Genomic DNA, 105,642 nt, shown 5'->3' with positions numbered 1-105,642 from the left:
ACAAAATTGCACGTTAATTAAATTGTCAATGATAACAATTTTCAACTTGAAATTTCAATTGAAGTAAAATTTACTTTCACGTAATATTCAAAATAAAGCATTGTACAAAACCCTGATGATAAGTGGCTCAATTACCATTAAATTACTCATAATCCTCGTCGTTAATCGTTACTTTAACTTAAAAATAACTTCTTTAACGTGCTAAATCAGAGTTGTGATATTTAAGATTGAATTATTTAAATTAAATGGAATATCTTTTAAAAAATTATAAACTTCAATCAAGAAATAAATATGATCAAAAAACATTTGGCATTATTTCATAATTGTTGGATACTTTGATTGATCATTTTTTATTAGGGTTTTTTTTTTGTCATTTACGATATTTGATTCGGTATTTGAATGTTTCGTATATTTGTCCATATAAAATTGTAAGTGTCGACATACAACTAAGAGAATATCTATGCTGTTTTGCAATAAGATAATATAGTAAAAACTAGCCCGTGACAAGAATTTTTTAAATGTGATATCATAATAATCTGCGCTCGTACGATGTATATAGAAAATAAAATTATTCATGTTTAATATTTGTTTGTTATTCGGGAACTTTTCACTTTTCATCATATACTTTTGTCTACTTTTTCTTTTTTTGGTTATTTATATAGTAGAATTTCTGTTTAAATGTTATTTTTCTATTTTAGTTATTTTCATATATGAACACCGTTACATGGAATGTCGTCCTCACTCGCCATGCAAAATAACTAAAAATTTACGAATAATATTTAAAATAAAAATATTTTTAAAAATTATTTATAACAATTCTAATGTCATACAAAAACTTGTGTGAGATGGTCTCACGGGTCTTATTTTGTGAGACGGATCTCTTATTTAGGTCATCTATGAAAAAATATTATTTTTATGCTAAGAGTATTACTTTTTATTGTGAATATCAGTATGGTTGACTCATCTCACAGATAAAAATTCATGAGACCGTCTCACACGAGACTTACTCCTAATATTAGTACTCAGATCCCATTTAACCAATTTTATTATTATTATTAGACAGAAACCAAATCTACTTTATTGATTCTGTTACTATAAAACTTGGCTTTGCTTTCACGAGTCAACAAATCTAATTATTGATTATTTCCCTTGATTCTTCAGTAGCAGAATGACCAATTATCAGCGAATGAAAATTACAAAGAAGAACTCTGTAAACATACATAGAATCCAAAATGGACACAGTCGATAGTGACGCAACATTGACGTATTAATGACACCATAAAAGCAGCTTAAACCCTATTCTCTTTTATTCAAAATTTACTTTGATCTTTCTATAAATTTAAAACGGAACAAAAAGAGTAAAAAGAAACGACAGAATCAGTCGAAAAATACGCACTAAGATCCAAAGACAAAGAGAGAGCATGTGAGGTCCTCTGCTGAATATCCGGTGTTGGACCCTATCTTTTCGAAGGCACACTGCTAACTGTGCGAGTTGTCACTAAATTTATCACCAAAATAAGACAAACAACGCCTCGTATCCTAGGTTACACGATTTTTCTCTTATATATGATTATGATGTCACGTTAACTATGATTTATTGAAACCTTTTCATAATCCCAGGATCGACTCGCTTATTATGAATATCGCTCTTGGAATCGATGGGTCCAAATGTTGAGATTTTCAAGTCTATACATACAACTATCAAATACTTATTACAACCAATGTGAGATACTCAACAAAAAAATTGTCGTCGTTGTGTTTTAACTTAATCTTTTTTTAATGAAGTCATTCCATTAAAAGAGGTAAAAAGAGTTACAAATACAAGTAAACTAGGCATCTTTAGGTGATACGCATTGATACCCCTAGTAGGATCCGGGTCATAGTCAGGGTCGATTTCAGGAGTATCCGGGTATAACTCCTCTTCCCGGATGGTATAACTCCTCTTCCCGGATGGATTGGTGTTGTACGCAATTCTTTATTATTTACCCGGGCTCTCATAGAGTTGGTCGGGTGCTTCTCTCCTGACCGGGTAGTGTTTTCCAGTTGCATATCCACTTTGGCAACCTCGAAAATAGCGTTACCTCGACAAGTGAGCCACACTTGAGTATAATCATTACATGCCATCTAATCTGCCAGAGCAACTTGGGCTTGGAGTGTCCGAGAAGTCATCAGAAGCTAGGAAGGTAAACCGACTTAGTAGATGTCACGGAAATCGAGGAAACTACCCATTCCTCCCCTATAAATAGCAGGTATTAAATTCATTTAAGAGAGAGACTCTTTGAACTAAAAGTATTGTTCACATATATTCGCATATATATTGCTTAATTTCTTCTTTGCCTGCTGATTTAAGCATCGGAGTGGTCACGTCGGACACCCCTCCGGCGCCCATTCACGAGTTCATCTTCTTGTTTGCAGGTCAAGATTGAAGCCATATACCTTGTTCATTTTCCTAAACAACACTACAAATACTTGATTCGATCCGGTGGAGCACCCGACCCTGCTCATCTATTTCGCCTGGATCGCATCACGCATAAAATCGAAACACTGCAATCTACTTATGTCCAACTAGAAAACAAACTAGATGAAAAATGTAAACATCTGTAAGTATGAATCTGAATCTTTCTTAGTATTTCTTCAACCTGTGGTTTTTCAGCTTCAAACATTACTTTGTTTCGCAAATTCCAGACATGGTAAATTGTCGATACAAGAGTCGTGGCTCTCATTCTATTCACTGTAGACTTCCCTACGTACGTCTGTCGAAAAGCTTTCAGAATCTATGTTGGGGTACCTATAATCTTCTTCATGCCTAGCCACTGCCGCACACCATCCCAATCAATTTCAAGATCCCTGCACTTGAAGTATAGGTGTGTTTTCGATTTCTCGAATTCCTGGCAAAGCACGCAATGTTTGTCTTCAACAAACCCAAGTCGATCATGTGTTAGCAACTTGCGATGAGCAAATATATAATATAATGAATATATTTAAATTTTAAATATTATTATAAAAAAGTTGTTATATCAAATATTTATGTATATTTGAGATAAAACTTAAATGATGATAAAAAAATTCTGTCATTAAATTGATTTATTTATCTTGTTTAAGTGAAACTATTATTAAGAAAAATATAAAAATCGTATATTATTTTGTTTATCAAAATTTTAAACAATAAATAAATATTTTTCCAATTTTCAAATTTTTTATCATTTATTAAAAATTTAACTATTTTTTGGACATGTATAAAATATTTGTATTAAATTTCTATTGAGATACATATATTAAAGTTCTATTATGATACATAATAATAATAATAATAATAATAATAATAATAACAACAACAGTTTATGAACATTTAATATACCGAAAATTAACAACATTCTTTTAAGAAGTTGAAAAACCTAATATTATATTAAAAATTTATATTTTATTTAGTGTGATATAGAGTAATAAAAACTAAATATATAAAAGTAACAAACAACTCAAAACCATGATCGAAATTAAATAGAATGATATAAATACATGTACTTAAATGTAATTTAAATTTTCAAGTAACATCAAATTTAAATTTAAATTTAAATTTTAAAAAAAAATGAAAAAGATTTCACATTTAACTAAGTATTTATTTGTTATTTTTGCAAATATTTAATATGGTAGGTGATTATATTAATAGTGAAGATATATGTGTGTGTGTGTGTGTTTCACTTATTCCAAGACGTACGATTTGATTATTCCATATACTTGTGAACACTATAAAATTAAAATAATATAAATAACACCCCTAAATAAATAAAAATAAAATATATGGAAAAAATTAATAATCTCTTGATATTGGACAATACATTTTAACCTGAAATCTCTATTATTTCCATATATGTAGGTAGAAAATATCATTGAAAAAACTTAAAAGTAGTTTATGTTTACAATAGAGTTCAGTTTCAATTTGAATAAAAAATATAATTCATAAATTACATTTATATTGATATAAAAATGAATTAAATCCAAATTTGAACTATTAAGGGAATTGATATAATAAATGCAAGTAATAATTGAAGTTTATGTTTTCAAGTTCACATTTGATTTTATTTTTTGAAAAAAAATAGAGAAATCTTTATAAAAAAAAAATCAATAAAAATTGCATATAATTAAATGCTTTCAATAATTTATTGTAACACATCTATTTTGAGATTCATGATATATCCTTTTTTTTTTTTGTGTGTGAGTTAATTTCTAAGTGAACAAATGGGATTTTTATATTAAAAATTGATAAGGTTGGCACTTAAAAATTGTACTTATTTTACTCGATCGCAATGGTTCTCGACCCATGTGCCCCCTATCATACTGTACTGCATTTTCTTAATAAAAGGGAAAGCTTGGTTTCGTTCACAGTCGTACTTTTCATATGCCCATATTCTTTGTAATTAATGAGGGAATTCCTTTTCTTTTCATTTCCTGATTTAAAAATCTCACCATGTTAGTCTATTTCTACTTGCGGTAATTCTCCCTATATCTCGATATCATTCGATCATGTGACTTTTTTTATATTTTATATATGGAAATTAGCATCACCTATCGATTATTTATTGACTATGATTTCATCAAAGGAAGAAATAATCCAAACCTATGATAGAAAAATTCAATCTCGCATATATTTAATTAACATGTATCAGTATTATGTGTCACCTTGACCTAAATAGAATATTTGTCTCATAAATTTGACTCGTTAGACCGTCGAACAAAAATTTTTGTGATATATGTATATATATACACGGAATAGCAGTGCCTGCAGGGGTGCATCCAAGGGCCCAATTTTTTTTTTTAGTTCCCCCCCCATAAAATGAAATCCTGGCCCTTGATATGGTGTGGGGGCAGTGCCCACACCCAGCATCGAATCAACCTATATACACACACCACCCCAAAGGAGATACTTTTTCAATTCAAATCCAATTAGGAATCTTCATAATAAAAATATAATTAATATGGGCCAGTTGGGAAAAATTTCTTGAAATGGCATCAGTAACAACTATTTTATATTTTTGCTTGTGTGTTTGGTCAAAATTTATGCGCGGTTACAGAAGGACCCGTTCATATGAATAGTAATTTTATGCACATATTTTAGAACTTTAATTAAATATGTTTTTATAATTATTTAAATATGTTATCTAAGTATGATCATTTTTGTTAGTTTTCAAATTTACGGTCTTTATAAAATTTCTTGCATGTGTGTTTGGATTATGATGATATGATCATTTTACGATCGCACCATGACACCGAAAATCGAAATGAGTACTTCGAACATTTTTCTACATTTATTAATTATTGATAAGTTTCAAAAAATATAAAACAAGGATTCATTAGCATGTGTTTTCAAGCACACAAATACTTTTGTGAGATCGTTTCACAAATCAATTTTATGAAACAAATCTCTGATTCAACCTATTTCATGAAAAAAAATATTACTTTTATGTTAAAAGTATTGCTTTTCAATACATGTATAAATCGGATTGATACTAGACTTACTTCTTTAAGTTATGCACATGGGACCTTTCATTTTTCCATTTTAAATATCAAGATAAAATTTAAAAAGTTCCATTTGTACAATATATCGACCAACCATAATGAATAATTGGTCAATGGATTGGCCAATTTTAAAATGCCATGATGCCGCATAATTAATATAATGCATGAAGACTATACTTAGAATAAAAATCTATATCAATACTTTAGGAATATAAATAGATTTTAAGGTTTTCACAATTGCTAATTCATATACCTTATGTTAGTTTTATGACTCCAAAAGAAGCGAGTGAGGAGAAAAGGCAATATGTCACCAAATAAGCTCATCTTTCTCCTAACTATGCTTAGTCTATAAGGCTTGACTAGACCTCCATAAACTTAGGCATTACAAATATATTATTGCTTGCGTAAAACATTAAGTGAATGAATTAATGAAAGGTGATACTTGATATTTATAGAATATGGAAAGGAGAACTCTAAGCAGAGTAAGTTACCTCCAATAAGGAATATGGTATGATCTTATTATAGAAGATTTGTCGAGAGATTTATATGACGAGTGAGCTTTTATTCACCGTCATATTTAATTTGAGTTCGAGTCAAGGCACTTGCAATTCGGCTGCTCGGCCCTAGTGGGTTCGACCATTCTTGTCCTACCGTGCTTTGTCTATTTCCGAGAAAGGAAAAATGAGTCGGATTCCGAGTAGTTCGTTGAGTATCTATTTTGATCTTAATTGTATTCCACATGGACCAATGATTTTGATTAAGAGACTAATGCGCTGATAAGTCCGCCTAAAGATTGCATTTGCAGTCTAAAAGATGGGGCGGAAATGTGAGAAAAAGAAAGGGGACAATAAAACAGAAAAAGAGGGAAAAATCATCTTCTACGTAGAGAAAGTAAAAGGGTTGCTAGTAAAGAATCAAATTCCTGCCGCCTACCTCCTATTTTGTCATTCAATTTCATATCGCAAAATAGTAGCATTGTAGTAATAGGAACACAAATTTTTACTTTTTAAAAAAATCAAACATGCACATGGGAACTTCCAGAGGGTGATTAAATCATATATATATATATATATAAATGTTAATTCAAGATTTGGAAAAATAAATATATGTGAACAAAATGCCAAAGGTAAAGTGAAGTCTTAGTGCTCCACCCTCGAGTCTCTATTTAAATCCCCGTGCTCTTCATATTCCCCACATTCAAAACAATTCACTAACCTCCCTCTGTATACCCTTCTTTTTTTGAAGTCCTAATCTCCGAGGTAATTTTTTTCTTTCTTAATTTTGTTGAAAAACTTTTCCAGCATCCTAGGCAAAATGCTGAAAAGGGTGTCTTCAAATTCGATTTCCTGCAGGTAAAAATGGATTTTGTGGGACTTTTCTTGGTGGGTGTTCTAGCAATGGTGCCTCGTATCAACGGGTACGGTGGAAGTTGGATTAATGCTCATGCAACCTTCTATGGAGGAAGCGACGCCTCCGGAACGATGGGTATTCACAAATAACCAATAAAATTTCAATCTTTACCATTTTCGGCCAAAGTAAATATGTAACAAGTTCTAGGTGTGTTCGGCTGACCCCATTTTTCGCTTTTATGGAATCTTTGAACAGGTGGGGCTTGTGGATATGGAAATCTTTACAGCCAGGGGTATGGCACAAACACAGCAGCGTTAAGCACAGCCCTGTTCAACAACGGACTAAGCTGCGGCTCGTGTTTCGAGATTCGGTGTGTTAATGCGAAACAGTGGTGCTTGCCTGGATCGATTGTGGTCACGGCCACTAATTTTTGCCCGCCAAACAACGCCTTGCCGAATGATGCAGGGGGCTGGTGCAACCCTCCTCGCCACCACTTTGATCTGTCCCAGCCTGTTTTCCAACACATTGCTCAGTATAGATCTGGGATTGTCCCTGTTTCCTACAGAAGGTAATTTGGACACTCCACTCACTTCATTCATCCTAGTTTGTGTTTATATTTTGCCCAATATTCTTGATTTTTTTTCCAATTTTGATATATCATGTATAGTTTAAAGAGTATTTTAAATAAATTCGTGGGCTTGTGGTAAATTCTATTTTTCTTCCCGGACACCATATTTAATGCTCCCATGTGCCTACACAGTTAATGTTTCCCACACATTCTCGATGGTAAAATTAACTTTGTATCCACTATTGTTGTCTTGTAGGGTAGCCTGCAATAGAAAGGGAGGTATAAGGTTCACCATTAATGGCCACGCCTACTTCAACCTAGTACTCGTAACTAACGTCGGTGGTGCCGGTGATGTCCACGCGGTTTCCATCAAAGGGTCTCGGACCAGATGGCAGCCCATGTCGAGAAACTGGGGTCAGAATTGGCAAAACAACAACTATCTCAACGGCCAAAGCTTATCTTTTAAGGTCACCACGAGCGATGGCCGCACTATCGTCTCTAACAACGTCGTCCCCCGTAGCTGGTCGTTCGGCCAGACGTTCGCCGGAGCTCAATTTCGTTGAATGGATATCCCGAGAAACTAACTAATTATAATATGGAGTGTGGTGTTTTACTTTATTAGATTTAGTCGGAGAGATTTTTATATAGTCGCGAGTATTAGTAGCGTGACATGATTTAAAAATTGTCCTAAGCTTGGGAATTTGATTTGAGGGTACTCGATTTATGAAGGGTCCCTTTGGTTCTTTTGGCTGAGGTGGATTTAAATGTACCACCCGCTTCTTTTATAATTATATTATAAAATTAGTAATAGAATTATATATTTGCTCTAAGTGATTTATTTATTTATTTTTCGCTTTCGGCCCTTTTCTTCCTAAGATGTCCAAAATCTTTCGAGGGAAGATCTCGCTTTATTTTGTGAGGTACTGTCTCTATGAGAAAATCAAATGTCTAATTTTAATCATGTATATGTGAAATTCACCAATTTATTTAAAATCAATGATCCAGATCTTGTGGAGACACTGTTCCGTAGCATCGACACTACCTCTTTCGAGTTACATAAATTTACTCTTTCAAAACTATTAGAATATATAATTTATGGTTTTTAAAAATTTTTGACATCTTTTAAATCTATTGACTTGTAGGCATAGACCACATAGTGTTCAGACCATAAACCTCGGTAACAATCTAAATTATTATTATTATTTTTTGAAAAAAAAACAATAATTCCACGGCAATATCGATCTTGTAAAATACAGTTGATACAGTTAAATAATCTCGAGGAAATAAAAGGCAATTGACCCACACAACGTTCCATGCACTCTGAAACCTCACATGCATTTTCTTGGAAGTAACAATTTTCAGTGACAACTGAATCTTACACATGCAACCACGTCAAATTGAGAATTTATTCAATAACTATTTAATATTATGCTTTTATTTTAAAAATATTTAATTTAGGTATAAAATTACTTCGTACTAAAATTTAAAAAATAAATTATACACAAAAAATCTTATGAGACTGTTTTATTGATTAATTTGTGGGTCTGATTAATTTGTGGGTCGAATATATTATTTAGGTCATTCATAAAAAAATATTATTTTTTATGCTAAGAGTATTATTTTTTATTATGAATATCGATAAGATTGACCGGTCTTACAGATAAAGATTTATAAGACCGTATCACAAGAGACATACTCTAAATTGTAATAGACCAATACTTTTAAGTTGTGTGTCGATATATCTTGTATATAAAAAAACTTCAAAATTTATTAGTTTATTTTCTTTGACTCTCACGATTCATTTTAAAAAGATGTAAATTAACTCTTAAATTTTAGCTTTTTATGGGGAGGGTGTCATGCTTTAACAAATAAAAATAAATATATAAAATATAATATTAGTGTATAATAATTGTATTTGTTTGATAAATCAAACAAAGCTTAGCGTTTGGAATGACGTACAATTCAAAAGATTTGAATGGCATAATTACTAATAACTATCAGTTTTAGTAAAGCCACAAGCGTATAGTCTTGCAATTGGAATCAGAGTCAATGTCACATGTTAGATTTTCATTGATTTCAATTAGTGCAATTATTTAAAAGATGATTATTGGCGTGCAATAATTGTCTTTACTTGTTAAAACAATCGAAACATGATGTTTAAAATATTGTACGAGTAAAATAACAAACGTTCGATCTTATAACCATGTTTCCAAATAAAATATTTTTGGGTCATTTTATTCAAAGCCAAGTGGAGTTTGAGATTAGTTTTATAATAAACAAACTTTTGAGATCCAAATTAACTTTACTTGATGGTTTCGAATCATCTTTCATATTTTTCAAAACTAAGAATAAGATAGTTTTATAAATCATATAATTAAATATTTGAATCCAAATTAAACTAATGTTTACGAGTTTATTTCATTTAAAGTATAAAAAATCCATTTTTTTTCTTAAATTATTTTCGATTTTGACAAGTAACTAAAACTAAATATTTTGCAAATATTCTAATCAATTAAGCTACGTTATTAGATGCCATCGAATTCCAGTCAACTTCGCTCAAGTTAAAAAAATTAATATTATATATAAAACTTGCAATATTTCATTTAAACTTTTCACATGAAATTGCGGAAACCGTAGCCTGATATTACGGGGAGCAGTGCGTAGTATAAAATTAAATCAAACCTGATGGTCAAAGCTCTGTTCCTTTTATCGACTGACAAAATTCTCAAAAGTTGGAATATAAAAAATATAGAATTTATTTAGTTGTTGATTGATAATGAATTTTAAGCATTGATAAATTATGATTCTTTTTTTGTGTTTAACCAAAATACGGTAGAAACTCATATATGTCACAAAAATTAACAAGTTTCATCGGAGGCCATCTGGAAGTTCATTCTAGCCGACCTCCTGAATACTCGTTAATAACAATCAAGTTGAAGCCGACCTGACTAAGGAGGTTCCAACCGACCTCCCGATAGTTATATGAGTCAAATAAAACGAGAGTGACTCTTTGTTACGATGAATGTATAATGACTGAAGTCCCTAAATAATTATTTAGTGATAAAGACCCAAAAGTAAATAACCATCTTGGTCTGCTACGAAAAATATCATCAGATTTCAAAGTTGTACTATCTCGTCATTATGTTGATTTAGAAAGTTGTAGCCGACAACTTGAGCGTTGCAGAGGTCAGGGCCGTGCCTATTAAGAGGCAAATGAGTCCAATGACTCAGGCCCATCTCTTTTTTGGGACCCAAAAATTTTAAAAAAAATTATTATATATAATACTATATAGCTCAAAATCAACTATTTATTAAATAGAACTTGCTTAGCCTGTTATCGATTTATTCCTCAATCTTCCCCAATATTCATCTGCAGAAAAGCCTTAATCGACTTCAGTCGTTGCATTGTCTTTAGGTTTGATTGAAAGACCCGTGAGGAGCTCTAAGTCTATTTTCTTGTATTTGCTTTGTTCGGGCTTCTATTTTTTTTATTGTAGTTTTTTACTTTATTCGGGGCTTTATGTGATATCTATAACCTAAGCTTTTTGACTGAAATTTTGGTGGATGTATGCTTATCCGGCTTTCAAATGCTCATATTGCTTATAAAATCTTGTTGACTGTCCCGGTCACAGTAGCAAGTGCAGAACGAAGTTTCTCAAAGATAAAGCTCATCAAAACTTTTCTCCGATCAAACATTTAACGAAAAATATTGAATGGATTGGTTATGTTATGAATTGAGAAAGAAACTACTTAACAACTTGATTATACAGACTTGATTAGTATTTTTAGCTCTAAAGATGTTAGATGGGTTGTTATTTAATGATCATTTTGGACATGTTTGATATTTTTATTATTTTAGTTTTTTATATTGTCTTTGACGTATTGATTTAATTTGAAAAATTGCCATGAAACTAAAAAAAATTTGAACACACATTATGATTCAGAGGCCTCTTTTTAAAAGTTAGACTCAGGCCCAAATATTGTTAGGATCGGCCCTGACAGAGGTTATGCTTGAACAACTTTCTGGCATATTCTAACATTCTTGTTTGAGTTTGTAGATAATAAGTGGATCCAACCCTAGTTCACCAAACAAGGTCCGATCCTTCAACATGTATAACTATTTTTAGTAACATCATATATATTATCGTCTATACTATTGTTATGTTGCATACGATTTATTTAATGTACTCAATAAACATATAGTGTTATGTATTATATTTTTGAACCTATGATATGTATATTTTAATAAAATTATTTCGTTTTGATTTGTTAGAAGAAGCTGAAAATTCAGAAAATTATATTAAGTTTTCTTAAATAGTTTGACATCGTTCTTCACAATGCAATGATATTTGTTTTAAATCTTCAGATAAAAATATATGTTAATTACACCGCGAAACTTTGATGTTAATTCTACTATGACACGACTTTCTTTATTTTATGATTTAGTTTGATCGATTCGGTTCGATTCGATTTTTATACTATCGATTTGGTTTCAATTTTTTAAAAATGAGACGAGAAAAAACCCCGTTTTTTTCCAAGTAAACTATGATTCAAAAGCCTAATTACAAAGTAGCATAATTCATGTTAATCTTTATTCATGATTGCCAAGCCTTAGATTTTGCTGTCTTAATTTTATGGTTTTAGAAAGGTTTCGTGGACCCATTTTGTACTAATTCCCACCTTTTGAAGTTGGATTAAATTAGGCCCATTCCGGCCCAAATCATCATGGTCCAGTTAATCCAGATCGGATTAATTGAAGTCAGAAGAAGCAGATAAGGAGTTCATCAAGAATTTAAATTAATTTGAATTAGAACAAGAAATGTGCAGATAGGAAAAGATCGTGGAAAATAAAGGAAGAGATGTGGGTTATGGGGAGAGCGGAAAAACCACACAATGTTTTGAAGAAAGGGATAGCATCGACCATAGAATAACAATGAACATCTCGCACAAATTCTGGCAACTCTCTACAGAAATCTTAGTCATAGTTCAAGCATTCTTTTTATACTTTTCGTTTCAGACTCTAGGATCATGAATATTTTTCAGTCATATTTCAGCACTATTTGATTATAATTTAATGTTGTTTGTTTTCCCATTGATTCGTAGATAAATCATCATGTTAGAGATTTTATTTCATCAAATTCAATTGTCTTTTCCTTAGTTTTGATATTATATTTGCTTAGAAGATTAGAACGAACGATAATTAAGTTAGAAATCCGTTCTCCTTTGAATTTTAAAAGTTATTTATTTCATTATTTTCACACAAGTTGATATACCTTTACACTTGACACTCCCGTATTCTCAAGAAATATTATGCAAACAATTATACAACACACACAAACGAAAAAAAATTGTTAAGTTCTACTATTTGACAACTGTTAATATCTTCTACGAGGGAATGGTTGACACAACTTGGTACGTACACTCGATCGGGCTCGGGTTCGAGCTCGAGATCGAAACCGATCTATTTTTAATACAATTAAACCATGTCTTCTCGAACACATAATTGGCTCAAGCATAAAAAAAAACACAAAGAAGCACATCCGGAATTTCACTTCCAATATAATTATTTCAAGAAATAAAGATTTAAAACAGCATGTTAGGTATGTCTCCAAAACTTGATTCTCTTGCAATTTTTTCTTCAAATTTGTAATAATAACGTGTTTGTGCTCAGACAAAAACCCACACATGTTATTCTACCGGAAACATGCTTGTACAAATACAGCAGCAATATGGAATTTTACGTCAAGAAATGTTATAGAAAATGGCCCTTCAAGTATTTGGGACCTTACTACTTGCTTTCTCCTTCCTTGATTCTTTCAGTAAGCTCAGAAATTCAAGTAAATATTAATATATCTTCAATGTTTAGTTAATAACTATAATCAATCAAGAGTTTTAGAAATTTGTAAATATTATCTGTAACATTCTTTTTGTATTTTTTTGTTTTGGTAAAAAAATTGCAGGTGCCATATAATGTTGCATGAGAACGAAAGTTTTCCCCTCACCAAATGATGCATGAGTTATAATGGACTTACAATGGACATCTATAACAACTTGGGCTAATCATTTTCGTAAAGCGATTTACGAATACGAAGTAGTTGCTATAGAGACCCATTGTGCAGTCACGCATGCGCGAGCTCGGGCTCGGGCTGTAACACATTTTCACAAGATGGAATTTATATTCCTAGATGAGGAGAGATATCAATATATGATTTTTTTGAAAATAATATATTTGGGAAGAAATTTTTTTTCTCTCTTCCTATGTTAAAAGCATGTGGTTCAGGAGTATGTCTCATGTGAGACCGTCTCACGGATCTTAATCCGTGAGACGGGTCAACCCTACCCATATTCACAATAAAAAGTAATATTCTTAGCATAAAAAGTAATACTTATTCATGGATGACCCAAATAAGAGATCCGTCTCACAAATATGACCCGTGAGACCGTCTCACATAAGTTTTTGCCGTGGTTAAGTGGTTGCCCCATAATTAGTGTTAGATTCTATTTTAATGATATTTACGTAAATAGTAATTTGAAGTTAAATATTTTAATTTAAGTATTGCGTATTCCTATAAAATATAACAGAAATAAAAGAGTACTTTTTAGAATTTGCAAAAAGTTAAATGAATGAAATAATTATGTCGTGCGGTGTGAAACTCCATACCGAAATTATTTGATGGAAACAGATTAAATATAAGATAAATGTTTGGCACGAAAATATATTGTGAAAGCATATTTTTCTATGCACTAATGTGATTTTCTCTTACTCGGTCCAATATATTTCTACCTTGTATGGGGATTGGAAACCATGATTTACGATATAAATATATCTCCATTATTTTAAAAAATCATATATTTGTGATTTTCAATATAACGTAATTCCATTATACGATTTAAATCGATTGATCATACATTCTTCCTTGTATGTACATTTTTGAAATAAATTTATGGCTTTAGGCAATATTATGATTCAAAATCTTAAGTGAATCCCAGAAATTATTATATGATATGACCCAACACTGCATCACCTTTTAGAAAAGTAATATATAAGAAACTGATCAATAAACCATGAAAGAAATTAAATCTGCTATACGATTATGATATGTTTATTATATGTTTTTTCATGACATGTTTTGAAACATGTATACAATTTTATAAATTATTATATGTTTTGTTCAATCGACCTCTTTTTACCGAGTGTTTCTTCCAAACATTCACCTCTTATATTTCCTCTCTAGATAGAAACAAAGAGAAAATTGAGGAAGACGAGCATGACCGATTTTAGGACTGGTGAAAATTTCATATTTTGGTTACAACATTCACATTTTGATTTTGTTAGGTCTTTTATCATTTTTGATAATCATCCGTAATTTTGTTTTGATCAATTCCCATTGTAAAGACAAATTTATTCAGGAATTATTTATGAAATAGTCTGGTTTGGTTCATAATGTATTACAAAACTTATTATAAAATTTATATTTGTTATACAATGATGATGTCAATCTGCTCTGGTCTAAGATCGTGATAGCTTGTGTGTGTTTTCATATATATATTTAAAAAGTTATCGAAAAAATATTTTTTTTTAAAAATGAATAAATTAGTAATTAAAAGACAAATTAAATAGGGTTAGACTTGTAAAAAAAAATAGATAAATAAAATATTGAATATGAAAATTGGATTATATATTTAGGAACGAAAAAAATGCGTTCATTCTAAATGTACGAGACGGAGAGAACAATAAAGTCTACTAAACTAGATTAATAGCACGTAAGTTTCCAAGCCCTAAGTTTCATGTATTTAGGGTTCGCTTGGTATGTAGGATGTGATAATTGAATGATTAATAATTTGATTGATAAATGATTGATATGATATATAATATCATGTGTGGTGTGAAATTAATGAGATGGATAAAATCATGTTAAATGTATTATTGACCGAAATACCCTTCATATTAATATTTTATTTATTAAACAATTAATATTCTTTCCTCCCCAAACCTAGTGCATGGTTTCTGTGATTCACCAATATTCTGTCAATTTCCACCTCCAACGCACCCCCGAATCCTCCTACTCCACCTCCTCAATCCCACCTCCAGCACCACCCAACCCACCTCCTCCGAAACCGTCACCACCACCACCACCTCCACCCCCTAAACCTCCACCAGCTCCGGTTCCAACACCAATTCCTCCTCCCAACCACCACCTACTCCTCACCAGTACCACCTCCACCTCCACCTCCTCCCAATCCGTACCCCCACCAGCAATTACTCCCAAACCACTGCCTGGTTCCTCCACCAATGTCAACTCCAATTCCTCCTCCGATTCCCCCTCCTAATCCACCTCCAACTCCCCCTGGTCCACCTCCAATACCACCTCATATCCCCCCTCCGATCCCCCGCCTATTCCCCCACCGAATCCTCCACCTCCCAAACCACCTCCACCTGCTCCTCCACCAACGCCACCACCTGCTCCTCCGGCTCCAAATCAGAAATCACACGTAGCTTGAAATCTAAATTTTTTTGAGTTTCACCTTCGAAGAAGCAACAAAATCTTCAGATCTATAAGAGGTATGGGGAATTCGTACTACTCTGTCGACTTCAATTTTCTGCACCACCGGTCAATGACAAGAGTGTACTGATGAAGAAATTGGGAGAATGACGGAAAGAATAAATTGCAAATTTGATTTTATAAATCAGGGGTATTTAGGACATTAATCTATACCAGAGTTGTGGGATAGGTTTTATCCTTCGTCTATGAAATGGATCTCTTGTCCAACACACAGTGAAAATTGTCCCACTCAATGTCAAGTTTATAAATTAAAGCAAACAAAACATTAATAATTTATCCACCTTTAATCATGTTTACCAAACTGGGCCTTATTCTATGGTGGCATTTATTATATAAACCCACGTTCTTGAATCACACAATAAATCATTTAACTTTTAATGAAAAGAAATAAAGGGAAAAAGAGAAATCAGGGCATCTAATTACATATACATATACATACTCGTGGAGCCAGATTTTCATTTTTACTCGGGCTAAAATTTTTTAAATCATGGTTGAACTAATATTGATAAATAGAACTCCATGCTATTGAAAAATAAGACAAAATTTTATGTATTAAAAATATCGAAAAAAAACAAGCCACCTGGGCTGGAGCAACACATGTCTCCACCCGTGTGTGTTTATATATATATATATATATATATATATATAGATATATATATATATATAGATATATATATATATATATATATATATATATATATATATATATATATATATATATATGATGAAAACAAAGATTGAAAATGGACTTGAAGTGTCAGCCACTTGAATGCAATAATAATATATGAGATTTTATCCACAATAAAAATTAAAAATTAAAATTCATCTCATGATCATATAATATATAAACAACACTTGCAATAAAATTTTTGAGTTAGGACAGGAATTACCGAATATTGTTTAAGAATTTATTGTTTTCAATATGCATGAAATGAAGTATATATTAGGAAAAATTTTGGTCTACAATCATTCTTAAACGCGATATCTATCATGTCCCGAGCCACGAGCACATATTAACGATACTAATACACCCCCGGAAATCGACTATTTCTTGTCATATATACTCACAAATTCTTATCTAAATCTGATTTATGTGTAACTAACAATTTTCTTTTATTTTCATAAATCTTTTATTTAGAATATTTTAAAGTGATGTTGATGTGACACAGAGACCTTAAAATATGAAAGATACATGATTTACAAAACCCAACTTCGAAAACCTCGATGACAAAATTAGCTAGCAAAATGACAAACATACATAACGAAAATTACAATTTTCAAAAATCTAATATTAATTCTATATGCGATCAAAACTTGACCAATGACTAAAACAAGACAATGATCAATTGTTCAATTGTAAACAATATATTGTTTGAAAACAAGCATCATAACTAGGAATTTCCAATCATTTTAAAGAATTTCACCAGCTAATTTCTTTAATATATGTGTTTTAACATGTACATTGCATTCAAATTAATCACAATCTCAAGAAAGTCATGTTCATACCAAAGAAATGTCCAAATAGGTGCATGGCAAGAGCCCACAGGCGACGCAATGTTTGCGCAAAGATGGCAATTTATTAAAATCACGAATTATTATTATTTTTTGAAAAAAATTCTTTTATAAAAAAAAATAAAAATTATTCTTCGGTGGGATGTTGACAGGTTCCTTTTGTTCAACTTGTCTTGATTCCTGACTCCCATATTCTTCTCATCCTCTTTTATTGCTTTTGGATTTGTGAGATACTGAGATCTTACTCCAACCCATATTATTAGAAACAAAAATTTATGTGAGACGATTTCATATGTCGTATTTTATGAAACAGATCTCTTATTTTGGTCATCCATGAAAAAAGTATTATTTTTTATGCTAATAGTATTACTTTTTATTGTGAATTTCGGTAGTATTGACCCGTCTCACAGATAAAGATTTGTGAGACCCACTCATTATCGGTCCCCTAGCTACCTGAATAATGTGAGGCAAAAATTCGAAATTTTGATAAAATCCAATATCTAATATATATGTAAATGTTTTTATTTCAATATTATATTAAATGGTAAATTTTCGTTTTCGAATGTAACGTGGAAGGGAGATTTGAATTATAAAAGAGAGAAATTGTGAGGTGTTGTTCTGTTCTGCATCATCCTAGAATCTCCTTTACGAATATATTAAAGCAAGAAAGGAGCTTCAAGTACACCAGCTGGTTAAAGGGAAAGCAACTTCATTTACTCCTCTTTTTTATTCATATTTTTTCAAACTTTTGGGCCACATATATCATGCATTTCACTAATAATTCTATTCCTTTTTTGAACTAGAAGCAAACATCGTCTTTCCCCAATCAAGAAAAATATCATGTAAACACAACATTATACATATAATCGTATATTGCATAAAAGCATCGCTCGCGTCGTCCCCTAAATATACGCATAGATTTCGCGGATTTTTTATTTGTAGGAGATTCATCATTTGCTTGCTAGCTAGTGTAGACGATTTAAAGATTTGTTATCAAATTTGTGGTAGTGAAAGTAAATGTATGGCACTGAGATGGCAAATGCTTTGGAGATGATCAATCATTGGATTTTGATTCCAAACGATCGAACTTCTTTGCGTTTGTGGGAGAAAAGGGGAGCTATATATGCAGCCACGCCTCTTTTGGTCATTGCTTTCGGTTTTGGGGATTATAATCGAGAGTTTATTAAAGAACATTTAATAATGTAATAATATGCATGAACTTAATTCTCGTCCACAGGACTCCATGTAAAAGAAAACATGGCAAGACAATATATTTTATTAGATCACAAGACTTGGTCAATGCCTCGAATCTCATTTTATCAATTTGATGCGTAAAATAATATATATTAGTTTTGATATGATGCATACTCATCGTGCATATTTATGTGAACGCTGATGATGTGGAACTCACCTAATAAATTTACAATTTTTCATCACATCCAATAAGTGAGTGTCACCTCGTCGATTCTCAGATAAGTGTGCACACTGGATATAGACATGCATCATGCGCTATATATACATATATATATTCAAGAATCCATGCCATTCTTGGACTTTAAGCAAAGCGAAAAAGATGGGTCTTTTCACATGACTTCCATGATGTGACTAACTGGTTTTTATTCACATATGTTCACCATTTGTGAATAGAATGACTAAAATAAAAACAATAAAGTTTATGGATTAAGACTGAAGTTTGATAAAATAGGACGACGAAAATCGTAAAAAGACAAAGATAAAACATAAAGAACGAGGTTTTTTTTACTAGATTTACCATAGTCACCTGTCGCCGTGAGCTCGGTTTCGACAGTAGCCTCATCACGGTTTCCATTTTGTTTAGATCACAAGGCCGGACACTTCCAGCAAGAAACTTTTGAATCAGAAGAGGTTTGGCAGAATGATGATTTCAATGTATTATAGGGTCAATAATAGTACTACATTATCAGAACTTATCTTTTCTAAAAGGTACTTCTTGATAAACATAAATACTTGCTTGTCCTAAAATCCAATGCTAGATTCTTTGATTCCCTTGTCCCTAAAGAAACAAAAACAATAGGCCAATCCCTTTAATCAGTAAAGAAATTCAAGAAAATAAATAATGGAAAGTTAGAAAATGAAAAATAATTAAATTGGTTATCCCTTTCAATCTTTAAAAAGAAACATCAATTAAAGCATCATCTTCATTTTTCCCATCAAAACTTCTCAAGGTTTATGGAAAAGTTGCACCCAAAATTGGGGATTTGGATCATCTACTGTGTTGAAAACACAGCATTCAGTGCTGTGCAATTTTTACACGAGATGATCACGTGATCATCTTGTGGGCATCACATCATATGAGGTTCGGGTAAATCCAACGACAACAAATCGAAGCTCAAAGATGTGTTCTATGTTTAAATTTTTTCAAAAACACGAATTTTATAAAATTTCTGATATCGCCCACGAAAAAAAAAACATATATTGGTGGGAAAACATATGAATACAAACCAACCTTGCACTTTTCCTCTTTTCTCTCCTTTTGAGACTCAAATTTGATGTGTCTTGCTTATTTATTTTTTGCTCCATCAGAGAATCTCTCCACCCTTCAAGTCAAATGAAGATAAAAAAAAAGGGAGTTGTAAACATAAAAAATAAAGTTTGATATGAAGTGGGAAAATGGGAGAAATGAAGGGCCACAGCTTATATTCTTCCCCAACACAGGCTCACTCGTGTTTCCTTATAAGGTGAGAGGCAAAAAAATCTCTCATAAAACAAGAAAAACAAACATCCTTATACCTATGATCAAACTCAACAAAACCTTATTCTTTTCAAACAAACAGACATGCCTCTTCAAAAGGATCAAACTAAAGAAATGAACTTGGTTCTATCAAGTGACGCAAAACCGAGATTGAAATGGACTCAAGAATTGAATCAAAGGTTCATTGATGCTGTCAACGAGCTTGGTGGTGCAGAGAGTTGAGTATATGGCTTCTTCTACTGCTCAGAATTAAACATATGATATCCCTATTTTCCACTGTGTATAACCATATATATCACATACTTAGATATTAGAGATATAATTATACTTTGAAATGCAGAGGCTACACCAAAATCTTTGATGAGGGTGATGGGGATTCATGGACTCACTTTGTATCACCTCAAGAGCCATTTGCAGGTAATGTTATTGTCCTTCCATGCCGCAGTCTTTCCCGATTTGTCTTGATAAAGGTTCTTGAATGAGTTGTTGCATTGAGCTGCAGAAATATAGGCTCGGAAGAAGTCAGCAGTTACAGAACTGCCGCCAAATCAAACAAGAAAGTATGCAACATTGAAATATATATATATGTGAAGTGTATCATACAATTTTAAAAAAATTAATGGATTGTGATTTGTATCTTGTTTTGAATTCAGATCATCATGAAACTCAGAGAAATGATCATTTGATCACAGGCATGATTTGTGACGGTGCGCATCAGCATATTAATGAGTAATAAGTTTTGAATAAAGTCGAGATTTTTAATGTTTTGAGGAGGAAACATACAAAGAGTGAATGTCTAAATAAGGGTTGTGTACTTGTGTTTAATCAGAAATTTGCAGATAGCTGAGACTTTGCAAATGCAAATGGAGGTGCAGAGGAAACTACATGAACAAATTGAGGTAAAAAGGTTTCCGAAACTATGGGCCTAGTTGAAGTGAAAAGATCTGAATTCCTTATGGTCTCATAGAATTACTTAACTTAGTTAATTAGTACCATATGAACAGGCTTGAGAAAATCCCCGTATGGCTTCTTCGATTTCTCTTTAGAGAAATATGACCACGAATGGTTCGAATGTATATAAAAAAAATTTCTTTTTTTTTTAAATTTCGTACTATTAGATATTGTCCATAAATCTCATAATAAGTTCCTGAAGATTTATAGCGAACTTTGATGCGAATTTCTCTAAGTAACAATTTCTCGGCCTCTGTCACGATGGGCGAAAACGACTCCTGCACACGTTGTTAGAACAGTCTATGTATCATATCTACTAATAAACCGATTCAAGCTGCATCCCACTTAATAAAATTGATCGTATCTAAAATATTTTAGGTGCAAAGACATTTGCAGCTAAGAATCGAAGCGCAAGGAAAGTACCTACAAACGGTCCTAAAAAGGGCTCAAGAAGCGCTTACAGGATACAGTTCTTGTTCCATTGAAGTGGAGAACGCGAAAGCTCAACTTTCGGAACTAGTTTCAATGGTGGAGTATTCCGGTTGTCAAAGTTCCTCGATCTCATTCTTGACACAAAGCGAAGGCTTGAATAATCCAAGAAACGCTTCCAGAAAACCATTCGTACATAACAGATCATCGCTCGAAAGCTCGGTAACATCTTCTGAGAGCTGGGACAGGATGGAAGAAACTCATTGTGAGGTTGAAGGTGAAAAAACTAACGAAGGGAAGAGAAGTTCTGTCGAGCTTTCGCTAATGGAAATGCATCCAACGGACAAGGGCGGATCAACAAATGAATGTCGCAGCAAGAAAAGGAGCAGAACCAACACTAATGAGCATGATCTCTTGATCGATTTAAATTGCAAATCTTTGGATAATTTCGATTCCAGCCAAGAAGCCATAGACTTGAACTGCAAGGGGGGTGAACTCTTTAATGAATAATAATTAGTTTGTGTGTTGCAACAAATAATTGGTTAGATATGATCCGAAGCATATAATTCTCTGTGCTTGTATGTATATCTTATATATAACTGCAATTCTTGAAATCCACCATAGTTCCTACTGAAATTGCATTACTAGATGTGAATTATATTTGAAATGGACATCAAGATTTACGTGGAAAACCTCTAAAACTATAATATTTTACAGTGTACAACCACTCACTGTGTTTCCAAAAAAAACACACATTTTCTTAATACAAATAAACAAACAACTCACAAATATTATAGAACTAAACACTCAAATATTATAAGAATCTAAACGTGACAAAATTTTGAAATTGATTATTTGAAATCAATCGTATCAAATCAATCGATCCGAACATAACTTAAAAGTATGTAATTATTAAAGGGTCATGTATGTTCTATGCATCTTATTTAAATCGATTGGGATACCAAATGACAACTCATGCCATAAAAGCCGGATATAAATATCGGTTCCTAAATATATTTTTTTTGATAGTTTTGATTTATAAAAATTTCAAAGATACACAAAATTTCGATTCTGATTTTAAAAATTCTGAAATAATTTATTCCTGTATTTTCAAAGATGCCGCATAATAATATTTTTCAGAGATTAATATTTGCCGAAGGTTTTTTGTAATCAATTAGATATTTACTCGATTCAATAAAAAAAAAAGTGATACTGAAATTGCATGACATTCTTAAAATTGCACGAAAAAAAATCACAAATGATAATAAAAAATAATCAAAAAGGGCACATCAATTATTTAATGGCACAAGTTATTTTCATACAAATGGGGAAAATTTGTAAAATAACTTCGGTCGAATCATATGAAGAATTCATTTTCTTAATTAAATAGTCGACCGTGAAATACACATGAAGAGACCTACTCAAACTTAACAATGGTAAAACCTCAAATTAGACTTCAGAAAAATGAAGTTGAAAAAAAATTGAGAGAGAGAAATGAAAATAATATAATATTTATACCTTCCAACCCTTTTTTAAAATTACTCTTTTGATTGAATCCTCGTGTACGAATTCGGAAAAATTACTTTATTGTATAAAGTTATCCTTTTTCTTTTTTTTTTTTTCTTTTTTTCCAATCTCAATATTATGTTCAAATGTTTAGATTTAGTAATCCGAAGTAGCCCTTGATTTCATTTTAAAAAAAATGGATCATAAATTGTTGAGATGCAATAAATAATTGTATGTGGCGAGAACGATTGACACGTGATGTTTGAGTTGTTATACGATCTAAAATAATGAAATTATATCATTATCATTAGTTATAATTATTGGTAAAATGACAAATATTCGATCTTAAAAAAATTATAAAAACCATATTTTATGAATGTTTTGTTATAATTTTTTTAAAAAAATTCAATCAAATGTGGCTTCGACTCCCCCACCTTTGAACTATCAACGACGGATTACTTACATGAGAGATGTGGTCTCCTCACTTGATAATTTCCCATTTTCAGTCATGTAGGTTTTCAGATGCAGTTTTAGCCTTAAGAAGTTGATTTTTATTCTCACCTTTTAGTTATTTTTTTATCAGAATGTTCAAGTGACATCAAAAATTGATAAGATGATATCGAAAATTGCTTGTGTAGTATTACGTAACAACTCACGAGACTACAAAGGCAACTTGAAAACTAACATGATTGGTCAATTAAAAAGAGAAAATGGTCATGTCTATGACCAAAATTATATTTTCCGCCATATTAGGTAAATGGGAAATTTAGATAGAAACGTGTGTTAATAAGATCACACCCCCATTGGTGCATGAATATTATGCATTAATGGGTATTATTAATATCAATTAATATTCATGCACCAATGTGAATATATATAGATTACTAATCTTGATTGTCGTGTCACATAACTTTTTTTAAAAACAAAAAATCATCTGAAAACACGCGCCAAACACAAACGCATGGTGTGTCCATTACATGGTCGTTAGTAGAGTGTGATGTATCCCATTACACACTGCCCCATTAATTTTTTTTATAAAAAAATTCAAAAAGGTTTGGCTATTTGAATAAATCATTCCAGTAATTAAATTTTAATATAATCACTATTGTTTATACTCTTAATTAACTATCCAACTCTATATTTTACGTTCTCTTAATTCTTTTTTTCTTTCCCATTATTTCAATTTTAAAAATTGAAAACCTTATTTTTCAAAAAAATAAATGAAAACTTTTATTTTAATTTTTTAAAAAACCTCTTTATTACTCCATTTTTTTCCTATAGACTACACACATATTTCTATGGACTACATACACATACATCCATTATTTTTTTTAAAAAAGTTGTTTATTTCTCCGAAGAAATTCCGAACTACGTGACTATCAAGTATATAACCAAATTTGTACCGACTTAGTTGAGTATATTTGGACAAAGTACAACAATCAGTTAAGTCAGTTTATTACAAATTTCAAAATGTTTGATTTATATGTTGTTTTTAATTTTATTCAACTGTTTTTCCTTATGTTGCATGCTTTCATTCAAATTTATAATAAATTTTTAAATTTAAATAAATGAAACTCGTAAAATAAACAATAAAACTATTAAACATTAATTAATTATAAATCAATAATATTATGTTATTTTAAATAATTATAATTTATAAGTTTAAAGAATGATAGCAAAGAGCCCAACTGTTTTTTTTATATTTTTTTAATAATATTTTAATCAATATTGAAATTAAGTTATTTTTTAAATAATAATACTATTTATTTTCAATAATATTTATTGTAATTTTTTAAACAAATTTAGAAAGATATTTGACTAATATAAATAAAAAAAATGAATAAGTGAACAGTGAGACCCATAAATAATGAAAGTTGATATTAAATGAATGTGGATGTGTATTAATAATGAAAAAGTGTTAATATAATATTATGTGGCTCGTTGACCCCACACTTTTTGAAGATATAGAAGATTAATAATATATTAATGACTATGGATGCGGATGCCCTAAGGGGAAAAATTGAGAAACACACGACTGTGGTTAAGAATCGTGTCGTTTTAGATTGTCATATACTATCCGGGCAAGCTCCACTTTCATAGTTATGTAGATGTAGGCTTCATATTTATTATTTTATTTCGTGGAAATTTGTTCAATCTTTAGCACAAAATAGCAATAGCATTACGGCAATTTGAGTGATACACACACGTTTTTTTAATTATAATCTTTAATGAAAGATCTCGAATTCAAGATATGCAGTATTGCCATACCAAAAAACATAAAAACTTTTGTGACATTTATCCCACATATCAATTTTGTGAGACAGATTCCGATCAAATCCTGCTCATGAAAAATATCATTTTTATGTCAAAAATATTACTTTTCATGATACTTATAAATCAGATTAACTTGTCTAACCGATAAAAAGTCGTGAGATCGTCTCACAAAAGTTCTAATCATAAAAAAAATTGATCATCTTCCCTCGCCGCATAAATTGGAAAAAAAAACTATAAATATCGCAAAGAAGCAATATTATCTCAACTGTAAAGCTGAGTTCAAAATTATTTCGAAAGAATAAATTATATTTTTACTTCATTAAAAATTTTAAAGCCATTTTGACTTGCTCCCCATACGTGATACAACCACTAAAATACGGTAGAATCGACTACTACAACGATTGCTAAAACGCCGGGAACTCGATGCTGGAAACGCATTTTCTTGCATTTGGCAAGATCGGACACTCGATAACGTTTGAAGCAGAAGTGTCCACGCAAATATAAACCTGATACAACTGACTGTTACCATTTTCATCCACATTGCACTCTATCCCCGGTGTGTATCCGATTGCATCGGTAAGAGTATTCCTTATGCTGTTGAAACTGTAGAATCCCCCGTCTGGATTAATCCCTGAAACATATTGCGAATGACCAATATAAAATATGTTGTAGAAATAAATTTTACGCCTAATCGTAAGAAATGATCGAACTGATGTAGATGAATTACCTGCACTTTGAAGAATTTGGAGGAGGTCTAATTTAGATTTAAGGTTTAGAGCAGATTTGAAATAGGCATGTTGGTTTAGGACAGATTCAGAACAAGTCCCATGTTTGTCCCATTCGTGTGACCAGAATGAATGATGTCCCGCTATTGCTGGGGCAACCAAGTGTCGGCCAATCTTGTTGCATTCTGCTAATCAAATCTGAAATCTGCCACAATTTGTTATGCATTTTCTATGTCACTGCAATAGTATTTGAATCGACCGAGTATAGAATAAATTAGGATTTACATTGGATTGATCATAAGAATCGTCTGGATCACAGTTTGAAGGGTAAGATCCGTCCGCGTAATTCGGCCATAATCCATGGATACCAAAATCCGTCGAAGGCTTCCCCGTTGTGGGATAGCAACAACTCTTTTTCGCGTCGCAGTACGATCCCGGCCTCTGCAATATATATACTAGAAATTCATTACCTTAATTTCTTTAATCATCGCTTCTAAATCTATATATATATACAACACACACACACACACACACACCTGTTGAACGAAGTAGAAAAAATCAAAATCTTGAGCAACAGTGCTTAAGACAGATAGAGACTGCAGGAGCAACAATTTCACGAAGATGAAAATGTCATATTTCGACTCCATTTTTGAAGTAAATTGACATTAATTTATTCTTCAGGAAAACAAAATGAATTGGTGTGTGTGTGTGTGTGTGTATAATGGATGGGAAGAAAGGAAGTTGTGAACAAATTAAATGTTAATGATATGAACAAAATCCATAGAAACGTTACGTTTCTTCGAGAGTGAACCTGGACCAGTAATTGATCGGCCAGTCTTCTATGGAACCTATATAAATAAGTAAATCATCAAAAGGAAAATTTTTAGATTCTCTTACGACTTAAATTTTGATGTTCTTGCGAAATCATAAAATTTTATATTATTTTTCGACAAATGAAGACTTAAATTTTGATGTTCTTGCGACTATTGTAAGAGAATCTAAAATTTGAAGATTTGAGATTTTATTATTAGATATCTTGTGAGACGATCTCATGAATCTTTACTAGTGAGACTAGTCAATTTGTTCATATTTACAATAAGAAGTAATACTTTCAGTACAAAAAAATAATATTTTTTATAAGAGACTCCAATTAAATATATGTCTCATAAATTGACCTGAAAAATTGTCTCACATTAGCTTTATGTATTAGTATTTCTTTACTCCACTTTTGGTTATTATGTATACTACAGACGAAAAAATTTATTTTTAACAATTATCTGAACAAATAAAAATAAATATATGAATTACAAATCATTACTCAATTCTCATATGTTTCTTTATGAAAATTACATTTATAATACTCATCTTTCCCTCCATTTAAAATATAATTATTTTTAAACAAATTTCCATGCAATATATTAAAAAATATGTCTTTAACGAATCAAAAATTGCAATTCTAGTTATATATATTTTTCTATTTGTAATTTTAGTTATTTATGTTAACAAATTTCAATCTTTGACAGCTATATTTTTTTTTGTTTTCGTAATTCTAGTCTTTTTTTAATGTAGCATTGATGTGACATCGATATAGCTCTGAACTGACATCAATTGTTCATGTTTGTCATGCGCTAATCATATCAGCACTCTCCGTAAAATAAAACTAAAATTGCTAAAATAAAAAGATATGGACTAAGATCAAATTTTCACAATATAAAAGATCAAAGTCGTAAATGACAAACATATAGAACGGAAATTATAATTTTTGCCAGAATTTAAATTTTTTTTTTTCCTTTTTTCACTCCAAAATAAAAGTTTATGAAAGTGCAGTGATAAAAGATAACAGAGTTAGAGAAATTTGGCTGAAAGCCCGATTCACATAACCCAACTTAATAGCGGGCCACCAAACCACATCCCTATGTTGCAAATGATCAATGATTAGTTCAAGAGTGAGTCTCATGTGAGATCGTCTCACAGATCATAATCTGTGAGACGGGTCAATAATATCCATATTCACAATAAAAAGTAATACTCTTAGCATAAAAAGTAATATTTTTTTATGGGTGACCCAAATAAGAGATTCGTCTCACAAATAATACCCGTGAGACCGTCTCACATAAATTTTTGCCTTAGTTTAAAGTCTTTTATTTATAACATTCATTATATTTTAACTTTTTATTAAATAATATGGCCAAAATAACCCCACCTATTAATTTCAGTTATAAATGCTCTCATATTATAATTTAATAAATGTTTTTACATTTTATGATCATATAATCTACCAACAAAAATATTTAGTTTTTTTGAAATTATATGAAAAATAAATTACAATAATAACATATTATGAGATTATATGGATAACATAGAAAGAATTTATTATATTTCTAAATAAAAAAAAGATTAATTTCTAATTATCATAAATAAGTTCAATAGAGGGTGTTTTAGTCATCTAATTAATTAAAAAGATAAGGTAGAGTGTGATTAATAAAATTTGAAGCGTAAATTCAAGCAATTGCTTTAATTGTTACATCTCCAAAATTCTTCTTTTTTCATATTTTCCTTTGTAAGATATTTAGTTCATCGTCCGCGGTCCACCGTCCCTCTTCTTCCTCAGGACAACTATTTGAAAATGGCATAAAGAGCTGAGTCCTAGAAGACTGGAAGTTGAATGGAGGTACAGCACGCCCTTATAGGAAACACGGGACATTGGACAAAGTCCATGTCGGAAGCATCGACGCAGAGGTAAATCTGGCACAGCTGTGTGTTGCGCGATGGGTTGGATTGCACTCTACCGCTGCATCGTAACCACTTCCAGCCTTTATGGCTTCCTTAATATCTTCTACCTCGTAAAACTTGTCGTCTGGTCGAATACCTGCAATATGTGATAAATAATCCGAATTCGAATTTAAAATGATTAAAAGATATTTTATGGAATTTTGAGTGTAACAACGCCGTAAAATACATTTTGTTCTCACGTGATTTTATTTTTTTAAAAAAAGTTGCGAGAATCTCAAGTAATGTGAGATCTATCCCCTTTCTTTTTTATAGTTGGCCTGATCAAAGTAATCGGGGAAAGTAGTTTTGTAATCTCAAAAATAATATGTAACCGTGTGTGTAACTTTCGTTATGCATATATCATGTAAAAATTTACGTGTTCGTGACGAAGCCTCCAAAGTCTCTTAGTAGTCAAAATTTAAAATTCGTTAAATACGAGGATGCTCGGTAGAACTTATAATCTCTAAAACAATTAATAAGTTGTTTTAGAGCTTATAACCTCTTATAATTTGTTTAGTAAAAAAAATTCCAAACAATTTACTAAACTATCAAAATAGCTTATTTTGACAGCCTAGCTATAACCTGTTTTAAAAAAAGTTGGGACACCTCACTTTTTTTTTAAAAAAAAAATCTTATTTTAATATTTCAATTCTTCAAAATGTCTTTGTGGTATATCTTCTTAAATATGCACTTTATTTTCACTTCTTAAATCATCACTTTTTATCTTGTCTTTAATGTGTTCTTTCTTTTTATTATATAGAAAACAAAAATGTTAAGATTTTATCGAATACATTATTATTTATAATTTTTTAATCAACTTTTTACTTATACACATTAAAAATATTATTAATTTTTTTTCCTAAAATGATAAATTTTTCTAAATATAAATATAAAATAGTTTTTTTTAAATTAAAACTATAAAACTATTTTCATATATATATATATATATATATATATATATATATATATTACTACTTACTTTAACTCATTGTATTATACTCTTTTTGTTTAAAATGAGTTCATTCAAATACTTTAACAGTTTATTTTTAAAATATGATCTCACAATTATAAGCTTATTAAACAATTTATAAGATATAAGAGCTTATAAGTTGTTTTAAATAAGTTTAGTCAATATCTTTTAAATAATTTTCTTTTTTTAGTCTTTTTTCGTCAGAATAATGACATAGTATAGACATGTAAGTAATGCTTGTCATCATGCCGACGATATACATCATCATGTCATGTCACCACTTTAATAAGAAGAAACAAAAGGTGAAAAAAACTAACCACTAATACAAATTTTGAGTGGTTAAACGATAAATCGAAATAAACCAATTTATAGAATATTTTGGTAAATTACTAAATTAATCATACAACATAAATAAAGTCACCTGTGTCTTCGAGTATTCGTAGGAGGTTAACTTTGTCTTTAAGGTTAAGAGCAGCTTCAAAATAAGGTAAAACTGAAGCTATCTAAGCAAAATTAAAAGGGGAATGACAAACTTTTTTCTTCTCATTTTGAAATATTGGATATTTTGCTTTATTTTTCCTTTGCTTTTATTTAGATTTATTTTGATATCTATAATATAGAATAATGGTGTCATACAAATAATATTTGACGACGTGAGTTATTTTTGGTAAAAAAAAATTCATAAAAAATCCCAACAACTAAATTAAAACCAAATATTGACGCTAAAACTCAAAACATATTAAGTTGCAATTTCTCCAAAAATGTATGGATATACATGAATATAATACACACACACACACATATGTGTGTGTAAGGGTTTTGAACGACTTTCATTGTCTGTGAAAGAAGATGATGTAGGCTTGTCAAAATAATTGCAATCTTATTGCATGTGAGTGCAACTCCTTCGAGTCTTGTATTTTATCTAATTTTGTACTTTTATATTGGGTTATATATTGAATTTTGAAGATATTCCTGAATATATATTTGTCATTTTTCAATTATTATTTCGTAAGACTCCTCAAATCCTGTCAGCTTTTAAGAACGTGTTAGATTGAGATATAGTTGGAGGCTTCATAGATTTATTTATTTATTTTAATGAATGAGGCATCATAGATTTTGGGTAAAATAAAAAAATAAGGTTCAACATCTAACATGATTTAATTTAGTTTTTGTATTTTTTCAACTGTTGAACAATGGGAAATCATATTCCAAAAAAAAAAAAAAAACAGAAAATAACGATGGGAGAAACCATGAGACATAAATTTCGAAAAGTAGGTGTATCTTATAAGACGGTCTTATGGATATTTATCCGTGAGATATCCGTGAGACAGAACAATCTTGCTCATTTTTATAATAATAAGTAATAATTTTGGTATAAAAATTAATATATTTAACCGGTGACTAACTTTTGTTATAAAAATTAAATGTTACATTAAAAACGAATTTGTATTAATTAGATAGATCATAAAATTTTAAAAAAACTCAATCGAAGTCATCTTACAAATCCATTTTCGCTATTTTCTCACAAATTTACCGACTAAATAGAGGTCAGATCACGTTATCACGTTGTAAAATAGTTTCACATATCTTTCCTCATGATACAGATCAATTATAATAAAAAAATAATATTTTTAACATAAAAAGTAATATTTTTGATATAAAAAGTAAATTTTTTTCTTAAATTACTCAAATAAAATATACGTCTTACAAAATTAAACGTGAGTTCATAAAATAATCGTGGACCACTACTATTCACAAACACTACATGGATCGATTTTATAGCCTTCATTCATGAGTTATTGCAATTAAATATTAAGGTTGTTAATTAATGAGCTTTAATTAATGTCATAGGATTGGTTTGATTTTTTCAATAAAATCTGATATTATGGATCAAATTTTAATACGATGAATGTTTCTTGGTCATTTAAAATTAATTATTATTATTAATTTTAAAATTAAAAAGAATGGTTCTACCTTTTGAATTATGTAACTAAAACTTAAATTCATATTTAATTTTATTTACAATGCGATATTTACACAAATTCTAATTCTATACATATTGGATTGATCAATAAACCGGGAGAATTTTTTTTTTTTTTTTGCATTTAATAATACTTTTTTTGTTTGATGTATAAATATATATTTATTTATTTTACGTAAAAAAAGCAAACCGGATCAAACTCGCTTGTGAAAAGTCTAAAAAAAACCTTTCCTACTTCAGATCTGACCATCCGTCATCTTCTACCGTTCATCGTGCTGACTTTTTGACACCCCCGATTCGAAATCGGTGGCCTTGATCCACATGAATGTGGGCCCATCATCAATAAATTTTAATTGCTTTTGGACTTTATTGTGGTCGTGGGGCCCGATGAAGATTTGGGCGCCCTAGTGTGTGTGCGTGTTGCGCACGCCGTGCACCATATCATACGCGGAGACGGTGGAGCTTTGTGGGGCCTTCTTTGAAATATTAGAAAACACGAGGGGTTGGATCAGGGATGATATCACCTCATTTAAGTGGTCTCCAGTTCTCCACCATATTAGCCATTTACACCCCTGTTTTCCTAAAAAAATCAGTAAAGTCCTCACTCTACTTTGTCTAGCATATAGGTACCAAACTAATCAAACTGCGCCTATGCTAGTTAACCAGGCCTTATAGTCTAGATTGTGAAGAACATATTCAAGAAATCCATTGAATAAATCAACGGGAAATTGGTCTTTAGTCCCCAATCGTCGATTTTTTTTGTGTTCAGTCACTGGCTACTTTTTTTGTACCACATTTTCACATAAAGTGCACCATATTTTGTATGACACAGTACCACAATTTTGTGGGTAGGGAGTGAATCCAAAGAAATGTTTTGATTGGAGATTTTTCACCAACTTCCACATAAATCAAATGATAACACGGAAAGAAAATATAAGTAACTTGAAAAAATGTTTGAACTCGAAACATAAACATTTTACGTGTTTAGATGTCCGAAAATCTAATTTTTGTTTATAAATTTGCGATTTTGGATATATATGCTTTAAAAAAAATGGGATTTGGATTTAAAATTACATCTGCCCAAATAAGAGAGTCAAAAGTCACAACTTTAAGGTTGAATTATACAATTTGAAAAGTTTTGAGGCAATTCATTGGGCACTAAATGAAGGGCCAAAGGAAAAAATGTTTCATGTTTGGTGATTTCTGCATTAAATAATAATAATAAATAAAAAGCAAAAAGAAAAAGAAAAAGAAAAGGTGGAAAAAAAAAGATATGTTTGTCCTTCCACATTTAAGAGACCCAAATCAGAGGGAATTAGTTAAAATAATATAAATATACCATTTGAAGGAATATTTGTTTAGATGAAGTGAGGATTTGTTTGCTATTGAGTGCTTGTGTTGTGCCAAAACTCTGTTCATCGGTTAATCGGTGAGAAAAAAAAAATCGTAAAGATTCGATCTTTTAGATCGTTTGAATCGGTGTTCGCATCAACTTATGTGATTGGTATGAGTTTTATTGTTTGATGCATTTTGATTTGATTGTCCTGTTCATTATTTTTATTTTAAACGGGTCTTGTTCTCTCTGTTGATGAATGGAGTTTTCGGGAAAAATTTGTGGAATCTGATGTATATTTTTATTTTTAAGGATTTAGTTTCTGGGTTCGATATTACGTTCGAGCTCGTTCTTGAATGCTTGTCGTTTGGAACATATTTTTTTGCGGACACTTAGTACTTAGATAAAATTTATGTGTTTTTCCCTTTAATCTAAGCAAATGAATGCTTGATTTGAGAATTTAATCGCTTTTGTTTTTTAACTGGAAATCTAATTTAATACGATGTCATCGAGATGGGCAGTGGGTAGTACCCCCACTGTAGGGTCGAAGGACCCGATTTTTTAATCCCTTTCTTGCGTGATCTTTAGTATTTGATGATTTTAATAAAGTTATAATGTTGCTTGAGGTTGAAGTAGATGAGCCTTCTTTTATCTCTTTTAAGAAATGGATCCATTTAAAGTTTGTTCATCCGATGATCACAATGGATCTTGGTAAAGTGGCAGCAGATCTAAGTTATGCTGTGTTATGCTGTACATTAGCATTGAATTTGTGCAATCCGCGTGAAATTTATTGGGAGAAGATTACACTTATGGTTTATATATTGTTGGGTTAACCATTGTTTATTTATGTCACTACTAACTGCATGTGTATTTGAGTATGTGAATATTCCAGAAGTGAATTTGACACGAAAAGCATCGAAAATAATAGTTACTAGCTTTTGGAAATGATCGCTTAGCAAAACTTTTTTATCTTCTGATCGAGTTTGATCAAGATAAGGATCATTTTTGTATGTTAATGTGGGAAAATTGTGTCGAATTTGGGAAACAAATTTTCTTTTATCTATGCTTAATTTGAGTTGCAAATGTTTCAGGTTCGTGATGGCGAATAAGTTGAATTCGGGTGATAGTAAAACTAGAAGTTCTATATCAATCTTTATAGTAGCTGGCCTTTGCTGTTTCTTCTACTTACTTGGAGCGTGGCAGAGAAGTGGATTTGGAAAGGGAGATAGCATAGCCCTTGAGATGACCAAGAGTGGAGAAAACTGCAACATCGTTCCGAACCTCAATTTCGAAACCCGCCACGTTGGTGAAGCCGGGATTATTGATGATTCTGATTCTAAAACAATTGAGTATAAGCCATGCCACACTCGATTCACTGATTACACGCCCTGCCAAGATCAAAGTCGTGCCATGACTTTCCCTAGGGAAAATATGATATATCGTGAAAGGCACTGCCCTCCTCAAGCAGAGAAGCTTCATTGCCTTATTCCCGCTCCCGAAGGATATGTAACCCCATTTCCATGGCCAAAAAGTCGTGATTATGTTCCTTATGCCAATGCTCCATACAAGAGCTTGACTGTTGAGAAGGCTATTCAGAACTGGATCCAGTATGAGGGAGATGTGTTCAGGTTCCCTGGTGGAGGAACACAATTTCCTCAGGGGGCCGACAAGTATATTGACCAGCTGGCTTCAGTTATACCAATAGCTGATGGAACTGTAAGGACAGCATTGGATACTGGATGTGGGGTATGTTCAGTGCTATATTTATTGATTTTGCACTAGATTGTGCTCTTTTACTTTGATTATTTAGGTGTTCTATGCCAATATTTGTATTTTATGTGTTGTTGACTCTGATATATTTCATGATTTCAGGTTGCTAGTTGGGGGGCTTATCTATGGAAAAGAAACGTTATTGCAATGTCCTTTGCTCCGAGAGATTCACACGAGGCCCAGGTTCAGTTTGCTCTTGAAAGGGGTGTACCTGCTGTTATTGGTGTTCTTGGAACTATAAAAATTCCATATCCGTCCAGAGCTTTTGACATGGCTCACTGTTCTCGTTGTCTTATACCTTGGGGGATAAATGGTAAGCACCAAAAGTTAAACAATTGAGCTTCTTGTTGTTTGTGTAATTTGGTTCTCTTTGCAGATGGACTGTATATGAAGGAGGTGGATCGTGTTCTTAGGCCCGGTGGTTATTGGGTTCTTTCGGGGCCTCCTATCAATTGGAAGATTAACTACAAGCCGTGGCAGCGTACAAAGGAAGACCTCGAGGAAGAACAAAGAAGGATTGAAGAAGTCGCCAAACTTCTCTGCTGGGAAAAGAAGTCTGAGAAAGGTGAAATTGCTATATGGCAGAAGACAATGGATACTGATTCTTGTCGTGCAGAACAAGAAAATTCTGGAGTAACATTTTGTAAACCTGAAGATGCTGACGATGTCTGGTATGAATAACTATACGTACAAACCATGATGAGGCATAGTTGTCAAAGACGCAAGGCACACCGAGGCGCACAAGCGCCACGGAGCCTGAGGCGCAAGACGAGGCGCCCGCCTTACCTAAGCTATTTTTTTATTTTTTAAAAATTATATTTATGTTAGAATAAATATATCAAAATATGAAATAATTAAGTCGCAATGTCATTCAAAACAAAAAAAATAATTAATAAGTTCATAGTAATTAGTAAAATGATTAAAATTCTTCAATTATGCAAAATATCAAGTTCATATTCTTCCATTGAATCATCAGTCTTTACAATTTTCTTGACCAACATCAATTTCTTCTTCCTTCTCGTCCAAAAGATGTGAAACCGATTTTTTTGGTTGTTTTAGATGTAGATGCTCTCACCTCGTTTTTCTGCTCAGAGCTCTCTTCTTCTGATTCCAGAGTTGGAGCGTTGGATTGCTAGGGTTTGGGTTTGAGCTTTTTGTTTTAAATAAGTAATTAAAAAAAATTCACTAAAGCGCTAATAAGTGAACTTCCAAGGCTAGTCCAGCCGAGATTAAAAAAAATCACTAAGTCGTGCTTTAAGCGCGCCTGAGTGAACTTCCAAGACTAGTCCAGGCGAGCTCCAGGGCTCGTCTTAGTAAATCGCTGCGCCTGGGATGACCCTAGGCACGAGGTCTTCACCTGGTGGTGCCTCTCACCTTTGACAACTATGCGATGAGGGATTTTAGGTTTCGCTACTTTCACGTTTTGAATGTGTACTTAGTCGCAAAAAGTGTACTTTTTTGCACGCATTCAGTGTTTGGTATATCGTTTATTAGGTACAAGAAAATGGAGCCGTGTGTTACTCCATATACCAATGGAAACAGTGATGAAGCATCAAGTTGGGTACTTAAACCATTCCCTGAGAGGCTTTATGCCGTCCCTCCCAGAATTGCTAGTGGGTCGGTTTCTGGAGTCTCCATTGAGACGTACTTGGAGGACAACAAGCAATGGAAAAAGCACGTCAGCGCCTATAAAAGGATCAACAAGATTCTTGACTCTGGAAGGTACCGGAACATTATGGATATGAATGCTGGATTTGGAGGTTTTGCTGCTGCACTTCATTCTCCCAAATTTTGGGTAATGAATGTTGTGCCTACGATTGCCAAGAAAAATACTTTGGGTGTCATTTATGAACGGGGATTGATTGGCATTTATCACGACTGGTATGCTTTTCTTTGTCAAATATTTTGTTTTTCTGCTTATAGGACCAAATATTTCTCTCTTTATCGATTGTTATATGACTATATCTAATTTTATTGGTGCAACTCGATTATTTTGAACCTATAGTTGCCTAAATCACCAAATTTCAATTTGTGCCACATATGTGACCACACAATATAGTAGATTGATCATGACCTGGCTGAGTCCCGTTTTACCCAATCTAGTGAAATTTATTTTGTCCTGCTAGGCTTCCGATATCTTTTTCCCCCAAATACCAACCCCGTCGTGTATCAGATTGTATTTTTTCTTTTTCAGGTGTGAAGGCTTTTCTACTTATCCAAGAACATATGATCTTATTCATGCTAATGGTCTTTTCAGCCTGTACAAGGACACGTAAGTTTTCGGTATCCTTCTATTTTGTCAATCCTGTTCCAAGAAATCTTGAAATATACAACTGATGACAAAAACGAAAACAGACGTGACTTCGAGAACTAACAAACCGATTCATTAAAATGAACACAGATGTGACTATGAAGACATTTTGTTAGAAATGGACAGAATCCTTCGACCAGAAGGTGCAGTCATACTCCGCGATGAAGTAGACGTAATAGTTAAGGTGAAGAAGGTGATTACTGGTATGAAATGGGATTTTAAAATGATGGATCATGAGGACGGTCCCCTCGTCCCCGAAAAAATACTGGTTGCAGTTAAGCAATACTGGGTTGGCAACTCCACTTCGACGCGGTAAAACCCCATGAAACACGGCGATTCTTTGATTTTCTTGTACACATTCCGAGGATGCACGGTTCATTTTATGAAGGTTTTTCCATTGAAGAGGGGCATGCACGGTTCACTCTATGAAGGTTTTTCCATTGAAGGGGGCAAATGCAGTTAAGCTGGGTAGTGCGGATTTAACCGGTAATTTATTGAAACTCATAGTGTTATGGTGTTTATTGATACCTTTGAGTTTTTTTCCCTACGTTATTATAATATTTTAGAACATAAATCAATTACATTTGTTATTCTTCTACTCTAGTTTCCATTTTATTTTGTATGATATGATGTCATGAAAATGTAGCTTTTGCTGGATATGATCCTATCTGACGCAAATTTTACTCGAGACCTAGAAATCCCATGGTTAATGTTACATGGTAAGATATTCTGATCCCGAGTAGTTTGTTGTATTCGTGTTCTTCTGCTCGATCTTATAACATCTGGTTAACATAGATAACATCTGAACTAACTTGACCGGTCTGAAGTATGACATGTAGAAAATTGAATTGGATTTTCAACCATTTTCTCGTTGTCATTTGGATCATTGGTTTATAAGATATGAACAAAAAACAAGAACTGGTGAAATCTAGTCATTCGTTGTATTTGTGACTTCCAGCTAGACATTATGGCATCTGCATAGCATAGGTAAAGTCCGAACTAACCTGATCGGCCTGAAATATGACTTCTAGATAATTGAGCTCTCTTCAGCTGTTTTTCCCGCTGATCATTTCAATTAATGAGCTATGAGATATCATCGAAATATATCATTTCGTCAGATTTCGAACTTGACTAAATTCGGGTTCTAGCATCTTAAAACTTCCAAATTGACATCTAACAACTACACATTTGAGTAAATATGTTAGAGACACAAAACAAATTTTGTCAAGATCAAAAAATCAAGATAGCTAGCGTTTATACGACCCAACAATATAATATATACAAATTATATCATTAGCTCCATTAAAAGTTACTGTATATTTTATTTTGTTTTATTCTACAACAAATAAATTAAATTCATCACATAAAATTACTAAACACAGATTTTATGAATTAAAGTTTAATTGATTTTAAATCAAGTTGATAAGGCGTATATCAGGAACAAAAATCATGCTTTTGATATTTCAGAATTTTTGGCATGAAAAACAGTAGAATAAATTTCTAAATGAAATAAAAATTACTAGAACTTTTTTTACATAAAAAAACTTTTTAATTAGCAGCTCAAAAAGAAAAAGAAGATTAGACTTGTGGCCACTGGCAGCATAGAGAAGTGATGCAACAGCAGCCTGAAGACCCCTTTCACCACCTCCTTCTTAGGCACTAAATTCTTCTCATCCTCATTTTTTGGGAATGCAGCCTATACTTATCCAGTGATCCTACCATTACATACATTCTCGAGTTAACCAAGTACACGATTAAGGGCACAGAAGTCCCCAACAATTCATCACTTATGAATTTTGTTTTTCATTAGACAGAGAACAAAAAAGCACAAGATTATTCTGAGTTTTTCTAGCTCATGTTGTTTCGGGTTGATGATCTGTATTCGATGGGGTTCGAGGACTAGCGTCTTCCACTTACTCGTCTACAGTATCGAATCCCGGTTTTTTATTCAGAGTTCAACCAAATCATATGAGCGTATTTGACGCTTCAGTCTCCACAAAGTCGGTAGACTGTGAAAACTACCATAGTTGATCTGCAAAGCATTCCATTATTCCAAACGAAGGCATAAAAAGGATCAATAGTTGAATTTGGACATTTTCTGGTCCAACACTTTCTAGTTAAATTTGGACGTAAATCTAATGATTTATCTAACTCAATTTGTGTCTTTTCGAACTCTGTTGTCTGTGCCTGACCATTAGGCACTAACAAAAGTTCAAACTACTGGATTTGGCCGGTTGTGATCAATCATTTGACTTCCATTTTGATAAAAATGAACATATATTGATTAGGCAAATTTGCATCCTAAGTAGATGAGTTTAGCATATTTAGTTTCTCGAATAATCAAGTATTACTCGCAAGTGGTACATGTTGATCCCACGTGCGACAACTTGAAATGATAATATAAAAATAAAGAATAAATTGGAACCGAGATTTACGTGGAACACCCTCAAAATTATTAGGGTAAAAACCACGGACAAGATAAAAGGATTTCATTTAATATTTCATGGTGTACACCCAAGTGACCTTTTGACCCTCCAATGCTACGAGCTATGAGGATGGTGTATGGTATCGCCCGAGCCCAAGTCCTTGCCAGTGCCCTGTGTGTACAGTTCAGGGAAATGGACATTTCCTGACAAGTGCAATGGCCCCTATAAAGAGTAGTATCTCGAAAGGTTTCCCTTTAAGAATATATCGGGGTCACTTTTGAATAGATCAGATTGAAGTGATGGATTATAATTACGTACATAGATATTTGTCAATGTATACAATCAGTATAGTAAGATAACGGCTAGCTGGATCAAGTTCACCTAGATTTAAAGCATTGTTTCATAAGATTGTGAACCTTATGGATCCAAACGTTGCATTAGCTTGACATAAATATTGAATATAAAGTTAAACCCAATTCTTCATCAAAATCATTCAATTGCATTCAACTGTATTTACATACATTCAAGTATTTGTAAAGAACACGTAAACTTATAAGCTTCTGTGATTTGTAATATTATAAACATAACAAGGAAATCACTGTACCATAGGAAAAAGATCGTCATGTTCATGTGCATGGCCATATCATCTTTTTTTCAAAAAAATTATTCAACAGACATTCTATCCAAGTTTCGAACAAAATCTGCCAAAAAGATTGAAGATGAATTCTTCACGCAAATGCATGAGCCATGGACTACACCATGTTTTCCTCGAGATATTATGTTGCTGGTTAAGCGTCTGCTGTAGCTTTAGGTAGTCTCTTCAGAAAATCAAGTGTACCTTGTTTAGTTTTGGCTCTCTTGTTAGGACCTATAAATTTGGAACATATCATAAATAAAAGAATTGAGCTGATTTTTTTTTTTTTGTTGTTGTTGTGATAAGGGTAAAATTCACTACCTGTAATCTTGCTGCTGGTGTTAGACTGGAGAACAGAAGATTTCCACTTATCATAATCAAGTCTTTCTGTTAGTTTACGCTTCTTGTAAGCAGAAGTCTGCAAGTGAATCAACCAACCTGGAGTTAAAATGAATAACTTTGTTGCTTACGGAGTACAAATAGGAAACAAGACTCATTCACAGATTCAGTGATTGAAAATATTTCATAGAACCACAGAGGGCTGATTGTGAAGGTTACTTGTTTCTTTAAGAATCACTCGGCTTTTGCAAGGAAAAAAGCACATTAAACTCTGCTGAGATCATTTGCAGACGATTACCTCGCCATCATCAGAACAATAGCCCCCATCCTCGGCCCTTCTTTTGTCCGGTAATGCATCTAAAAGCTCTGCGTCACAAAGCCAAAAAATAAGAAGAAAATTCGCCAATTTAACAAAAGGCATCTTCCAGTGGAAGACTTGAATTAACGAGACTTTTGATTGGCGTGATGGCAAAGAAGAGTATCCAAGCAAATTTGTGTTACCTCGGTTTCCTTTAATTTCTTTAGAATCTTTCTTTTCTTTTGTCGTCCCAAAGAGGTCAAAGCATAGATCAAGCATTGAGGTGCGTACCTAAAATTGCATTGCTAAATGAATACAGGATTACAAATCATGACTCATCAAAGAGAAGATGATGACTCTTACACTAGAGAATTCAGATTCCGATGTGCCAGCAAGCTCAATCAACTTAAATTTGTCTACCTTAAGCTGCAGAATTAGCACACAATAATCACTAAAAATCCCTTCCCATACATTTCATATGAGATGACGGTAAAATGGAAGGAAAGTGTTAAAGAGAATTCAAGATTCTTTTGCAACCTTGTGTTTCTTGGCACTAAGGTAGAATGCTATGGCGGTAAAAACAGGACGACCAAAGTCAGTACTCCCCCTACGGGAAGGGGGCAATGAAGCCAGGAACCGATCTCTGTACCTGAAAATGACCAATCGAATCTGGGAACTCCAACCAGTGATAGAGCAAATAACAAGCAGCATCACCTCCTTCCCTCCCAAGATTATAATATAATTTGTTCCCAACCCCGAAATACATTAAATTGTCTGAACTGATTTACCAGTGCCTAGCTTGCAATCGACTACAATGCCATGTTTAGTTCGCTTAAAAATTGTGACTTTCGCTCTAATTTTTTTGGAGCATATTCGCTAAAGCTTTGCTAAAACCCCCAAATCAAAATCTTGATCCAGTTTTTTGAACTAATAACCAATCAGATAAATTTAATCAAAATTTAATTAAGTAATTTATAGATGATAATCAACAAGAAACCTGGCAGTGCTAAATCAAGTGCTTACAATGCGAGACCCTTGCGAACGAAGGGAATGAGCATGACGCATCCAAATTGAATAGCCAATTCTCGAATGTCAAGATTATTCCTATCCCCAAAAACAAAAGAGATTAAATCTGAATTCCCAAATCAATAATTCTAGAAAAATTTAGTATGAAATGATAGCAAATGCTTACTTCACACCAATGCCATTCTGCATTGAATTAAAGGATCTATTATATGCCATTTCAGACATCCCACTCAGCTTCACCGCCGCCTGTCGATCAAACATAACTTCCATCCTAACATCACAGAATTAGCAAGAATCATCTCCACGAATTCAAACACAAGTCTCCAAATCAAGAATTATAAAGGATAAGCATTTGTGGGTAACTACCTGGAAGCAGCAATCTCTAGACAAATAATGGCCTTACAAACCTCCCCCTGAAAGTCAATATAAATGCATAAAAATTGTAAAACTTCAAAGAGATCGCAGAATATCCCTACTAAACAGAAACGGGTTTGTTTTCCCCCCCCCCCCCCCCCCCCCCCCCCCCCCCACCCCAATTAAAGAGGGCTTACAACGCCAATAATTGAAGAATCAAACTGAATATCTGCGAGACGACGGAGCTCCGCGGCTTTGCGGATGAGCTGCTTGGATTCGGAGAGGCCCAGTTTCCTGGCTATATCTGACATATCCATTTTCAACAATTTGAATTAAATTCTCGAGCCTCTTGTTGTTGGATTTCGGAGTGTAGGCCAAGGAAAACACAAAGAAATGAAGTAATGTGGTGGTCGGATCTTGATTCATCAAGTATTAACAGCGGGAATATTGGGTTTTTGGAATTTTGGCGCGGTGGGAAATCCTCCCATTTCCCACCGCGCCAAAATTCCAAAAACCCAACATTGGAATTCCATTTGGTTTTGCAGTTAACTTTTATGCAAAATTATGCCTTTTTTAAATAAAAAAAAAATTTGTAATCCTGGAAAGCAACATAGCCAAGAATGAATTTTTTTTAAGGTTTTAGACTTTTAGTCATTTACCTTTCAATTTTTGTCTTCTCTTTCCTTGATAATGTCCACGTGATATTGTGCATGCTATCGTCATATTTGTGTCCATATATTGTCCCTTAGGAAAAAAAATTAAAATTATAAGAAAAAAATAACAGATTAAAATTGAAATTTGATTATAATTTTTACTTTTATATAAATTTATATCTAAAATCATGAACCTTTTATTATGTTCGTCAAATGATCAATCCCAATGAAAAATAATCAATGATAAGATAACAAATAGTTGTTTCCATTTTAGTTTTTAAGAGAGTTCCGATTTTGGTTTATGTAACTTTATTATTTTGTTATACTTATAAAGTCAATGGATTTTTTAAACATATGATATTTCAACTTTTATTAATGTTATATTATAAACTTGTAAAACTCCATCTTTTCTCCATTTAGCTGTGAAAATATTTTATGTGGAGCTTATAATTTTTTGAATTTTACTCCCTTTCGAACATAAACATTAAAAGATATCTAAAATCTGGTCCTCTAATCTTAAAGCCCCCAAAAAAAAGACTGGTTTTCTATCTCATTTTCCAGCACAGACTTTAACAAATACTAAAAATACGGCAAAACCACAATTTCCTTGCCGTAAGTTTTCCAGGAAACTGACGAACCGAATCCATAATGCAAACCAGTATGCACCCCATACTCCTGATGCAAAACCTATGTGGAGGCTTGGCTGGTTCCATCTTCTTGAATCAACTGGCATAAAGAAGAATGCGTTACAATCTTGGATACAGGTGATAATTTGTTATGTGATTTAAATGAAACAATGGGAGTCACATGAATGTTATTTAAATCGTACCAACGAGCCAACTCGCTCGTATGCTTCCATTACTTGCGGATTTTCCTCATCTTCATACCCCACTTGAAGTATTCGGGGTCCGTTAACAGACCAGAAAGCTCTCCTACCTGCTTCCTGGAACATGAAAATAGTGCGTGTGAAGAAGGCGAAAATACCTTTTGATTTGATATCATACAAGGCTGTCGTCAAACTTGTTTGACCTTGAACACAGTCTATTGCGACTAAGGGATTCTATGACAAACTCAATAAGATAGAAATAGGGAAAGTGAAGTTGATAATCCAACAAAGATCATGGCACATTCAAGAGTAACAGGCAAATATCATATAAATTCAAACAAGTGGTGTTAATTTCCAAGCACACCCTAAAAGTTGGAGATTTTCTAATGTGGTGACTGATGATAATAATACCAATATATCTAGGCAAAAGCAAATAATGACTACATTTCAGACTAGTTCAAGAAAAAGTTTACCCAAGCCAAAAAAACAAGTTAGTTCACCTGTAAATTGATTAAATATATGGAATCCAGTGTTTGGACACGGATGTCAGGATTTGCTACTGTTTCTCGTTCTATTGAGAGTGCACTCCCGAGCTCAGGTGGCATTTTAGAAATATCTTGCTCACTGTATATCTATCACATGTCAGTATATTAGACGGCATACTAAATTGAAAACATTTATACAGCAAAATATGCAGAAACAAGAAAAATAAAGCGAAAAACCAGACTTAGATTTAATTGTCAAATAATCAAGAAGTACAAAACAACCCAGTTGTTCACATGAAGTCCAAAGGAATGTGAGTAACAATCCAAAATAAATCCAGCGGTGAAGGCAAATGTTCCAAGTTCAGTTTAAGAGCGTTGATGCAAATTTACAGTTTCTTATGGGGGTCAGTTGCACAGCTTACCCTGCACCATAATATATATTTAATAAAAATTACCTCCGTCGGTGATATGAAAATAACCAATGGAGTATTTTTTAAAAGTATTTTTGCACAAGGTTATTTGTGCAAAAAACCCGTTTCCTTATGTGCTATTTGATTTCCCATGGGTGTAAATTCAAGTAGCAAGCAGCTTCACAAAGCTAGAAAAGGTTGATTCAGCATATATAACCTTGTTTCCAGCAACTGGCAAAAGAAGTGCAGGCCAAAGAAACTCTGAGATCAAAAGCAAATCCTGCAGCCGGTTATCAGCTTCAAAACAGCAATTTCGAATGGTTCCCGAGACCTGAAAAAAAAAGAACAAGGTTGAAATTTCATTTCGAATTATTCACGCAAGGATTCTAAAACATCAAATATAAGCTTCAAGACAATGTCCGCTCTTGATTTCAGTTTCATTTTTATCAGAGCGTGGTTTTGAAAGAAGATAACCCACGTTGAAATTGGATTTCAGGGAAACAAAAAAAGAAATAAATATACCCCTTTCTTTCGCAATAAACTAGAAGAATCAAATTGTCTGATAATTTGTTTCAAAAGTCCCCGCTTAGGGTCAAGCAGAAGCTTTCTTCCTGCTTCTTTCTGAGAAATGTTCACGAGTATCGAAGCCACGTGTTCAAACGGATCACCTGATATAAACAAAAAAAGAATGGTGCTTACATACGTGTTGGAAAAGAGGGAATGTCATAAAAATTATCTTATCACAGAGGAAAACAAAATAGAAGTGGAGTTAGAACCCACCTCTTTTCTCACTAGACGAAGTACAGAATGATCTCACCAGCTTCATGACACACAGACCATGCATCTTCTCATCTCCTTGCTGAAGAATCAAGGTTCATGATAACAACTTTAGTTATTCAGGCTTTTTCAGAGATCAAGGGGTAATAATTCATATTTGTCAATCAGCGAGCTATAATTATCGATGGTTTCAAACAATAATATATTTCCTATTCAGGAAAAAGTAAAAGAAAATAAAAAAGTAACAAGAGGATAAAGGCCACCTGAAGCAAATTTTCAATACCAGAATCCAACTGTGTGAGATTAACAAGTAGCATGATCAGCAAGTGAGTAATATCACAATCTTTCGTGTACAAAATATCAATTGATGTCTTGATGATGCCCATTTCGACCATTTTTTCTGCAAAAGATGGGTTTTGTGACAAATTAACAAGTGCTTCTGCTGCAGGTTCTGAAACTTCCTGAACAAAGGAAAAATAAGAAGGAATTAGCAGCACAACCAATCATTCAAAACAGAGCATATTCATGATCATTCAAAGTTTAGTAACTTGGCAAGGAGACATGGTAAACATACACACTGAATTGGTCAAGGGAACGGTTAGTTAGACCGTTAGAGTCAATACCCCGGAAGACTCCATCACGTCTCATTTCCAAACCCTTATAGCACCTATTCCACCTTATATCTTGCTATATTACCGCTGCCAACTTCAGACAAAAGTGAGCACACAATATTGCTCCCAAGACTGTGCTTGCAGGTTCCACTTCCGTGTGGTTGACGTTGAGTCTTATGGGTGCTTATAGCGGCAAAAGTTTAGGTTCAAAAATAGTTGAAAGGTATTGATCAGTGCTTTCCAACTCATTTCATTGCACACCACCCATCAAGGAACAAGTTCACAATTACATTTAAACCTTTAAAGAAACGTGCTTGAAACCCATGACAGTGCATCACTATAAACTGTGAGCAAGATTAATTGTGAGTATCTTATTCTCAAACACGAGCAGGACATTGTCAGCCACAAACACATAAAAGAGACCTTTACAGAGGCAAGCAACACACATTATCAACTAAAGGTGCTTCCAATATGAGAACAAGAACGGCACCAATATAGGGCCAACACCAAAAATTGTAATTCAGAAGCTAACAGTGGTTTCCTAAACAATTTATCAGATTTCAAAAGGCAAGGAACTGAGGTGCATTCGGATGCTGAAATAAAAAAATCTTAAATCTAATATTTCAAATAGACCAAACCTGTTTAAATATCCTTGATTTCCATAAATTCAAAATTCCTCAGCTGCCACTTTCAAATTGTCCTTCCATTGTTAACTTACTTATTAATTAGTACAACAAACTTCAAATTCTAAAAAATTGAAGTAATTTGATTTCATACCTTAGATTATTTTCTCAATTCAATAATTTCATCCAAGCATAAGCTAAATTATTCCAATATCAAGGCTTAGGAAAGCTAGAGTCCAGCGAAAAAACTTAATGCTGCTTCATCAACCAAAAGTAGAAGTAAATCATCATATTAAATACCTTATTTTCAGCTAGAAGGAGAGCCAACGAAGGAAAGGCAACACTAGAGTATTTTCCAAGAGACTGCAACCCGTCCTCCGACCCAGTGTAATCCCGAACAATACTAACAGCCGCCTTCCTAATCTGCACATTGCTTATAATCAATCAAATCGACAACTCCAAAAACATCATAAATTTTGATCAAAACCCAGAAACGAAAAGGATTTAAAACGTTGAAAAATACATTCTTTATCATCTTCACCACAAAGATTGGCACATATTATACTCAAGTATCAATTACGTATATTTTTTACATGTGCAGATGAGAGAACAAAATCCCTGCTATTAATTTTTAAGCAAGAAGAAAACTCACTGGTGGAGAAGAAGATGAGAGAAAGCCAAGGAGTTCCTTCAGCTCCGTCGCCATAGTTGTCCGCTGAATCGCTGCTCACGGTTTCTGACGATTCACAAAATAAATAAAATAACAAAAAATGAAAAAAAAATTGAGGCCAATTTAAAAGCCCCATTGTAGAACATGTGGCTTTTAGTTCCATTGAAATGAGAAATAACGTATATAAACAAGTAAAATGGACTTATTCAACCAAGAAATCAGAGTGGCGCAGCGGAAGCGTGGTGGGCCCATAACCCACAGGTCCCAGGATCGAAACCTGGCTCTGATATTTCTGAAATCTCAGATGCAAGCTTCCCCTCAACCACCTTTTTTTGCACTTTATTTTTTCCTTGGTATAAATTTTCTTATAATATTTTGTATAATATAAATTCTTTATAAAAATGCATATTGTAACGTACCGTATTTTCATACTTAAAAATTTGCAGAAAAATTAAAAATTTTCTTAGACATAAAATAACATTTAAAGTTTGCCATAAAAATATCCCAACCAAGTCCCCCATAAGACATGGCGGTTCAAAGTACTACAATAAAATTTGCTCACAAAAGTTTTGCTCAAAGTATTTCCCTCGAACCAAGAAATCAGAGTTAATTAACATTTGCGTAAAAACATAAACTTTGCGGTCCTCGGGTTAGCCTCCCGCTCAGTCCAAGCCTGCCCCTTGGTCGCCACCTCCTGTCTCCTCATCAACATACTCACCTGCATCGATCAAGTCTAGTGAGTCTAAAGACTCAACACGTATAAACTGGTAGTAACGAGTAGTACATAATAAAATCACATGCAACTTTAAAATAGGACATACATAGCTTGAAACTTGAACTTGCATAATAAACTTGAACATACGTACGTACATAAATAGACGTGCCATCAACATAAACTTTCATAAACATACTGCATACTTGAACATACATAACTTCATCATTTTGCGTAGAGGATGTTTCAAAGCAAGTGACCAATACATAATAACCGCCTGATCAGACACACCACAGTACTGGGCTGACAGGGACGTATCCACTGCCGCATACATGAGATCCCCGTTCATAATTTAACGGGCTGGTTGGTCCCCGTTCATAATTTAACGCTTTCCAACCACGATCTAACCCGTTCATAATTTAACGGGGCGGAGAGGTCCTCGGCCACGTTCACCGACTTCCAAACCCATTCATAATTTGGTCACAAGTCAATTAGCATACCTCAAAAACTTAAACATATTTTCTTTGCACGTCAAACATATTTACTTGGCGTTGAGGGATTCGTTGGGCTTCGATCGGGGTCGTTGCTGCACATACTGATCATGGATTGACATGCTTAACTTGCATACTTAGACGTAGGTAAATCATGCTCACTTACGAGTTCATTAAATTCTTAGGACGTTCTACAATTCCCCATGACTCGACTTTGTAAATCATTGTACTAACCCATGACGTCTAACCTCAAAGCATAATAAATTTTCCTTCCCCAAAAATGAAGGACACGGACCCCGTACCTACATCCGTGTAGGGGTCCGTGTAGGCTCTGGACATTGACACCGAAGGAAAACAAAGGCACGGACCCCGTGTCAGGGTCCGGGTGAGGGTCCGTGTAGGTACTGTAAAAGGACTACTCGGGAAGGGAAGGGGCACGGACCCCGTGTATGGGTCCGGAACCAGGTCCGTGTACCTACTGTAAAGACGCACCAAGGGAAAACAAAGACACGGACCCCGTGCTCGGGTCCGTGTGGGGGTCCGTCTGCACACTGTACGAAGAAACCTGCGAGAAAACTTATGCACATGCCTACACACCCAAATTGACACTTGAACACGATGATTCAACACCTTAAGGACACCATAACATTGCATAAAACTTATATAAACACTTCAAGATACGACGTCCACCATGCTACCCAATACAGCGCTAATTGGCAATTGACATCAACCGAGTTCCTACGACTTTAAACTAATTCAAACACCTAACGACGTCCAACAAAACCTTGAGACCTACAACAAACCTCAATACTAACATACTCATATGCAACGACGATCGCCCGTCGATTTCCAACGAAGCCTGCAACATAAAACTTCAAAAATACAATGGTACCAAACTTTTCTTAAAATTTCAGTTTGAGCAGTCACACGAAAAATATCATAACTCTCTCATTTGTCGTCCAAAAATCTTGAATTTTATGTCAAATCGAAGGTATCGAAAAGTTCTACGTTTTTACCGTTGAAAGTTTTCCCAGAATATGAACAGAAAAATCGTAGTTTTGACAGGAACAGTAAAAACGAGTTTTAGATCTAAAATTTTACCCTCGAAATTGATCCGATCTATAATCCGCTCAAACTACTAACATGATACATAACCTTTACGCATAAAAATCAACGCAACGCATAATATGACTTGATCGACACAGCAAGAACAGAATATACGTGCCTTTTGATGATAAACTTTACCGAAACGGCGATACCGATGCGGGAACGGAGCGAGGCTTGATCCGGGACGACCGTGGCTCGATTTTCTTGAAATAAACTCCACAAAATATTGCTGGAAATTATAAAGGGGGTAGGCGGCTGCTGTGGGGAGGGAGGCCCTAGGTTTTCTATTCTCAAAAATATAAAACTAGAATGAATTTTGATAGTGTGTGTGTGTGTTACGGCTTTGTGTGTGTGAAAAAGGTGTAAGTGTGTGTGGGTGTGAGGTTAACGTGAGTTAGTGGTGAAGTTAGGGAAAATAATTTGCTTAATCATGAATTAACCACTAATTTAAATTAAATCAAACACTAACTCACTCAATTTCCTTAATTGAAATAAAACACACACTAATTTTAAAAGTTCTAAACTCCTAAATTACTAAATACATAAATAAGACTTTTAAAATATTAAAAACTTAATAAATTATTTAAAATGCCCCATTCTTAACTTAAAAATAAAATACCACACTTCAAATTACTGAAAATCGTCACCGGTCTTATCCTCGATCCCGCCTCGAATAATCGCCTGAACATAAAGCTCAAGAAAAACGTTTAAACATGAATCAACTAAACATATTATAATTTGAAATAATGCAAATTCATAAATCATGAATTAAAACCCAATTTAATGAAATAAACATGCATTAAAACCATTTAGAAAAACGCATAAGGAATTTAATAACTTGCACGCACGTGGTTAATGTGGATCTCAAATTTCGGGACGTCACAATCTATCCCCCTTAATTTGAATTTCGTCCCCGAAATTCGCTTATCCTCGATAATCCAAAAATTAGATTCTTAATTCTAGTATCTCAACAATCCACGCTACCGCTGCGCTACTCTGATAAATTTTAATTTTTTTTTTTTTTTTTTAATCTCAGGCTGTCCTTACGTCTTCTTCAATCCTAATCATATTGCCTACCAGAAACCTCGTTTGCTAATCGCAACTTAAAACGACTTATGGTAACTTAGCTTACTTTACTACGACCTCGAATTCGGACTTTTCTCGTCGTTCTCAATATTAGAAATGAAGGTTCAAACTTATCGTATTTTACTTTCTCATACCATACCCCTAATGATCATCGAACTATTACATACGCATTTATGCAGTCCAATCTAAGAGGTCTTAGCACCAACGGTTACTGATCAACTTCCATCCTCGACAATACACTTAAAAGTTAAACATTATCTTACCTCATAATAATATTGGCCTACAACTCTTGAATCGATTCTTTACCTTACGATACGAACTTACATAACTTAGCTATTGACGAGTACATCCCAAATATAAAATTGTTGCCAACCTTTAATTTCGAGTAACATAAATCCGTAAAACCCCAAAATATATAATATCGATCCTCTCCTTAAATAGGAAAAATTTTCTAGCATTAATCACAAGCTTAAACTATTTTCTTCACGATTATAATATAATTAAAGCCCAAGACACTTGAGCCTTCCTCATTGGAACGAATGTCCAACTTAGACGTATCCTCAATACCCAATTAATTCTAGCGTATAAAACTTAATAAGCTTCCTTTATTAATAATGGACTAACTCTAATGAATCAACTCCACTTATAACCCATAGAATTCTAGAATCCCCATATCAAGCTTGTAGATTTCTTACTCAATAAAAATCTTAATATTCATTTATTGATAACTTATGTTGAACACCACTAATTCCCTTTGTTTATTTCACCCAAAAATTCCGTATGAGCAAATATCCCATAAATTTGAAATTCAACCTTACGCAGTCCAAATAGTTTTGGATAACATAATTCCAACACACATATTCACTTATTCTCAAGTTTCTTAATAACCTACAAAAATTCCCAAGACAAGATGTCTACCTCAATTCTTACATGCGTCGTCTATTAAATAACCTAATCATCAACCATACCCAACCTTCTAGAAAAAATCAAATTTCAACAAAGGTACAAGCTTAACTGTTACAATCATGACTAAAACTTATGACACATCAACTTAAGTTCCCAAAAAAAAAATTCGCTAACTCAATGTCTATTCTTATAACTTAGCTAACCGATCGACTTTACCTCAAATTGTTATCACCCTGAATTTTAAATTGCCGCAACATTAATTCACTAGCGCTTAACTTTTCGAGCCCAATGTCGATTCATCTTACAATCCCTTTGATTACCATTTCTTATAATATTATAACCCAGATACTTCAAGGTTCTAATAATTCCTTTGAGCTTAAATCCTCGAGAATTCCTTTCATTTAAACCATTCAGTTATCACTTACCGCTAAACTAGTTCTCTCAATTTCTTAAAATTGTAGCATAAATTCTTAATTTCCTCGAAAATTTTATCCAATTGCCCTAAAGTACAAAAAAATTTACAATTACCCATAAGTTGTTGGTGTTCCTAATTCCATCTTATAGATTTCTCGTAACACAAAGTTCAATAATTTTAAGCTTATTAAACCCAAAATCAATTCCATAACCTCGAAAAACTACTGATCTTACTCAAGTGTTCCTTAAAAGTTCAAACTAAATCCTCAAAATTTTAGAAATTTGCAATTTGGTCCTTAAAGTTCCCACAATTTATATTTTTGGCCCTACAACTCTTTGAAATTTGCATCTTCGTACCCATAAATTTTTTCGAGTTAACATCATTAACCTTAAAATTCTTTGCACTCAAAATTAAATCCCCAAAATTTGGTAAATTTGAAAATAATCCCTTAGAATATTGCTTTACACTTAGGTCCTTAAAATTCTCAATTCATGTAATTCAATCCTTAAATATATCTAGATAGAACATAACTTTAAATAAATTCTTCGTCTTATACTTCCAAAGATCGTCGTAGTCTTCGAATCATTAATCCTTACATGAAATCTTCAAAAATTAATTAAGCTAGCAACCACGAACCATTTGTAATTTCTTAGAAAATCTACAAGTCCCAAAAGCATTCGAAATTGTCAAATTTAACTTATGACTCACTAGTCTAACATCAGTACTACTATCCAAAAATTAATATAGAAAAATCATTTACAACTTTTTCTAACGCTCAAAAGCAAAATTCTTACTCATGTCCAATTCCACCACACCAGCGTGCAAGAAAATTAAATAGTTTTTCATTTCATGTCGTAACATTCATAAAAATTTTAAAGATCCATTCTCAACTCATAACGACATGCAAACCCGTACTCCAAAACGTATGTCATATAAACATAAAGGTGATAGAATTAAAACATGCACATGCCGAAATCATGACTTCATGCTTACTACTTAAAAGACTTTAAAACTTTAAAACTTACAGACTTGAGGTGTGACTTTCGTGAGCTTCTTGCGACTGGCAGTAGGCATAACCCTTTACAAGAACACCGCTCTGATACCAACTGTAACGTACCGTATTTTCATACTTAAAAATTTGCGGAAAAATTAAAAATTTTCTTAGACATAAAATAACATTTAAAGTTTGTCATAAAAATATCCCAACCAAGTCCCCCATAAGACATGGCGGTTCAAAGTACTACAATAAAATTTGCTCACAAAAGTTTTGCTCAAAGTATTTCCCTCGAACCAAGAAATCAGAGTTAATTAACATTTGCGTAAAAACATAAACTTTGTGGTCCTCGGGTTAGCCTCCCGCTCAGTCCAAGCCTGCCCCTTGGTCGCCACCTCCTGTCTCCTCATCAACATACTCACCTGCATCGATCAAGTCTAGTGAGTCTAAAGACTCAACACGTATAAACTGGTAGTAACGAGTAGTACATAATAAAATCACATGCAACTTTAAAATAGGACATACATAGCTTGAAACTTGAACTTGCATAATAAACTTGAACATACGTACGTACATAAATAGACGTGCCATCAACATAAACTTTCATAAACATACTGCATACTTGAACATACATAACTTCATCATTTTGCGTAGAGGATGTTTCAAAGCAAGTGACCAATACATAATAACCGCCTGATCAGACACACCACAGTACTGGGCTGACAGGGACGTATCCACTGCCGCATACATGAGATCCCCGTTCATAATTTAACGGGCTGGTTGGTCCCCGTTCATAATTTAACGCTTTCCAACCACGATCTAACCCGTTCATAATTTAACGGGGCGGAGAGGTCCTCGGCCACGTTCACCGACTTCCAAACTCATTCATAATTTGGTCACAAGTCAATTAGCATACCTCAAAAACTTAAACATATTTTCTTTGCACGTCAAACATATTTACTTGGCGTTGAGGGATTCGTTGGGCTTCGATCGGGGCCGTTGCTGCACATACTGATCATGGATTGACATGCTTAACTTGCATACTTAGACGTAGGTAAATCATGCTCACTTACGAGTTCATTAAATTCTTAGGACGTTCTACAATTCCCCATGACTCGACTTTGTAAATCATTGTACTAACCCATGACGTCTAACCTCAAAGCATAATAAATTTTCCTTCCCCAAAAATGAAGGACACGGACCCCGTACCTACATCCGTGTAGGGGTCCGTGTAGGCTCTGGACATTGACACCGAAGGAAAACAAAGGCACGGACCCCGTGTCAGGGTCCGGGTGAGGGTCCGTGTAGGTACTGTAAAAGGACTACTCGGGAAGAGAAGGGGCACGGACCCCGTGTATGGGTCCGGAACCAGGTCCGTGTACCTACTGTAAAGACGCACCAAGGGAAAACAAAGACACGGACCCCGTGCTCGGGTCCGTGTGGGGGTCCGTCTGCACACTGTACGAAGAAACCTGCGAGAAAACTTATGCACATGCCTACACACCCAAATTGACACTTGAACACGATGATTCAACACCTTAAGGACACCATAACATTGCATAAAACTTATATAAACACTTCAAGATACGACGTCCACCATGCTACCCAATACAGCGCTAATTGGCAATTGACATCAACCGAGTTCCTACGACTTTAAACTAATTCAAACACCTAACGACGTCCAACAAAACCTTGAGACCTACAACAAACCTCAATACTAACATACTCATATGCAACGACGATCGCCCGTCGATTTCCAACGAAGCCTGCAACATAAAACTTCAAAAATACAATGGTACCAAACTTTTCTTAAAATTTCAGTTTGAGCAGTCACACGAAAAATATCATAACTCTCTCATTTGTCGTCCAAAAATCTTGAATTTTATGTCAAATCGAAGGTATCGAAAAGTTCTACGTTTTTTCCGTTGAAAGTTTTCCCAGAATATGAACAGAAAAATCGCAGTTTTGACAGGAACAGTAAAAACGAGTTTTAGATCTAAAATTTTACCCTCGAAATTGATCCGATCTATAATCCGCTCAAACTACTAACATGATATATAACCTTTACGCATAAAAATCAACGCAACGCATAATATGACTTGATCGACACAGCAAGAACAGAATATACGTGCCTTTTGATGATAAACTTTACCGAAACGGCGATACCGATGCGGGAACGGAGCGAGGCTTGATCCGGGACGAACGTGGCTCGATTTTCTTGAAATAAACTCCACAAAATATTGCTGGAAATTATAAAGGGGGTAGGCGGCTGCTGTGGGGAGGGAGGCCCTAGGTTTTCTATTCTCAAAAATATAAAACTAGAATGAATTTTGATAGTGTGTGTGTGTGTGTTACGACTTTGTGTGTGTGAAAAAGGTGTAAGTGTGTGTGGGTGTGAGGTTAACGTGAGTTAGTGGTGAAGTTAGGGAAAATAATTTGCTTAATCATGAATTAACCACTAATTTAAATTAAATCAAACACTAACTCACTCAATTTCCTTAATTGAAATAAAACACACACTAATTTTAAAAGTTCTAAACTCCTAAATTACTAAATACATAAATAAGACTTTTAAAATATTAAAAACTTAATAAATTATTTAAAATGCCCCATTCTTAACTTAAAAATAAAATACCACACTTCAAATTACTGAAAATCGTCACCGGTCTTATCCTCGATCCCGCCTCGAATAATCGCCTGAACATAAAGCTCAAGAAAAACGTTTAAACATGAATCAACTAAACATATTATAATTTGAAATAATGCAAATTCATAAATCATGAATTAAAACCCAATTTAATGAAATAAACATGCATTAAAACCATTTAGAAAAACGCATAAGGAATTTAATAACTTGCACGCACGTGGTTAATGTGGATCTCAAATTTCGGGACGTCACACATATTCTCTTTAATTTTATAATCAACAAACTATACGATATAATGCCAGCTGTTAAATCCTAAAATTATTGTATGGGAAAACAATTGGGTTTTTAAAAAATTAATTTGTAAAACTAAGACAAAACTCCACTATCAATGACTGATGCTGCATAAATATTTTTTTTTGGAAAAAAAAATGAAATATAAATTATCTAATATTTTACAAATAAAGATTTTTTTGACAAAAAAATTGGTTGTTATCTTTTAAATTATTGAACTTGAGTTTCATTTTTTGTGTATGGTCTCAAGTCTCATTTTATTAAATAAAAGATGTGTTCAATTAAAAGAAAAAAATAATAATAATAATGATTAAAAAAATTTGTGGCAAAAACTTGTGTGAGACGGTCTCACGAGTCGTATTTTGTGAGACGGATCTCTTATTTGAGTCATCCATAAAAAAAATATTATTTTTTATGCTACCTGTCTCACAGATACAGATTCGTAAAAACGTCTCACAAGAGACCTACTTAAAAATTGTAGCGTCCATCATTTATGGTGAGGTTTTGCATTAGTTTTGCAAAACTCCCACATCCATATTAATTTTTAAAAAAAAAAACAAAACAAAACAAAACAATCAGATTACATTTGGATAGATGGATTTCAAAATCCATGAATTTTAAATGTATTTTTGTTGATTAAATAAATAAAACCATAAATTTCAAATATACATCTTATATGTTTATATAATATTTTAAGTTAACTATGATGTATTTCAAGTTCACTCAATAATATTATCATTTGAAATTATTTTACTTTGTATTACTGATGTATAAATAAATAAGGCAAAAACTTGTGTGAGATGGTCTCACGGGTCGTATTTGTGAGACGGATCTCTTATTTGGGTTATCCACGAAAAAAAGTATTACTTTTTATGCTAAGAGTATTACTTTTTATTGTGAATATAGGTAGGGTTGACCCGTCTCACAAATTAAAATCCGTGAGACGGTCTCACACGAGACCCACTCAATAAATAATATGGCTATCTTTCATTATAAATAATAAAATATTCCCAAAATTCATAAATTTTAAATTCATCTCTTAAAATACCACCTTTATCATCCGAATTTATCGTCATTCGTACCGACTCTAGACCATTCACTTCTGTCGATATCATTAATAATGTGGAGCCATTTTCGTATATATATCTATATCTATATTTGATGTGAAAACTTTAAATATAGATAGATAACACTTGTTCTTTTAGTTGAGGAATTGAGTTTGTCATTTTACGTTACTAAAGACATACGTGCCAGGTCAATCCGTGCTGCATTAATCATCCACTTTGAATATATTTTCTTCCATGCGTAGTTATTTTCGTACCATTAAAGTCTTGGTGAAATTACTTGTGCATTGGTCGCCAATTCACATCAACTTGATGTGAATCAAGCACGTGAGCAAAAATGCATTTGTCGACTAATTATTATAAATTATAAAATAGCATGAAATCTAAACATCAATGTTATGTTACCGTATCGAAAATTTCGGTATCGGTACTAAATATATTTTTTTCGGTATTTCGGTATATCCCGTAAATAATTTTTTATTATTATTTTTTAAAAAAATTTAAGTTCGGTATACCGAAAAAAAATTTCGGTGTCGGTACGGTGTCGGTATGAACTTTTTTTATATCGAAAATTCGAATACTGAATGTGCGGTATACCGAATTTTCGGTATCGGTACAGAAAAATTCGTCGGTAAGGTACACGGTAATCGTAGTTCGGTACGCCACCCCTAGTTTTTAGTACATGGGTAAATTTTTCTTTTTATATTTTGACAGTACAAAGCCTCATATGTCGCATCTACTTGTGTGTCAATGAGTCGAAATAATATGTCATGAGTACGAGGAAGAGCGTGTCTTACGGCTGGTATTATGTCATATCATCTCACAAATTTCAATTTTATTGGCATTTTTTGTTCTAAATCATACAACAAAATCAATCGTGTGATGCATGAAATTTTTTCAGAAAGTCACTCCTCCGATCGATGATATTTGTGCTATATCATGTACGAGGAACCAGTTCTTGTGACGGCCAAAACCTTCTCTATTTAATGATAGCGACGGTTTCTTGGCCATTTCTCTTTTCTTATCGCGTACTATTTTTTAAAGAAGTTATGTTTTTTATGAAATCTGTAGCTTATTTAGTTGAATTAAATCGAAATTAGTTTTGATAATTTATACTTGGAGTTTTTAAAATAAAATGCATATAATTTTGGGTTAAATATGTAAGAGTGAGAGTAGTACTTAGATACGTGACCTCATATGAAATTCTCACGCATCAAACTGTTGACATTCCGCCACTTGATTTGATCGATTATGTGTACCGTAAAATAGTGACGACATATCTTAATCTGTAATAATATTTCTGTTGATAACAAGGCCGACGATAGAAAAATGACAAGACTGGTCTTTAATGGATATAAGACAACTAATGGATATAAGACAACACAAATGATAGACGTGCACCTCCACACACTCATGACCTAACAGTCCGACCCATTAACACTTAAGTAAGTGCACTCTACACCGTCATGAATATAAGGAAATAATGTAATATTTTGAGTAAGAAGTATATCTTTTGGTCTAATGTCAAGTGATTCAACCAACCATGAATTAGGAAAAATTCAATACAAGAAACAATTTTATACAAAATTGACCTATAGTTTTGGTGGAAGGAATGTCATAAAACCTATAATTCCTTATTTTTAATAACATCGACTCTATTGGTATTAAAAAAAGTAGCTACAGTCAATCAATATCACTCTCAAGCTATACAGTGTTTTTATCGTAAATTATAACAACATGAAAAATTCCAATTTTCGAACTGTATCGGTCGCCTCCAAAAGAATATCATAATCTTCAGATGAATGAGTATATATATTTATCTCAACTTTTATATTATGTGTATATATAGGCAAAAACTTGTGTGAGACGGTCTCACATGTCGTATTTGTGAGACGGATCTCTTATTTGGGTCATACTTGAAAAAGTATTATTTTTTATGCTAAGAGTATTATTTTTTATTGTAAATATGAGTAGGGTTGACCCGTCTCACAGATTAAGATCCATGAGACAGTCTCACATGAGACTCACTCGTATATATATTATTTACTTTTTTCTACCAAAGTCTAACTATATTTTCAAATTTTATTTTTAGTCAATTATATTTGCTTTCTTAACCATTTTAGTTATTTTATTACATGTGTGGTGTTGATATGACACCGATATACGTACAGAGTGTCACGTAAAATTCCCCTAAGAAAAAGACTAAACTATAAATGTCAAAAATTAAAGATACATTATTAAGAATAAAATTTGATAATATAGATTACCAAAATATCAAAAATACAAACAAACATGACGCAAATTAAAATTTCCCTTTAGAATAATTCCGATCTTACAACACTAGGCTACTATGTTAATTTCCTACGAGTTATCACAAGTATAATCGATATAAATCGATAGCAATTATTTAAACAGGAAATTAACTAAGAGTACGTTCTCTTATTAGACGAGTCAAGCAGTTCTATTTTTGTATTGAAAGTACTATTTTTGACATAAAAATAATATTTTCATTAATTGGGTTGGATTATATATATATATATATATATATATATATATATATATATATATATATATATATATATATATATATATATATATATATATCACATAACTGACCTGTTATACGATCTCATACGAGCTATTGTGATTATTTATATACATGAAGAATTAATTATCACGATTCACAACAACTAAAATATATTTGCGCTCTACACTTTTTGTTTACTTGATACAACAAATTGGCCATCTGAAGGATGGGTTAATTTTCGATCAGAAATTGAAAAATCGTGCTTAAGTTACAAAATATATTATTCACGATGCTTAATAATATGGTAGAGATATAAGATATATGGTAAGAAAATGTGTCCATTATTGCAACAACTCCACTGATACAACTCAATATATTGTGAAATTTAAATTATCTAATATTTTTTTTTTCTAAAATTGGGTGTGACAAATTAATATGAACCTTTTCTATAGTCTCTGTTGGGAGAATAATAATTTAGGCCTCGGAATTGTGACACCAAACAAAGAATCAAAACTGCAACAATGTCTTGACTTTTGTGGAACGGTTGGGAAACATATATAGTGCATGCATGTGTGACATTTACCCATCAGGCCAAATAGATTAACGAGACATCAATACTAGGGGTGGGCATAAAACCCGAAAAACCGAAAAAAACCGACCGAAACAAATAATTCGGTTTAAATGGTTCGGTTTTATCGGTTTTTCGGTCGGTTACGGTTTTAAAATTTATTAATTTCGGTTTTTTCGGTTCGGTTTTCGGTTTTACTCTCCCAAAAAACCGAATAACCGAACCGGCCGTGTTATTGTTAATTATAAGGCTTTTATGAATAATGGGCCATATTGTATAATGGGTCATGGGCCTATTTGGATTTACTCATAAATTTTCAATCTGTTTTCTTTTCTTTCTTAGGGCGACGTTTTTTTTTTCCTCACCACTACCGTCTACGAGACTACGTTAATTCTCACCACTCGGCACTCACCAGTCACCACAGCCCACAGGTATGTAGACCACAACACAACGCTCGTTTATAGCTTGAGGAGTTATTTTATTGTTTCGAATGAGTTATTTTGGAATATTCTCAAGTTCTCAAATTGCAATCGTTTATTCTCAAATTCCAACATATTTTATTGTTTCGAATGAGTTATATTATCAAATGAGTTATTTTATTGTTTCGAATTTCGTTTTTGATAACATGGTTTTGGCTCTATTCTCCTCCTCCAGTACCCATGCCAGGGGAGCATAAATTTTGGAGGGGTGAATCTGATTTTTGTCTATATGCGCACAAAAATTGTTGGATTATATTTGATGTGATTCGGAATGACAATAATGGTTACTGTATTGTGAAAATGGGTGCCAATACCTATTGTGAAAATGGGTGCCAATACCTACTGTCCATTCCATATACATATATATTGATACATTATTGCTCTTTTTTTATATTGATTCAGCAATTAAAGTTTTTTTAGCAATTAGCAATTAGAATATTGTTCAGTGAGCTAATCTAGAATATTGTTTGTATATTGATTCAGCAATTAAATTTTTTATTTGGAGTACTTCTCGTTTGATTTTGCAAGGGCACACATGCAATGTTTATCATTATTGTTTCTTGACTGGTTAATTTGTTTCATTTTTTATAGATGGCAGAAAAGGAGGGTATGGTCGATGAAAGCAAGAGTTCAAATGATAACGCTCCTAATTCGTCATCTGTAGATTCGGTTGATGTTGGGAAAAAGCGAAAATCTGTAAGACCTAGATCTCTTATTTGGGAACATTTTGAGAAATATGAGGATTCTAATGGGACACGTAGAGCAAAATGTAATTATTGTGGTGCAAGTTATGCTGCCGATTCAAGTTTAAATGGTACTTCATCGTTGGGTGCTCATTTGAAAAAGTGTAAAAAATATCCATGTAATGTGGAAACTAAACAAGCAAAAATAGCCTTTCAAAACATTTCAAAAGATCATATAACAATCAATGCTTGGAGATTTGATCAAGAAGGTTGTAGGAAAGCTTTGGCCAAGATGATACTTGTCGATGAATTACCTTTTAGTTTTGTGGAAATGGAAGGATTTAGACACTTTATAAATGTGATACAACCATCATTTAGAATTCCTTCTCGTAGGACTATTACAAAGGATTGCTTTGAACTTTTCTTGGAAGAAAAGAAAAATCTTAAGCTTTTTTTCAAGGAGACACGTCTAAGAGTTTGTCTCACAACAGACACATGGACTTCAATACAGAGAATTAATTATATGTGTCTTACTGCTCATTTTATTGACAAAAACTGAAATTTGCAAAAAAGAATATTAAATTTTTCTCCAATATCTAGCCATAAAGGCGATGATATGGCAATTGTTATCACTAAATGTTTGCTTGATTGGGGTTTGGATAAGGTCTTCACTATCACAGTCGATAATGCTAGTTCGAATGATACTACAGTGAAAGAGATGTCAAACCAATTAAGTAAATGGGGAAGTAATTTGATGGATGGTAAACACCTTCATGTGAGGTGTGTGGCTCATATAATCAATCTCATTGTTCAAGATGGCTTGAAAGAAGTTGGAGATTCTGTGAGACGAGTTAGACAAGCTATAAGATATATTAGACAATCTCCTGCAAGGATTAAAAAATTCAAAGATTGTTGTGAACTTGAAAAGATAACAAGTAAGAAGTCATTGTGTTTGGATGTTGTTACTAGGTGGAATTCTACTTACTTGATGTTGAAAGTTGCTTTGGAATTTGAAAATGCTTTTGTAAGTTATGGTATTCATGATCATGGATTGTTGGATCATCTTCTTACCCATGTTTGTGAAGATGGAAAGGATGTAGGTGCATTGACAAGTGGTGATTGGGAAAATGTGAGAAAAATGGAGAAGTTTCTTGAAGCTTTTTATAATCTTACGTTGAGAGTTTCAGGTTCGTCATATGTTACTTCAAATATCCACTTTCATGAAATTGGCGAGCTTTCTTGTGTTTTAAAGTTGTTGGTAGAGAGTGATGACAATGTTTTGGCTACGATGGCAAAAAGGATGAAATTTAAATTTGACAAATATTGGGGTGCTCCAGAAAAAATGAATAAGATGATTTTTATTGCATGTGTGCTTGATCCTCGTTTCAAATTTGATTATGTGGGTTTTGGGCTTTCGAAGATGTATGGGCAAGAGAAAGGGGAGCAATTAAGAGTTGAAATAAAGTTGTACATGACTTCTTTGTTTGAAGGATATAGGAAGGTCACTTCAAAAATGTCTCAAGGATCATCCACTAGTAAAGTTGAGCCATCGGGTATAAACATAGGAAATATTCATAAAAGAACACTAATACAACAAGAATACTTGAGACATAAGGCTGAAAGTGGAAATATGGATGCTAAGACTGAGTTAGATAGGTATCTCGATGAAGATGTCGACGTTGCAAATGAACATTTTGATATTTTGCTTTGGTGGAAAGTTAATTCTTCCAAATTTCCTACTCTGGCTGAGATGGCTCGTGATGTGTTAGCGATTCCTATTTCTACTGTGGCGTCGGAAAGTGCTTTTAGCACCGGGGGACGTGTTCTAGATTCATTTAGAAGTTCATTAACACCTCGATTAGTGCAAGCTCTCATTTGTCTTCAAGATTGGTTCCGGAAAGAATCTTTTCCCATTAAAGTAGAAGAAGACTTGGATAATCTTGAAGAGATTGAATCTGGTAATAAATTTGTGTATTTTTTTATGTTTTATTTTAAAATTATTTTGTTATTTAATGTTGGCAATAATTTTCTTACTTTTTTTAGATTTGATCAATATTGGAAGGGATTCTTGCATTGGAAGAGATTCTTGCATAACCAATATATAAACATTTCCATGAAATATTGTAAGTTAAATTTCACTTAATGTATCTTGTGTTTGGTGCATTAAATTGCTAAGCCAATAAGCTTCCATTTTATTTTGAAAGATGAAGATGCCTTGTGTAGCTTTGGTCCAGAACTACAATTTCACACTAATACTACAATTCCACCAAGCTACTGTGTTTCAAAAAATTATTGTTTGTGAGGTTCTACGTAACTCTGAACTATTCATATTAAAGGATACTTTTAAGCACAGGATCTTCTGGTACACAAGTAGAAGCAAGGCTGGTTGGGATCAATATCATTATAGGAAGGTAAGATAATGCATTTTTAGATTTAAGCATTTTCACTTATTGTTATTAGTTGTAATGAATTTATTGTTTTTTTCCATAAAAAAAGGATTTTTTTTTATGACTTTGTGAAAGATCTTTGCAATTAATTTCAATAAGTTTAAGTTATTGTTTCAAAATTGTGATTCATAACCACTTTATAATTGTAATGAATTTAATGTCTTTTTTTTTTTTGCTAAACAGGATTTTGGAATTTGAGAATTGGAAGTTCAAATATTTTGAAGGAGATGAGTAGATGACCATACGAACTATTTTGGGATTGTCAGACGTGGAGTTCCATTTGATCTTGTTGACACTTTGTTATATTTCATTTTCCTATTACTGAATATTCAGTTGGATTCAAGCATTTCGGTGTTTACATAGTTAATTAGTGATATATTGTTATTATATTCACATGACATGTTTGCACACAACACATTATATATATATATATATATATGATTAAGTCTCAAATCAAATGTTTGACAAATACTATGATTTATATTTTAGAGGCATAAAGTGACGTATAATTTTATTTATTAACAAAATTTTAGCTAACCGTACGTAACCGACCGTCTAAACCGAACCGTAATACGAAAAAACCGAACCGAACCGTAATAAAATGGTTTGGTTTTGGACTAGAAATATTCAAAACCGAAAATCGAAAAACCGAACCATGGTAGAGAAAAACCGGACCGAACCGACCAACGCCCACCCCTAATCAATACTTTGCTATTATACACTTTCAATATCTTCTCTCAAATTATGTAATAGAAAGCCGATTTATTAAAAGTTACGATCGTTAATAGCGGTATGATTCAATTTTTTTTATTCGTCATAGAGCAGTCTAAGTCATGTCACGTTTTATCGCTCGCTTAACTTGGACAATTATTATCTCCCAGTAATTGCACTAAACATATGTCTTTGACTCTGAAATCAGTTGTAGAATCGAGTGATTACTTCTTACCAATAGCTATATATAGCTAGTCATACTGGTTAATGTACTCAAATTTTTTAAATTGTAGTGTCACGTTTAACTTACAAAGTAGAAAAATATCTAAAAAAAATTCAATATATGGATTTTTTTTTTGTCATGGTTTTATGTACGTTTTCAGTAATTTTACCAATATTGTTAAAGATTTTTTCCCCAATTTGGATGCATGCCCACTCGATAAGGTTACATGAAAATTGGCTGTAAAGATGGTCTACTTGAGTGACGTTAAGGTTCCATCAAAACGTTACATAGTCGGTGTTTGCTCTGAAGAAGGGAAATATTATAAGTTTCGTATTAAATTTATTTTTGAAGATTAATTTTTCGATTAATTTTTCCTTCTTGATATGATTTTGAATATTTAAATATGATTTTGTCTTTCTAGATAATGTGATAATTAATGTGATAATTATGATAAAAATTTTCTGATATGATATATTTGTTTCTAATAACACGCACTTACTTTCCATATTGTGTAGGTTTCCTTGTTGAAAAACCCTGAGACTATAAATAAGATGATTCATCTCATGCAAAGGAGGGTGATTTAGAAGCACATACATATTATTGCAGTTTTGCACGCCATAAGTTTTAGAGAAAATAATTTAAAAAGTTGTTGTTGATCGAAGAAGTGTTGAATCTACATGTTGTCGTGATTGTTGGAGACATTTGCAGACAACAAATGCGAAGAAGTTGGCTGAAGATTTGTTTTTGTTGCTCCAGTTTTGACATCGTGTTTTGCTTCCTTATATACCGTTTTAATGTAGATACTTGTTTTAGAAAGCATTTAAATTTTTCAAACGTTTTGAGAAATTTTTTTTTGATTAAAATCGTTGATGTTATTTTTTGTGTAAACTCATTAGTTTTTTAGTGATTATTTTTTGCCTTGAGGGACAATAATTGCGCAAAATTTATTACGTTTCATCATATTTATTTAGAGTTAATTTGTGTTACAAACTTATATATTCCAATACATGTTGTCTGACATTTTATAACATTTCACATAACACTTAATTTTGATAAACACAGATTTACGGTCATATAGATCCTTAAGTTTGACAATTATATCCTTTTTATCTTCTGATACCAAGTTATTTGACTGCATCGTATAGATCTTCTTATCAATGTTTTTTTAGCTTCATCTTCTCAATTTTAATATTGTGAATATGTAACTTCTAGTTCATTCGACATAATTCGAAACTAAAAAGAGTATTTTGAAGTAAAAGCAGAGAAAAACTCGTTATAATCAATTAGATTTTTTTTTTAAAAAAAAATAATAATAATACTAATAATAATAATAATAATAATTATTATTATTATTATTATTATTATTATTATTATTGTATTTAACATTCCTAACCATTTTAAAAAAAATATTATAACATTCAACATATTTGGCAGATAATTTGCTAATTACTCATAACTACGAAACAAAGGTTAGTGTAATATGATTAAGTGACATAAATAATAGGGAGTAGGTCTCATGTGAGACCGTCTCACGGATCTCAATCTGTGAGACGGGTCAACCTTATCCATATTCACAATAAAAAGTAATACTCTTAGCATAAAAAGCAATACTTTTTCATGGATTATCCAAATAGAGATCTGTCTCACAAAATACGACCTGTGAGATCGTCTCACATAAATTTTTGCCAATAATAGGTTGGAAAGGTATGATTGGATCCTAACATCAAAGATTTGATCATGACCAACTGTCATGTTGACAACATTTAGGACAACTTGATTTAGGTTCTGTTCGAGATAATGTCTCATTAGTCATCGTAATCATGTTCGGTGGAACTTCAAAGTCTATTCGGACAACAGAGAAGAAGATAATAAAAGATAAGTGGTCGCTTATTAATTAATCATTAGAGTTAGGGTATAGGTATAACGAGATTTGTACAACAATTTTTATAACACAAAAAATTGAATACAAAAATTTCATTTATCAAAATCTCGTGATAAATTCAATACAAAATCTCATAAAAACAATCTCATGATATAAATATCGATGTACGATATTACCGTTGAGTTTTTAGCATTAATCTAATCATTATTATCCGAAAAAGTTCATTTTATTGGTTTTAATATATATTGTTCGATGTCTATTGTATGATCCACAACAATTAGTCAAATTTAGTCAAGATGTGATTTACCTAACTAATATGGTTCACAAACTAATACGTTAACTCATGAAATTTATGCAATACACACCGAATAGTATAATGGTTGCGACTTTCATCGTCATGAATTAGTAAAATTTAATGCAAGTCTACCTATAAAATTGCTCACATGAAATGTTATTAATTTTTTGAAATTCAACTCGAAATTTAATTTATATATTTGTCCTGTATTTATATCGTAAATTCAATCATATATTCAAATTAATAACCAATAATAACGATCCAAAAATAGATTACCTATAAATTAATTGAAATATGTTCGATATACTATCAATTATATTTACATTCACAAAAGTTAGTGTTATACCAATAAAAAGTATTTTTAATTGACAAATCAAATTACATAGAAATAAAAGATTTGAACTAAAGTTGATCTGTAAGAACGTGATATAAACAAGATATGAATATATTAATTATTATTTTATGTACCACAAGGGATGTATACGAGCTTAGTCAAGCCGAACAGTAGCAAGTTCGAGCTTTTATCATGAAACTCGAGCTCGTCTCTTTATGAAATTATTAAGCTTCTCTGCCACTTCACACCTCGGAACGCACGTTCTTATAGAGATAAACGCTCTTTCACATCTTCTTAACCCGAAATGGATGGGGAGATGAAAGGTTCCTTTTTTTAAGGGTACTCCCGGGAACATATTCAGTGGAGACGGGGTGGGGCCTGTAGCTCAGAGGATTAGAGCACGTGGCTACGAACCACGATGTCGGGGGTTCGAATCCCTTCTCGCCCACAACCGGCCCAAAAGAGAAGTATCTTTCCCTCTGGGGGTAGGAAAATCCTGATCGGGATAGGAGACCAAAAGCTATGGAACTTGGGTGTGGGTCTTTTGAATGGCTTTTTCTTTTTATTTATCGCGAATAGCTCGAGCTCGGTTTGTGAACAGCTCGTTTATCATGTTTAACAAATCAGACTCGAGCTCAAACATCCTTACATCCATCTAGAGATGAGCAAGATTTCGGTTAAACCAAATTAACCGACTGAACCGAGCCAATTCAGAAATTCGGTTCGGTTATTTCGGAAATTCGGTTTTCAAATTAAAAAAATTCGGTTATATCGGTTAATTCGGTTCGGTTACGGTTTTCAAAATTTTTAAATCGGTTAACCGAATTAACCGATATAATAAATATTATTATTTAATAACAAATTTAATTTATCACTTTTTATAAATATTTTTGTAATGCCCGAGAATTAATCACTGTAATTAACGATGATTGATTTATAATTTCATGTGATTATAAAAAGAATTAATCGGGACACAATTTGAGTCGGCGTGAAACGAACTATGTGCGAGGACAGTACCTCTCGCGCACATGCGCGACATGAGAGGCGCGCATGCGCGTAATGTCCAAAGGGCCTCGCGCATATGCGCGACGTGTATTCACGCATATGCGCGAGACAACCCGAGAGTTGAGCTTTTTGAACATTGGCCTCGTGCATATGCGCCGAATAGAGGCGCGCTAGGCTTAATCGTCTCGCGCATATGAGCGGAAAAAAGTCGCGCATATGCACGAGACGTGTTGCGTGAAGGGTGCGCCATTTGCTTTGCTGCATGTACGGGATGTATATATATATATACGCGAGACGTGTTGCGTGAAGGGTGCACCATTTGCTTTGCTGCATGTACGGGATGTGTATATATATATATATATATATAATATACGTTTAATATGCATGAGAAAGAAAGAAAACGAGGAAACGCTGTAGAAATTGTTCTTGAATCTTAAGATCGAGATTGTGCAAAATCTGTCCGTATGATTTCGAATCTGACTTCAGTACCGAATTCCTAGCAACGTAGGCTACGACTGGACGTAAGTTTTACTACGTTTTGACATGTTTTGAAATTATGATGTTGTTGGAATTGAATACACATCATATATGTTGTTCTTGACATGTTAGACAGCGTAGAATCGAAGTCAGATTAAGAAACGAACTAATTATAGAATTGTTATGATTTTCTGAAGTTAATTGACTGAGATATGATATCAGAGTGTATTGGTATCGATTATTAGTTGAGGGAATTATTATCTGGTGATGTTATATTGACTGAAATATCGGGATTGTGCGGTTATACCGTTGATTTTGAATTATTAATCAGATTGGTATCGATTTGAACGGTATATTGATATGATATCATTGATATTGTCGTTGCCAGATTGAGGGATCGACAAGGCTTGAATTCCAGACCGAAACTGCAAACGAAAGGTATAAGTCAATGTGGTATTGGGAGATCGACTTGAGTCAGTTTGGACTTGAGTTTCCCTAAATCACATACTTTATTTTATTGCATTGATATTTGCATGTATTTGATTGATGTACTTGTTCTCTTGATTTATAGATAGCAGGTATTAGATTACTTGTTCTCTTGATATATAGACAGCAGCTAGGAGTCGAGTAATCTTGTAACAGAAGTGCCAGATAGTGACGGGATCGCCAGGGGTACATTGCACGATGTTACATGATAGTGTATTGGCGATAGAGCCAAAGTCTGTCACCGGAGGATTGGCTATCGATGTGGATAGAATTTGGGTTTCTTCTATTACTGTTGATCGATATCGTATCGGTGTGGATAGAATTGGAGCCTTTTCTATTACTGGTGATCGATGTTATATCGATGTGGATAGAATTAGAGTTCCTTCTATTACTGGTGATCGATACCATATCGGTGTGGATAGAATCAGACCTTTTTCTATTTCTGGTGATCGATACCCTATCGATGTGGATAGAATCGGTATTTCTTCTATTACTGTTGATCGATATGGAATGCCAACTTCTGGAAACCGGAATCCCTAGACTAGGATTGAGTCTAGTCTAAATTGTGTAGCTACGAGTATTGTCGACAATTTGATATTAGTTATGTTTCAGATTTTGATACATATTGCTGTTACCCGTTACATGCTTTATATTTGTTTATATGATTGCATGTGTCGTTGATTTATACTGGGATTTATTCTCACCGGAGTTATCCGGCTGTTGTCATGTCTGTATGTGTACATGACAACAGGTGGGACAGGTTCAGGGTTGAAAAGATGAAGAGAGATCGTGATTAGAGTGGAGATTCCGGACTTGGATTAGAGATATGGTTGGACACTTGATATTAGCTGTTAAGCCTTAGTGAATAAATGTATGTGATACAGGATTTGTACTTTAATATACTGAGATGTATATATGTTTTTATGTCACTACGTTCCGCATTATTTTTAAAAAAAATTTAGATCATGTTTATTATAATTGATTAATTAGTCCCAATGATGATTAAGAACATGATTAGCGTCAGGGTCCCCACAATTTTAATTTTAAATTTTAAAATCGATATAATATTTATTAATTGTGTTCAAATAAAAACTTATACATATGTGTTATGTGTGATTTTATGTTTTTATGCATTTGTGTAAACTATAGTGTTAAAAAAAAATTACATATATAACTAAAGTTAAATCATAATTTTTTTTAAACTAATTAATCGATTTTAATTCGGTTCGGTTTTCATCGGTTATGAAAATTAATTCGGTCGGTTCGGTTATGGATAAATATTTCGGTTCGGTTCGGTTCGGTTATGGCTAATTCAGTTTGGTCGGTAACCGAATTAACCGAATGCTCACACCTACATCCATCCATACAAGAGTGTGATTCTCCTTTTATAGTTTTCAATCACTCTCATCTTACTAAGCTACTTGATGTGAGGCAATACTCGAAGTCCAACAAACTAGCCTAAAAAACTAGTCGAGCTCGATCTTAGGAATAGGCTCGCGAGCTTATGAGTCGACTCGATAAAATTGTCGAACTCAAAATCGAGTTCGAACTCGACTCTTTATGGAATTGAGCTCCGACCAACTTGTGAACTGTTAAGTTCATTTATATCCTTACGTAGCAAGGACCAATTTATATGTTAGAATATAAATTGGGATCGAGAGTACCGACAATTAAAAAATGAATTACATATATAATTAGAGTGAAAAAATATGTGAAATATTTATTATTAGATGTAAATTAAAATACGTGAATGAAGTAAAAAAATAAATAAAGCGACAAGGCTCCCACATACGTCAAAAGTACCATAAATCATTTCAAAGATTTTATATCACCTGTCCTAAATAAATAATAAATAAAAAAAATTAACATTTACCCCCTTTTGAAAAAGCATATTTTAATTTGTTGCCCTACCCCACCCATATAATTCCCACTCATTATGTTTGTTGCTTAAAGCTTGCACTCCCTCGCTTCCCTTATCTCATTCTCTCTCCCATAATAGTAATCCATCTGCCATTTCCCATCTGAAAGAAGTTGCAACCTAAATTCTTAAAGAAAAAAGGAACAAATCAAAATCCCAAAAAAAGGAAATCAATCAAGAAAAGAGTCCCACAGTAGATACAGATCATGTGTATGCTTGACTAGCTCACCAAGATTAATATATATTCATCTGCCTTTTGATCATGGATGTTGGTGGAAATGGATTATCAAATACTGCGCACAGGCAGAATTTCCCTTTCCAGTTGTTAGAAAATATAGATGATATTCAGAAAAATGATCGAGATTCTTGTTCCAGCTTCAATTTCGCAGTTTCCAATGCTTCCACGGAGCAAGAACATCTTACCAAGAAGCCCCCGCTGCCTAAGAGAACCTCCACTAAGGACAGGCACACTAAGGTTGATGGCCGAGGCCGCCGGATTCGCATGCCGGCGACTTGTGCAGCTAGGGTTTTCCAGCTTACTCGGGAGCTGGGACACAAATCGGACGGTGAAACCATTGAGTGGCTGCTTCAACAGGCGGAGCCGGCGGTGATCGCCGCCACGGGTACCGGAACTATCCCTGCTAATTTCACTTCGCTTAATATTTCTGTCAGGAGTTCAGGATCAACCATTTCGGCTCCGTCTTATTTGAGGAACAATGGATACTTTGGCTTCGGGGATTCATCACAAAGAAGGGTTTTGTTTCATGGAGCTAATGGATCACTTCCATCAAATGAGAATTCTTTGAGTTTTTCTAATCTGAATGCAATTTTACAAGCTAAGCAAGAGCTGCGTGACATGGGCTCCTGCGGCCTGGAATTGGCTGCGGGAGAGGAGGGAAGTATGGGGTGGCAGAAACGGCGGCCGGAGGAGAATCTGCTTCCGGTTGTGCAGATGGGAAATTACATGTCAGAGTCCAGCACCGGTTCTATTCCGGCAAGCCAAGGTGAAATCCCGGCGACAGCACTTCTTATGAGCGGTGATAATTCTCTATGGACATTTCCTTCCGTCGGGAATTCCAACATCTATAGAGGAAGTTCAATGGCTAGGAGTGGACTGAATTTCATGAATCTGCACCCACAGGTGGCGGCGCTCTTTCCAGGGCAACAACTTGGCGGAAGCGGCATCAGTGGCGCAATGGCGGAGGGGCATCTCCGTATGCTTGCATCCCTCGATTCATTTAGGCCGATTCCCGGAGCGACGGAAGCTGAGGTTGAGGCTGATACTAGCGGCAGAGGGACAGCGGGTGATATCCTAAGTATTGCACCTAGTCATCATTCTTGAATTATGACCATTTAAGTGTGTAAGTTGAGTTCTTTTATCGGATTATTATAAATTTCTCAATATTTTGAAAAATTCATAAATGTGAAATGGAATTTATGTCGATCTAGAATTTCTTATATATTTCGGGCTTGATCTGTCCTCTAATTTAAAATATCAATGTGATTTGAGTGCAATGGTCGATTTTTTTCATACAATGAAACAGTACATTTATTTAGCTAGGGTTTTGTGAGAACATAAGGATTCTCAGTTGTTGGACTAAATTTAGTGTTCACAATGTTATTAGTTACATAAAAAATATGATAGGTGAAATCTTTCTTCTGCTTTTCGTGTGTGTATTATTTTGATATGTTGTTCACCAATCATATGTATTTCCATGCACATCGCTGATGTGACATTTACTCAGATGATGTACACTTTTTATATGTTTCATCACGTCCACCACTTGAGTGTCACATCAAAAGTGAGTACAGAAATGAACACGGTTATTGAACAACATATCAAAATTATACATATATGCCGTATAAACTTACATGTGAATTAGGCTTTGGTTCAAGAAAATTATGACTAGTTTGCATGCAAGATTTGATCATTGAACCACTATAAGTTTACTATCTCATCTTGAATTTATATAGTATAATAATGAGAACATCTGTCAAAATTTTGACTTTGCATCATTTATAACTTTTAATACATCAATATACACATTCTTCATAAGTGCTAACAAAATAGTGATATATGTTATTATAGCTTCTGTAATTTCATTTGCCAACAAACTCATATACACATGTCTGAATTCGTTGCAATTGGCCAAAGAACTACATATATACACTATAATTATATATATCTACACAGAAACAACGAGTTAAAAACTATATAGTCGTAACTAGTAATGTTATGCACACGTTGTGTGTGTATAAATTAACTTTTCTAACTCTTTTATTTATAATTGAATATCATTGAGTTCATAAAGATATTACGAGTACCACTATAACAATTATCCAAATACAAAAAAATGTAATATTCTTAGACCCAACAATGGAAGTCGTGAACAGATTCCAATACCTTTTTGATTTGTCAAAAATTCAAATATAAGATCCCTTAAAAAGAAAAGTATATTTTTGGTCCTTTTATTTGTACTTTTCACTTTTGGTCATGTATTAATGATAAAATTGTATTTTTAGTCATGTAATTTGTATGTCTTCATTTTTTGGTAATGTTATGATGACATTTCACTTTTAGTTATGTAACTTGTATGTTTTTCACTATTTTTAATCCTTTTTTGACCTAAGTTAATTGTGTTTTTTGGTCATAAAATGATTAAAAAATGAATAAATACAAGTTAAAGGAACAAAAATGAAAAAAAAAAGACCTAGTTATAAGAATAAAAATTAAAATTAATCGTAACATTATCAAAATGAAAAATATAACGTACAAGTCACACGATTGAAAATACAAATTCAACGTTAACATGAATAAAAATAGACAAAAATGTAAATCACATGGAAAAAATTATAATTTTCCATATGGAAAAAATAGTGATGGGTGGGGTGGGGTGGTGGTGTTCAAAATCATCGGAAGTGGTAAAAGTAGAGTTGGTACAAACATAAGAATTCTTGTAGTTTCTCGTATAAGTTGGCTGCAGTTGCTGCTCATCAGGTGGTGTTGGGCCTACCAAACATGGCCTTAAATATTCCAAGCTGTGAATCATGACTGTTCATTAAAATGGTCTGTTTCTTGGTGAAAATTTTTATGGCAGCTGACTCGACAACAACATGGTTTGTTTCTTTTTCTTGCTTCCAACTGTTTTCTTGGTTTTGTAATCAGCATCTTTGCTTGCCTTTTTTACAGGTAGGGCATCCCCTTCCTATTATTTTGCTACTTTCTAGGGGGTTTGTATTTAAAGTGATATATATAATACACCACAGAAAACTATAATTTTATTTTTTTTCCAACGCAATGTTATGTATAAAATGTTAAGTGAACATTCTCGATGAAAAAAAAAACTAAAATTACTAAAATTTCAAAAAAGTCAAATTTTCGACAAACATCAAACATGTATAGGATGAAAATTGTAATTTTATGTACTCGTTCTCGTATCTCGCGAATGAGTGCTTAAATTCAAATGTCTCATCATAGACATATGTATGTATATGTAAAATGAAGTTTATTCCCGATGAGAAGGGGTTGTCAATTATTTGCATGCCTGGATTATTTTAAAATGTAATTATCTAATTGTGTAGATTTCTTAAAAAATATTAGATATCTAGTTAAAATTAGCACTGCATTGGAGACCGGGCTTCTAGCCCAATGGTCTCACCCGCCGGATTAGCTGGCCTCTCACCCCGGGTTCGATCCCCCTCCCCTGCGTGAGTTGTAATCAAAAAAAAAAAAAATTAGCACTGCATTGTATATTCAAACTAATTTGAAATCGAATTAGATAAAATTTCCCATTATTTAAAAATAGAAGTAGAAGAAGAAAAATTCATACCAATTAATTATTTTACTCAGAATATCCAAAGTTAACATGAACAAATAATTTTTCGATCAAACATGAGCAAGTTAGTCATATGATTTTGGTAAAGTTGACTGTCTGATTTACGATCTCCTTTGGTTTCAGGTGTCAATGAGTTAAGACGAGTTTGTTTCAGGTAGTGTTTTTTTGTTTTTGTTTTTGTTTTTTTGTATTTTTTGTGCCCTTTTTTCGATTATGTTTATAAACTTAATGTTTTTCCAGTTCTTCTACAGCCGGAAACGTTTCACCGAGCAGCAGGCCGAAAAATGGTGGGCCGAAAATGTCCCACAATATCGGTTAGATAAATAACATGAGAATTGTATATATGTTTAGACAATCCTCCCCTCTTGAGCTAGGTTTTAGAGTTGAGTTAGGTCCAAGTTCCAATCTTAACATGGTATCAGAGCTCAGGTTTCACAATTATGTATTGGACCAGCCGTTCTGCTTATAATTAGGTCATTTGTAAACTCCACGTTCCAGATGTTCATTCCTAGCTAGACGTGAGAGGAGAGTGGTAATTGTCTCACATCGGTTTGATAAATAACCTAAGAGTTGTATATATGGGCTTGAACAATCCTCCCCTTTGAGCTAGCTTTTGGGGTTGAGTTAAGTCCAAGTTCCAATCTTAACAAAAAAACGAAGGTATACCGACAACATAATATACAATCTGTGCAGTAACATGATCGGCCAGCTTTTTTTTAAATAGCTGAAGCGACTGAAATTCTAAAGGAATTCCTATTTGTAAATGTAAATTCTTTTTTAATCGGTTTGTTAAAGTGTTAGTTGGGCATATATGTTAAGTTAGGCGTAGTTCCTGTTCTTCATCTCCATGGATTTCAAAATCTTTCTCTTACTACATTGGGAAAATGGATACAAAATATTTAGCATTAGATTTGAAATCGAATCATTATCATCGATCCAAATACAATCTTATTTACAATAATTTAAACAAAAAAAACATTAAAAAAGTGTGATCAAATGGTTCAAAGTCTCTTTACTAGGGCTATCAAATGATACCTCGAAATTCAATTTGGTAAAAAGTAATTCTTAATAGTGTGGATTAATTTTATTTGGATAATCGGTTTAGATGCTGCAAGGTTGTATTTGAATCGATGAGTTTGAAGTTGATGATTTCAAAACTATAATAAAAAATCAATTGGTTTATTTTGGTTAAATCTGCTTGAAAATGAATTTGAGTCATTGTAATAAATTTAAATTTATTTTAATATGAAGTCAATTCAAATCATTCATTCAAATATTATTTTAAATTCAAACCATTTAATCCGAACGCAACTTAGTTTTCTATATGTATTTTTTTATTATATATTTTTGTACTAGAAATATAAAGTAGTTATTTATTTATTTAATCATAAAATTTATAATTTTTTTTAGTATTTTAGACTACTTTCGTTTCAAAATGTCATTTAAAAAATAATATAAAAATTAAATTGGGCTATTTGGTCCTTAGCTTGGTTCTCAAAAGGCCCAAGACTAAGTCCAACTCTTTCACAGGCTCATTAGGGTTTTAGCCCAGAAAAGGCTATATAAGATGAGAACTCACAGACTAGTGCTTTCATCAACAGCAGCAGATCGGTGGACTGAGAATCGCGTAGGCGACGGAGGCGGCGGAGTAGTATGGTGAACGTCTCATTTTACAGAAACTGTAAGCTTCCATTGCTTGTTCTGCGAACAGCTGATAATATATGATCACATCGGCTGTAGTTGCGAGTTATATGCGTGCGACTGTATGTGGCATTGTTTTATGGAGGTCATTTGCTGTTTTATTTGGTTGTTTGAATTACCTCTCCGTTGTATCTGACCAAAATTGCATCTTTTTTTTATTTTTATCGTTTCGAGATTTGGATTTAGAACTAGTTACGGTGATTTTATTTCATTTTCATGCGACTCCTTGCTGGAATGTACAGATTTGGAGTTGAGAAGGGCACTATATTTGGTTCCTAGCGTTGTGTTTGTGGAAAAAATCGTCTACTTCTGCTGTAATATTTTTGCAAATGTTAGTATGTTGTGCTCCAGAATGTACGAGCATTAGCTTTGTGAACATGTTGTGGATGATCATAAGTTCGCTAAAATTGGTTTCATGCATTAGAATATGAAATAAAGTCTGAAGTGCTTGGCAAGGGCTCTGCTTTGTAAGAATTAGGTCTTTGATTTATTGAAGATTGAATTTTGGGGTTGAACTGTTGTCCTAAATAAGCGTTTGTCTCATACTCAAGAAGAATGAAAGTAAGTGGTCTCATCATGCATGATTTATATTTAAATCTGGTTGCTTCTGTTGGTTGCAGATGGAAAGACATTTAAGAAGCCTCGGCGCCCTTATGAGAAGGAGCGATTGGATGCTGAGTTGAAGCTTGTTGGAGAATATGGTCTGAGATGCAAGAGGGAGCTGTGGAGGGTCCAGTATGCACTGAGCCGCATCAGAAATGCTGCTAGAATGCTTTTGACTCTTGATGAGAAGGATCCACGTCGTATTTTTGAGGGAGAAGCACTTCTGAGGAGAATGAATAGGTATGGGCTATTGGATGAGAGCCAGAACAAGCTCGATTATGTCTTGGCCCTAACTGTAGAGAACTTCCTTGAGCGCCGCCTCCAGACACTGGTGTTCAAGGCTGGGATGGCTAAATCTATTCACCATGCCAGAGTGCTTATCCGCCAAAGACATATCAGGTAAGAATGATGACTAAATTTCTTGCAGGCCTAGCCTTTTTTTATATCTAGGTTCATGAAGCTTTTGATTGTCAATTATCTACTGAATTATTGACATTTTGGAGACGACAAGAATAGAATGACTCTTGTTTATAGCTGAACGGTGGGGCATTTACTTTTGTTGGTCTGTCATGCTACATTTGATTATTATACTTTAGGTATTGAACCCATTATTGCAGGGTATGCTCATGTTTGTGGCTGCGTCTGTGCATCTCTACTGAGCTTCTTCTCTATTATATTTGTAAATTTTTGAATGTTGCAATGTTTGGTGAGATTAGGGTGTAAATGAACCAAGCCGCATGTGAGTTATCTGTTTTACCGCTTGTCAGTTATCAGTTTTACCAACATGTTGGTAGGCTCATGAGTTAGCTCTTAGATGAAAAATAATATTTTTCATATAAGATTTGTCAGTTTTACCTTGTGCTTCTGAAAAATATAAAAAATATATTAAATTTATTTGTTAAAATAAAATTCCAAATTTTAATAAGAATATTATATTTTTTTCTAAATATATAGTTTAGTTTTTAATGAATTTAATGTAATTTAAATATTCATTAAATTCGTATAGGCTCGGTAAAATCTGCTTGTGAGCCATGAATATATTTGTGAAAAAATAAAGCTTGATCTTGATTCGATCATAAACGAATCAAACTATATTCAAGAGTTCAGCTCGACTCGATTACATATGTAGGTGAGATGATACCCACTTAATGTCTTGGTGTTGATGACTCTAGCCTCAACCCTGTGTTGAATAATACCCTTCGAGAAGTGGAGGGGCAATTAATGCAATGTGCACCTGCGTGTTATATTTTTCATTATTTGTATTGATATTATTGTTTTTCTATCCCACTGTTATAAATGATGAATGCTGCGAATGAACGCCATCTTTCAAGAATGAATGTTTCAATCATCTTGCCTTTTCTTGCCTTTCTATAGTGAAAGCTTCGTTGTAATATGTATGTATTTTGTCATTGAATTGAGAGCTCTATTTACTTAATGTAGGGTTGGGAGGCAAGTAGTGAATGTACCCTCTTTTTTGGTAAGAGTAGACTCCCAGAAACATATAGATTTCTCGCTCACAAGTCCATTTGGTGGTGGGCGTCCTGGTAGAGTGAAGAGAAAGAACCAAAAGGCAGCCGCAAAGAAGGCGTCCGGTGGTGACGGGGACGAGGATGATGAAGAATGAGGTGAACTTTTCTATTTAGTTATGAATGGCAATATTTGGAAGCAGATTTTGAGTTGGTTTTTGCTACTCCTGTAACAGTGATAATATTTTTTGTGGACATTGTTTTCAATGAGATATTTGTGTTTGGGACATAGTCAAGCTTTGTTATCTTCTGAATGTTTATGCTAACTTACTTTATTATCGTTTAGCATTGAATTGTCAAATCTTTGTTAGACAAATAGTGTATTTTTTTTTATTTACTTGATTTGTGATTGCGATATGACTTTTAGTCCTTTTATTTTCTCGTCATAAATATATAAAGAAAGCAAAAGCGATTCCCGTAATAACGACGAAATAACGACGAGCGAGATGGGAGTCGTCTAAATTGTGAAAACATGGTAGTGAAAGAGCAATACAAGTGTCGTGATCTTTTAAAAGACGCATACATTATTTTTTGTCTACGAGCCAAAATTCGAGTACAAAAAAGTATATCTGAAAGGCATTTTCTAATATCATTTAGTTGCAATCAAATCTCAACAAATTTAATTCATATTTAATTTATATAGCAAAAAGCCGACTAATTCCTCGAGGTTGCAAGATATCTCAACATATCGGAGCAAACAAACCAAGATCAGTTGAAATCTCGCCAAGAGGCACGTAATCAAGAAAACAGACTATCAAATTTGTCGTTCGAACGACATACACCATGCCTCGTACATTACAAAAAACACAGTTCACCACCTTAAAAGATGCTGCTATTGTCATTCAACATATCACAAAGGACGAAATGCTTAAATAACATCGTACGTGTGTCCTCATAGTACAACAAAATCGTATACCATGATGGGGGGAAAAACATAAAAGAAAGAAGGAAGACAGTTCTTGCATGAATGTTTCAATCACCTGCGAAGTCATGACTACATCTAGCACCAGAAACAATCCATTTACATTTGTAAGGCCAAAACGAATGCGATCGTGTTGGTGTTAACATGTAACAATCTTTAGCATGTTGATTTATTTCTTACACTAAAGATGACACTGCTTTGGGGAAACGGGTAGAATTAGAACAGGAGGGGGGATACATAAACCTGTGACCGAGTCAATTTTTCATGAAAAGATTTATATAGCTCTTTTTGTCCAATAAGGATTGGGTAAAGTAAAAAGGCCTTCAAATTATATCCTTCTCAATGCCTAACAACTGAGTAGTGCAGCAGATTTGAACACCGCGGCGATGGTGTTCTATTCATGAAGCGATCCATGATCGACGCATCTAATAGAAAATTAGAGTCTCTCGTACTCATTAACCACTCCTATGTAGGACAAAACATCACACCCCCCTTACTAGCTATTTTACACTCACTTGTCGGTAATCGGTGCATGGACCGTACTCTAGTCCATATAGTGAAAACGTGTAACATCAATACTAGTTCTGCTCCTTCTGTTCCACTGCTTCTTAATGACAACATCAATATTAGACCACCAACAACTTGAACCATAAAGACTAACCATCTATGCAAGATAGCCTCGAACTTACTAGCCATCCTATATTTTCTTGTGGAACTGACAAGGACAAAACAAATTTGATAGATGAAAAATGACAAAGCAAAAGACAGTTTAATGAAAGATATAAGAAATATATCAAAAAATGATTTGTCCCGCATATCCTAACATTAATTAGAGTCATTACACAAATCAAGTTACAAATAAACATGATAAGATATTAATTTCTGGATGATACCTAGAAAATTGGGAACCAATGGAAATAATAACACTAATAGACACCCAACTCCCCTTCAAAGTATTAAATCTGTTTCTGTTCATAGTGATGCCATATTGAGATCTCCTTGTGTCACTCATAGGGGAGAAGACAGCTCAAAAAAAGAAAACATGCGATTAAATTTTAACTATCATACTCAAGATAATCTGAGAAAACATTCCAATTGATCTCGAGTACAATCAGATAATCCTCTACCGCCCTACCATTCCAAAAGATGGGAAAAAATAAAAGTTTGGATAAATTACCCATTAGCAAGAAGCTGGTTGTATATGTGATCTTGAAACAACATATTGATACAAACGGTGCCTCCATCTGTAAATATTCAGCACCCCATCACAGCACAATTATAAACGAAACTTCCTGATCTTTTTCGACCAAGCATATCCCATTGAGGCGGACCTTCACTAGGAACCCATGAATTAACTTCAATAAAGCCTTCACCAGCATTTTGGAGGCCCCCAATTACAATTAGCCTATCACCACATGCCCTAAAAGCTAATCCCCAACCATACATAGAGTCCATTCTTTCTGGCAATCTTCCTACTGTAACCCAAACTCGATTAATCTTGTCATATTTTCTCACTTCCATATCGGCATGATCAGCTGCATATAGTTCATTATTTACAACAGCAATCAGTGGTGGCGCTTCTGATGTTGCAGGCATATCATCCCTTGCGATCCGCACAGGGGACATGTTCTGGATTTCAGTCCAAATCCCACTTTCCAAATCATATTCCTCGCCAGATGTGAGAAGCTTTGAATCAGCTCCTCCAACCCCTCCAACGACATAAAATTTACCATCCATGAACACTCCAGAACACATTTTTCTTGATTGGTTCATGTTCGGGAGTGTTGTCCAGGTTCTCAAATCAGAATTGTATAATTCTGCAGAACTAAATATGTTACCACGCGAATCACAGCCACCAGCCAGTATCGCGATTTCACCAAGACTTGCAGAACCGAATAAACATCGAGGTGAGTTCATACTCATCCCTGTAGTCCACGTGTTCGTTAACAAACTATATCGATAAATCACGTGCGACATAAGATCCCTACCGAAAACAAGAAGCTCAGTTCCAACAGCCAAAGACTCCTTATCTGAAAACACAAAACAATCATTAGGATTCATTCTTGGTATCTGCATCCAGCGGCGACTATTAGGGTCAAAGGCTTCCCATTCGAGCAGCTGGCATGAAAAATAAACCCAATGCTCGACCACACCGTTTTGCCTTCTCAATCTATACAGATCACCACTTCTAATAAGTGAGCGGAAACTCCTGTTCAAGGATGCAATAACTCCATAATCAGCTCTAGAACACCTAATGAGGCAACTGATGGAGTTGTCGCGCCCAATGGCAGCAATTAATGAACTCGAATCAGAATTATCACCAGCAAGTCGTTGACTCTCGGATTGGTTCGAAAGGGTAGTTAAAATCCCACCAATCGATAATGTGGTATCAATCTGATTTCCCGAATGTTTCAACTTCTTTCTTACACCCACTTCTTCCTCTTCATTTGTCTCCAACATTCTATTGTTCTGCTGAACCTCAACTTTCTCAAGGCGGTAATTCAGGCAAGGCCAATTGCCTTCTCGATCACAGGTCCTCGGATAATCCCTTGAAACCAAGCAAGCCCAGTCTTCCAACATGTCTTACAGATCCAAACCAAAAGGGATCGACGATTTTTCTATTAAAACCAATCCAAATGCTTCTTCGTAATGGGCACTGCATGATATTAGCATAGACCCGAATTTTAGAAATACTACCATAAAAAGGATTTAACTGCATACAGAAGTTCAAAAAAGAAATCAGAAAAAAAATTCTACCAAGATTCTTGTATTATTCATCCCTACAAGTTTCCATATTAGCTTTTTTAACAGCGTTTATAAAGCCTATAAAACCGATTAGATTAGGAAAAAAACCGAGGACGGAAAGTTTACACCACCGACCAGAACTGATCCCATTCCATAAACAATATCTACAGATAAATGCTTATATATATAAAAAAGCGATCTTCATACAAATACTACAAAAACCCGTCAAAAAAGCTTTTGAAACGCAGAAAGAACAAAAATTAGGGAAACCCTGATTTCAGAACACCTCAAAACACAGCGAGAATAACGGCTTTCAATCAACGGAAACATGCATAAATCCGGAAAAGTAGTACAGATAGATCCCCAAAATTCAGATCAAACAAAAGCCCAGCTCCAAAACTCGAAAAAACAATCAATCACACCCAAAGCTTGAATCTTGAATTGGTTTTGCAATCAACAACCCAGATTAGATCTATCGCCACAGCCCCCACAAAAATAATGATAATAATTTAAAATCACAACAAAAAAGACAGCAAAATAAATCAATAATTGACTAAAAAAATTCTTAATCACAGGGAACACTTACATATGTTTGTGGATAGGAACAAAGAAAAGAAACATTTGTATTTAAATACAACCACCCTTTCTTCCTCTTCCCCCTTTGCAGGTATCTATGCATGTATACACTCTTGTGTTTTGTGTTTCTTTCTTTTGCCTTTGTTTCTCTTATTTTAAGCTTTATTTATATGTGTGTGTATGTGCGTGCGTGGGTGAAAGTGAAGAGCAAGAAATGCAGTTTCGATCTTGGTTATGTAGTAAGAGAAATCCTTCGGATTCTCACGGCAAATCAAGCGAAATCTTTAGATTGTGGAATCGACAAAGGGGTCCATCCTATAGATATTCACTGTAATAAATAATACTTTCAGCATAAAAAGTAATATTTTTTTATGGATGATTAAACAAGAGATCCGTCTCATAAATACAACCCGTGAGATCATCTCACGTAAATTTTTGTCATGATATTTTTAATTGTATTGACCAATTTTATTAATAAAAGCATGTCATTTTATATAAAGAACGAAACAAAATTCTATTTTTTATGACGTGATAACTTGTAACATCTATCATTCTGTTCATATTTGGTAAAATTTCCGACTAAATCAATATATTGCAAATCACACCAGCTACAAATTCCTTTTTTTTTTTTTTTCGTGTCAAGGTTATATAATGGGTCTCTATTTGTTGTCATTGTTAGAATAAGTGTTCAGCAAATCATCTTTTGATTTGAGTTTTATTGATTCTTGTGTAATAATCGATATTTGTTTTAATAATATTTTAACTTTTGATATATTATAACATTATTTATATAATACTACAAAATGCATAGATAAAAAGACATTTAATATATTGTGATTTAATGAAGTCGACATGTCACCTCGATCATAAAACACATTTTAGTTACTGTATATTATAAACTCGTTTTTAGTCGATTCAGACACTTAAAATGAGGATAAAGGCTGCTCTAGACTAACATCTATGATGTTATATGTCATGTTTAATTGATATGAACATGAAGATGTCGAATCATATAGATAGGTGAATGATCATAGGATGAACTACCGAACAACCATCACTCGCACTTTCCAAACGGTTATCATTAATCAAGTGAATTAGTTTAAAGTTATAGTTGTACATCATTAGTCTTTTGACACAGGACAACATATAGACTTTGCATGCTAGTGTTGTACTTTGACCGGTTCAACGACTCTGCAAGGGTCATCATGTAGCAATCTTGGTTGCAGTTTCGATACATGTTGCATCCCATGCATTATACTAGGATATTCACGGCTCACTTTATGGGTATGGATATGATATGTTGTACGATTAATTGATAGTGCAAAGAATCTTTGGCTAAGTAAGAAATGTACTTTAGGACAAAGTGGTTCTCTAGTTGCACATATGATACAATTATGATTACTAAAAAATACATCACATCGTTATCGAATTCATATGCAACATTCGATATACAAATTATTGTAGACTCGATCGGGATATATGAGTTTGCTAGAACTTATAGACAAAGGAGAAGAGGAAAGTTTAGTACTTCAAAATATGATTATTATTGGGACGAAATCTCGAGTTCGAAACTAAAAAATAACCAGTAGAGCATACCTAAAAGGTGGGAGCTCCGAAATGAGAATACAATCAGACATATGAGCCGTATCCTATTTTTAGTACGTATTACCAACATTTTAAAGACAATTTATTGTTTGTATAGAATAATTCTCTATCTGAAACAATCCTTATTGAGAGAGTACTTCAGTTTGTTGGCAAAAACTTGTATGAGACGGTCTCACGGGTCGTATTTGTGAGACAGATCTCTTATTTGGATCACCCATGAAAAAGTATAACTTTTTATGCTAAGAGTATTACTTTTTATTGTGAATATGGGTAAGGTTGACCCGTCTCACGGATTATGACCCGTGAGACGATCTCACATGAGACTCACTCCAGTTTGTTTGTAGTTTCAATTGCATTATTTATTTTATAGGGTACATAACAGAATTCTACATCAATTAACGAATATATATATATATATATATATATTAATTCCACAGTCTAAAATAGGTGAGTGACACCTCATCAGTGCTCACATAGGTGTGGACGATAGGTGTACAGCATATCAACACTATATATATATATATACATGTATTGATTCCACAGTCTAAATTATACATTTTCACCATAGGATTTATATCACTCGTCCATTTAATTTATCCTTTTGAAAAGTATTTATTTGATCCTTAAAAAAATGTCTTTACAGCTTCTTCTTCGTGGCGGAGGTCGGCCATCGGAACCTGCCAAAAGTCAGTGGCGGCACGTGTGTCTCGCTGGATTGAAGATTGAGCTTAGACAGCTGGATTCCTAATCAGGCACAATACCAGCGGCCAGCCGAAAGGAATATTTATCGTAGTTAAAAAGAGTATATTGATATTTAGATTATATTTATTTCATTAACTTCAATATTTTAAATATACGATGATTAATGCGTGGAAATTTAAATAGGTTTGTTATATTAATTGTTAGGTAGAAGCTAAATATAACTATAAATCAAATATACAATTTATATGTTTTTTTTATATATTTTGTATATATACATTTATTTTTTTTATTAATGAACTTTTTAATATAAAATTCATCCCTCTAGACTAAAAATGTTGGCTACGCCCCTGCTACTAGATCTATGTCAGTTAACATTTTCAGACAATGCAAACAATCGTAGAGCAGTTGTTATAGAGAACCATTATACCGTCGTGTGTGGTCGACATGATCCAAAGGTGTGACAGAATATGCCATATTTTAATATAACTATGTATAGTTCAAGAATTGCTGCTCATTTTTCACCCTAGCTTTTGTTTAGACTGGATAACAATTGTCTTGGATGTGTGAAATCAAATGAAAAATAGTCACTACATTTGCAACCAAAACTTTTTTTTTGGTCGTGGTTTTGAAATTGAAGCCGATATCGAGGAGTTACGATTCGATTTTCAGTTCCTAATGCTAAAAAAACCAATAAATTAGATTCAGAACAACGTGGAATCACAATAAAATTGTGTATAACCATAGTCCAATCTGTAAATTAATATTAAGTTTTAACATTTTGAAATATACATAAACAACTTAATTTATATACTTAAATTTAATCTTGATTTTTTTTCCCTAAAAAATTTTGAATTTTATACCACCTAGCTAGAGTAGTTGTTTAAAAATGGTAGAAGATTTAAAATCAAAGGGGATAAAAAGTATAGCACGTCTTTGAGAGACGGTCTCAATGATTTTTATCGATGAGACGAGTCAAATTTTTCCATATTTATAATAATAATAATTAATACTTTTGGCATAAAAACAATTTTTTTCATGGATAATCTGAATAGGAGATTCGTTCGACAAAATTGATTCGTAAGATCGTCTCCAACAATTTTTTTTTTAATGTATGACCATTCACTATCGAAGGACACAAATCTAATACGCCACTTAGGGGCCAATTATGTCAAACTTGGTTAATTGCTAATCATGAATACATGCGTTCAAACTTGCGAATACAATATACTAGTCAATTTCAAACTTAGAAAAATCAAACATTCTTTTTAAATGAAAAAAAAAAATTTATAGAAGCATTACCATATATAATATAATTTCATAAAAGCCGTTTGATGATTTCTGAGCAGTTCTTCATAAGACAATTTTACGAATCTTATATATATATATATATGTATATATATATGAAACAAGTCAAGTAAGTCCGTTTTTGTAGTGGAAAAAATATTTTTGACATAAAAAATAATATATTTTTAATTGATTGAGTCATTTTAAAAATCGATATCACAAAATTGATATGGAAGACGATATCATTGTATAATTTGTATATTACAAGTTACACGCACATATATAAATGAAATGATGACAAATATAAAACATAAAAGTATTAAACGTGAAAGATAAGATAAGTGTTCATGTCATCACCTTCGCCTAACTTTGTTTATATTGATGATAGATTCCAATAAAGACGAATTTAATAGTATATAAAACCCCTTTATTTTAAAAAAATATAATTAAAAATAATTTCTCATTTTAATTATGATCGAAAAAGGTACAATAATAGTGTATAAAACCCTTTTTTTTTAAAAAAAAGAAAAAATAATTAAAAATAAATTTTCATTTTAAGTATGATCTAAAAAGGTACAAAACATACCAATGTTTTTTCGATCAGCCACCCCCTCGATCACGTTTTGTTACATTAGGCGCGTACCTCATTAACAATCGGGATACCTTCAATCTTCTTTTTATTGCGTAAAGTACAATGTAATACGACTTTAAAAAAACATTCGACCTCATTTAGTGGGATAAAAACTTGTGTATTGTTGTTGTAATATAACTTAAAAAATCAAAAGTTCTCATCGTTACATAACTCGAGAAAATATTTTTTTTTCCTTAAGTAGCTTTCTTGTTCCTCGAAATTATACAGGATCTAGGTCGAGTCGAAATTAGTATCAGGAAATTAAATCGTTGCGAAACTTATTAATTCATTCTAGAAATATTTCCAACCTAAAATCTTGTGTAATAAAAATCCATCTTCTTGGTAATGGATTAATAAGTGGGCAAAAACTTGTGTGAGACGGCCTCACATGTCGTATTTTGTGACATATATCTTATTTGGGTCATCCATGAAAAAGTATTACTTTTTATGCTAAGGGTATTACCTTTTATTCTGAATATCGATATGGTTGAACAGTCTCACAGATAAAAATTTGTGAGACCGTGTACAAGATATGTCACAAGGTATTACCTTAGGCTATGTTTGATAGCCATGATAAGAGAATGATTATTTAATAATCATTCCCTTATCTCGCATTTGGTTCGTTTTTTTATTAATCTATAGGTCATTTATTATAATTAAAAGCCCACACTATTCATGTTATTTGTGTGATTAAAGGTCCATCCTCAAAGGGTGTGATAATTAATAATTTTTGAATAATGATCATGATAAGATTGTATATTAACCATAATACCCTTGAATTATTTTATTCAATATAATATGAAAATTAAAATTAGTGAAAATTTAATAATCAATATAATATTTAAATTTTTATTATATTTTTTTATAAATTAAATTCATATATTTTAATTATTTTCAATCATTTTAAAGAAAATAAATTGACCTGTAAATCTATCTTAAATTAAATTTTTATAAATTTGTAATCTTGTTAATTAATTTTTTTATGAAAATAAATATTTTTTTAATTCTAATTTTTTTATTGATTTAAATTAATTTTAATAAATGTAAATTATAATTATAAATATTTAATTATGTATCTAATTATTTTAAGAATATATATTTAATTAGCATTTGGGACATCTTGGTCATTACAATAAAATTTACAAAATTAATCCATCATTTTAAAATCATACCAAACATCATATTACTTATCCCACCATACTATTAATCCATATATCTCATTTTTTAATCACTCTAATTATTAATCATTTACTTATCCTATCACACGTACCAAACGAAGCTTAAGTATTGTATAATTTGACAAGTATGTTTACTGATTGCAAGCCTAATTAACCAATATCACACAATTCCATTGATTTAGAACATAGCATCTTGATGTCCATTGTTTTATTAGGTATACTTGACTGTACTTTTGGGAAAATAAATAAATTTTGACTCTACTTTGTGAGATTTTAATAGTGTATATGAAAATGACTATGATCTCATCAATCAGATAAATATTGCTTACACAAAAATTCTAGTGAGACGAGCTCACAAATTAATTTTGTGAGATGAATGTCTAACTCGACATGATTGATAAATTATCATTTTTTATCCTAGAAGTACAGTCAAATATACCTAATAAAACAATGGACATCAAGATGCTGTGTTCTAAATCAATGGAATTGTGTGATATTGGTTAATTAGGCTTGCAATCAGTAAACATACTTGTCAAATTATTTTATTAGAGTGCATCTCTTGTGACACGGTCTCACGAATCTTTATTTGTGAGACGGGTCAACCCTATCGATATTCACAATAAAAAGTAATACCATTAGCATAAAAAGTAATATTTTTCATGGATGACCCAAATAAAAGATCTATCTCATAAAATACGACCCGTGAGACCGCTCCACACAAATTTTTGCCAAAATAATAATATATAAATTCATCATACGAAAAGCTTCATTCATATTTAATATCACGACATGCGTTATTATAATTTTTTCCAAAATTATTTAAAAGTCACACATATTTAATGTACGTACTGACATATTTAATTAATTACATTATATTATGATATTTTTAATTTACCCGATATTATGAAATACAAGATGATTTTGATCATTTAACTCATGATACCGAAATTAAATGGCCAAATTTCCTTAATTATAAAGATAAAAGTAATCACAATTTTCTTCTTTCTCGTATTAAAAACCTTGAAAGTTAGTATTTTTTTTATAGAGGAAAAATTATAATTTTCGTCATAAAATATGTGTTTTTTTTTTTTTTTTTTTTTGAGATTTCGGTCAAATATATAGAACAAAAAAAATACTATTTTCCCTAAAAATTCTGAAAGCCAATCTTTCTTCTCGCTCTCTCCGTCGTTATTTACCATGTAGATGTAATAATGCTAAATAAAATATTAAATTTTGTCTAATTGAAGATTATTAATTGTTATCAATAATTTTAAAAAAAATTATTTGGAGATTATGTCGATGCTTACCGCTAACCCGTAATTATTAATTAATAAATTACAATTGCAAGTGTGGAGGAAATATCCTTGTGCCGGCTTATACCCCATTAGGTGTTTGATTATGTATTTTAAAAATGGAAATAATTAAGCTTTAACCAACAATTCCATGCACTATGTGTTTCAAGATTAAACACGTCTCTACTCGATAAACTTCGTTAAATTAATTTAATCACGCTTGTCAGTGAAATTTAACTTGTAAATATAAATACTTGGTCGAAAATACATTTTAGAATAATTTTGTCATTTCAAACGTATTTTATAACTCGTCGTGTAACTTATATTGTATATATAACATGACCCATCGAACAATAATCCCGAGGCTTACTCCATCCAGTAACATAAATTCAATTAACTTATGATTCTGATCAAGAGTGATCTCTAATTAACTTTGATTTTTAGTTAATTTAAACTTAATTTTATGAATAAAATTATTATTTAAAAATTGAATTAAAGTAATCTAGAAAAACGTCTAATTAAACCCACCCGCAAGTCAATTATAGCAACGGGTACATGAAATGAAAACGACGTCGCCCCATTAAAGACTTTGGAAAGACGATGCTAGTGATTGTAAGCATCTTTGAATTTTAAGATCTTTTACCCTTTCACTTGTCTCTCTCTATACACACGTATGAACTCGAAATTTAGACAATGAGAGACGAGTTAAGATTAACTATATAAAAAAAATATATATATATATATATCTTATGAAACGGATTCACGGATATTTATCTCTGAGACATGTCAACTTTACCCATATTCACAATAAAAAGTAACACTCTTAGCATAAAAAATAATATTTTTTATATATGACTTAAATAAGATATCTGTCTCACAAAATACGACTCCGTGAGTGAAACCGTCTCACACACAATTTTACCATAAAAAAAATCAAATATAGAACACAATAAATGAATAATATTAGAGAATAAAGTTTGAAGTTTTTCAAAAATTACAATAAATATAATATTTTTTAATTTGACGCGATAATATTAGGAATCCATTGTAAACTAACTCCAGAAAATTAGTTTTCAAAGTTAATTCCTATTAATGACAAGACCTCAACCTTCTTATCCAATATTAATTATTTATTCATTACACATACATTTCCATAATTATTGACTATAATATAATTTTGATATACGGCTCACTCATAGTGTATATTTATACAAGTCACCTCTCACATATTCGACGTAATAAAACATATCAAAATTATATATCCAACAAGTGAGCGTCTGATGCTCAAATAAGTGCACACTGAGTGTACAATAAATCAAAACTCATCTATATATATATATATATATATATATATATATATATATATATATATATGGAATTGATACCCTGGGCGCCCTTTGGTGAGCGCCCAGTGGGCGACAGCTGAGCTGTCGCCCACATGTGCAGTTTATTTTTTTTTAAAGATTTGACGTTTCGCGACGGTTTTAAAAATCCGTCGCCAATGGCGACGGATTTTAACAAACCGTCGCGAAACCCACATGTGCAGTTTATTTTTTTTAAAAATTTGACGTTTTGCGACGGTTAAAAAATCCGTCGCAAAACGCGACGGATTTTAACAAACCGTCGCAAAACGTCAAATTTTTTTTATAAAAAGAAAAGAGGGGACAGAGGGACGTTCCCAAATTTCGTGTCCCACCTTCGCCCAACAGCCCACAAATGCATTAGACAGGTGGAAATTAGAAATAATTTACTACGCGACACAAACATGATGTTTTACGTCGACCACAGCGGGTTTTTATACATGTTCCATAAGTCATATGAAAGAGAACGATACAACAATATGGCAGCAGGAAAATTAAAACACCAAGATTTCTTGACAGAGAATGGTTATCATATTGAATTTGAAAATTCTACAATGCTAATTCTTGAATTAAGCAGAGGATCCTTCTCATGGTGACAGAAACCTCAAAGCTCGATGTTTCATCCACGACAGAGGTTTGATAAAGCACTATAAAATGGTTACCCCATCGCACATATTCAACTTGATAAAATAATAACCTTTATCAAATCCAGTTGTTAGAACCTGTAAAATTCAAAACAGTTATGAATAAAAAAAATATTGATGATTAACAACATATATTTAGAGATTTAAATTACCATCTATCGATCCAAAATCTTCGTCATCTGAGCTTTCTTCTTCGTTTTTATTATTAATAGTTGACCTGAAGAACGTTGAGTATGCCACCATATATTAATTTTGATGATTAACCAAATATATACAAAAATACTAAAAATTTACATTGTTGATAAACACATACCCGTCTTGCAAATTTGGACAGTTACGCTTGTCATGCTGCACACCTCGGCGTCCACACCCACGACATTTTCTTCCCTGTGTGGTTGCATTCTCCTTTGATGACTTTAATCTCTTCCCACATCCCTTTGTTCTAATTTTTTGAGGATCAACGATATCAACAGCCCTATCTGTGGCTCTTCTACATTGACTTCCACCGCTTACTGTTGTAGTCATATTCAAATCTTTCATTTTGTTGCCAATATAATCAAACTGTGCATTCAAGAAATTTGTTCCCTCAACAGTCAATGATGCAATATCAACTAATGCAGAAGCTTTATAGGATAACCTCAAATGTCTTGACATCAAACATCTTTCTGGAGCTTCAACCACATTTGGCTCATCTGTAGGAAAAAATTCTACATTCTTTGCTGCTTGCGTCCAACGTTTCAGTATATATTTATCAGGCAAATGAAAGACTTGGTTTATACGAAAAAATGCTAACATATGCCTGCATGGAATGCCCTCAAACTGAAATTTCATACAACTGCACAATATATCATCTCCTTGTATGACATGTGTAAGCACTCTTGGTTTCGAAGAAGAAGAAGCTTGAAAATTCATTACCTTGTAAATCCCAAACTCATTTCCCACAGATTCTGTTTGCACGTAATAACCATGACTCTGACTCATTTCTTCTAGAAACTCCAACCATTTCTTTTTCGTGTAAACCGTCACCATCTGAGATTCCATTGGCCATTTGGACTGTAGCTTGGGACGCTCATTCATATCGACATGATCTGCAACTAACTCATTGTGTCTTTGGTGCCGGAGTGCCTTATTGAAACGAATGATAAAATCCATCAATGAGTTCTTGCTAGATATATATCTCTTGAAAAAAGCATGTGAACTTTCGGACCGCTGACTACTTGACATACCCGCAGAAAATACATGATTAAAATATGCTGGCACCCATTTATGTCGCAAATCAAACATCAACGACAGCCAATCATGTTGTTCCAAGTTAGCATTAGACATAGCAGCTTCCCATGAACTCTCAAATTCCTCATCTGTGGAGGAATGTAGAATGGCATTCCTTATGCTTTCGTAGTGATCACGGAAAGTCATTGGGTTTAATTTCTCAGAGAATTTGTTCAGTATATGCCACAAACAATATCGATGTGTTGTTCGAGGAAAAACTTGTGATATGGCTTTCGTCAGAGCCGGATCTTGGTCAGTGATAATCAAGTTTGGGGCACCTTGACACATGGCTTCTAGGAATTTATTAAGCAACCAAACAAAAGAATCTGTTTTTTCGTCACTCAACAATCCACAACCAAAAAGAATGGTCTGATGATGATGATTAACTCCTACAAATGGTGCGAAAATCATCCCATATTTGTTGGTGTTGTATGTAGTATCAAACACAACCACGTCACCAAAAGCAGTGTATGCCCTTCTTGACACATGATCAGTCCAAAAACACCTGGTAAATCTGTTGTCCGAGTCAGTCTCATAATCAAAAAAGAACAATGAATTCTTCTCTTTCTCAGATTCGAAGAAATCGACCAATGTTTCTGCATCAATACCCTTATGCTCATCCCTAACACTTTGCTCGTAGTTTCTGATATCTCTTTCTATGAAACCTACATGTTCAGGCCCACCAGACTCTATCTCAAATAATCTCATTTGTTGACAAGTTGGCACATTGGCTTCTGCAAATTGTTGACTCAACATTTTTTTTGATGCAGAAATACCGCGATGCGAGCGTAACAAATGCACCTTCGACGGAGTCGATAATGAATGATTATGACTTTCAACGAAAGTACTGACAACCCAACCCAGACCTGTTTGTTCCTTGACAACTGAAATCTTGGACAAACATCCGGTTCTAGTCTCACCACGGGCTCTTTCTTTTCTTGGTTGATCTTTTTTTGTCTGTTTGCTCCATCGAATATCATCTGTATGCCCTTCTTTAAAGCATACAAATTTCTTCCATACAATTTCGTTTGTTTTCTTACTTTTCTTGCTATTACTCATTCTCGCGCTAAAACCGGATTCTCGGGCATATTGGTTGTAGAATGAGAATGCATCCTCTAACGAATCAAATCTCATACCAATCTGGGGTTTCTGATCATCACCGACTTGGGGGATGTACGATTGTTCATCTCCACTATATTGATCCATTTCATCTACAGTGGCGCTAGGCAGACGTGGGGTGGTGCTCGAAAATCTTTGCGGGCGGTAAGGTTCTGGCGAGGATTGTCTGGGGATTAACCGAGCACGATTAGCGACGGTAACAATATAATCATATGAGAAACAACATCAAGTATAAAATATATTTTAACAAAACATACTAGAAATGAATAAATTTATAAATACTCCAGATACATAAATAGCTAGATCATCAACACCATTTCCTAGTGCAATTAATTAAATATGCAGACTTACACTTCACAAACATTAAAGAACATGTATGCCAATACACCGGAAACCTTCAAAATCATAAATTGGAAATTTCTTCGGAATATGAAATTTAGAACTACATCGATTTACCTTCTGATGTCGTCGGAATATTTCCCCGCACGAGAGCCCCAGAAGTTCGCTCAATCTTCTTAACGTAAAGATTTGAGCGTAGGTGGGAGAAGGGCTGTTGGGCGAAGGTGGGACACGAAATTTGGGAACGCCCCTCTGTCCCCTCTTTTCTTTTTATAAAAAAAATTTGACGTTTCGCGACGGTTTGTTAAAATCCGTCGCCAGTTGCGACGGATTTTTAAAACCGTCGCAAAACGTCAAATTTTTAAAAAAAATAAACTGCACATGTGGGCTTCGCGACGGTTTGTTAAAATCCGTCGCCATTTGCGACGTATTTGTAAAACCGTCGCGAAACGTCAAATCTTTAAAAAAAAATAAACTGCACATGTGGGCGACAGCTCAGCTGTCGCCCACTGGGCGCTCACCAAAGGGCGCCCAGGGTATCAATTCCCTATATATATATATATTCCAATTTGACAATAAAAAACCATCCACCTTTCTTAATCAGTAGTTGTATGGCATCACAAAATGCGGGGAATCTTTTAGGTGATTGAAATAGTTTTTATTCGATTTAGTTTCGCAGTGAAATGCATTTTTATTTTTTTGGGCTTCCTTTGATTAGTTGGGGAAATATTTAGTATGCAATATCCTTAAAGAAAAATTATATTATCGTATGTTTTTGAGAATTCTACAATATAATTTAGTATACTCAATTTTAATCTCATTTAGCATATCCCGTGAAAGGCTCAATTCCTTGAGGCTGTGCAACAATGTTGGATCTGTGCGCTCTAAATAAAGTCAAAGATAATTTCAGAATCTATATAATCGAAAGTCTATTTTACGTTTTGTTTCACCCTACTGCCTGCACGGGTAATGAATGGCCCGGATCATTCCATATGAGTGATCCGAGCCCACCTCTATGTTAAAAAAAATAAAAAAATTGACTCGAAAAAATCCGAACCGTTAGATCGACCTCTGCGGGCAGTGCCCGCAGGGGTAGGGTCAAGTTAACCCTATTTTACGTAGGGAGTGTTTATTTCATCCTAGATCAGACCGATAGAACGAGGATCAAACTCTGATTTTGTACATATTATTGGTATGTAAAGTCTGGTGTGTGTGTGTCTGTGTTTGTTTATTTTTTTTACTATATTTGTTTGAAAATATAAATTTTTGTGAGAAAAAAGAAGAATGTCCTCGAGTTATCTTCTTTTAGTTCCAAAATTGGATTTTACTTTTCTACACGGTTGCCTTTAATTTTGAGCGATCTACACGTACAAATATATTCCAAGTATATATTTTCGATAATGAAGCCATATGCTACGTTTCCTTCCTTTTTCTTTTATTTTTATTGCAAATTATACGTACGGTGATTCTGATGCTAAAGGAAATATAGACATAACATCATAACATTAATGTTTCTTAAATTATAGAATCTAATTCTTCAAGAATATTAAAAAAAATTACATGGTACTTCCGAATGAGATAATCGCCGTTTAGTTTGTATTATATATAAGATGATGAATGATGTATAATATCGAAATGATAAATTAAACGTTGATGCAACAAAAAATATATGATGATTTAATATCTTACTATCCGCACCAAATGGTACTAACTCAGATTAGACAATACTTATATGAGCTGAATCAAGATCTCAAATTCGATATGATACGTAAATATGGAGAAGAGGAATGAGCCAGCAATAATTGGGCATCCTTTTATCCTTTTGCTTCGTGTTAATGAAGCATCGATGCTTAAATTATGGTAACAAAACCAAATGATAGAGGAAAAGAGAATAATAATTAAGTTCCAAAATAAAAATATAGGTTATTATTAATAAATTTTATATTTTTTTGTCTAGTTTTTCCTTCTTGAACTCGTTTTTTCTCATGTAATTACATTTGATTAAATTTAGCTAAGATTCAAAATATGCAAAATCACAAAATATTTCCCCCCAAAATATTGTCTTTACATAAATGACATTTTTTCTTACATACACTCAGTTGTATTCTAGGCCACGATAGTAGCCATTTGTTTTCTTGTCTTAAGTTGAAAATTCTAGGTTGCTTCGACCATTCCTTTATGGTCCCCAGCAAACCAATTTTATGTTTGGTTAATTGAGTTTCAAATATTTTGGAAATTTTTTTCCTAAAAATGTATGTATTTAATAAAAAAATGTTGATACAAAATCTGAAAGTGAGATGAAATCAATCACACAAACACACATTATTAATTAAAGGGAGACAAAAACTTGTGTGAGACGGTTTCACGGGTCGTATTTTGTGACACGAATATCTTATTTAGGTCATCTATGAAAAAATATTACTTTTTATTCTAAGAGTATTACTTTTTATTGTGAATATCAGTAGGGTTGTCCCTTCTCACAGATAAAGATTCGTGAGATCGTCTCACAAGTGACCTACTCTTAAAGTAATTACTAAACAAGTGGGTATATAATTTTTTTCCACTAATATATATCAAAAAAAGTCGATGCTTTGAGAACTACTAATAATTCGATCCATAGAAAATGATAAAGAATGAATGGATATTTATCGAGAAATTCAAAACAAAAGTTCCATTATTTTTAATTGTTAATATAATATATTCAATTGTTCGTCCGAACTTAAGATAAATATACGTAAGTCTCACCGTATGATAAATTGAATATGCTGTATTAAAACGATTAGCATTCAATGTCGTGCCCAATTTTCTCGATAGATCCAATTTATATTGGATATTGTCTTTCATGTGACCACTTATTATAAGTGATAATTCATCACACGGATCAGATTAAATTAGAGCAATAAATTTCAAGAAACAACATGTGACAAGATTGAAAAGTCAATTCAAGTGGTTGAAATCTGAACGTAATGGCTTATGAAAATTTGATGTGGATGGCTAAAAACTAGTCCAAATTGGCCACTTCAATCCTTAAGACCACACCTTAATCATGAATATCGACTTTTATTAAAAAAAAATCATAATTCTAACAACTATTGGAATGCTAAGTTATATTACATGCTTTCGGACTCGTACATGCGAAGAAAAATTTCTTTCGAGATCGATATGCTAGACATATCGTATGTAAATATATTTCGAGTTTTTATTCAAGTCCCCGGTTTTATATTACAGTTGAACTCATTCATCAACTTTCTTCGAATCATAAAATAAAGTGTTGCCAAAAAATTAATTGTTGCATATTCTTTCATGCAATATATATATATATATATATATATATATATATATACAGTTTTGTTATCCTGCACACCCACCGTGCACACCTCCGTGAGCACCTATGAGGTGTCACTCACCTATTGGATGTGATGGAATATATATATATATATATATATATATATATATATATATATATATATATATATATAAGAATTGTCACGACCCCTGCAACTATGAATGTTTTTAGCCCTACCTTTTTATTCGGATCTTCACTTTCACTAGTATTTTCAACAGGACCAAGATTGTCCATTGAGTTCTTTATCCCATACCTACGCTCTAACTCCTTTTTAAACACCATCGAATTAAACCACCGTCTTTCCATAGAGTTTTCTTGCCCCCTATTTGTTTGCATAAAAATTCAATAGATGAATAGTCATTCGAGCCACAATTCTTTAGTTTTATTTATTTCCTATCAGACTAAACATAGAAATTCAATCACTGAAGTGTGAAAAAGAATTCTTTTTTGTTTTATGGGAATCCGGGGGTAAAACTTCACTATAATCTCTTGTTTTTCATTCCGATTCCCATAGGAATGAATACTATGATTCACATTTCGAACAGGCATGAATACAGCATCGATAGGACGATTTTGTGTAAATAGGTATAATCGATGGAATCGCAGAAACTATAAAAATAAAAGAGGTGACAATAATAACTTTAATTATACGAAAGAACCCCTCTTTTCTAATTCCTATGATGCAATTGGAGCTTATCGACAGAAACGAATCAATTTAGATAGTCCTTTGTAGCTCCGGTGGCGACTAGATCAACGCGTTATTTCTTCAAGAGAAATTCCCATCGAAGTTCACTATGAATCTTTAGGAACTTATTATGAGATTTATGGACACTATCTAATAGTACGAAGTATAAAAAAAGAAATTCTTTTTATATACATTCGAACCACTGGTGGTCATATTTCTCTTTATCGAGAAATCGAAGAAGCCATACAGGGATTTTCTCAGGCCTGTTCATATGGTACCTAACTAAGCTAAGTAATTCTACGAGACCAGTAGGAATTCAGATCTTTTCATTCGATTAAAAAAAGGGTTGCGCTATAGATATGAAAGAGTATACAATAATGATGCGTTTGGTAAATAAAAAACCATGGTCTAATAATCAAACATTCTGATTAGTTGATAATATTAGCATTAGTTGGGAAGTTTGTGAAAGATTTCTGTTAAAAGTTTCATTAACGCCTAATTCATTCTTGTCGAGTAGACCTTGTTGTTGTCAGAATTCTTAATTCATGAGTTGTAGGGAGGTATTTATGTCACCACAAATATATATATATATATATATATATATATATATATATATATATATATATATATATATATATATATATATATATTTGTGGTGACATAAATACCTCCCTACAACTCATGAATTAAGAATTCTATATATATATATATATATATATATATTTTGCTGATATCTGTTTCGTACGGCCCAATTTAACGTCCAAAACTCAAGTTGGTCCAAGCCCCATTATAAATGTACTAGTTCACCTTCAGAAGAAAGAAACTGAAGACACCCATTTAGCATCGTACCATATTTCATTATATGGCTGATTATAAATTATAATTTACGGGAAAAGGGGGGGGGGGGGGGGGGGGGGGGGGGTGATCTTGTAGAGGGGGAAATTTTTTCTTTCTTTTAGATGATGGGTTAGCTTTTTGGTAGAATTTAACATTATTTATTTCAAAATAAACATTTTTAAGGTAAAAATTGTAGTAAGTTCTAACAGTGAATTTAAAAATTTTAAACCGTACAACATTCTTTAAAAAAAAATACAACTGTTTTATTGATATTAATACAATATATATTCATATTTCTGCAATTTTATAGTCTTGTTTTTAATTTTCTAATAAAAAAGATTAGAAAAATAGATTCGCACCCTCTACATAAATTTTCTACTTTCTTCGGGTTCTAATTTATTTTTATGTATTAAATATATCCAAGCTAGGAGCATTAATTAGGTACTTTCTTTTGGGTTCTAATTTCGTCCCACACAAAATTACCGGCTAGCCATCCATCGAGGTTGAGTTCTTGCTATTACTTTCATCATAAATCTATTGACCATGCACATACCATTAACTAGTTCGAAATTTGGTGCGCAATCGGTGTATCATCTCACTTGTAAACAAAAAACGTGAGGTCTATCAATTTTATTTTTATTTTTTAAATTTTACAGTGAGATGATCGACTGATCATCTTTTACAAACACATAGAATGAGCCATTTATCCGATACTTATTCATCAAATGTCCATATCAGAAACATATCCAATACGATATCATGTGACTATTTTAGCAATATCCATACACAATCGGGGATGCATATCGCATAATGTATCTGATGATCATGGGGAGACACATCACATGGAACAAGATCAATGCAACTCACCCAAATAATTAAACTTTGTTCTTGGGTGGTGGTGTGGGGGAGGGGGATTTATTCAACATATTTATTCCTATATTATTATTATTATTATTATTATTATTATTATTATTATTATTATTATTATTATTATTATTATTATCATCATCGGATGCTAGCATAATTAATTAATATATTATTATGTCGGTAAATTTATTAATGAAGAAATTAAAACAGAAAATAAATTACAAATTAAGACAAACTAAAATTAACGGTGTGAAAATGTATAAATGGGATTATGGGAGACTAAATATGTCGGCATTATTTTCATCAAAGGAACATGATGTTACCAACGGGGTTGGCCCATTGTATTATCGGAATTTCTAGTCATTTAAAGAAGATTGTTGTACATTACATGCATATATTAGTTACTGCTTAATATGAATAATTTATTTAATTTTTACTTTTTCCCCTCGGACAAAATTATGTTTACAAATAACTTGATTAAGGTGATTTAAGATTAATTAGTACTTTATTTAACATATCAATTAATAAGGTGAAAAAACTCTAAGATAACATACCGGGACGGTTCCTATTTGGGTTTATGAGATCCTATCTATGTGGGCATTATACTCACTTCATTTCAACGGATAAGATCTTACGTCACACATACAATTTAAAAAAAAAGGGTCTTATATATGTATGACCAAATCTTGGTCATCCATCCTATCATGGGGGTAATACCCATCTCGATAAGATGAAAAAACCCCTAGTGACTTGAGTCTATTTTTTTCGGGGCCCAATTTTTTTGGAAAAAACGTATTATATAGTAGTGTGAATTGACCTAATATAAATTTATTATTCAGAGATTTTTTTTCTTCCTATCACAAAAATTCATTTTTTGTGTGCTTAATATTATTTTTTTTATAATTCCCGGGCCTCTCGATAATATAAAAAAACATTTTTTATTCCATAAATTTAAAACATAGTAGTGTAATTGGATCAATATAAAAATCTAACATCTGACTCATAGGGGTTTTGTAGTGGATTAATTGAAATAGATTAATATTTCCCAGCTGCTCACATTGTTTATAAATTTTTGTCGATTATCCTTGGTCTTTTGGTTACTTTAGTAACTGCAAATGAAGTTTCTCAAAAGTTAAAGTTTAACAAAACTTTTCTCTTCAATCAACCATGTCATAAGAAAATATTAAATGTATTGGTTATGCTACCAATTGAGAAAGAAATTACTGAACAATTTGATTAGTATTTTTAGCTCTAAATTTCTAATAGTATTTGTTTTTTAGTGATGATTTTGTACATGTATGATCTAACTACTCAATTATAATCTGTTCTGTTGTACATTGTTTAACTTTTATATTGTTTTTAAGATATTAATTTAATTCAAAGATTTTATTATGAGTCTAAAAGAATATGAATACACGAGTTATGACTTAGGGGAGTCTTTTTTAAGCTAAACTCAAGTCTAAAAGTTGTTACGATCGGCCTTATAACATGCTAATACTAAAATTTGATAACATAGACGGTCAAAATCACAAATAGACAAATATACAAGATAAAAAATATGATTTTTCCTAAATATTTTAAGGCTAGGATTTGATTCAATACGAGGAAAAAAGGATTATATATTTATTTTAGCTTGTTAATTGTCCCACATCGGTCGGATTAATAACCTTTGAGTGACATATATTGGCTTAGACAATCCTCCCCCTTGACCTAGCTTTTGGGGTTGAGTTAGGTCCAAGTTCCAATCTTAACATGGTATCAGAGCCCGGGTTTCACCGTTATGTGTTGGACTGCTTATAATTAGGCCACCCGTTCTACCCATAATTGGGACATTTGTAAACTCCACGCTCCAAATGTTCATTCCTGGGCGTGAGAGGGGTGTGTTAATTGTCCCACATCGGTTGGATAAATAACTTGGGAGTTGTATATATTGGCTTAGACAATCCTCCTCTCTTGAGCTAGCTTTTGAGGTTGAGTTAGGTCCAAGTTTCAATCTTAACATAGCTTCTACATCCTCCTACCCCGTTTAGCAGGTCGTATGCCATGCATATATAACATAATTCAACACAGCATGTTAATACTCGACAAAGGGAGATTTTCCAAATCTCTTTTCACATCTGAAGAAATAGAATAATATATTAAGTTTGATTTTATATATTTCTGATTTTTTTTTTTTTATTTCAGTAACCGTACTGTACAAATGGCAATATTTATATATTTTTCAAAAATTTAATATAAAAAATTAAAAAAAGGAATATATATAGTAGTACTGGTAGTGACAGTTTGCAGGCAAATGAATGTTGCCAACCAATTCCAACAGCCAAAGCATCAAATTGTGCCCACCTTTTTATTTTACAAAATTGTGGTATTTTTTAACAGAGTTTATATGCGGATCGACTTTTGCAGTGAGATCAAAGTGTAAGGAATTTCTAAGGACGTGTTCTTGTAATTCTTTCATGTAAACTATGGTTTCATCTTAATCGCGTAAATTTACAGTTGTGATAAGTAGACGTAATTTTTGCTCGACAACTGAGCCGTCTTTTAAATCGATATATCATTAGTAACGCGAGCAACTTAAAAGTGTAGTTTCAAAAAATTTCATATACTAATATAAAAATTTGAAATTTATTAATATTGTATAATGATAAAGGAGAATCTATATTTTATATGGTTGATTTGATTAGATTGAAATATTTTGAAATAAAAAAATATGAATATAAGAAAGAAACCAAACATTTTTTAAATAATGAAAAGTTGAATTCGATATATAATAATATTTTGAAGTGAAGAAAATCACAAAAGGAAAAAGATTACAAACGAGAATGATAATATATTTGATTTCGAAGAATATAAAATAAGTTGTATAAAGTAAGATCAAATATATTGCGCTGGTACGCACGTGAAAATTAAGAATTGTCTCTCAAATAATTGCTTCCATTTTTTTTTTTTGGAACTAAAAATATTTATTTGTGCTTTAAAAAATATTTGTTATATATATATATATGATGTGATCCGGGTAAAATGGATGAGCAGGGTCGGGTGCTCCGCCGGGTCAAATCAAGAATTTATATTGTTGTTAGGAAAATGAACAAGGCAGATGGTTTCGATCGTGACCTGCAAACAATGAAAGGAACTCGTGAATGGGCGCCGGAAGGGTGTCCGGCGTGACCACTCCGATGCTTAAGTCAGCAGGTTTGTCGAGAGAGGAACTTAAAGCAATATGTATGGATGCTTGAGAGTGAAGAAATTTCAGACCTGTAAAATGTCAACGATACCTGCTATTTGAAGAGGAGCTAGGGTTACCTTGATGCGCGTGCTCACCTACTACTTGTACCCTCGGACGTTGACGGCCTGTCGGGTCCCTTTCTACCCGATAGCTTCGTGGGTACTCCAAGAATAAGGGACGTTGACTGCATGTCCAGTCCCTTTCTTCTCCATATTTTCGGGGATACGTTCAGGCGAAAGACGTTGACTTCCCGCCCAGTCGTTTTCTTCCCTACAATCTATAAGATCCTCTAAGTAAGTTACTCGAGTATTGAGCCCTCGGCTTTAGCATGAAAGCCCGGTCTCTAGTTGCTCGGGAGGTAAGTAAATACCCGATCATGCATGAAGCGCCCAGTCGCGTGGGTAACAATCGCCCTCCCGGTTTCTATAGGGGCTACTTAATGACATTTCCCGGGTCCTCCAGGACCCGAGCCCTTATAGGGGTATCACCACCCATCCCTAAAATAGTCGGGCTAGAGTCTCACTCGCTGTCCCGATTGGTGTGAAATAATTCACGGTGTATAATAGCATCGGAGCCTTTAAATATCCCGTAGAAGAGATGTCACGCCTGGATGATTTGTCTCCCGGACCCTAATGAATTGTTATCCAGCCCCTCTGGATGTTGCATTCGTTATAATGAGATGCGCCCACAATTAATTCCTACTAGAAAACGCTCCACATCTCGAGAAATGGATAAGTCTGACACCTCGACAACTGTGCACGTCTTTTCACCTCCCGGCACAATTTTCAAAACTTATCTCAACCGTTCAGGCATCTTGAAGATCAACGGTCATTATTAATTTGTTCTTATTATAAATAGTGCCTTACCGATCCGCCATCATACCGACAAAGTGTTGTTAGGAAGATACAATGGCAGGTGCTAGCAATCCCAGCGTCCCTGATCTGGCGGAAGAGTTCATGAATGCATCTACAGAGAGGCATAAGACGGAAATAGAGGAGGAGGTCTTTCACAAGATTCTTGCCTTCTGGGAGGCACTGCAGGAGTTACAGCTTCTCTACTACTGCGGTGAGGCTAATACTCCTCGGCTTCTGGCGAAATTGGAGAAGTATCGGGAGTATCTAAATATTTCCGAGTTGGGGGATCCTTTTGAAGAGGACCGCATGTACGAACTGATGCTTCGAAAAGAGAGGAACACTCTCAACGATATCACTGACACCAAGGGCTACGAAGGAAGGGCTACACGAGAAGTGAGACGTTGGATGTTCCTATGGAAAGACTTCGTAGAGGAGGCATATTTCGATGTAATCCGAAGTAATTTCGTTAAATAAAATTATTATCCGAGTTTACTGTCTTTGCACCACTTTATCTGATGCATATCCCACGGGCTGCATAACTCGACTGACAGGATTAACTAATAATAAGTAACGATCGGAGACGTGAGGATTCCGTATTTAAAACAAAAAGGGCGTTCAAGCTCCGCATCTCTCGGGTTTGCAATAATAGGCCGGGACCTCGAATCTCCCGGTCTGAAGATAAAATGCCGGGGCCTTAAACCTCCCGGACTCAATACAAATATTTCCCCGCTTACCCGGATGTCCCGATTGTTATGATAACAGGTGTAAGCCTTAACTCCTTCCTGGAGACGCTTCGCATTTCGGGAAAGAAATAAGTCTAACGCCTCGATAATCACGTGTGTCCTTTCCTCTTCCGACGATTAATACTTTAGTACCTCGATATTCGTAACAGTCTCTTCGTCTACCTCGATAATAAATGCTATGTGCCTATAAATACAGGGAGGCAATGGAAGGTAAGAGATAATCATCTTCGACATGGCAAGTTCGAGCGAATCTACGGTCTGCAGTGGCATCTACGTTCCAGCGCCCAACACCCTACCCCCTCATCTGGAGGATCTGAAGAGGACCATTGAGGAGTTGGTCCTGTCGAAGGTGATGTCCACTTGGCATAAGATTCGAGATCTTAATGCCACGCTCCGAGAGGGTTTGGCCTTCACTCGGGCACAAAGAGCGGTGGCGAGGAGGTATAAACGGGAGCTCGAAGTCAACCGTGTTGCCGAGCTAGCTACTGATGAAGTCCTGCTTCATGCGATGCTGCTGAAGGAAGGGCGGCAACTGGAAAAGATTTCCTCCTCTGAGTCCTTTAACATCGCCCAGTCTCCTGAACTAACCCACTGGATCCATGAGTGGCAG

General features: G+C 33.2%; 10 protein-coding genes, 2 long non-coding RNA genes, 2 other non-coding genes and 1 pseudogene across 17 annotated transcripts; 9 read left to right on the top strand and 6 right to left on the bottom strand.

Moving 5' to 3' along the window:
• The first annotated feature begins 6,627 nt into the window (after positions 1-6,627).
• Positions 6,628-8,262, top strand: LOC140817108 (expansin-A15-like). The gene is made up of 4 exons (XM_073176700.1): positions 6,628-6,773; positions 6,867-6,999; positions 7,120-7,432; positions 7,689-8,262. Exons 2-4 carry the CDS (start codon positions 6,873-6,875, stop codon positions 7,993-7,995), a joined length of 747 nt encoding a protein of 248 aa, XP_073032801.1. The 5' UTR covers positions 6,628-6,773; positions 6,867-6,872; the 3' UTR covers positions 7,996-8,262.
• Positions 8,263-19,100: 10,838 nt separating this feature from the next.
• LOC140817208 (uncharacterized) lies at positions 19,101-20,105 on the bottom strand. The gene is made up of 2 exons (XR_012114733.1): positions 19,994-20,105; positions 19,101-19,540 (listed from the first exon to the last, which is right to left on the bottom strand). It is a non-coding gene; the product is annotated as an uncharacterized lncRNA (long non-coding RNA).
• An 82-nt stretch (positions 20,106-20,187) lies between these two features.
• Positions 20,188-22,227, top strand: LOC140817207 (myb family transcription factor PHL8-like). Its single transcript, XM_073176848.1, has 6 exons — positions 20,188-20,456; positions 20,580-20,656; positions 20,742-20,799; positions 20,893-20,968; positions 21,069-21,138; positions 21,569-22,227. Exons 1-6 carry the CDS (start codon positions 20,324-20,326, stop codon positions 22,127-22,129), a joined length of 975 nt encoding a protein of 324 aa, XP_073032949.1. The 5' UTR covers positions 20,188-20,323; the 3' UTR covers positions 22,130-22,227.
• Positions 22,228-25,635: 3,408 nt separating this feature from the next.
• On the bottom strand, positions 25,636-26,819 carry LOC140816992 (extracellular ribonuclease LE-like; annotated as a pseudogene).
• A 6,303-nt stretch (positions 26,820-33,122) lies between these two features.
• Positions 33,123-37,867, top strand: LOC140816194 (probable methyltransferase PMT2). Of its 2 annotated transcripts, none has more exons than XM_073175285.1 (7): positions 33,123-33,351; positions 34,272-34,926; positions 35,053-35,263; positions 35,327-35,621; positions 36,445-36,831; positions 37,145-37,222; positions 37,352-37,867. In XM_073175285.1, exons 2-7 carry the CDS (start codon positions 34,279-34,281, stop codon positions 37,575-37,577), a joined length of 1,845 nt encoding a protein of 614 aa, XP_073031386.1. In that variant the 5' UTR covers positions 33,123-33,351; positions 34,272-34,278; the 3' UTR covers positions 37,578-37,867. The 2 variants fall into 2 exon arrangements, with proteins under 2 accessions (XP_073031386.1, XP_073031385.1); XM_073175284.1 differs by lacking the exon at positions 33,123-33,351 and adding an exon at positions 33,423-33,473.
• Positions 37,868-39,822: 1,955 nt separating this feature from the next.
• Positions 39,823-42,842, bottom strand: LOC140816545 (origin of replication complex subunit 6). Its single transcript, XM_073175881.1, has 10 exons — positions 42,536-42,842; positions 42,351-42,397; positions 42,151-42,255; positions 41,982-42,062; positions 41,496-41,607; positions 41,322-41,384; positions 41,162-41,249; positions 40,959-41,026; positions 40,643-40,739; positions 39,823-40,555 (listed from the first exon to the last, which is right to left on the bottom strand). The coding sequence occupies exons 1-10, from the start codon at positions 42,653-42,655 to the stop codon at positions 40,476-40,478; spliced, it is 861 nt and encodes a 286-aa protein (XP_073031982.1). The 5' UTR covers positions 42,656-42,842; the 3' UTR covers positions 39,823-40,475.
• Positions 42,843-43,430: 588 nt separating this feature from the next.
• Positions 43,431-47,524, bottom strand: LOC140816854 (uncharacterized). Its single transcript, XM_073176334.1, has 9 exons — positions 47,376-47,524; positions 47,024-47,146; positions 45,753-45,950; positions 45,493-45,571; positions 45,235-45,380; positions 44,930-45,043; positions 44,318-44,449; positions 43,821-43,934; positions 43,431-43,717 (listed from the first exon to the last, which is right to left on the bottom strand). Exons 1-9 carry the CDS (start codon positions 47,427-47,429, stop codon positions 43,679-43,681), a joined length of 999 nt encoding a protein of 332 aa, XP_073032435.1. The 5' UTR covers positions 47,430-47,524; the 3' UTR covers positions 43,431-43,678.
• Positions 47,525-47,610: 86 nt separating this feature from the next.
• TRNAM-CAU (transfer RNA methionine (anticodon CAU)) lies at positions 47,611-47,682 on the top strand. Its single transcript has one exon. It is a non-coding gene; the product is annotated as a tRNA-Met (tRNA).
• A 13,589-nt stretch (positions 47,683-61,271) lies between these two features.
• Positions 61,272-63,285, top strand: LOC140817377 (zinc finger BED domain-containing protein RICESLEEPER 2-like). Its single transcript, XM_073177029.1, has 3 exons — positions 61,272-61,838; positions 62,028-63,185; positions 63,250-63,285. The coding sequence occupies exons 1-3, from the start codon at positions 61,272-61,274 to the stop codon at positions 63,283-63,285; spliced, it is 1,761 nt and encodes a 586-aa protein (XP_073033130.1).
• A 15-nt stretch (positions 63,286-63,300) lies between these two features.
• LOC140817158 (uncharacterized) lies at positions 63,301-63,770 on the top strand. The gene is made up of 3 exons (XR_012114723.1): positions 63,301-63,321; positions 63,407-63,486; positions 63,717-63,770. It is a non-coding gene; the product is annotated as an uncharacterized lncRNA (long non-coding RNA).
• A 3,854-nt stretch (positions 63,771-67,624) lies between these two features.
• Positions 67,625-67,703, top strand: TRNAR-ACG (transfer RNA arginine (anticodon ACG)). The gene has a single exon. It is a non-coding gene; the product is annotated as a tRNA-Arg (tRNA).
• Positions 67,704-71,187: 3,484 nt separating this feature from the next.
• LOC140816380 (transcription factor TCP15-like) lies at positions 71,188-72,601 on the top strand. Its single transcript, XM_073175608.1, has one exon. It carries the CDS (start codon positions 71,404-71,406, stop codon positions 72,481-72,483), a length of 1,080 nt encoding a protein of 359 aa, XP_073031709.1. The 5' UTR covers positions 71,188-71,403; the 3' UTR covers positions 72,484-72,601.
• A 3,903-nt stretch (positions 72,602-76,504) lies between these two features.
• On the top strand, positions 76,505-79,092 carry LOC140817177 (small ribosomal subunit protein uS4y). Its single transcript, XM_073176809.1, has 3 exons — positions 76,505-76,658; positions 77,299-77,680; positions 78,722-79,092. Exons 1-3 carry the CDS (start codon positions 76,631-76,633, stop codon positions 78,903-78,905), a joined length of 594 nt encoding a protein of 197 aa, XP_073032910.1. The 5' UTR covers positions 76,505-76,630; the 3' UTR covers positions 78,906-79,092.
• Positions 79,093-80,641: 1,549 nt separating this feature from the next.
• Positions 80,642-83,342, bottom strand: LOC140816505 (F-box/kelch-repeat protein SKIP11-like). Of its 3 annotated transcripts, none has more exons than XM_073175829.1 (2): positions 83,061-83,342; positions 80,642-82,442 (listed from the first exon to the last, which is right to left on the bottom strand). In XM_073175829.1, the coding sequence occupies exon 2, from the start codon at positions 82,307-82,309 to the stop codon at positions 80,984-80,986; it is 1,326 nt and encodes a 441-aa protein (XP_073031930.1). In that variant the 5' UTR covers positions 82,310-82,442; positions 83,061-83,342; the 3' UTR covers positions 80,642-80,983. The 3 variants fall into 3 exon arrangements, with proteins under 3 accessions (XP_073031930.1, XP_073031929.1, XP_073031931.1); XM_073175828.1 differs by having other exon boundaries at positions 80,642-82,385; XM_073175830.1 differs by lacking the exon at positions 83,061-83,342 and adding an exon at positions 82,761-83,047 and having other exon boundaries at positions 80,642-82,385.
• An 8,088-nt stretch (positions 83,343-91,430) lies between these two features.
• On the bottom strand, positions 91,431-93,870 carry LOC140816829 (protein FAR1-RELATED SEQUENCE 5-like). The gene is made up of 3 exons (XM_073176304.1): positions 92,061-93,870; positions 91,900-91,964; positions 91,431-91,825 (listed from the first exon to the last, which is right to left on the bottom strand). The coding sequence occupies exons 1-3, from the start codon at positions 93,770-93,772 to the stop codon at positions 91,806-91,808; spliced, it is 1,797 nt and encodes a 598-aa protein (XP_073032405.1). The 5' UTR covers positions 93,773-93,870; the 3' UTR covers positions 91,431-91,805.
• Positions 93,871-105,642: the final 11,772 nt, after the last annotated feature.

This window comes from Primulina eburnea, chromosome 16 (assembly GCF_022965805.1).
Source record: "Primulina eburnea isolate SZY01 chromosome 16, ASM2296580v1, whole genome shotgun sequence".
In the NCBI taxonomy this organism is placed as follows: domain Eukaryota; kingdom Viridiplantae; phylum Streptophyta; class Magnoliopsida; order Lamiales; family Gesneriaceae; genus Primulina; species Primulina eburnea.
This window is presented reverse-complemented; position numbering and strand designations above follow the sequence as displayed.

Bases quoted from the DNA above. Each gene is read 5' to 3' on its own strand.
- LOC140816194 (XM_073175284.1), top strand. From the start codon at position 33,436: ATGAATGGAGTTTTCGGGAAAAATTTGTGGAATCTGAT. The intron at 35,264-35,326 runs GTAAGCACCAAA...TTCTCTTTGCAG, and splicing joins TATACCTTGGGGGATAAATG to ATGGACTGTATATGAAGGAG. The intron at 36,832-37,144 runs GTATGCTTTTCT...TTTCTTTTTCAG, and splicing joins ATTGGCATTTATCACGACTG to GTGTGAAGGCTTTTCTACTT.
- LOC140816854 (XM_073176334.1), bottom strand. From the start codon at position 47,429: ATGGCGACGGAGCTGAAGGAACTCCTTGGCTTTCTCTCATCTTCTTCT. The intron at 45,572-45,752 runs GTGGCCTTTATC...TTGATTCTTCAG, and splicing joins GTATTGAAAATTTGCTTCAG to CAAGGAGATGAGAAGATGCA. The intron at 44,450-44,929 runs GTTATATATGCT...GACATGTGATAG, and splicing joins TGCCAGTTGCTGGAAACAAG to ATATACAGTGAGCAAGATAT.
- LOC140816505 (XM_073175829.1), bottom strand. From the start codon at position 82,309: ATGTTGGAAGACTGGGCTTGCTTGGTTTCAAGGGATTATCCGAGGACC.
- LOC140816380 (XM_073175608.1), top strand. From the start codon at position 71,404: ATGGATGTTGGTGGAAATGGATTATCAAATACTGCGCACAGGCAGAAT.
- LOC140817177 (XM_073176809.1), top strand. From the start codon at position 76,631: ATGGTGAACGTCTCATTTTACAGAAACT. The intron at 76,659-77,298 runs GTAAGCTTCCAT...TGTTGGTTGCAG, and splicing joins CGTCTCATTTTACAGAAACT to ATGGAAAGACATTTAAGAAG. The intron at 77,681-78,721 runs GTAAGAATGATG...TACTTAATGTAG, and splicing joins ATCCGCCAAAGACATATCAG to GGTTGGGAGGCAAGTAGTGA.
- LOC140817108 (XM_073176700.1), top strand. From the start codon at position 6,873: ATGGATTTTGTGGGACTTTTCTTGGTGGGTGTTCTAGCAATGGTGCCT. The intron at 7,000-7,119 runs GTATTCACAAAT...ATCTTTGAACAG, and splicing joins CGACGCCTCCGGAACGATGG to GTGGGGCTTGTGGATATGGA. The intron at 7,433-7,688 runs GTAATTTGGACA...GTTGTCTTGTAG, and splicing joins GTCCCTGTTTCCTACAGAAG to GGTAGCCTGCAATAGAAAGG.
- LOC140816829 (XM_073176304.1), bottom strand. From the start codon at position 93,772: ATGTTGAGTCAACAATTTGCAGAAGCCAATGTGCCAACTTGTCAACAA. The intron at 91,965-92,060 runs GTATGTGTTTAT...AACGTTCTTCAG, and splicing joins TGTCCAAATTTGCAAGACGG to GTCAACTATTAATAATAAAA. The intron at 91,826-91,899 runs GTAATTTAAATC...TGAATTTTACAG, and splicing joins AGATTTTGGATCGATAGATG to GTTCTAACAACTGGATTTGA.
- LOC140817207 (XM_073176848.1), top strand. From the start codon at position 20,324: ATGCCTCTTCAAAAGGATCAAACTAAAGAAATGAACTTGGTTCTATCA. The intron at 20,657-20,741 runs GTAATGTTATTG...ATTGAGCTGCAG, and splicing joins ACCTCAAGAGCCATTTGCAG to AAATATAGGCTCGGAAGAAG. The intron at 21,139-21,568 runs GTAAAAAGGTTT...AAAATATTTTAG, and splicing joins AACTACATGAACAAATTGAG to GTGCAAAGACATTTGCAGCT.
- LOC140816545 (XM_073175881.1), bottom strand. From the start codon at position 42,655: ATGGATATGTCAGATATAGCCAGGAAACTGGGCCTCTCCGAATCCAAG. The intron at 42,398-42,535 runs GTAAGCCCTCTT...ATTGACTTTCAG, and splicing joins ATTCTTCAATTATTGGCGTT to GGGGAGGTTTGTAAGGCCAT. The intron at 41,385-41,495 runs GTTGCAAAAGAA...CTAATTCTGCAG, and splicing joins TTAGTGCCAAGAAACACAAG to CTTAAGGTAGACAAATTTAA.
- LOC140817377 (XM_073177029.1), top strand. From the start codon at position 61,272: ATGGCAGAAAAGGAGGGTATGGTCGATGAAAGCAAGAGTTCAAATGAT. The intron at 61,839-62,027 runs GTTTGTCTCACA...GGTTTGGATAAG, and splicing joins TCAAGGAGACACGTCTAAGA to GTCTTCACTATCACAGTCGA. The intron at 63,186-63,249 runs GTTCTAGATTCA...TTTGTCTTCAAG, and splicing joins CTTTTAGCACCGGGGGACGT to ATTGGTTCCGGAAAGAATCT.